At 48.9% G+C, this 143771-nt stretch overlaps 1 protein-coding gene, 1 long non-coding RNA gene and 1 other non-coding gene across 5 annotated transcripts; 1 reads left to right on the top strand and 2 right to left on the bottom strand.

Moving 5' to 3' along the window:
• The first annotated feature begins 54847 nt into the window (after positions 1-54847).
• LOC132220234 (U6 spliceosomal RNA) lies at positions 54848-54955 on the top strand. Its single transcript, XR_009449736.1, has one exon. It is a non-coding gene; the product is annotated as a U6 spliceosomal RNA (small nuclear RNA).
• Positions 54956-86410: 31455 nt separating this feature from the next.
• On the bottom strand, positions 86411-93753 carry LOC132219642 (uncharacterized). The gene is made up of 3 exons (XR_009449538.1): positions 93651-93753; positions 88342-92387; positions 86411-88104 (listed from the first exon to the last, which is right to left on the bottom strand). It is a non-coding gene; the product is annotated as an uncharacterized LOC132219642 (long non-coding RNA).
• A 13468-nt stretch (positions 93754-107221) lies between these two features.
• Positions 107222-143337, bottom strand: AZIN1 (antizyme inhibitor 1). 3 transcript variants are annotated; one of them, XM_059672006.1, is made up of 13 exons: positions 142976-143336; positions 138204-138341; positions 129165-129310; positions 121728-121925; positions 119795-119968; positions 118840-119012; positions 116268-116402; positions 115257-115338; positions 114876-114950; positions 113999-114161; positions 110787-110902; positions 109940-110154; positions 107222-109518 (listed from the first exon to the last, which is right to left on the bottom strand). In XM_059672006.1, exons 4-13 carry the CDS (start codon positions 121827-121829, stop codon positions 109410-109412), a joined length of 1344 nt encoding a protein of 447 aa, XP_059527989.1. In that variant the 5' UTR covers positions 121830-121925; positions 129165-129310; positions 138204-138341; positions 142976-143336; the 3' UTR covers positions 107222-109409. The 3 variants fall into 3 exon arrangements, with proteins under 3 accessions (XP_059527989.1, XP_059527990.1, XP_059527988.1); XM_059672007.1 differs by lacking the exon at positions 129165-129310 and having other exon boundaries at positions 110787-110899; positions 142976-143337; XM_059672005.1 differs by lacking the exon at positions 129165-129310.
• Between the last annotated feature and the right edge of the window lie 434 nt (positions 143338-143771).

Here is a 143771-nt window from a genome sequence, read left to right as displayed (position 1 = left end):
TGGCGCATCGAATACAGATGCCCAGGAGGCAGTGGGAATTTCAGGTCTGCAGCCCATGAGAGAAAGATCTGGGCTGGAGATGAAAATGTAGGAGTCGCCCTGGCCAGTGTGGCTTAGTCTGTAGGAGCGTCATCCCATACACCAAGAGGTCTCAGGTTTGATTCCCAGTCAGGGCACATGCCTGGCTTGCAACCAATCCATGTTTCTCTCTTACATCGATGTTTTGCTCTCTCTCCCTAGCCCCTCTGTTTAAAAATCAATGACAATGTCCTAGGGAGAGGATTAAAAAATCGGGGAGGGGGAGTCATTAACACGTAGGTGGCAGCCAGAGGATTGGATAACATCCCCTAGGAAGAGTGAAGAATAAGAGGTACGAAAACGGGGTGGGCAGCCAGGGAAATACAGGCAAAGGGAGAAGGTGACTGAGAGGGAACAGCACATGGTGAACTATTGGCAAAGGGCGACACAGCAAGTACTTTTTTTCGTATACACTGCACGCAGCATTTCTTGGCCTAATGTAACAAAATGGCGACAAGAGGCAAGCAAGGGCTGATTCAGAAAGTAAAAGTGTCAGACAACCTAAAAAAAAATGATCCCCTCTGGTGATTATTATTAGTTTTTTTATTATACTTAGTTACCATGGTTTTTAAGCTCATTAAAGTATTTATTTTTAATTTTGAACTCTTTAAGTAGTTTTTTTTTCTTAAAGATGGCTACAACACCTCCTATTCCATATAATCTTTTCCAATGGGATTTTGCCATTCCTGCTTCAAGAGGTGAAGTTGATTTCCCCAACTCTTTTTAAACAGTATTTTAAAATATTTTTATTGATTTCAGAGAGGAAAAGAGAGGGAGCAAGAGAGATAGAAACATCAATGATGAGAGAGAATCTTTGATCAGCTGCCTTCTGCGTGCCCACAATGGGGATCGAGACCACAACATGGGCACATGCCCTGACTGGGACTTGAACCGTGACCTCCTGGTTCATAGGTCAACACTCAACCACTGAGCCACACCAGCTGGGCTGTTTCCCCAACTCTTGTTCCGGGATTCGCTTTGACCAATAGAATCCTGGGTGGGCGCTGTGGGACTGGGCGCCTAGGTCTTAGGAAAGCCTTTGATGTTTCCGTTTTCAAACTCTTGGGAACCAGCCACTAGGCTGAGGAGCTTACCGTGAATTACTGAATGAGAGAGAAAATGTGAAGAGAGAATGGCCACGGGAGGAGACCAGGGCACCCCGACCAACAGCCAGGACCAAGCCTCCAAATGCAGGGCCACCTGGGACCACCCCCACCCCCCCACACCCCCACCCCCCGCCCCCCGCCCCGGCCAGCTGACACAGCCCAAGCAGCGATAAGCTCTACTTGAATTCCTGACCCACAGAATCATGAACAATAAATGGAAGGGCAAGGCAGGTGGGATTTCCTGCTTCCCTTCCACTGGAGAGTCCCCTACCCTTTCTGTGTGCGGGGTGTCCCTGGGCTTTGAGTGGCTTGCTATGCTGCAAGCGATAACGGAGACCGTATGTGTGTGTGTGTTTCAGCTCTGGAGTGACAGCCACGGTTTTAAAAATATTTATTTTATAAGAATACTTTTTTCTTTTTTTATAAAGGATCTTAAACAGCTGGGAGGAAGCCCCAAAGTGGACTAGAAAAATCAATCAAGTAGAGGAGGACGAAAAATTGGAGTAAGAAATAATGTTTTATTTTAACTTGGAGAACTAGGAAGTACTAAAGCTGGAAGACCGACCCCCCCCTCCCCCGCCACACACACACACACACACACACACACACACACACACACACCCATCCTCCCACCCCTGCCCCAGGAGCTCTCTGCTAAGTGCTCCGACAGGGAAATACATGTGCAACCGGAAGGAAGGGAGTTCACCGATCCAGGTCTGCTTTGTACCAGGGTTGCCTGGCTCACTGAGGCTATGGAGGACCTGACTTGACCCGCTATAGAAAGGCTATGGCATATTGCAGCACTTTACCTTGGGATTTTTTTTTAATTAAATTTTTCCACTCTCCATTCTGCCCATTTTTTATCTCCCCAAGAGGGGAAGTAGTTTAGTGATTCAGTGGCTCTGCAAGGTTCCAACTGGCAGTAAAACACAGTTATTTAATATTTTAATTCTTACAAAGTGAAAATAGCCTTATTGCCTTTTTTAAAACACACACACACAAAAGGAATACATGCTGATTATAAACAATAAAAAATACAAAGAATTCAAAAATTAAAATCTCCTACAATCGCACTACACAGAATTAACCATTAGTAACATTTTGATATATATTTTTTCAGACTCTTTTTCTCTGCCCTTCTTTCTCACCTCCCCCTCTCTCTATATAATAGAATATACTATTTTATAACCTGCATTAAAAAATTAATCTACCATGGACATCTCTCTGTACATCAATAATTATAAAGGTAGAGCTTACTTAAAAGTATGAGTTTTGTCCAGCCAGTGTGGCTCAGTGATTGAGCATCGATCTATGAACCTGGAGGTCATGGTTCAATTCCCTGTCAGGGTACATGCCCGGGTTGCAGGCTCAATCCCCATTGAGAGGTGTATAGGAGACGACCCATCAATGATTCTCTCTCATCATTGATGTTTCTCTCTTTCTTCCTCTCTGAAATCAATTAAAAAAATTTTTTTTAAAGGAGAGAATAATTTTGAAATTTGTTTTCTCGCCACTGCCCTTCTAGGCCAGGGTCCAAAGCTCATTTTTATACACCCAACTAAGTGCAATGAAAAGATCATCGCACATTCAGGGGTTAGTCCAGGGCCTGGCTTCATGCTCATGTCACCACAGTAGCCAATCGTTTTCAGCTCCAAGAGTCATTCGCTGTCAGCTAGGACTGGGATGGTTAGCTCCTGCTGCCTGCGGCTCCAGGAGAGAATCTGAAACCCCAGCATATGGAGAATATTTCAACTTAAATTGGGGAATATGGCTGCTGCTAGAGTGTTGCTATTGGTTCCCTGGTAGATTCGGCTGTGAAATCGACCATCTGCCCAGTGTGAGAGGCTGCTGGGTGGACTAGGGTCCCGCAGCTCTGGTTTCCAACGCCTTTCTCATGGCCCTCACCTCGTCCCCAGCCCTGCCTCCCTCCTCCACCCACTGGCTGCTGCCTGAGCTCCACCTTTTCTGGCCTTGGGCTTTACAAACTGTTGGATGGCTATGGCAACAGTAGAGAAGGAATAGGATTCACTGGGAGGGGGAAACTGGAAGGATAGGAAGGAGTCGTGAGAAATGATATCGGTCCTTTTGCCAGAGCAAAAAGTAGGAAAGATCATGGATCTCAACTTTGGCTGCCTGTTAGACTCACCTGGGGAGCTCTTACTAGTAAAAATCCCCAGTTCAGCTACACCCAAGACCACCTGAAGTCAACATCTCTGGAGGTGGCACCCAGACATCAGAAGTTTTTTGTTGTTGTTAATCCTCACCCGAGGATATTTTTCCATTTATTTTAAAAACAGAGTGGAAGGAATGGGGAGATAGAGAAACATCAATGTGAAGGAGACATATCTTTTGGTTGCCAGAGATCGAGCCTGCAACCGAGGTATGTGCCCTTGGGCAGAATTGAACCTGGGACCCTTCAGTCCTCGGGCTGACACTCTATCCGCTGAGCCCAACTGGCTGGGGCCATCAGAAATGTTTGAAGCTCCTCAGGTGATTCCACTGTGCAGCCCAGGTTGAGACCACAGCTCTCCAGTGGTCAGCAAACTCATTAGTCAACAGAGCCAAATATCAACAGTACAACAATTGAAATTTCTTTGGAGAGCCAAATTTTTTAAACTTAAACTATATAGGTAGGTACATTGTTATTAACATAATTAGGGTACTCCTAAGGCTTAGGAAGAGCCACACTCAAGGGGCCAAAGAGCCGCGTGTGGCTCGCGAGCCGCAGTTTGCCAACCACGGCTCTAGACTAAGGAGACGTGGGTCTTGGATCCGTCAAGCCGTTGTAGGCAGTGCAATCTCGGGAAAGCCACGTACCCACTTTCTCTTAGTTTTCTTACGTATGAATGTGGTTGCCTCCAAATGTATTTGACGAGGACCAGTTTTTAAAAAATGTTTTCTAGCTCTGAAGTTCTAAGAATTTACTCAAATGGTAATTGGAAGTCAAGTGGAGGTGTGAACTTTGAAGAGTCTTTGAAGTATCTGATTTGAATGTTGCTCTCTACTTCCAACTCACCCCACAAACTCTGCCAACCGAAGTCTGACAAGAGAACTCCGGTAACCCTAGGGCCTTCTCTGCTAAGAGAAAATGTCCACCTCCTTCCATTTCACAAGACTGAAAAGAGGACAGTGGGTATGTTTGTCTCAATTGCTACCTAGCTCGTTAGGCAACTGTCGAGAAAGGTCGCGGGTATTTGCTCACACTCCCTCTTTCTCTTCCCACATCTGAGGATAATTGCTACCAGGCAAGGGCATTTTATATGAATACACCTAAAAGGAGAAGAATAGTTTTGTAATCAGTGGGGGGAAAGTTTGATGGGAACTTCATATTGGAAAATAAAACTAAATGATATTAAAATATGTTTTGTTAGATTTAGCAAACCTCGGTTATAATAGCAAATATGCACTCAAAGAATAAATTGTGTTACTTTTCTCTGCATATATTTTTCTGACAAAATTATACATCATTTATGTATTTATTCATATGTACTATATATTCATATATTATATATCATTTTGCTTCACTTGGACTTTAATTTTAAAGCTTTATCATGAGGCAGGGGTAGTAGTATTAGCTGAAAGAGGTGTTTTAGTAGGGGCCAATTTTATAAGTAATTGGGTTATTAGAGAATATTTTCACTATTCAACTTCCTATCTTCAAGGAATTGGATAATGAACACTTGAGTAATTATAAATATATATATTTATTCCATATGTCTCCATATAGGCACAAAAATAGGTAAATTGTATACTGTAAAGTATATACTAGTTAACACAAGTTACTGTGCCCTGTACTTGAATATGGCATTACAGACAATGTTACTATTTCCTGTACTTGGGGGAAGTTGTCACCTTCACCAAGTTTTATTTTCTAAACTCAAAAACCTCCCTCACTTTACTCTGCCACGGGCAGTTTTTATAGATTCTTAGTCATTTTTGTAGCTGTCTCATGACCATGTCCTCACAAAGCAATTTACCAGCTAGATTTTGTGCGTCGTAATACCAATAATAATCTCTCATACTCATTGAGCCAAGGCTGTATTCCAAGCACATTCTTATATTGTCTTGTTTAATATTTATAGCAGCCCTGTGACCGACATGGATAATACCATCTTTGCTTTGCAAATAAGTTTACATGTGTGCTCTATTTTGCTGACCACCTGTTGAAATAATTGCAAATGTTCTGTAACAGTTCTTTAATTTGGAAAATCCTTTCTCCCCAGTGCAGTCTGAAAAGCATTTCCCTGGACAGACGATAACTCTTTAAAAATAGCTTTCTAGCCCAGCCGGCGTGGCTCAGTGGTTGAGCATTGACCTATGAACCTGGAGGTCACTGTTTGATTCCTGGTCAGGCAGGTGCCCGGGTTGCAGGCTTGGTCCCCAGTGTGGGGAGTACAGGAGGCAGCTGATCAATGATTCTTTGTTATCATTAATGTTTCTCTCTCTCTTTCTTCCTCTCTGAAATCAATCTATATAATAAAAGCCCAAGCGATCATTACAGCAGAACGTCGGACAGACAGCCCCGAGGGGCCCTGGGCTGCTCTAGTAAATATATAAAAATTTAAAAAATAAAAGACCCTAGAGAGCTCCCTCGCCCCTCCCACCAGATGCGGACACAGCAGAAACAGCCCTCTATGAACCAGGAAGGGGTGCATCTGGCTTTTGGAACTCACAGCCTCCAGAATTCTGAGAAATGACTGTCTATTGCTTAAGCCCCTCAGCCTATGATATTTTTGTTACAGCAACCTGAACGGGCTGAGACAGTGAGGTACCGAGAGCAGTCAGTATTGTAGAGACAGAAAGTAGACAGCTGTTGCCGGGGGCTGAGGGGAGGGGGCCTGCTGGCACGGCCTGGTGTGTGTGTGTGAGGACCGTGGCCACTCCTGGAGCCTGGGCCCAGGGCTCTCGAAAAGCTGGCGTCTTTCCTTCTGAACAGAGCGGTGGTTTCCGGGCCTGGGTGTTCATGAGCTTTACCAAGGGATTCAAACCCAGATCCCGGAGTCCTGACTCTGAAAATACAGACTTGGTAGTCCCACCGGGGTGGGGCCTGGGAGTCAGTATTTTCCAAACCCCCCTCAGGTGGTTTTGCTCATCAACCACGTGTGGGAACCACGGGGCTGGGTCGCCAGTGGGCCTTCGGTATGAACATCACTTAATCCTGGGCACCTGCTTCCGGGACTTGCACTCCATCACAAAGCTGCACAACACACCGAGCGTCTCCTCGGCACTTTGAGGCTGGCGCTTGCCGTTCAGTCCCGTGGCAAATGCATGTCGCGTGCCCGCCACGTGCCTGCGCTGCGCCAGGCCCAGGGGTGTGTGGGAAGAGGCAGGGTCTCTGCTCCCTCGAGCATGTCCTGGGGCAGAGACATCGCTGACCCCCTCCCTCCTGCCCCCAGCACTTCCCTTTCCACCGGCCTTCGCTCCCTTGCCCTTTTCATTTCCCGGACTGCTGACCTTACGAGGTCCTAAACTTCTTTCAGAGCCAGATCTGTGTCCAATTCGTGTCTAGGCTGTGGTTTTCTGCTGGGCCCACCCCCACGCCCAATTGCCCACAACTAGTGCAGTGGTTTGCATTCAGTAAAGGTCTGTTAAATAGATTCATTCATTCACCCAGCAAATATTTACAGAGGCCTGCCGTGCACCACGCATGGCTGTAGGTGCCGGGGCTAGACGGAGGACGAGGTGAGCGAGGCACCAGGGCCCAACATGTAAGCAGGCGCTCCCCCTCAGGTCAGGCCAGTGCAGGGCCGGCCCCTGAGAATGAGCCTCCCCTTCAAGGTTGTGCTCTGGGGGCCTCAGTCGCCTCGCGCTAGTCCGAGCTCTGCTAGGAGCTGGGAGTCAGCCATCCATGGAACAGGGACAAACGGACACAGGGAAAGGCTCCCTTCTCCCGGGGTTCTGGTGGGACGATGCACGCTGCCTCTCCTTAAGGCCATTCCCCCACCTGTGTGCCACCTGCCTGCCCAGCCAGCCTATGGAGTCCTGCTCTGGTCCTCCCCCTCCTCCTCTTCCCGCCCCACCTCCACAAGCATTCTGCCTGGGACACTGTTTCCAGAGGCTGGTCCTTGACCTGGATCCCTGGGGGCACCTGTTGAGAATGCAGCTTCCCAGTCTCACCTATGGAGGGAGTCAGGCTCTTCGAGGGTGGACCTGCTTCCTGACCAGCTCCAAGGGTGGTCAAGGCACGTTCATGTGCCAGGAACCCTTGCCCACCGATTTGTTCAGGCGGCACCACTAAGACTGGCCTCCGTGTGAGAAGGCAGGGAGAGGCATTTTAATGTGATCCAGTTCCTTCATGGTTCTGTTTGTAAAGGCGGAAAAGGCAGGTGTGGGAAGGGTGCAGACTGGCCTTGACTCTCACCTTGCGGAGTTCTGCAGGAACGTCTTCCCTCAGCTCGGCCTTGCACCTTCGCCAGGCCACGCCAGGTCCTGCCCCATGATCCTCTGCTTGCCTGCCTGGCCTCCCCAAGGAGCTAGCTAGAGTTTGGCACTGCCAGTAGCTTTGGTGACTGGGTCAGAAGTTCCCATGGTGCTGGGTAGGAGGCGGGATGAGTCGGCCGGTGGCCAGGGTAGGGTCTGAGAGCCCCAGAGCAAACAAGCAACGTGGGATGATCTGTGAGTGTGGTCAGCCTGACGTCTAAGGCGGGTTCCTATCGCAGTCACTTGCTTCACCTGTGCCCTGCCTGGACGCCCACGCCCTTTGGGGCGTCAGATGCATACTATTAAAGGGTGATCATCTGAATGACATATCAATTGTGTGGGTTACCAGTAAACCCAGTTTGCAGGGTGGAGCGTATCTCTGACTTTCCCAATCCATTAGCTCCTTGGCAGCACCAGCGTGAGATTCCTCTGGCTCTCAGGCCACACCCAAGCTCCCCGCAGGGAAGAGGTGGGGCGTGGATCGCCAATCTGCTTTTGAAAGGGTTCGGGGTAGGGAGATGGAGGGCCCATCAAAGTCCAACTCAGGAGGGAATTTGGGGCAATGTTGGCAACTGGGGCACCGTCCCAGTGCCCCCAAATGGCAAGTTATTGACTGAGGGCTGTCAGCAGCAGGCCACTGGAGCTGGACGAATAACTTATTTGCTCCCAAGGTTGAGGACAGCGGTGTTCAAGCTTTCGTGCGCATCACTGTCTCCTACGGGCCCTGTTAAAACAGTGCCCAGACCCCACCTTGGGATCTTGGGAGACGAGGCTCAGGAATTTGCCTTTTCAACAGCTCCCGCCAGCAGTTCTGCCACACACCGCAGTCTCAGCACCTCTAGTGCTCTGAAGTAGGGACCTTTGCAGTGATTGTTTCTCATTAACGCCAGGGTATCTGCCCCCACCTGCCACCCTCTCTTCAAGCATGGAGGTTTGTACGCTGACAGCTGTATTTCCAGATCCCCTTCCCTGTGGCCTGAGTAGAGTGGGGTCTGAGATGTGGGAGCTGAATGGGAAGGGGCAGTCATTACTCTCTCGAGGTGGTCAGCGTCAGGTGCGTGATAGGCGGGCACAGGGGTGCCAGGTTCCAGCTTGTCCTCCCTCTCCCCTTCACATCCAGCTCCCCCCTGGAACCCAGGCAGCCCCAGGCCCTGCCTCAGATGCTCAGTGGCAGATCCCGGGGGAGGGACCCGCAGGGCGTAGTGCCCCAAGGCCTCCCCCAGGCTTCTCTTTGCAGCCCCTCTCATTGACTGCTTGCTAGTACCTGATCCACACGCTGAGGCAGGCCAGGCACTGGGCACCATGGGCCTTGCCAATCCGGGGCTCACATTGGTGCTTGGTCCATCTTGGCCGATGACCGGCCACATGGGTGTTGTTAAATCTGTGACATAAGCGCCTCCCCCTTGCCCACTCCCCCCCCCCCCCCCCGCCCTTCTCCAGAGACCAAGATCACTGATTCATCCCCCCGCTGGAACTTTCCTAACGCCCCTGACAGTGCCTGCCGATTGGTCAGAGTAGTGCACCGAATAGACACCGTTTCTCACCTCTGGGCGGCCTCTGGGGGCCCCTCACGATCATCTGGGCCTCCAGAGGCATCAGCATTTTTGTTTACAGGAAGATCTTGACCAAAGAATACCAACAAGGGAAGCAGAGATTGGGTTGTAAATAAATGGCTCCAAGTTTTCCAGTTTAAGTAACCAATAAATCAACCGCAAATAACCATGTTTCCAATCCAAAGGAAAAGACAAAAAGATGGCTTTGTTTGTATGATACAGTGCAACTTGAGAGTGGGGGTCTGATATGAACCCACATGGCTGGGAGCAAGGCTGCCCGGCTGGGGACTATGTCCCTGCAGAGACCACCCCTTATCCCCCCACCCACCCGGCCCCCACACACATGCAGGCTGGTTTGTCTTGAATCCAGCAGAGCTATTGGGAGTCTCCCAATCCTGCCCATCTCTCTGCTCTGCAGTTGCCTAGCTGTGGCTACAGAGCTCTGCATTCCTACCAGTGACTGGCCCCCTGGTGTGGTCGGGGAGGAGAGGGGAGGGAGTGGGAAGGGAAGAGGAAGAGAGGCCAGGAAAGGAGAGGTGCTGTGGTGCCATGGGAGGAGGGGGACAGGAGGGAGGCGACCACTTGGCTTCTTGCTCCGGTTCTGCCACTTGGGAACCATGCCACCTGGGACAAGTCAGCATCCGAGCCGCAATGCCTCATCTACTAGTAAGAAGGGCGGGGGGGGAAGCGTGGTTATTAGTTGCTTATATGCATCTCATTGGGATGTTGAGAACATCAAGCAAAACTGAAGTCACTGAGATGAAAGTGCTGTCAGTCAGTGAGGAAAGGTTTTGCTTTCTTCGCTGCCTTCAGTGAAGCACAGAGCCCGGCTCATAGCAAAGTGGGGTGTTCGGTAACATGTTTGTTGACTGAATAAATGTGAACACAGGCAGCCTTCTCTCCTGAGGGCAGACAGGGAATGAGGTCAGGAAGGAGCAACAGGGCCTTCAAGGGCGGAGGTGGTATTCTGCGTCTATGGCTGCGCGGTTTCATGCCCCATCGGCACCCTGTGTGCTTGCACATTGAATATTCTTTTGTAGGTATGTTCCAGCCTCCCATGAAAGCACTTTACAAAAAGTAATGCAAAATATAGAGAGGAAAAAGCCCTGTAAAGTACCTTGCTGAAGGAAGATCATATTATTGTAACATTTTAAAAAATATTTTTAAAATATATTTTTATTGATTTCAGAGAGGGAGGAAGAGGGAGAGAGAGATAGAAACATCCACGAGGAGAGAGAATCATGGATCAGCTGCCTCCTGCAAGTCCCCCACTGGGGATTGAGCCCACAACCCGGGCATGTGCCCTTGACCAGAGTTGAACCTGGGACATTTCAGTTCTCAGGCTGACGCTCTATCCACTGAGCCAAACTGGCTAGGATTATTGTAACTTTTGACATTGCTTCTGCATTTAAAACTGTTGTGTGTGGCTCAGTGGTTGAGCGTCAGCCTATGAACCAGGAGGGAAACTTTCAATTCCCTGTCAGGGCACATGCCCGGGTTGCAGGCTTGGTTGATCCCCAGTGGGGGGCATGCAGGAGGCAGTGGATCAGTGATTCTCTCTCATCATTAATGTTTTCTTTCTTTTAAAAAAAGTTTTTGTTGTTGCTGTTAATCCTCACCCGAGGATATTTTTCCATTGATTTTTAGAGAGAGTGGAAGGGTGGGGGAGAGTCAGAGAGAGAAAAACATTGATGTGAGAGAGACACATCGATTGGTTGCCTCCCGTATGCACCCTGACCAGGGCCGGGGGTCGAGCCTGAACTGAGGAATTCATGAAAAGAAGGTTATATCAGAAACCAAGATTTGGTGGGACCTACATTTTAAAGAGAGAGTATGTAAGCTGATTATTTTTGTTTGTTTGAATTTACTTTTATATATTATATATATATATTTTTATTGATTTCAGAGAGGAAGGGACAGGGACAGAGAGATAGAAACATCAATGATGAGAGAGAATCATTGATTGGTTGCCTTCTGCACGCCCCACACTCAGGGTCAAACCCACAACCCGGGCATGTGCCCTTGACCAGAATTAAACCCGGGACCCTTCAGTCCGCAGGCCTACGCTCTATCTGCTGAGCCAAACCAGCTAGAGCTAGAAACAGTTTTGCTTGCCATGGCTGAGTGGGGCTGGGGGTAGAGGATATGCCCGTGGCATCTAGCTGGTAGAGGCCAGGATGCTGCCCGTGCATCCTACAACGGAGAATTACCTGAGCCAAAGTGCCAGCGGTGCCACTACTGAACCGGGATTGATGGTGTGAAATTCCCTCTGTGTCTCACTGAGCAGCCACAGAGGGAATTTCGTCCTGGGCAGGGGCCTTGTTTATTCAGCCTTTCATCAGCACACTGCTCGGGGCCTCTCTCTCTCTCTCTCTCTCTCTCTCTCTCTCCCCCTACCCCCACTCCCGCCATTCATTTGTTCCCCTACGAAGCGTAAGGTGCTGGAGATGTTCTCAAGGAGCTTTGGAATCAAGTGGAGGAAAGGGTCATGTAAATACCTGATTATTCACAAGATAGATTGGAAACAGGGCCGTACAGGTCAAGATGCTTTGGGAGAACTGATGATTGGGTTGAACCACATGAAACTGCTGACATTCTACCTTTTCGACTGGAAAAAGGGTGATTTTGTGCGGTTCGTTCACGAATACAGTTTAACCTAAATCCTCCGGACCGCTGGGGGCGGCGATCGGACTCACAGAGGAGTCACAGCAAGGAAGCACTTGGTTCAGATCTCGCCTCCTCTACCGCCTGAAAGCCAGGGTCGTGCGTTTCACTTTGTATTTGTACTCAGTTCTACTTCTTTGTATTTCCTTCCAGCTTCGCAATATGTCGTTGACCAGGATTCCGGTAAACTGCTTGTACTTCAGGTTGGTTCGATCCCTGTCACTGAATTGCAGCCCAAGGAACTCTGAAGAACACTGTTTATACAGACACCGAACATGTAGCGTTTTCCTGGTGGCAACAGGTACAGGACAGCACTGTCCCCCAATACCATCCAAAGCCACAGCCTGCCAGAGGAGCCACGGGGGAAATTGTCAGAAGCTAGAATCCCAGAAGCATGCTGTGGTCATCCACGTGGTCACGTGACCCTGGGGTGTGGGGCAGCCCTACACAAACCAGCCCATGAGCCCCACCCCACCCCCCCAATCTGGAGCAGGTGGTGGAGGGTAAGCATTTCAAAGCCGGCAGCGTGGCTTCCAACCATGCACAAGCCAGAACACTCTGGAAAACTCGACTGTCCAGAAGGGCCGGACTTGCTGTCTGATGAAGTCTGGCTCCGGTGTCCATCTAGCCCACTGGTTCTCAACCTTCCTCATGCCGCGACCCTTTAATACAGTTCCTCATGTTGTGGTGACCCCCAATTTCATTGTTACAAATTGAACAGAATTAAAGCAGAGGGATTAATCACAAAAACAATATGTAATTATATATGTGTTTTCCGATGGTCTTAGGCGACCCCTGTGAAAGGGTCGTTCGACCGCCAAAGGGGTCGTGACCCACAGGTTGAGAACCGCTGATCTAGCCTCTTGAAAGAGTTGCCCGGGAGCTCACTGCAGCCTGGTTGGATGTCCCCAGGGTGCATAGTCTCTGCTTGTAGATGGAATCCGGCCGCTGGACACCGCCCGCCACTCCTGACGTGAGCTGGGCGGGAGCTAGGAGCCTCCGGCCAAGAAGATAAGCCCAGGATAGCCCCGGAGGCCATCCAGCCCTCTGCCAGTTGGACTTACACTCGGGGCCACTGGTGACTCCGGCGATGACACCAGACACCAGCAGCACGACAGCCTGAGATCCAATACGCTTGTCCCCTCCTTTCTCTGTGACTCCTAGAGAGTAGAGGTGGCTCCTACCCTGCAAATGCAACAGTGACCCCGAGGACCTCTGTCCCCGTGGCTCTCAGTGGATGCTCGAATGCTCTCCCCACCTGGCGCTGTTGTCAGAGCCGCGGATTAAAACATGAGATTCTAGCCTAAATAAAGCAGGCGCTGGGCGGAGAGGGCTGTTTGCAGTAAGAGAAGAATTCAGACCCTGGGTATCGCATGGCTTCAGCTGTGTGTTTTCACAGAGGGATTTTTGTTTGTTTGTTTTCACACTGGTCCATGGGGAAAGATTTGTGGACACTGGACAAGCTGACGTTTATGGACTAAGATTATGTACAAGACTTGGTGAAGCAATAGGGCTTCTTCCATGTCCTTAGGGGAAAAGGTTGAACTTTTGAATCCACATGATTTTCCAGCATTTGATATTTTAATCCCACTGTCCTTCACATTTAAAAATGCCAGAACCACCCTGGCCAGTGTTGCTCAGTGGTTAGAGTGCCGGCCCATGCACCAAGGGGCTGGGGGTTCAGTTCCGGTCAAGGGCATATACCTGGGTTGAGGGCTCGCTCCCTGTCCCCAGTCGGGGCAGGTGCAGGAGACAACCAGTCGATGTGTCTCTCTCACATCGATATTTCTCTTTCCCACTCCCTCCCTCCTTCCCTCCCTTCCACTCTCTCTGCAAAGCAATGGAAAAAATATCCTCAAGTGAGGATTAAAAAATAAATAAAAAACTGTAACTGCGGCGATTGCTCTGTGTGGTCAGCCCTTCCCAAAGGAACCCACTTTCTACTTCCTCGACTTGACAGATTTTAACACTACAGTGGGGCCTTGACTTACGAGTTTAATTCGTTCTGAGACCGAGCTAGTTAAGGAGCTCATTAAGGAGCTCGTTAACTCAAATTACTCTATCAATTCAATGCAAAAAATCGGCAGAGAGACAGCTGGTATCTCAAAAAACTCGTTAGTCGGGACACTCATAAGTCAAGGCCCCACGGTATTTGTTTGTGATGAGGGAAACTTTATATAAAATTGAATTAAAATACTAAGATGGAAGACTTCATTGTAATTTGTGTTTTTGGAGGGAGAGAAAGACTGTTCTTTGGTCCAGCCGTCCTAAATCTTAACAACTCCTAAACGGAGCTTCACTTCTAGACACGTCCTGTTAAAGCCACACACGGCCAAGCACAGCGGCCACTGCTGATTCCTCTCCTTCCTGCCATGCCAGACGGGAGGTGTGACACACGTTTGCTGAATGACTGTGTGTTCCCAACACTCTGCTAGCTTTCATCTCTTTATACTGCTCTTCCAATACAAGGTGGGGGCACCTAGGTTTACAGTTGTTCATATGGAAAAAGACATGCAGGTTATGATGATCACAAATAGCTTCATTAACTTTGTTTTGCAGACTCACAACTGTAGACGTGTCTTTTGCCACACCTTGTAATAAGTGTGAAACTTATATGGAGTCCAAAGCTATAGTTTGATAAGTGAAATTATTATTTTTTAATTTTTTATTATTATCTTTAATCCTCACCTGAGGAAATGTTTATTGATGAGAGAGAGAGAGAGAGAGAGAGAGAGAGAGAGAGAGAGAGAGAAACATCTACTGGTTGCTGTCCACATGTGCCCCGACAGGAGATTAAGCCTGAAGCCTAGGTATGTTCCCTGCCTGGCAATCAAACCCCCAACCTTTTTGGTGTAGGGGATGGTGATACAACCAACTGAGCCACCCAGCCAGGCTGAGAAGTGAAATTAAATACCCTTCATATTTGGCAACGTTTTCCAGACTTAATGCCTCAGAGATAAACACCGTCGTTTTTAAAATATTTCTAATTCATCTATACTAGAGGCTCCTGGGGATCCGACATAATCAAATCCACCGTTTTTTGCAATTAGTATTTAAAGCATTTTCTTCAAAGGTTATAGGAATAATTGCAATAGTGTGCTGAGGTGGCCCTTGCCAAGTCTTCGTTCAGTGACCTCATGTTAGTAGCTTGATGTCAGCCCTGGGGGAGTCTTTAAATCAGGGAAATTGAAAAATGCTACAGATCCAGGTTCCCCTCCCACCCCCGAGAGCTGGTTTTTAAACATTTGCTACCATTCCACTGAATAATTGTCTCACATATATAATTGTAGGCTACATTCCTGCTATCATGATTTTTAAAAATTAACTAGTTGTGTGTTTATTTTTATTGGAAAAAAAAAAAAAACCAACAGGAAGTACCAGTAGTCACAGCCACTCTGGAGAAGAGAAGGAGAAGGTCAAGATTTATTACTGGAAGAAAAACCAGTTCATGCATCTATGAAACAGGCCCAAAAGAATGTAGAGAAAAAAATGACAAATATAGAAGTCCTCGACACCCATGGACTCCTGGTCGGAACCCATTAAAATTGACTGTCAATTCCTCAAAGAGAAAAAAGCAACTATGCATGCGTGTGTTAAGTTTAGATGCTAGAAAAAGAGACCACGGATATAGTGGTTTAAACAAGGGAGAAGCTTGTTTTTCTCTCAGGTATATTGCTTCCATCTCGGAGTCTAAGGTGAGCTTTCCGGCTCCTACCATCACGTGCATAGCCCAGAGATCTAGAAGGGGAAGAGGGGGAAAAGGCAAGGGCACCCTTATTCATTCCTTTCAAGGGCATGGTTCGGAATTTGCACATGTCCTCTCTGCCCTCATTCTGCTGGCTAGACCTTAGTCACATGGCCATACCTGGTACAAAGGAGGCTGGGAAATGTACTCTCTAGTCAGGCTTCCACATGCCCAGCTAAAGCCCTGGGTTCCGATAATTGAAGGAAGAAGGGCAGAATGGGTGTTTGTGGTAAAGCTTCCCCAAAGATGCCCCAAACGCATTCCCCACTAACGGAATAGCTATGGCTGGGACTTGTGTGAGCTGAGACTTGAAATCAGTCTGACTGAAACCAACACACCTGCTCTTAAGACACGACCCGAGAAGATGTTACCGGAGGTTTCCAGAACATCGCCGCTAGGAAGAGGATCAGAGTAATACTTATGGCCTAATATTTATGTGAACAACATAGAGATCTCAAATATGATCTCTAGGTGTTAAGATTCATTAGATTGCACAAAGCAAAAATCAATTAGACTCAACTTAAGCAACTAAATAAAATAATTTTATTCATTCATTCATTCATTTATTAGAAGGGCAGGATCCCAGTAAGTTTCCCAAATTTCAAGAGGAACAGAAGTTGGGGATCCAGAACAAATGAACAAACAAGACAAATAAACAGGAGCTCATCCTATATAATAAAACCCTCATATGCAAATCGACCAGATGGCAGAACGACCAGTCGCTATGATGTGCACTGACCACCAGGGGGCAAACACTCAATGCAGGAGCTGCCCCCTGGTGGTCAGTGCGCTCCCACAGGGGGAGCACTGTTCAGCCGGAAGCCGGAAGCCGGACTCATGGCTGGCGAGTGCAGCAGTGGTGGCAGGAGCCTCTCCCGCCTCCGCTGCAGGCAGGCAGTAAAGAGCAAGGGGTCCCGGACTGTGAGAACCCCGGCCTGCGAGAGGGATGTCTGATTTCTGGCTTAGGTCTGATCCCCAGAGGGATCAGGCCTAAGATGGCAGGTGGACATCCCCCAAGGAGTCCTGGACTGTGAGAGGGCGCAGGCCGGGCTGTAGGGCACGCCCCCCTCCCCCCCCCCCCCAGTGTACAAATGTCATGCACCAGGCCTCTAGTAGAATAGAAGAAGCATGTGGTGGTCACCTGAGGGAAATCAGACCCACCCTGTGACTCGGGGCTGCCTCAGAAGAAAGGGACTCACTGGGAGTAGTGCCGGCACCCCCAGAGGATCCAAGGCACAGTAGGTTTCAGCAAGATTTACAAATGGGATCAGGCAATAGGAGAATAAATTGGAATTTTGTATTGAAACTAAATTTAGCAATTTTTGCGTTTTAACAAACTGTGTTATATAAATTATTAAGTGTGATTCAGATACAGCACAGGTCATTGACATTGACTAGGGTCAAACTGTGGATCTAGGTGATAATTCAAGGAGTTTAATTTAATACTCCTTAAATTTTAAGGTGTGAGGTGACTGTTCTGGTGACACTGCTTGGGGAGAGGGAGGGGCACCTGTGTGCGGGACACCATCTGAAAATTTACTTTCCGAATCATGAACCTGTCATGGAAGTTACATTACAAGGAGTTTAAAAAGGGGAAGGAAACATCACCCATGATACCACTCCCTTAGTTACGTCATTCTCGTCACTTTAGTTGCCATTACAGCATTCATGCAATTTTCAACCTGCTTTTTTCATTGTCCTGAGCATTTTTATGTTGCTCACAATCACGACATTTATTAGCAACATGAGAGCATACTCTGTATGAAATGAACAGACTTGGCACCAGGGGAAGTAAAGTTGACATTTTTGTCAAGAAAATACTGACCTGATGCCAACTGCCAGCCTACCTGATTTCTAAGGGTCGCCTATTTCTGAATTCTTTGTGGTCAAGCTCTTCCTGCCTGTCCTACTGAGCGATTTTCAGATCTGTTGCTTCGAGGTAGGAGTGGGCAAAGTGTAGAAAGCAACGTTGGTGGGGCAGGAATGGGACGTTAGTCCATGCTGATGGTCCGGACATCTAGGTCAGTGGTTCTCAACGGAGGGCAATTCCCCCACCCACTCACAGCTGGAGGACACTTGGCAATGTCTGGGCAGGTCCGTGGTGGCCAAAACTGGGGATGGAGGAGCTACATTGCTGGCATCTAGTGGGAAGGGGCCAGGGATGCTACTAAACATCCTACAATGCATGGGACAAAGAGTTACCCCAACCAACGCATGAGCAAAGTCCAGGCTGATGGACTCTGACCTAGAGCGCCTATAATTTCTTTTAACATGGTAATGGATAAACCCTGCATATGTTCTATGTTGTCTGATTCGGGAAGGATTCTGGAATTTTTGCTCAGGCTGATGGGTTTGCAAAATACTTGAAATATAACACGAGGGAAGAGAATGCAGTGGCTAAGCATAAAGACTCTGAAATTTAAGAGTTTAAGTCCTGGCTCACCAGGTAAGCCCTCTGAGGATGATACCTGCCTCCTGGAGCTAAAATGGGGATTACATGAAGCAACGTGTCTAAAGCACTTAGCACAATGCCTCACGTGTTGTAAGTGTGCAATAGATGGTGGTGGTGATTACTACTCTGCCAACGCGCAAGTTCACCGTAGGTACCAGTCCTCCAGCCTATAGGCTGCAACTGCATTTTGTAATCTTGTATTTTAGGAAAAGTAGACTTTAACTGATTTTTGTAATCTGGGCTTTAGAGACCGGGGCAATGTATGCGAGATACATGATCAACATAAATTTTATAGGAATAACTTCTTAGGTGAGAGTTGTCTAATTGAAATCTCTCGTATATTTTCTTTGGTGGATTTTTTTAAAAAATATTTTTTATTGATTTCAGAGGGGAAGCGAGAGAGAGAGAGAGAGAGAGAAACATCAATGATGAGAGAGAATCATTCATTGGCTGCCTCCTGCACGCCCCCTATGAGAGACCGAGCCTGCAACGGGCCAGGTGCCCTCACCGGGAATCAAACCGAGACCTCCTGGTTCATAGGTCAACACTCAACCACTTGAGCCACACCGGCTGGGCTCTAGTAGATTAAAAAAAAAAAAAAATTACTGCAGTGGTTGTTCTTATTCATTGAAAAACACTTGTTTTCTGGTATTCCTGGTTAAGCTATTTTGATCTACTGAGAATTTTAGAGTGGGCCTAGCTTCAGTAGGAATCGTGTCTCCTACACTCTGAAATTAGGGGAGATGGTCTGATGAATTCTCCAAACCTCACCGCATCATGCTTGATTCCAAGGTCTGGAAAGGTGTGTAAAGTGTTACTTTTCTTGATAAAAATAACAGCCACTCTTATATGGTGATTATGACGTAAGTCCTTGTGTTTCACACGCATTTATTTCGTGGTCCTCATCAAACCTGTGAGGATGGTCCTGCTGTTTTCTCATTTGACAGGGGAAGGGAGGCTCAAGAGGTTGTGACACGCCCCAGGCCCCAGGGCGGGTGAGTGTGGGAGCGGCGCCCAGTGGAGGCGATCTGGCTGCAGGTCCCTTCCCTTCCTGACCACTAAGCGATACCTCTCGGCCAAGGACCGAAACATTCCACAAACATTTCACTTTGGGTTTTGGTGCCATCTCCCGGAAGACCGCCAGCCGCGTAAGCTCAGTCTGTACCTGGAGGGAGTCCTTGCATCACCCGGTCCGGCCGTCTCATGGATGAGGACCCTGGGCCTGAGGCGAGTTTGGGAACCTGCTCTGCGCCCAGGTCGTTGGTTCTCAGCACAGTAGCTCTTCCGCAACCACACTGTTCACCCCCATCCCTTCATGGGGGTCGGGCCATGCCCTGAGCAGGGACTGAGGCCCCTTCTCTAGCCTTGATGGATGCTGGCAGAGCAGACGAGGCCCGTCTCCTGACCACAGAGACAGGTGTCTGTGGGCCACAGTCAGCAGGCCACGTGCGAGGCTTTGAAGGGGAATAAACTCGGTCCCTGTTCGTCCAAGCCAGGCCCCAGTGTCTGGACACCTTAACTCAAAACGTAGGCCCTGCCGGGTCAGACCACGGGGGGCGCCTTTCTGCTGATCCTCCCACCTCCATCTGTTTGTGCCGAGATGAAATAAACAGCTCCACCACTAAGGGAAGTGTTCGGAGAGGCAGCTTGATTGGGAACAACCCAGATGACGGATGATGACTTCCAGGGGAACACACTCCGTGGCTGCCGCGTTGGAAGGGGGACTCTTCGCATGTGAACTGGGCCATCGCACAGCTCCGAGTCTAATAACTCAATTAGCTCCATAGACGGTGAGGCGGTACGGAAGCTGGTGCAGCGTGTCCAGTAGGCAGTGTTCACCATCACTGCGCAGGGAGCTTGTGTGATCCTGGGCGGGCAGCAGGCGCCCCAGGCTGTGGAGAAGCTGCGGCGGAGTTGGGCGCTCCAGGGCCGCCACCGAAACCCTCGCAGAATCCCACCAGCTTTTCCCGTTCATTTGAACTCAGAAAACTCCCAGTTCAGCTCTCCCGATTTTAAAAATTAATTGTATTCGCTTAACACTTTTGGAGGGAATTTTAAAAACGTACACAAGTGTGGCGAGAGTAAGGAAGCTCCAAGCGCTCAACACTCCGCTTCGGCCACTGTCTCCCGGGCCCGTGTGGTTTCATCCGGCCTTCTCTGCCAGACAGGTTTATTGCATTGTTTGCTGATTTTTGCTGGAGTATTTTTACACTGAATTCCAGACAACATATCATTTCACCTGTAAACACTTCCGGATTTATATCTCTAAGCAGTAAGTGCTTTAATAAAAAGCATAACATGATACTGTTACCACAACCTAACATGATTGAGAGCTCCTTAACACCATCTAATATCCTGCCGTTAAGATATAATAGTATATTGGAATTCAGTTATTAGCCAATTGGCTCAATTTTCTCCACTTATCTAAAAAAAATGCCTTTTTACAGTTGGTTTGGTTTGAATAGAATTTAAAGAAGCTCCACATTTTGCATTTCTTTGTATTGATTTCAGAGAGGAAGGGAGGGGGAGAGAGATAGAAACATCAAAGATGAGAGAGAATCATTGATCGGCTGCCTCCTGCACGCCCCCTGCTGGGAATTGAGCCCCCAACCGCGGCATGTGCTCTGACCAGGAATCGAACCATGACCTCCTGGTTCATAGGTCGACACTCAACCACTGAGTCATGCCTGCCGAGCTAGAAAATAACATTTTTGATTGTTTGATTCCCTTCCCTCCTTTTTCCTTCCATTCCTTCCCTTATTGGTGAGTTTAGATACATGAGACTGAGAGTATTTTCACAGAAAGTCTGAGAACTTGAGTTCTCGTGTATCGATCCACAGGTCAAGTTGACATTGTTGAGCACACCCCTGTGTCTGCCCGGTGCAAAGCATATCCTATGTGTGGTCTTGCTCAATCCCCACACATCCCTGCGATGTAGGGTATTCTCTCTGGCTCCATTTTGGAGATGGAAAAACTGGGATTCTGAGAGGTTCAGACTCTTGAGCCCAGGCTCCGAGCCACCATGTCACAGATCTCCTGGGGGCTCTGTTGGGTCTTGTTTGCCTGTTTTCCAAGAATGTCCTCTCTTGGCTATAGAGTCCAACCTGGAGGTCATCATGGCTGTGGATCCATGGAACACCAGTCCATGGAGATGACCTGTGAGTTCATGGTTCTGGCCAGAGAACAGAATAAATGCTCTGAAAAGGCCTGCAGCAAAGAAAGCTATTTAACTCAAAGTATCCCAAACATTTAGTCATGGAACCTCTCTTCCAAAATGAATGACATTTTGCATCCCCTCATGGCCCCAGTAAGGAATATGATGTGTCTGGTCCTAAGCAGGGCAGGCCAGGGCCCTGATTAAAGTTTGCCACATGCAATCTACCAAGCAGGTGAGCGAGATGACAGACCGTGTGACCCTAACAAAGGGAGAAGAAAGATGAGCGTGTTTACAGCACAGGAAGCAAAGCGAGGCCTCCCCGCAAGCTGTCGCCTTCCAGTCGCAGAAGCCTAATGTTCTAGGACTGTCTGGCTTTAATTATTCCAATTTATCTATTTGGAATTGACTTTTTCTCTGTCGGGTGCCCGAATTTCTGGCTTCCACCCATGAGACAGGAGCTGAAAACATTCGAGAATATCACAAAGGAACGGCGACCTGCCCCTGAAGAAGGCAGCTTCTGCAGCATCACCAGCTTGCCAGGCCCCTGTTAAGCGTCCTGTTGTTGACAAGGATTCTCTGTTACAGGGAAAACACATCAACAGAAGCTCAACAAGTGGTAATACTTCGATGTGAGGGAGCAGCCTTTGGGATACTTCCCTCATAATCTTTGCCCTCTCAGGATCACATCTGTATTAGCACTCACAAGTGGTTTTTCTTTAAATCACCTCACCTTTTTTTAACATAAAGGAATATATCTAAATGGAAGTTTATAGTGCTTTATAAACAGAGAGCCACCATCCCTCTTCATAAAGGAGGAAATTTAAAAAAATTACAATAAAAATAAAACAGCTTGCCAAATTTAAAATATTCCGATTAAAAGAGAATAATGAAAGCAAATAACACATCTAATAAATTGTTTTAAATGCATACCTAGAAATCAAGAGGTATTTATTAAACTTGTGGGGGAGACATATGTTCATATTTTTTAAATTTTTCTAGTTGGGAAGGAGAAAGGAGGGCAGTTTAACGCTAGCCACCAAATGACAAATGCGCATGCCCTTGACCCTGTCCTGCTCCTGCTGGGGGTTGATCTTATAGGTGCACTCTCTCCGCAGGCCGAATCATGAGGGTACAAAGCTGTCTGTTACAGCATCGTCCATATTGCAAAAGATTAAAAACAACCAAAAGACTGGAGGCCCCCCTAAACGCAATATGATACACACCCACACAATGGAATACCATGCAGGCACAGAAAAGAATGGCGCAGATCTTTATGTATCAACCTGAATGATCTCCGGGCCTTTTTTTTTTTTTTTTTTTTTTTTTTTTTAATGACAAAAGCAAGACGTATGTAGAGCAGTGTGTATAGTGAAGGCAAAAAATAAATATAAAACAAATCTACATGTAATACTTTAAGCAATAAATAAAAAAACCCCACAAATCTACATATCTGCTTTTGTCTGCATAAAATAAGCCTCGGAGGACAGTGCAGAGAACATCCATTGCTTCTGGGGAGGGGAATTGTGTGACGGGGGCAGACATAGTAGGGAGATTTTCCACTGCACACCTTTTTTTTTGTAAGTTTTGAGTTTGAACTAGGTAAAATAGGCAGAATAATGACCATGCAAAGATGCTCACCTTGTAATCCCTGGAACCTCTGAACATGTGGCAAGGAGGAATTAAGATTGCAGGTGGAATTAGGGCTGCTAGTTAGCTGGTACTAAAATAGAGATTATCGTGGATTAGCTGAGTGAGCCCAGTGGAATCTCAAGGGTTCTTACGAATAAAAGGAGGAGACTAGAGAGTCAGTGTCAGAATGGTAAATTTGTGTTTTTGGTTAATCCTGACCTGAGGATATTTTTTCCATTGATTTTTAGAGAGTGTGGAAGGGAGGTGGAGACACACAGGGAGAGAAACATTGATGTGAGAGAGACACATCGATTAGTTGCCTCCCTCTTGCACCCCAATCGGAGCCGGGTAACAAGCCTGCAACCGAGGTACATGCCTTTGACCGGATTCGAACTAAAGTTGGCCCTTTAGTCTGCAGGCCAACACCCTAACCACTGAGCCAAACCAGCTAGGGCTGTTTGAAGCTACTAGGTTTGTGGTAATTGGTTCCAGCGCTTACTTTAGATGCATACAAATGCACGCTTTTATATATTTAAAGCATATAGCCGAATGGTGAAAAGTTTGGCCTTGGATGCCAGAATTGCCCGGGGTTGCATCCTGGCTTTCCTAGCAATGCAACCTTGGGCACATTGCTTAACCTTTTGTGCCTAAATTTCATCATCTATCAAATGGAAATCATAACATTTACTTATTTATGGAGTAATCCAGTCCTCACAGGGTTATTGAGAGGATTAAGTGAGTTAAGACAAGCACTTTCAACACTGCCTTACACAAAGAAAGTGACAGTAAATGTTGACTCCTCCTATAATGAATTATCCTCGCTAATTGGATCAGATGCTGAGAAAGCATTCCCACTGAAGATGATGCAAATAACCTTACTCAAAAACCAAAAAAAACCTGTGCTTCAAGAACCAGCGGAGGGTATCTCCAGAATGCCTTCTTAAGAGGGGCTGAAGTTCTTTGGTGATGTCTTAAAGTGGCGGAACAGAGCCACTAAGCCACTGCCAATTTGGGGGAAATACTTATAAGAGCCTTTCAATTAATTCTTTTCAGTGTCTCTTCCTAACGTATTTTCGGATGAGTTAAAATCTCAATTCTAAGTCTCTGCCTACTGCAACTCATCGGTCTCGATGGTGGGATACGTACACACTTGCCACGTAACAGTCTTTATAGTGTTTGGATGAGCCCATAGAATAATTTGTGAATCCAGGACCAGCCAGGCCTAATATCTCACAAAGGGAAAGTTTTCTATGAAAAATGAAATTCTTCTTGTCACTTAAATCAATAAACAGAAACTTCTAATCAAAAGACAGCGAGCTTCCATTTGGAGCCGCGGTTCTTGGTACCCATTGATCATGTTGTCACACAGCTGAGCGAAAAGGTCAGGTGTTGAATTGCCTGCCGGTGACATGATGGAGAGTTTTATCAGCTTCATGAAGTAGGTGTCTTACATCTTCTTACGTATTCTGGAGGGTGACAGTTCCCTGTGCACACACGGACACTAAGGAGGTACAGGCTTGGTGCAACGGCTTGAATATGGGATGGGTCTTGTGCCACCAGCCACAGCTTCAGCCCACCCATGCCCACCCCAAACCCTCGCTCCCAGTCTGTGCCACGAGGGATCAGCAAGTGCCTGCCCACGTTGGCCAACGTTAGCACATGCAACGTCTCCATGGACTTCTGCTCAGCTCACAGGCTGTCACCATGACAACCCCCAAAGGACACCGGGATTCAGGACATCCCTGGGTTGGCCAGTTCGCAGGGACTTCTGTCACTTGGCCGTGCTGATAAATGGCTGCTGCCTATCGCCCCCATTTCTGTATTTCATGCTGCTGGACAGGGCGTCTTGTCAATCATGGTGCTTACGTTGCTGTGATCATCATTCACCAAATGTTTTTGGTGGCAGGACTGACACTTTGTCAATAAACTTGGCAGTTCCAGGCTTTGCAATTAAATGCAATGATACACATTTGGCTTCCACAGATTTTACACTTTGATTCCTGAAACATTGTGTTCCAGTCCTAACACTAAATTGTTTTGATATGGTATTCTATGCACATTTCAAACTACAGGCTGTCCACTGCCAAAGGGGATGTTGTGATTTATTACTGAAAAGAACACACGTCCATATAGGGATTTCGTGTTTGAGAATTTGTTCTAGCTAACAGCTCTGTTTTTTTCCAAGCACTTACAGCTCTCTAACATATTATTTACTTGTTTATTGGAGTTATTTTCATGGTCTGTCACTCCTCTCTTCCCACTCTGGAATGGAAGCTTCCTGAGTTGGTGATGTGGGGATGTGTGTGTGTGTGTGTGTGTGTGTGTGTGTGTGTGTGTGTGCGTGCGAGCGCACGTGCATGCTTAAATATTTACAGCTGTATTCCTAGCACATAAAACAGTGTCTGGCATATAACAGGCACTCAATCAGTATTTGCGGAATGAAAACTGAAGGAACCGGTGTACAATATAGGGTGGGCTTCTAAATGAACCCTGAGAGGCTGGGTGGCTCGGGGCGTTGGATCCTCTGAACAGCTCCGTCCTGTGGAGCTCCCTCCATCTACAGGACCCCAGTCTCCCCTCTCCCTCCCATCCCACTCTGGAACTTTCCTTGATGGAAGCTCTTCCTTGGCTTGATTATTGGGTACTGATGTTTCCTGAATTCTGCCATGGCCCTCTGTGTCACGCTGTAGCTACGTTCTCCCCAGGTGATGCCACCCAAGCCTACGGTTTTCCTCTAGACCAGTGATGGCGAACCTCTGGCACGCGTGTCAGAGGTGACACGCGAACTCATTTTTTTGGTTGAGTTTTCTTTGTTCAATGGCATTTAAATATATAGAATAAATATCAAAAATATAAGTCTTTGTTCTACTATGGTTGCAAATATCAAAAACTTTCTATATGTGACACGGCACCAGAGTTAAGTTAGGGTTTTTCAAAATGCTGACACGCCGAGCTCAAAAGGTTCGCCATCACTGCTCTAGGCTCTTCTTGCTTTGGAGTGATGGAAAGAGGGGAGTGATGGGAGGGAGGGAGGGAGGGAGGGAGGGAGGGAGGGAGGGAGGGAAGGAGGGAGGGAGGCAGAATAAAGGTGTGGGAAAAGAAATCACTGCCACCCAAGATACAGCTCCATTAATATCAGTCTTATTTTACTAGATTCAAACTTTCTAGGGATTTGACCCTTGATTTCTAAAACTCAATGAAATATTGGCACCATAATATGTTTATTAGTCCAGGGCTCAAAATATCTAAGGTATTTTGTTTCTTAACCTGCATTTTTTGAAACTGAAAAGTGTGCAAGAAAGTCCACGCATGGAGCATGGCTATGATCTTGGTCCGTTTCTTGGACTCTCGTTAGGGTGACTGCTGACCGGCAAACCCCTGTCCCCTTAGTCTTCCTTCCCCTGCGAGAAGAGCCCCTGCTCTGGGCCCTGGGCTCTGTGCCCCTTCTTACTGATGGAAGAGTCGGCAGGGCCAAGGGACCCAACCTACCCATAGTCCATGCCCGCCACCTAGATCTAAGAACTCCCCTCCCAAATGGCCCCAAACCAACCCCAGGGCCTGGGCAGGGCCTCTGTCCTGGGCCAGTGCTCTGCAGGGCACTGCGAGCTCAGGCCAGGAGCGCAGGCCTGAGGGTGGCTGTGGGTCGCTGTTGGTAGAGGCACTGCTGCTGGAGCTCAGCCCACAGAGGCCCAGAGGCCCTTGGAGTGCTGGCAGCCAAGCACTTAGTGGGAGGAGAAGGGCCTGGAGGGAGCCCTGCCTGGGCTCTGCATTCCAGGGAGGAACTCCAGGGAGCCTGGAAGTTTCAACCTGAACCTGGCGTTCCAGGGCGTTAGGAAGGCAGACCACATATTGAACACTGGTGGGTGTAATAATTCGTAAATACGTAGACGTGCAGAATATGGGCCTCCATGTGCACTCCACTTGCCCCAGCTCTGCCAATGGCAGAGGCCAGGTGCTAAGAGAGCAACGTCCCTTTTGCCGTGCCTGCGTGCACGCCCTGCGAGAGATGTGACACGGAGGAGGGACGGACACAGTTTGTGCAGCGGAAGCACCTCCTCAGCCCATTCGGCCGCATGGATTCCTGGCACTCCCTCCACGCCAGCCTCTCCCTGCCTGGCAATGTTCTCAGCAGCGTCAGAGGTCAAAGGGCTGGCCCCACAGCAGACCCAGAGGAAGGGCAAGCACCCCTGACTTAAGAAAATAATCTGACAAAAATACTCTTTGATTTTTTGGCAGATAGTAAAATGCACATAAACATATTCTTGGATATAAACATCACATCTCATTGGTATCCACGGAGGGTCGGTTCTATCCGCGAGGGAAATATGTCTGGGGGGGAAAGAACCTGGAGAGTTTCGTTTTGTGTTTGGAGAAGGAGCTTCTAGATTTTTGCTGGCCTGGTTTCCCTCCAAAAATGGCGCTCGTTCAGACAGCCGCCTGTAAGCTCACTGGCTTTCAAAGCTTGGGCACCAGCCCCGGCCTCTCTCCCCAGGTGGGTGCACGCCTCCACCTGCCTAGTCCACCGTCCAGCAGCTCCCCACGCTGCTCAGGGAGTAGTCTCATTGTTTCCCGTGGCTGCCGCAACACGTCACCGCCAACTTGGTGGCCTAAAAGGAAAGAAACTCGGTCTCTCATGGCTGTGGAGGCCAGAAGTCTAAAGGCAATGTCACATTCCCTCCAAGGCTCCAGGGAGAATCCGTCCTTGCCCCTTCCAGCTTCCGGAAGCCCCAGGCATCCCCAGGCTTGTGCTGTAGGAGTCCAATCTCTGCTTCCACCTGCACGGGCCTTCTCCCCTCCCCCTGTGGCTCAAATCTCCCTCTGCCTTTCTCTGATAAGAACAGCCATCATTGGACTTAGGGCCCACCCAAACCACTGTTCAACTCACTACGTAATCCACTGTGTTCCATCCAAACCAGTTTTTCCTATTGTCCCTGTCTGGGTAGGGATACCCATGTTTCCAAAGTAGACCCGGGAAGTCCTTCTAGACCAGTGGTTCTCAACCTTCCTAATGCCGAGACCCTTTCATACAGTTCCTCATGTTGTGGTGACCCCCAACCATAAAATTATTTTCGTTGCTACTTCATAACTGTAGTTTTGCTACTGTTATGAATCGTCATGTCAATATCTGATATGCAGGATGTATTTTCATTGTTACAAATTGAACATAATTAAAGCATCGTGATAAATCACAAAAACAATATGTAATTATATATGTGTTTTCCGATGGTCTTAGGCGACCCCTGTGAAAGGGTCGGTTGACCCCCAAAGGGGTCACGACCCACAGGTTGAGAACCGCTGTTCTAGACCCACCTCCTATTCCTCCTGGTATCCAGTCAGTCACCAAGGGCTGTCAGTGACGTCCTGATAGCTTGGGAAGCCATCCTCTCCCCTTGGTCGCCTCTGCCGCCCTCACTGGCCTTCTTTCTGTTCCTCAGCTCTCACCCCAGGGCCTTTGCATGCACTCTTGCCTCTCTCTGGATGGCTCTGCCCCTCAAGCTCCCCAGACAGGCTCACTCTTTTCCACGTTCTCAGCTCAAGTGGCACTCCTTCTGGGAGGGCTCCCCCTCCCCGCTGCCCCAGTGCCTCCCAGTGCCTCTATCCCATCCCTCTGCTTTCTTCTTCCTGAACTCTTCCGAACCACCTCGCATTTTCTTTTTAAAAAAAATAGATTTGTTACTACCTATCTCCCGCCACACTCCCCCATTCTCTGCCTCCTGGCCACGTATGTGTGCGCGCATGCACACACACAGACACACAGACACACACACACACACACACACACTACGCTCCATGAGGTCAGAGTCCTGTCTGTTCTCCTGTGTCTCCAGTCTGAAGAACAGTGACTAGCATGGAGCAAGTGTTTAATGAAAACCTACTGAACAGATGACAGATGCTTCAGTGCCTGCTTTTCTTTCCTTTGTTAGTTCAGACATTGGCATGGGCTTTACGTGTCTCGGGTCAAATCTGATCACACCTTCCTTGGGCTTGAAAACACTGCCACCCCTCCCCCCCCCCAGGATGGCCCTGGATCCTTAGCGTGACATTCAAGGCCCCTGGTGAGCGGCCCCTGCCGTGCTCCCCCGCTTCCCCAACACTCCCTCAGATGTGCACGGCCCTGGCTCTGTGCCTTAGCACCCGATGTCCCCTCTTCTGGTGTCTTCCTCTTCGTTCAGCTTGGATTCTGGCTCAGTTCTTCATTCAAAGCCCAGTTTCTACGTCACCGACTCCAGGAAGCCTTGACTGACTCCTCGCCACCCCCACCCCCGCCCCATCCCCCTTGCACCACATGCTTTTACGGTTGCTCTTTTCACACTGTCATGTATTACTTGCTCTCTTCACCGCTTTCTCTGTTCGGCCTGACTCCCTGAGAACAACCTCTGTGTGGTCAGGGTCTAGCCCAGTGATGGCGAACCTTTTGAGCTCGGCGGGTCAGCAGTTTGAAAACCCTAACTTAACTCTGGTGCCGTGTCACATATAGAAATTGTTTGATATTTGCAACCATAGTAAAACAAAGACTTATATTTTTGATATTTATTTTATAGATTTAAATGCCATTGAACAAAGAAAAATCAACCAAAAAAATGAGTTCGCGTGTCACCTCTGACACGCGTGTCATAGGTTCGCCATCACTGTCCTAATGCCATCATTTCTGGGGCAGTGTTACAGCATTGGGGGTGGGGGAGTGTGTGTGACACACACGTTCAGCCCATAGCAGATGGAGTGGCGGCTGGAGGGCCAGCAGGGTTGAGAGAATTGTGTTGTTGACGTTAGACTAAAGAATCTTCAGCACCGTAGCAAACGCTGCCCGTGTTTGCATGGGTCCGGCACTGTTTCCGTCACGCCAACTGCCAGTATCTGCATCATCGTTAAATTCTCGGCCCTGTGACATTTTGGGCCAGAGAGTTCGTTGTTGGGTGTGGGGAGGAGGCATGGGGGGGATATTGTAGGATACTTAGCAGCATCTGGGCTTCTACCCACTAAATGCTACCGGTGTCCCTCCCACACAGTTGTGACCATCAAAATGCCTCCAGACATTGCCAAGTGTCGTCTGGGCGGCAAAATCACCCCCAGTTGAGAACCATTGGTTCAGGGTGTGGGAACCCACTTTGGTGAACATTCGGAGGACAGGAAGTGCCTGGGAATAAACAGCCCCCACCACCTGCAGATGTGGGGCGTGAGCACCCCAGCTCCCTCACCCCTTTGCTGGAGTATTTCCCAGGCCTGTGTTCTGTGATTTCCAGGTGGTCCAGTGCTCACTGAGGGACCTGGCTTACCACCCACACTCGAGCTCCGTGACTTTCTCTTCCCTGTGTCACTCCCTCTCACCCCACCCCCTCACCTACCCTGTCCTCAGTGCCTCCGGGTCTGCTTCTAAGGGAATCCACGCTAAGACAGTACAACTGAAAGCAGGGGAGAGGCGTCAGGGAAAAGAAAGAGGTAGATAAGAAAATGAATAGAGCAAGAAAATATACAGCAAGGGAAGAGTGAGTCTGAAAGGAAGATGTGAAGGGACAGGAGTTTGTGTTGGGGAGGGAGCTGGATCAGGGAGCAGGTGCTGTGGTTTCCACTTCCCCAGGAAAGAGGGGACCAGGTCAGCCGCTGGAGGCAGGGGAAGACGTACAGCTCTTCCCACTGTTTCAAGAGAAGGTGCTGTTGTTCCAGATGTGGCCGGCATGGTTGAAAAGAGGATTCGTGGTCAAACACTTTGGGGGAATTTGCTTACTATGCTTTATAACATTGATCAGGGAATGAAATGTTCCGACAAGCTAGCTGTTCAACATGAGGCCAGTCTAACTTCTTTTTTTTTTTTTAACCAAATTTATTTAGGAGCCCTTTCTTTCCCTACCATCCTCCAAAACAAACAAACAAAACCCAAAAGTAAGTAAATAAAAACCCATTCACATCTCAAAGGACACCTGTCATCTGTGGGACTCATCCCAGGACTCCATGAGGGAGTATTCATGAGCCAGCTTAAAGGGGGAGTGGGGGGAGGGGGCGCGGGGTTGGCTAAGGACAGATGAATTTGTCAGTGTGTAGAATTAACACAGTTTCCTGTTTTTGTTTTGTTTTAGCCAGCAAGATGAACTGCCTTAGGACAAAAGGGCCCATAGACAGGCAGCCAGGAGCCAAAAAGGGGAGAAGGTGAAAGGGACAAGGGCGTTGGTGCTAGCAACGCGGTGCTGACACTGCAGGCCCGGGGAGTGGCTGTGCCAAGGCCTCGGAGACACACAGAAGGATGAGTCTGTGACGTGTCTCCAAGGATGGGGCACTTGGGTTGAGTCGTGAAGAACAGACAACAGTTTCCTAGGCGGGTAAGAAAGGGAAGGCGACGTCAGGCAAATGAAGTCAAGACGCAAAGGTGTAGAGGGGCATAGAAGGCGGCAACTTCCAAAACTGCCCAGAACTTTAGTGATTGGAGCCAAAAAAAAAAAAAATATATATATATATATATATATATATATGAGCAGAGAAAAATGGGGACAGGGGGTCCTGGGGGACAAACTCTAGGGGACATTTTCAATCATGATAAGGCAACAAGGATCCCTGAAAAAGGTTTTATTTATTGGTTTTTGATGTTTCAAAAGAGTTTATTATTATTTTCTGGCTAATCTTCCATGTTGGGGCTTATATTTCCTCTTTCACTCAAGATAAATGAAAAGCATATTTTCAGGGAGTAGTGACTTTGTAACTTCTGGTGCGCATTTCGGGGGGGTGAAGAGTCTGTGGCCAAGGGAAAACCAGGGTCTGCCCCAGTTTGTCACCCCCTTATCAGTTCTGTGCCAGAAACCCACCTTCCCAGGATGACTGTCCCCAGCATTTCCTACATCTCCCACTTTCTCTCTTCCAGCCTCTCCCCCTCCAGACCCCGCTCCCTTCTGTCTCCCCATCAGCAGTAATCTGCTCCGTTGCCCATCAATCTCTATCCCTTGGCTTCCTCCCTGGGGGGCGGGGCACTCTCCTTCCTTATGGGGTGGGGCTGGCGGGGGCCTCCTTCTCCCTGCTTCCTGCGGCTACCCCCCTGTCTCTTTCTCTTCTCTGCGCATCCCCTACCTCTTCTTATCTGGTATTCAGATTTCAGCTTGAATCTATTTTCCGCCTTTTTCTCTTCAAGGATCATCAGTTTGGCCTTTGGATCAAAGGTCATCAGTTTGCCAAATCCAGTTCCCATGAGTCCCTTTCCAAACGTACCTCCCTTGGCCTTTCTGTGGCCTGTCACACCTGCATGTCCTCCCTCCCTGACACCTTCCACCTCCTTAGAGGGTGAGTACATAATCTATCTTCCAAACTGGGCCACTGTTTAAAGAGAAAGGGGCGCTAATTAATTATTACGCCAGGCCAGCTGCCACAAACCAAGACTCTCCCAGGAAAATGAATGGTCTCTCTCCCTCCCTCTCTTCAGAAATCCCCCTCTCCCTTCTCTGGCTGCTCATGCTCAGACGCCTGTCCAGGGCCCTTCTCGCCATTTACTCCTTCAGTGTGTCCTGGGCCCCCTCTGCTGTCATGTGACACCATCTCCTTGTGTGACCTTGTCCACCCGTGACTCAGTCCCCCTCTGTCTTGATTTCTGTACCCCAAATACAACCTCAGGTGCTGACCACAAGTCTCTACCTGGAAGTCCCAGAGACAGCTCCGCATCTACACCTAAGGCCACACTTGTTATCTTAACCCCAAATGTGTTCTCTTCCTGATGTAGGTGGTCAAGGTGGGTGAGCAGGAAGTGGTGGTGAAGAGCACGGGGTCCAAAGCCACATCCTAGCCGTGCATATTAGGCTAATTATTTTACACCTTCAAGCCTCAGTTTCCTCACCTGTAAAGTGGAGGGAGATAAGAGCACTGACCTTGGGAGCTGGTCGTGAGAATTCAATGAGACAGAATGACAGTGGGAGGTGTTTATAGGGACCGTATGAGCCGGGCACATCGATGTGGCTCACATCTATTATTTTATTTAACCCAGCCTACTCGAGTAAGTGACATTATTATGCCTCTTCTTCAGATGAGGAACTTGACCCACGGAAAGGTGAAGTAACTTTCTCTGGGTCAGTGGCAGAATTTGGGTGCAAATTTAGCAAGTCTGGCCCCAGAGACATTTTCCAAGCTCTTCAGCAAAGTGCACATAGTAAGTGCTCAGCAAATTATCTTCACCTTCCATTCGGTCCACCAAACCAGCTAGCCAGGGGGAGGCCTGTTTTCCTCATCCTCTCTCACTCTACATCTATCAAGTCCTGCCACTAACCCTTAAAATGCTAGGCGCCATGAATAAAGGTTCCTCCAGCACCATCCTCTCTCACACACACACACACACCCCACCCCCACGCTGGGTACTTTCCCAGAGTTTACCTATTTAACTATTTTCCTATATTCCTCGTTCGATTGCCCAAGAGATCTCAATATTGAGAAGCCAGCTACCAGACAGCAGATGCGAATGGAAAGGCCCAGATCTCTGCCTCTATTGGAAACTTTTCCTTCCAAACCACCACTCTGCTTGCTTTCTTGAAGCCTCGCTGCATTGCCATGAAATTAAGGCCGGGCCTGCCTGCAGGTGGACGGACAAGAGACTACACAGGGCACAGGTGAACCATCCCAGCCGCAGCCACCCTGACCCACCAGTGTCCAACCAAACCAGCAGCTGACCACAGACACGTGAGTGAACCTGACCAAGACCAGAAGAACCGCCTAGCTGAGCCCAGAACAAATACATGGTTGTTATTTTCAGTCACTAAACTCTGGGATGGTTTGTTAGGCAGGAAAAGGTAACTGATACACTTAGTTATGGTATTAGTCAGCCCACGCTGCCATAACAAGATGCCACAGACCGGGTGACAACAACAGGAATTTGTTTTCTCGCAGTTGTGGAGGCCAGAAGTCCAAGAGCAGGGTGCCGGCAGAGTTGGTTTCTGGTGGGGCCTCTCTTCCTGGCTTGCAGATGGCGTCTCACTGTGTCCTCACATGACCTTTCCTCCGTGAGAGCCCAGGAGAGAGGTTTCTGTCTCTTCCTCTTCTTGTGAGAACGGCAGTCCTATCCAATTAGGGCCCCATCCTTGTAACCTCATTCAACATTAATTACCTCCTTAAGGGTCCTGTCTCCAAATGCAGTCATGTGGGGGTTTCAGCTTCAACATACGAATTTGGGGGACACACCATTCAGGTGATAGCAAGTATTAATCAAGTGGAAGTAGAAGCCACGAGAGCTGCTACAGTCACTTGAAGAAGTGTGAGGGCAGAGGAGACACAGAAGCTAAGGACAAACTCAAGGGACCAGTAGCATTCCTGGGCAAGGAACGGGGTGGGAGTGATAAGGAGACACTGAAGCTAAGCTGCCCACCATGTCACAAAGGAGGAAGTGACCCACAAAGTCAAGTGCAGGAGGCAGAAGTCAGAGGCCAAGAAGTGCCCATGGTGATGGCCAGGTCCTGGGTGACCCTGTCACATGTCATAACCATTGTAGGACCAGAAGCCACATGGCAGGGCTGGGGAACTAAAGAGAAATAAGGAAGGAGTGAGCTGACAAGAGTACTTCTGAGAAGTTTGGATGAGAAGGGACGAGAGGAATGGGGAACATAGAATCAAGAAGAGATATTTTAGGATGGGAGTGGGGGCTTGTACATCTTTATAGGCTGAGAGGAATGAGCAACTGTCAGGAAGAGGTTCATGATAATGGAACAAGGTTTGAAGGAAGCAGAGTGGGAGGTGACAATGACCAGCCTTTGCTAGGGTTTGCTACAAGCCAGGCCTGTGCCCAGCTCTCTCATTTAATCCTTCCATCAATTCTATGAGGTCAAGGCACACATTAGCCCATTTCACTGATGAGGAAACTGAAGCACAGAGGAGATGAAGAAATCTGCCCCCAGATCACACAGCCTGGGAGTGACATGACTGGGATTTGAACCCTGGCAGCCCGACTCCACAGGCTGCGGGATTTGACCTGGATTTTGGCCTGCTTCTAAAATTAACAGGAAAGCAGTGGGGATGGTGGAAGCGGAATCGGTAGGGAGCAAGACTTTGATGGAGATCTTGTGATTCCAGTGGCCTCAATTTCTTTGCCCAGTAGTTCCTAAGGCGCTAAGCATTCGGCCTGGGGTCAGGAGGGAGCAGGGGTGGAGTGAGGATGGCCCAGAACAGTTCTGGGAAGTGGTTGAAGACAATGGGACCCAGGGCTGGGCCACGTGCTGGCATGTGGTGCCAAGTTGGGAGTCCGAGTTTGAAGCGATGCCAGTCCTAGGGTGGTGGCATTTCTTCCGCAGCAGGCACAGTGATGTGAGGCTTGCCAAGGGGGTGCGGCCAAAGGATGGGAGCAATGGGTCTTGGTGAGAGTCCATGGCTCTTGACCCTGGACTGGGGTCGAGGCATTTGCAGGCGCAGGAGGTCTGAGCCACCTTCCACAGCAATTCCCCCTGACTCTCTGCAGCTGGGGCCTGGTCCCCAGTCAGGACCTCCAATTCCAGTCTGGTGTGGAGTTCAAGCTGCGTCTGGGAGGGGAGACGTAAGAGGGGCTGATAGGCCGGGTATACAAAACTAGGAGGAGGAAGTGAGGGGGTGAGGAGCAGGGAGCCAGGAGCACACGGAGGCATGAGCACTGGCAGGGGCGGGAGGCCTGCGCGGCATTTCCCAAAACACATTCTCTGAGCTAGTAGCAGTGTCCAATTTAAAAAAAAGGGGGGGGGGGGCGGCGCGGATTCCAAGGGCAAACAAGTTTGGGAAACATTGGGCTGGAGAGAGTTAAATGAACACTCGCTGCAGGGCTTTTCAGAGCCTTTGATCTGTCAGTGTGCTCTGAGACTCCGGGAAGAGGAGATGAATCGTCAGGACTTCCCTCGCATGTGACCACAGGTCGCACCCATTCCTGGCAGACCCGGAGGAATGGATGACATGACCCACTGGAGAAGTGTAAGCTGGTGGCACAGAGTTCTGCAGTCACACGGCCTGGCTTCCCAGACAGGCTCCGTGTGTGTGGCCACCGGCAAGCTGCTCACGTCTGTTCTCACATGCGTAAACCAGCGCGCCTTCATGTTGTCAGGATTAAGGGACGCCTGTGAAGCACAGAGCGCACTGCCTGCCCGGCACCCGGAAACCGCTCATTAAAGGCACTGGAGATCCTCGTGTCCCCTCCAAAATCCTCGACGCGCCACGGGTCAGAGCCTCTGTTCTCTACCGAGTTACTTAGAAGCAAGACTCACTGGCGTTCAAAGCCTGTGACGTGACCAGGGAAAGAAGAGTCGTGGGGGATGGAGGTGGGGGAGAGGGGAGAGAGAATGGGTGAGGGTGAGGGGAAGTTTGGGGGTGAGGGGAAGAGTACTTCCCTTTCCATTCCCGCCCACAGGAGGAGGCTTAAAGGATCTGAAGTGGGTCAGCTGGATTGGCTTCTTGGAGGAGGGTGGGGACAGGGAGGGGAATGGCCGGCCAGCCACCCCTGCGCCCACAGCCCCAGGATTGTGATTGGCAAAGCGGGACCTCTCTGGGTGAGGCCGGCCTGGAGCAGCTGCAGGACTTGGCCCGGGTCCCAGTCTCGTCCCTCCCTCCCTCCCGGAGGGCGCTTCGAGGAAGAGGTTACCAGAAAAGCTCCCGGCCAGCTCTGCTGTGGCTGACGTCCAGGCCTCTGGACAGCGGGTGGGTTTGGGGGCGTTCTGCCCCCAAAGGTGTAAAAGGACGCCTCCTCTCTCCAGAGCTCTCTGCCATTTCTTTAGGACCTCGGAGAAGTGGGAACAGACGGTGGTGCCATTGGGGGGAGGGGATCTGAATTAGGACCAGCCCCTCACCTCTTCCCTCTGGCCCCTAGAAACCAGCCCCCGTGACTTGGGCGACACAGAAAAGACCGCACGCCTGACAGTGCCTGCCTTCACATTCCTGGGTCTCCTTTCCTTCTCCTGACCCCTGGGGCGGGGGAGGGGAGGAGGAGATGGCCGCCCGCAGACACCCGCGCGTTGGTGTGACCCCCGTTTTACAAGCCTCGAGGCCCAGCAGCCTGCCTCGGTCGCCAGCAGCATTGGGGCTTGAACCCACACGTGTTCTCCTCTAACCAGGAGAAGTGCAGGATCCCAGGTTAAACTTCGGGTGTGTGGGGGGGAACCCATGCGTAAGTCGGTAGAACATCTCTGATGGAAGGAACGCTAATCCGGCTCTTTGTCCTTCTTAAGGGAAAAGAACGGTGCAGCCCTTGGCGCAGCTCCGCGGGCTCCTCCGACCAGGACCCAACCGGTTTTTCCAGGAGCCGGCACCCCCAGACATCTGCCGCCCCCACCCCTCTGGCTTCAGGCTGCCCCCGCTCTCCCCTCTGCTCTTTTTCTAGCCAGGGTGGGGCCCCAGGCGGATGGCCTTGGGCCCAGGGCTGGCCTGGCCTCCTTTCTTGGCAGCTGCCGACCTCCCTGCAGTTTTTGGCCTAGTAAAACCCTTTCGTGCCTGCCCAAGGGACAGCTTCGATTGGCTGCCGCGGGGATGATCTCATCCTCTCCAGAATTTGGGGGTGTTCCCATTTTCCACGGCTTCACCTTCACCCAAGGAGTTCCCTGTGGCCATCTTTTCTCCCAAGGCCTGCCTGCCCCCGCCTGCCTGTGCTCTGGGGTCCCCCAGCCTGGCTCGGGGGTGCATGCCCTGGATTCTGTTCTGTTCTCTCCCCACCCCAGGGCTCCTGGGCTGTCCTGGCTGCCCCCGGCTTGGCCCAACCCCTCCTGCAGTTCCCTCTGCCCTCAGATTCTGCCCTTCTGACCCCCACAGGAAACGGCATTACTTAAAAACAACCAGCCCTTCTTTTATTTTATCTCATTGAATTGTCACGATAATCCCACAACATAAGGATCGTTCTCCCCAGTTTACAGATAAAGGGATGGAGACCTGGAGAGTGGAGGTGACGCCCTGGAGATGGGCAGCTGGTACGGCTGGCCCTGGCCGGAGTCAGGATCCGGACCCAGGCCTGTCTGGATCCAAAGCCACAACGCGGTGTTTGTCAGATTGAGAAATGCTGCTGGCTGCACCCACGTACGTGCGTGATCCTGCCAGACACACAGCCGGCTCTCTGGGAAGAATCAATAACAAATCCCAGGAGCTCTACCTCCCGATCTCTCCAGAATCTGACCGCTTCTACCACAGCCTCTTGGCTGAGCCACCACCACCTCCCACCTGGTTTTGCTGAAACCATCGAAGAGGTCTCCTGCTTCCAGCAGCTGGAGTGATCTTTTAAAATGCCCCTGTGGGTCACGCCTCTCCTCCCCCCTGTGCTCAGAGTCCTCTGGAGGCTCCGTGTCACGCCCAGAGTCAAAGCCAAAGTCCCCGTAATGGACTGGGAGGCCCTTCACACCCGCAACTCCACATCTCCACACCCCCATGATCTCTGACTTTACTCCTTACTGCTCTCCCCTCTGCCTCCGTCATCCCGGCCTCCTTGCTATTCCTTGAACACGCAGCAAGCCCTGCCTCAGGCTGTGTGAGAGGCTCTTCCCCAGACACCTCCTATTCCCTGTGTCCCTTCCAACCTGCTCCCCAACCCTCTGCACTCCCTGCTCTTTTCCTCCCCGTAGCACCATCACCAAGGGACATTCTTTTACTGATTTATTAAGTAGCTAGAGGCCCGGTGCATGACATTCATGCACTGAAGGGGGGGCCCTCAGCCTGGCCTGCCCCCTCTCCCAGTCTGGGACCCTTTGGCGGACATCCCCTGAGGGGTCCTTAGCGCTGCTGCAGAGCCATGAGCCTGGCTTAGTGCTTAGGGGTCCTTAGCATTCTCCAGCTGTGAGCCCGGCTCCTGGCTGAGCGGGGCTCCCCTTGTGGGAGTGCACTAACCACCAGGGGGCAGCTCCTGCATTGAGCATCTGCCCTGGTGGTCAGTACGTGTCATAGCGACCGGTCATTCCATCGTTCAGTCGATTTGCATATTAGCCTTTTATTATATAGGATTACCTGCTCCCCCTGCTAGAAAAATCCCATGAGCATAGGATTTTTCCATTTGTTTGTTTGTCTGTCTTCGTTGCTGTATGTCTAGTGTCTGGAACAGTACTAGGCACATAGCAGATTCTCAGTAAGTCCTTGTGGAGGAAAGGGAGGAAGATGTGGGTCAGACGGGAGGCCTGGGAGGGGGGGGGTGGCAAGGTGTCTGTGCAGGTGAGACGCTCCCACAGCTCAGCAACACGAGCCCTTCAGGGGGTCTGCTCCCTCAGTCACCCTCCCCGACCCCACGAAAGGCTGAGCTGGGTCCCAGGTGGCTGAGGGAGGGTTGACACATTGCTGTTCAGAGCTGATCATCTCCTGGCGACAGAACCAAGTCAAAGTCTGACTAATTTAGAGACCTACAAACGGTGCTTTTTAAAGTAAAACAAAAAAAGCGTGGCGGTGCAGGTACCCGCATCGTGATGAATCGCTGAGCACTCTGCCTCCCTGCCTCCCTCCCGCCTGGCCCCGTGGCACCTGCAGGCTCCCCCTGCACACAGGAAGGCAGGTGTGGGTGTCACTGGGAGAACTAGGAAAGGTGGTGTCTCACACTCAACGGCACGAAGACGGAGGTGCCCTCTCCCCCAGGGGCAGGGCAGCGTGGGTCGCGGTGACTGGCACTGGGACTGAGGCTCCTGCAGAAGCGCTCAGGGAAACGAGAACATTCCTTTCTGAGGGCAAATGTCTGACAGCGTCAGCGTGGAGGAAAGACGTGTGCTATTCGGACGTCCCTCCAGAGGGAAGCACGGAAAACAAGAGAGTATAGAGTGGCCCCTGGTTTCCTCGGGGGATAGGAGCCCCCAATCGTGTTGATATTCCTTTTAGGAGCTTTTCTACTTCCCCTGACACCCTAGAGTTCGTCTTTTCCCCGCTCTTTGCTTCTAATTAGCTTGTGTAGGTAATTTTTTATTCTAATATCTACCCCATCTCAAAGCTTTTTTTGGTGTGATTGTAAAAATGATACATGTTGTGTGTGTGCTTTTAATTTGAGAAAGGACAGCAGAGTACAAAAAAGAAACAAAAATTTCCCAGAATCAAAACCTCTGGGAGTATTTCCTTCTTGTCTTTTTTCTAAATCTGAGCAGAAATAAGTAGCGCGTGTGTGAGCGGAACAGGTGGGGCCGGAGAGCTGTGTCTGCGGCGACTGGGACCGGGACTGGGACGTGCCCTGGCTTGGGAAGGGGGAGGCGGGCGGATGCCAGAGCTGGTGCTGCAGGAGGAGCGAGGAGCCGGCCAGGTGAGAGGTCAGCCCCCGGGCAGAGACGGGCAGATGGAGGCCTTTGCCCAGGGCGAGAGCCTTGGGTATTGGAAGGGGCACATCTGCATAGGAAGCTCAGCTTCTGAGCTCGGAGCCTGTGGAATCAGGTCTGCGTGTGAGTGTGTCTATAAGTGTGTAAGTCTGTGTGCATGTGTGTGCACGTATGTGCGTGAGGAGACAGAGGAGGTCCTAGCAGCCACAGACACAGAGAGCTGTTTCACTAAAAGCTCTGTAAGCCCTGGCCGGTGTGGCTCAGTTGGTTGGCATGATCCCATGCACCGAAAGGTTGCCACAGACACAGAGAGCCCTTCCAGGGAGATGCCCCTCTGCTAAGATCCAGGTCTGAGCAGGAATTAGCCAGCGGGTAGGGGAAGGTGGAAGGGAGAGGAGAGGGAGGGTCTTGGGCAGAAGGATGAAGAGTTTGACCACCTGAGAGTCCAGTCCACTCAAGCCCCTACATGTCAATTCACTGAGTCTGGACCCCATTAGATGAGGGAGTGGGAACTGGTCATAAGGGCTCCACCAGGTCAGGAGGGACCCTTGAAGGGCGGTCCAAACTCGCCTGTGCTTTCAAAGGATCCCGTCGGTGACCGATGGGAGTGACAAGGCCCGAGGAGACGGACCGTGACATGTTGTGACTGTCCAGGTGAGAGACTGCGGTGGCCTCAGCTAGGGTGTTGGCGGTGGGAACGGTGTCAAAGGGACAGATTCCAGAATTACTCGAGAGTGAAAGTGACAGGAGCCAGCCATTGTCCTCGGGGTTCTCACACACACACCGCATTCACATCAGACACGTGTAGACCACGCAAGACATGTGGCAATGGAGGCACACCCAGCCGCCAGAGGGGTACAAAGTGGGGCTTAGCAAGGCTGGCAGGAGGGGCCGGGACACAGGGAGGGGCTCCTGTGTGTGTGTGAGGGGATGGGGTGCAGGGACCTTCTTGGGGCTCTGAGGGGCACCGAGGCGGTGGGGTGCATGCAGAGAAAGCAGCTGCCTGCAGGGTTGATTGGATGGGGCAGCTGGAGCCCAGGATGGTCGATGAGCTGGGCTGGGCCCAGCGGAAAGAGAGGAGGAGGAGTGAGTGGGAGAAACTTTGCAGGAAGTGTCTCGGCTGAGGAGGGAAGGGCTCCATGGCCGCCCGGGGGCGAGACCGCAGCCATGACCTGTCAGGCCTGGGCTGCTGGACCCAGGCCGGCGTGGCCCCCGGTGCAATGAGGTCACTGAATCCGCTGCCCTTCCCGCAGTGCCTGCTGCGGCCAGACCCCAAGTCACGCAACCACTTCATCCTCACCATCACCGCCGCCCGCATTATTCCTCCCCGTTTTACAGAGAGGACACTGTGGTTCAAAGAGGCCCAGAAACTCACCCAGGGGCCAGGTGATGTGCAGCCATGAATGCAACACATCTTGAGAGCCCACTCGGTGCGTGAGGGCTCGTATCAAGGTGTGAGTGTGTGGAGAGAACATGCAGCGGTGCCTGGGACAAAACGAGGATTTCCCGAGTGTTTCCTGCCCGTATCGTGTGCCAGGCACAGTGTCAGGCCCTGGAGATACTGTGGTAACAAAGCAAAGCCCCGAGGACCTGGGTGTCCTGTGAGGGCGTAGACCTATAACACAGCTCGCAGGAGAGGCCCGAGGAAAGTGGGTGCCTTGGTAGGAAGCCCCCAGGCTGACCCCAAGGCCCAGACCCCTGGCCCACAAAGCAGCAAGCATCCGTGGCCGGGAACTGGGCTCCCCAGCTGGCGTTGATGCGACGTGAGTCACGGCGGCCCCTCCAGGCCCCGGTTTCTTTACCCGAAGGAGCAGGGGCACGCTGGAGCGGGGATTCTCAAACTTGTTCTAGCTGAGGAAGCTTGTAGTCAAACACGACCTTAAACCAAACCCACTGTGCAAACACACACACACAGGCTCGCTGCTCTGACTGAGGGCAGAGCTGCCCCCGCTCCGGCCCCTTTCTCTCCTCCTCGCCCCCCATTTTCTTCCTCCTCTGCTTCTCCCTTCCCCTCAACAGACCCAGGGGAGCCTCAGAATTCCCAGGGCTCCCCGGAGCCCCATGGGAAAACCACGGGACCATAATAGGATTTGGCATTAAATGAGCACTTCCTAAGAGCTACGCTCATTACGTATGCCAACTCATTTAGGTTTTGCAACCACCCTAAGAAGTCATCATTTTACCAGTGAGGAATCTGAGGCTTAGAGGGGCCACTCAATCCATCCATCCATCCATCCATCCATCCATCCATCATCTATCCATCCATCCATCCATCCATCGCTGCTTGTTAATCACGGTCTGGCCCCTGCTCAGCTGTCCAGCCTTACTGCTCCCACCTCCTCACACCCACACCCACACCCACACCCATACCCACTGATGTGGGTTTAGATCCCAGCCACCCCTTTCCCACCCCTGGCCCTGGCACATGCGTTTCCCTTCCGCTCCCAGTGGGTTAGGTTCCCCTTGCTGCTGTTAACAAGTTGCCACAAACGCAGGGGCTGAAAGCAACACGCACTTGTGCTCCGCAGCTCGGGGAGTCGGACGTCCAAAGTGGGCCAGCGGGGCTTTGCTCCTGGAGGCTCCAGGGAGACAATCCGCCTCATGCCTTTCCCAGGCTCTGGAGGCTGCCTTCCAGCCATGGCATCACTCTGGCCTCTGCATCACCGTCACTGCTTCTCTGACCCTCCCGCCTCCCTCGTGTAAGGGCCCCTGCGATCACACCGTACACACCCAGATACCCTGGGAGTCTCCCGTCTAGCACCCTCACCTGCATCACCTCTTTCTTGCCAGGAAGGCAACCTATTCATGGATTCTGTGCGCATCTGTGGGGACATCATTCATTCGGCTGTCACACCTCATCACCCACATTCATCCTTCAGGTCTGAGCGGAAAGGCCATGACCTGGAGGAAGCCTGACCTCTCTGATAAGACTGTTTGGTGATGGGGGGCAGGGGGGAGGGAGCGTCTCTCAATGTAGCATGGGTTTGGATGCTGTGTGATTAATGCCATGACTCTAACTGCACTTCCAGAGGGTAGGGAGCCACTTGGTGTTTCCACTTGTATTTTCAGCAGAGCCCAGCACACAGTCGAGGCTCAATTAGCATGCGCTAAATAAATAGACGGACACATAAAGGAACTGGCCTGCGGTCACAGAAGCGAGTAGCAGAGGCAGGATTTGAACGTGGGTCGAGGGTCGACAGAGTCCTGTGCTCTTGGCCTTACACGAGATTGCCTCTCACAGACCCAGTCACACAGGTGCAGGGGGCATGCTTAAGTCTCCAGAGTGACATCCCACCAGCTTCGTGGTTGGCTGGCCAGCCTGCGCTCGAACACCTCCTCTGGGGCCCGACAGTCCGACATCCTGAGTCTTAAAACATGGTCCACGGTGTGGGGGTAGGAGCTCTCTGGGGGAGCCTGGGGCACGAGGAGGAGGGGGCCAAAGGCATGCCCACTGGCGGAACCGGAAGGTCATGCCAGGCAGGAAAGGAGCTGGCAGAAGCCCAGAGGAGATGTGGGAAAGAGCAGAATCATGGGAACTAGAGGGGCCAGCATGCCCATCCTGGAAGAGGCGGCTCTCAGGGCAGGAGCAGGCTGGGAGGCCCAGGACCACTGCCCTGGCAGGGCCGGCTCTGTTGGCCTGCAGCAGGGGGAGTTCAGTGAACTGCATGGGGCTGGAGAAGGACTGGAGGCTGAGTGGGTGCTCCCAGGATTCGGGAGGAAACGGGAGGGGACCACACATTTCCCTTCTGGGAGGGAGAGAACAGGGTGGTTGCTAGGAGGGGCTGCGGAAACAGGGGGATGGGGGGGGGGGGACAGCAGAGCCTTGTGTGGGTTTGCAGGCTCCTGGGAAGAGCCTGGAGGAAGCAGGAGAAACAAGAAGGAGAGTATGTCGTGGGCGGGCACCTGATTGCACAGGGAGAGTCCGAGGATGAGGCGGCACCCACGCAGCTCTGCCAGTGAGAGGTGGGAGACCAGCCTGTGGCTCCGGGCCCTCCTCCCACTGGGCATCTAGGCTCGGGCCTGGGAGCCAAGCTTTCTCTCTCCGCAGGCTCTGCTTGGGAGAGGCCCCTGGGAGCCGGGCCTCAGGCCACTGGATGCAAAACCGCAGCACAGCCTCCTGCACAGAGGCCCGTGCTCTCAGGGCTCCAGGAGGCCTCGGGGGACCCTGCCCTGGGCTGCGAGTCCTGGGAAGCCACCGCAGCGCAGTGCCCCTCCTGCCCCACTTCAGAAAGTTCTAGAACTACCTTCCTGACCCCGTGGGGTCTGGCAGCCATACTGTGAAGACGTGAGTCCAATTTTGAGCTCTGGACGCTTTGACAGGTTGGTGAAGCCTGCAGACCTTTTCTCAGAATAAATGCATAAAATAAAATGCATGAGTGACCAACGAAACCAGTGATATTGAGAACAGTAACCAGGGCTTGTTTGTAAAACCAAACTTTTAAAATCACAACATACGTGCTTCTCTACCAGATGCATTAAAGAGTAAGGTCTAGCCCTCGCCGGATTGGCTCAGAGGATAGAGCGTCCGTCTTTGGGCTGAAGGGACCTGGGTTCACTTCTAGTCAAAAGCACATGCTCCAGTTTGTGGGCTCGATCCCCAGTAGGGGGCGTGCAGGAGGCAGCCGATCAATGATTCTCTCTCATCATTGATGTTTCTCTCTCTCTCTCCCTCCCCCTCCCTTCCTCTCTGAAATCAATACAAAAAATAATTTTAAAAAAGAGTAAGATCTAGCCATTGGCCACGCTTTTGGAATAGTGAGGAACATAAACGGCATTTGGAAATATCTGCATCCTCTGTGATATGCAAATGTCTGTGGTTTGTTTCTGGTGGCAGTCGCAGATCCCACCACGATTGTGGCCACTGCCTATAGTCGTCCTGGGAGGAAAGGCTCGGTTTGAGGTAGAGGTTAGTGAAAATAAATTTGTCATTTTTACCCACCTAAGTTCTCGGACTCCCTGAATTCTATCCATGACCTTAAAAATGTTAAGAACTTTTGTTCTATAGCAAGAATCGAAAGCCCCAGTGCCGGCGGGGCCAGACGGGCGGCCTCCTGGGCGTGAGAGCAGGAATGGCTGTGGACTTGGGCCCACGGAGGACACCCTGGCCTTCCGAGGAGCAGCCCAGCTCAGCTCCTGGGACAGCAAGCCTGCTCACGCTCGCATTTGTAAGGAATGCCAGAAATACCAGGTCTCCTGTCGATTGCCTAATTTTTAAATGTTAGCAAAACATTCACATTGTAAAGGATGCTTTGGGGCCAAATATAACACAGCTGCCGGCCAGCTCAGCCTGGAGACGGCAGGTTCTGGGTCCCAGCCAGCTGGGGTCCAGCGTGGGGTCTGGGCATCTCCCTTCTGGGCTACGGTCTCCCGTGAGAGTCCCGTTGGATTAAACGTGACCATGGCTCCAGTCTAAACATGTCCTAGGCCATCACCCCAGCAGTAAACGGCCACATTAAACCCAGCAATTGTCAACTGTGCCACCTCCGGGGTTCGGCTTCCCCTCTGCCCGCGGCTGGCAGGGCCAGGGCTATGGCCCATGTGCACTGTGCCATGCAAGAGGCCAGGCCGGAGCCAGAGGCCTGCGTCTCGTCGTAGCTCTGCCACTCAGCGGCCCAGTGACCATGAGAAGCCGGGAGTCTCTCTCAGCCTCCAGGAGCTCACTTACAAAACGGTTTACTGGGTTCATGGCAGGATGCCATCCCCCATGAGAGGAATCCTGGTTCTTTCTATCGAGTTTCTTTCTGTTCTCTGCTTCCGCCAGCTGGGTCCCTGTGGGGTTAGGGGTGCAGAAAATGAGGGGAGCCATATTTGTCCCCAAATGTCGCCTAATGGGATGGTATCTGTTAAATGCCTAAAGCAAGAGCGTATCTGTTAAATGTCTGACTTATTCTACAATGATCACTTTGGAAGGACCCAGGGCCTGGGCAGGTACCTCGGTTTCTCTGGCAGCACTGAAAGCTAGGTGTCTTGCCGGTTGAAGAGGGGGAGGGAGAGGAGCCACAGGCCTCAGGGACGCTGGCTGCTTTCGGTTTGTGCTCCTGTTAGGCCCAGATCCCTGGGGTTTCACTCTCATTGCCACGTGGTGCACACTGATGTTCCGAGCTCCCAGCAGTAGGTTCTCAGGGGCCGGGCTGTTATGGGAGCTGGGAGATGAGAGTGGATGAGATTCCTGCCACCACACTGTCACATCAGAGCCTTAAAAAAAGAGAAGCAGCAGCCCTGTGCCTGCGTTTTCCGGGTAATTGCTCACCCCCGCCCCTGAGAGCTGGGCTGTGGCAGGCGCTGCGGGTGGGGGTGGTAGCGAATGTCTGCCTCCTTCCCCTTCCGGCGCAGTCATCCCCTGGCCAGGTGGGCTGCCTGGGGGAGGGGTGGGGGAGCCTTCATCCCACAAAGGCAGGCAGGTGAGAATGAATGAGGGCCCTGAGGAAGGGAGGGCCACAGGGGGACACTCCATTGGGGGGGCACAGAGGAACACCAGGAGCCACTGGCAGCAGATGAAACTTCAAGAGGCACACACGGGAAGCAGACGCAGTGGGTTCAAGGCCCGGCCATGCCCCCGTGCAGCTGCGAGAACTTGAGCAGATACTAGTAGATCCCTCCCTATCTCCGAGCATCCACCTGCCTCCTGCTTTATTATGAAGATGAATAAATGAATACGGGGAAAGCGTTTAGAGTGGCTCAAAGGAAAAGACTGCGTTTCTTCTACACTCAGAATACCTCAGACACCAACGTGTGCAGATGTTTTTCAACTGTCCGCACAGAGTTCTAGCTGTTGGCACTTCGCCAACGGGGTGTCCTGCAATTCTCTTCCCACCCAACGGCTTGGAGCTGGTGCAGACCCCACAGGTTGAGGCCTTAGTCCTGCAGGACCACCGCCACACCCCCCACACCCCCAGTTCAGATGCCAGTTACAAGTCCCAGGCTGTCACTTGGACTTCTGACCCACTGCCTATAAATTGGGGTTTGCTAACTCGCTAGAAGGGCCCACAGAATTCAAGGGAGCGCGTATTCACCTTTACCAGCTTATTACATAAGAAAGGATGCAGATGAGGGTGTCCGTAGGCAAGGTCTGGGGGACCGGGAGCAGAGCTCCCCCCCCCCCCCAGGTGCACACCCTCCCCGCACCCTGATGCAGGCACCAACACAGAGCTCTCCAGACCACATGCTTCAGGGACCTTCACAGAGGGTTCAGCATGTGGGCGTGACCCACCATTAGCTCCATCTGCAGCCCGCTCCGCCCCCAGGGGATGGGGATGGCGCTGAGAGTCCCAAGCTTCCAGTCATGGCTTGCTCTTTCTGGTGACCAGCCCCGTCCATCTGGGAGCCCACCAGGCGTCACCTCATTAGAACAAAGGACACTCCTGTCAACCAGGAAATTCCAAAGGACTTGGGAGCTCTGTGTAAGACACTCCTGTTAGCCCATCACTCAGGCAACGACAGGCCTTCAGGAGCTCTGAGGCAGAAATTGGGGTCCAAGACCAAATATTGATGCTTCTAGCACCCCGATCACCCAGGGGATGAGAAGGGTTTTAGAGGCTGTGTTCCAGGAACTGGGGGCAAACACCCAATAGATGTCCTACTGTCCCCACAGCAGCACATCCCGGTGCTCAGCACGTGGCAGCTCTTACTCCCTGGTCAGCAGCATCCTCTGCTGTCCCTGAGGGGGGAGACCGTCCTCCCGCTCAGCCCTCCAGATCAGGACTCCCCCTGTGAAAACACTCAGGTCATTGGACCTGAGACCCTTCTGTCCCCAGGCTGATGCTCTAACCACTGAGCATGCTGGCCAGGGCTGGCTTTCGTTTTAGAAGAACCCCTCCATCTGCCAAGCTGAGAACAAACTGTGGAAGGCGGGGCTGGAATCAGGGAGACCGGTTAGGAACTATTGCAAGAATCCAGATGGGAGATGGTTGCAGCATGGGCAGGACTGGTGACTGACCGCGAAGGGGTGAGGAGTGGCCCATTTCCACGTGATTCTGAAGACAACGATGATGGGAAGTGGGATATGGGGGACAGAATGGAGAAAGGGTGAGTCTGAGGTCTCTCTCAGGCCTAAGTAGCTGGAAAGATGGGAACACCTGGGAGGAGGAACTTCTCCGGATGAGATCAGGATTTGGGGTCCGGACATGTTAAGCCTGAGATGTTTCTGAAAGTCACATAGACAACTGGATACACGAGCCTGGGGTTGGGGAAGAGGTCCAGACTGGAGAAATAAGACAGGAGCCATCCAGTATGGTTGGTATTCAAGGCCAGGAGGCCAAGTGAGATCGCCATGGGATTGTAGACAGAGAAGGGGCCAAGGTCTGGCCTCTGGGGCTTGGCAGTGCTGGGGTCAGGGAGATGGAACAGTGGAGCAGCCGGCGAGGTGAGGGGGAAGCCAGGTGAGTGTGGTGTCTGGAAGCCAAAGGCAGACAGTGTTTCCAGGGAGTAGTCCTCTGGGTCCAATGTTGCCGATGGATTAGGGAGATGAGAGAAGTGATCACTGCGTTGATGGCATGGAGATCTCTGAGGACCTCGTCACTAGAAGTTTCTGTGGGCTGGTGGGATGGAAGGCTGGCGGGAGTGGGTCTAAGAGAAGAAGAGGGGAGGAACTGCGGTCAGCGGGGGTACACTCTCCTGAGGAGTTTGCGATGAAGGGGGACAAAGAAAGGGACAGCAGCTGGTGAGGGAGGCAGGGACAAGAGGGTTCTGAAGATGGAGACATGACAGCATGTTTACATGTTGATGGGATGAGTCCACAGAGAGGGGGAACTAATGGTGCAGGAGAGGAACAAGAGTCACTCGGGTGACAGGCTTGAGTCGAGTTGGGATTTGGACACGGTGGGAGGGTTCGCCTGGGACCTCCTTTGGCTGTTTGGAGATGTTTATGAGCCCTTCTCAGAATAATGTCCTTAAAATCATGAGATTACCAAGAAACACAACTTTATTGAAAAATTATAAAAATATTAAAGAATTATGATCTAATAATGCAGATGCATTAAAGAACAATCTAGCAACAGGTCTAATAAACTACCCTGCTTTCAAAGTAACGATGATGAGAATAAACAGCATTTCACAGTATCTGCAACTGAATGCGATTTCTATTGGAGAGGTCACAGATGCTGCCGATATTTCTGTGTTGGTGGCCTGATGTCATCATGGAAGGAAATGCTAGTTTTCAGGTGGATCTTGGTGGAAATCAAGATGTAATTTTTTTCCCATGAAGGTTCAGAGAGCCTGGATTCTGACCAGCCCCGTTTAGAACATCTGGAATGTTTGGAACATCCAGTTTTAGAACATCTGTGTTTGGGGATGGTAGGAGAACAAGACAGAAGAAAACTGCACTCACAAGTAGCCACGGGAGGCAGAGCTGCCCTGTCAGACTGTGATGTGAGAGAGAATGAAAGTCCGGTCTCATTCACACTATCATCTTTGGGGGCCTTTCATTATAACAACGTATCCTGCACCCTAACAGAGAGGCGGACGGCGACGGAACAATTTTCAATCCGCAACAGCACGCGTCCATTGATTGCCGTGTCCCAGAGCAACCTGAAACCCAGTGCGGGCCTCTGGACTGCCAGCCTGGGAACTCAGGACTGAGACCTTCCCGTCCCACCGTGCGCCTCCCGATGCCCAGGCCTGGGCCTCCTCGGGGCCACCCTCTCTGGGCCTCCGCGAAGTCCACCTGTTTCCTGTTCTTGGCCTGGGCAGGCTGTGCCCTGGCCTCACCCTTGATGTGACTGGCTGACAGAGGAACAGCTGCCGCTCCCCTCCCCTCGCCCCCTCCCTCTCAGGCGCAGACACACCCGGACAGACCTCAGGCAGATCCCTGACTACAGTTAGCAGGAATGTTAGCCGAGGACTCGGGCTGGTTGGGCCATGACTGCTGGCAGGATCCCAGGATTCCGAGGGGGTCTGAGCTGGAGTTGACTGTGCAGCTGGGAGCAGCAGCGATGCCCTTAAAAAGGGAAAGGAGAGAGATGCCAAGGAGAGAGACAATGCCTGTGCCAGGAGGATAGAACTCTCACCAGGTGGGCAGAGGGAACCAAGTCAACAATCACAGCAACGAGAGCCACCATTGACTGAGTACCTACTATCAGCCAGGAATACTCTAGAGCTTTCCATACACAGCCTCTCTTAACCCTCACAGCAGCTGCCCACCCCGAGTTAGATTTTACCAGCTTCACTTTACAACAATGCAAACCGAGGCTCAGAGAGGTTGAGTCACTTGTTTAAGGTCACACAGCCAGGGAACTAATAAGCATTCAAACCTCTTTATATATATATATAATTTTTTTAAATATATTTTATTGATTTTTTTACAGAGAGGAAGGGAGAGAGATAGAGAGTTAGAAACATCGATCAGCTGCCTCCTGCACATCTCCTACTGGGGATGTGCCCGCAACCGAGGTACATGCCCTTGACCGGAATCGAACCTGGGACCCTTCAGTCCGCAGGCCGACACTCTATCCACTGAGCCAAACCAGCTTTGGCTATAATTTTTTTTTTTTATAGATTTCAGAGAGGAAGGGAGAGGGAGAGAGAGAGAGAAACAGCAATGATGAGAGAGAATCATTGATCAGCTGCCTCCTGAGCCCCCCGGGGGAGTCTGAGCTGGCCTTTTTCTCCGCACCTTGGTTCCCTCCCCCCAGACCTCCCAGGGCTGCTTGTACCTGCTGACCCCGGGGAGCCACAGATCCCTGCTGTCACTTGCTCTCCTCCACCTCTGCCTGAGGCTGCCCTCGCCTCCCTGACCAAGCTCCCAGATGCTGTCATTAAGGCCGGGTGTCTCTCTTTCCAGCTCTTCGCAGAATTCCTGTGGGTCCCTTCCATTCTCATACAGCTCCTCCCCTGGGGCAAGCCGGCCCCACCAGCCCCAGCCTCACACCCTCCCAGGTTTAACTGCAGAGGGAAAGCCTCAGCTCCACCCTCTCTGGGTCTCCTTGGCTCTCACTGGGTCATTTGCTCCTCCCTGAACAGATCCGGGAGCCAGGAAACCAGGGAGGGAGGAGGGAGGGAGAGATCCCCCAAAGCAAAACCTTGTGCTGCTGCCGGAAAGGCGGCAATGGCCACTGAGAGGCAAAGCGGCAGGTAGGCCTGCACCTGCCCCTCAAGAACCCCGTGGTGGTCTTGAACGGTGCTTTCCTCTGTTCGAGGAGCAAGGCCAGAGGCAAAGCCCCCCCACCCCCCCGTATGGCTCCATGTCCCCTTCCCTGACCCACATGCAGGCTCCTGCTGGCACTGCCCTCAGCTGCACGCCTGCCCCCTTCTAAGGGAAGCCTGTCTCTAAAGGGCTCTGCAGTGCACGGTGGACGGCCCTTTGAGAACCACCACACAGGAACTTGTTTCGATGCCTAGCACGGCCTCTGCGTTCTGGGTCTGGCTACCACTGATTGGGCAGCCTGAGAGCTGGTCCCTGCGCCCTCAGAGCTCTGGGGGGCTGCTGGCCTTCACCAGGAGGACTGCCACCTCAGCTCTGAGGCCTCCAGCTGTGGGACTAAGCTCGGAGCCTTCATTTTCCCATCTGCAAAATGGGGTGAGTTATACTTCCCTCCGGGATAAATGAAGCCACGTGTGAAAACTGAACAAAATTCCTGAGGCCTGGATCAGTGCTTCTCAAACTATCTGTGAAAAAGAACAGTTTGGGGTGTTTTTTCTTCTTCTTCTTATCTGTCATGAACCAGTGCTTATGTAAAACACAATAAAAATGAAAAATTAAATTTAAAAAGATATAGAAAATACAAGCTGTAATTTTCACTATTATATTCAACCAATATGAAATTATTCTGTCATATAGCTTTAAAGTTTCTAAAGGCTCACTCTCGGCCTGGTAACACTTCCAGACCAGGATAAATCCATGGACCACACTTGAGTCGCACAGATCGAGGGGGCTCCCCACAAATGGCTTTTAACTGTCCCATAATCCACTCTTGTTTATGTGATTATTGTTTCAAAACTGACTTTTCTCTTCCCCCTTTTGCAATTCCAGGTTTTACTGGAGCATGAAGTAGGCTTGTTGATTGGCTCAATGGTGGAAACAGAACGTTGTGTGTGCGGCCAGGAGTGGTTCAGCATCACCCCTACCCAGGATGTCATAAGCAGCTGCAGCAGACACATGGACTCTGATCTCACCAGGTTTTATAACCTCGCAGTGTCAGAGGCTGCTGGTTGTTCTCCAAGATCCACTTTCCCCTTCTTCCATAATAATAGAGTTTTAGGTAGGAATATGGTTGCCCAGCTAAAGACTACATGTCCCAGCCTCCCTTGCAGCTAGGTGTGGTCATATGACTGAGTGTGGCCAATGGTCTGTACACAGAAGTGATTTCTGTTCTCTTGATTGGGTAAGTGCTCCCTGTCTCCCTTTCCTCCTTCCCATCAGCTGGTACATCACAAGAACTAAAGTAACTCTGGAGCCAGAGGTGGAACCTACGCAAAGAGAATGGCAAAGTCTCCCTAAAAACTCTGGACAAAGAAACTCCTATTTTATCCTAGCCACTGTATCTGGAGGTTGTCCTGTCGCAGTAGCCTGGCCTGGGTCCTACTACTGAAATGAGCAGTGGCAACAGACCGGAATTCTCAACCAGGGCTGACTTGGAGACCTATGTGTCTGTCTCTTAGTTTTGAAGCAACCCTTTCAAGCAATTGTCATGGGGCCACCAAGGGCTGGGCCCGTGCTGAAAGATCTCAGAGCCTGCCTGCCTGGCAGAGAATGTGCTCTGACCTCTGGCATGCCCTATGACCTTGACAAAGTGAGACTGTCCTGTTGAAAGGGGTGTGGTGGGAAACCAGCTTGGATTCTGCAGGGTGAGATCTCTGGGTGGGCAGGGTGTTAGGCAGCAAATGACTCAGAAGGTAACCGCTGCCTGCCACAGGTCCTCAGGGAGTTTTGACTCACTGTCTTGGCCAAATAGGAGTTTTAAGAGGCTATAGAAACAGCCCTGGCCGGGTAGTTCAGTGGGTTAGAGTATCATCTCGATTCACCAAGGTTGCGGGTTAGATCCCCAGTCAGGGCACATACAAGAATCAACCAATAAATGCATAAGTAAGTGGAACAACAAATCAATGTTTCTCTCTAAAATAAAAAAAAGAAATAAAAAATAAAGATAAATAAAAGAATAAGCATTTAAAAAAAAAAAAAAAGAGGCCATAGAAATAAAAAAAGTAAGGAGAGCGGAATTGGAAAATTGGAAGACAGATTCCCAGGATATCAGAGGTACTTCCTGTCCCTACCTGTCCTCAGCTGACGCAGCCAGAGCTGGAGTCTGCACGCTAGAAGAGGGTCCAGTGGCACAGCTGGCTTCTAACCCAGCTTCCCGATCCTAGTCATAGCTGCTTGGGCCCCCTGAGGCAGGAGGAGGGGCACATGGGCAGGAGGATGGTTTAGACCAGGGGTCCTCAAACTACGGCCCGCGGGCCACATGCAAATACAAATATTGTATTTGTTCCCGTTTTGTTTTTTTACTTCAAAATAAGATATGTGCAGTGTGCATAGGAATTTGTTCATAGTTTTTTTTTAAAACTATAGTCTGGTCCTCCAACAGTCGGAGGGACAGTGAACTGGCCCCCTGTTTAAAAAGTTTGAGGACCCCTGGTTTAGACAGCCAGGGGACCCAGCTGCCTTGCCGAAGCTCTGCCCACTCCGAGTGGGCTCTAGGGCCATCCCACAGCTCTGGGATGCTGTCTCTGCTCTGCATCTCTCTGGCCTCAGCCTGTTGAAGATTTTTAAAAATATATTTGTATTGATTTCAGAGAGTAAGGGAGAGGGAAGAGAGATAAAAACATCAATGATGAGAGAGGATTATTGATTGGCTGCCTCCTGCACACCCCCTACTGGGGGTCGAGCCTGCAACCTGGGCATGTGCCCTTGGCTGGAATCGAACCTGGGACCCTTTAGTCCAAAAGCTGACACTCTATCCACTGAGCCAAACCAGCTAGGGCTGAAGATTTTTTTTTTTTTGGCTGACTCACTTTCCCAGTTTAAGAGTAAGTATGGCCGGGAATTAGACCCAACTACTGAATTCATTTTAATAAACACCGATTGAGGGATTATGAGCTGGCTTGGGGTTGAAGGTACAGAATGAGAAAGACTCCACCTTTGCACCAAGGGTGATCAGGCTGTTTACTGTCTGCGTAAAAAATGTCCCAACATGTAGAGAATTTTATTAGAGTTTATTTGATCTCTTATTTGATGACATATGCCAGGAGCAAGATCTCAAACGCTCTAGAGCAGCCGTGGGCAAACTACGGCCCGCGGGCCGGATCCGGCACGTTTGAAATGAATAAAACTGGAAAAAGAAAAAAAAGACTGTACCCTTTTATGTAATGATGTTTACTTTGAATTTATATTAGTTCACACAAACACTCCATCCATGCTTTTGTTCCAGCCCTCCGGTCCAGTTTAAGAACCCATTGTGGCCCTCGAGTCAAAAAGTTTGCCCACCCCTGCTCTAGAGAATAATAGTTTTGCAGCTTCTTGCATGCATTTGAAATTAAGGAGGGGTCATCAGGAAGATTGGAGAAAGCAAGGCAGGATTGGATTACAGGATAGTTAAGATTATGTGTTCTCTTGAGGGTTAATATCCCCTTTGAAGGGTATTTCAAAGGTGTGTTAACCTAGATCAGTGATGGCAAACCTATGACACGCGTGTCAGAGGTGACACGCAAACTCATTTTTTTGGTTGATTTTTCTTTGTTAAATGGCATTTAAATATATAAAATAAATATCAAAAATATAAGTCTTTGTTTTACTATGGTTGCAAATATCAAAAAATTTCTATATGTGACACGGCACCAGAGTTAAGTTAGGGTTTTTCAAAATGCTGACACGCGGAGCTCAAAAGGTTCGCCATCACTGGCCTAGATGCACAAGAACAAGGGTAGGGCTGATGGTTTAAAACCTTCAGTGATTGCTTCGGCAGCACATATACTAAAATTGGAACGACACAGAGAAGATTAGCATGGCCCCTGCACAACGATGACACACAAAACAAAACAAACCTTCACTGAAGAAGTTATAGACCCGGGCATGATTACCCTCCATGACCTGCACAGTTAGGAATTTTATTTTTTGTTAATCCTCACCTGAGCATATTTTTTCCATTGATTTTTAGAGACAGTGGAAGGTAGATCGGGAAGGGAAAAGAGAGAGAGAGAGAGAAACATTGATGTGAGAGAGATACATTGATTGGTTGCCTCCCGATGTGCCCTGACCAGGGCTGGAGATCGAACCTGCAACCCAAGTACATGCCCTCGGCAGGGAATCAAACCCGTGACTCTTTAGTGCTTGGGCCAACATTCTAACTACTGAGCCACACCAGCCAGAGCCCCAGTTAGGAATTTATGATCAGATCACCCTGTGAGGTTACTTTCCACAGAAGCCCCCTGTTTTTTGTCCACATGACCTTCCCCTGTCCTCTTCCCATCTTCTTCTCCATGTGTACTACCCCACCCCCACCCCTACCCCCACCACTCCTCAGTGCCTCCACATTATGTGCCCTGATGCCTTTGCACATGCTGTTCCAACTGCTGAGATGTTCTTCCTCCCTCCCCACCCCCACTCCCAAAGGCTCCAACCTTCAAGATTGAGCATCATAAATAGTTAATTTCAACTCTGGTGGAAGGGACTAGTTCCCCAATGGAAAAGAAGAGGGGACCTATGGCTAGCACCAAGGGATTCTGGGCAGGCAAGACTACAGACACCCTGTGCAGGTGAGGAGAGGAGAGGAGAGGGAGGGTTGGAAATTCTGGAAACTGAATGACAAAGGTAAGGGTTGGAATGAGTCATGGAGGAGACTCAGGCAGGGAGGAGACACACTTGGTCGGAGCCCAGTGGGAATGTAAGGTTAGCGAACATCTATCCCAGGGGTCCTCAAACTACGGCCCGCGGGCCACATGCAAATACACATATTGTATTTGTTCCCGTTTTGTTTTTTTTTACTTCAAAATAAGATATGTGGAGTGTGCATAGGAATTTGTTCATAGTTTTTTTTTTAAACTATAGTCTGGCCCTCCAATGGTCTGAGGGACAGTGAACTGGCCCCGTTTAAAAAGTTTGAGGACCCCTGATCCATCCTTTCATTTATCTCAAAAGACACACCCACACCCCTCCTGGGCTTCTGAGAACTTCCCCTCCCCTTCCCTTCCCCCACCCATGTCTCTACGGTTCCTAAGGAAGCCACTCGGACATTCCTTTCTATCATGGCTGGCACCAGACCCAGTTTGGGTCAACCATGGTACACAGCCCTTCATGCAAAATCCATCCCCCGGTGGGTCTCTAAGGGAGTTTGAATTCCATTTTTATCCCTTGTGATTGTCTGGCTTTATGGTTCTACCCAATGCACAGTTCCTGCAGTCGGGGAACTTTAAGCAAGGGAGACAAGAATTACAAAGATAGCTAGAATGCAAGGTGACTATACCTTTCCCATATTTATTTGCTCCCATAAGTGAATACACACACACTGCTACATACTAATAAGTCATAGGCATATATTCATGTACAGAGGTACTGGAAACACAGAAGAAACTTCACAGCGGAAGAAGGGCATTCCAGGAGAGAGGACAGCTTGCGTGAAGAGCAGAAGGAGGAAAGCATTTCACAGCTTTGGAGAGTTTGGTCCAGCATGACCGAGTGTAGCGTACCTGACAGGGTGTGGCTGGAGGGGGAGGACCTGCGTGAGATGAGCCTCCTGGGAGCTGTTACACGGTTTGGACTTCATGCTCACACGTGGGGAGAAAAGGACTTTTAGAGGAAGCAGGGAAACCCATCAGCTGACCCACCATTGGTGGGGGACCAGCCTTTGTAGGAAAGCTTTTCTCGCCACACTCCTGGGATTGGTTGAGTTGATTGTGTTATCCCGATGAGAAGGGGACAGGAGAGGAAAGAGAGCTGCCATGTTGCCTGCTCACCCGTTGGACAGGAGGTGGTAACGGGCAACCCCAGACAGACCAGCGCGAAATCACGGTGTTACGGACCCCACGGAGGGAAGCCGGAGGAGAAAGCTCTCACTGAGGCCTGGAGGAACCGTGTGTCGCCTGAGGGCTGTCTGGGGGAATGGGTGGGATTTGAAGCACTGTGAACAAGATCAGTGAGGGGGGCGAGGCCAGCTGAGGACAAGCTGGTCACTCAGGCCAAGTCACTTAATGGTGATCCATGCAGGAATTACACTGGGAAGGCGGTGCTCTAGGAGGTGGCGTTCTAGGAAGAACTGTAGGAGACACGGGAAGCTGGGCGGTACAGAGGTGGCTTTTAGGGGATGTTTCTTTCACAGACATTTCCTGGGAACCAAGTGTATACCAGCTACTAGATATAGACACAGTGATGAAGAGAAGACTAGAGGTTTTGGAGAAGGATCAGAAAGGTTCCCAGAGGAGCTGGGTTTTGAAGGATGAATAGGAATTTGCTGGCTAAACTCTCCACTGCTTGGAAATGCCTTCATTTATCTTTAGAAAAACGTATGAAAAGTCAAATAATACAAAGGGCTATGCAGTGGCCCACAGTCCCTGTCATTAGCTTCTAGCATAGAGTTGTGATTCAGTTCACAGATGCTGGTCCAAACTACCCGAGTTCAAATCTCAGCTCCACCTTGGGCAAGTACTTAACTTCTCTCTGCCTTAGTTTGGTCAACCACATGAAGAAGATGACGATAATAGGACCTAACTCCGGGGTTGTTGGAAGAATTAAATAAATTAAAGTGTGTACTGAGTTCAGACCAGTGCCTGGAACAGAACGAATACACAGCACGTGTCCTGCTGTTAGTGCCCATTTTATGTTCCAAGTGTGGAATGTGTATGTATATAATCCCTGGGTATGGCTGAGGATGAAATAAGATAATGTATATAAAATAGTTTGGTTTCCAGCAAAATATTGCTGGTAAAGGTGTTCAAAAGATTTCCCTTGCTGCTAGTGGTGTCCTCATTCGTGCAGCAACGCAGCCAGTGAGAGTCAAGAGTCAGAGCGTCTACCTAGGATGAGCCTCTATACATGTGTGTTAAAAAGTGAATGAGTGAGTGAATTAATCCTTCACCTTACAGTCACAGGATTGGCTATATCTTTTTTGTGCTTCTTGTCCTGACTTTGGAACAAATTAAAAGTACAAACGTAGGAAGAGAAACGTTTTCTCTTTGTACCAGAGGGTCTTCACGCCATTCCCTACATTCTGTAGATGCCCTTCACCACGGAGGCTGGGAGCCTGAGAACTACAGATCCCAGAATCCCTTGCAAGCAGGGACCTGGGTTGGAGCGCACCTGCGTGAGGTTCGGAAGGAGAAAGAGAAGAGCGAACATGAGATTTTGTAGTGACCTCTTGGAATTGGCCTAAAATTCACCCGCTGTGGTCTGCAGAGGGCTCTGGTCATCATGGCGGTCTCCTCGGTTCCTATGGCTTCCTGACTCTGACAGCGGCAGTGACCTGAGACGTGGGCTGGTTGTTCCTCCAGCCCTTCCACCAGCTGTGTAACCACTGAAGTCCCTGTACTAAACCCCCTCCAGCTTGAAATACTTAGAGTGATGTCTGCCTTCCTGGTTGAACTATAAGTAGACATTTTCTTTTTATCAGGAAAGAAAAACTTTCCCGAAATCCACCATTAGACTTTTGCTCTCACGTGTAATGGCCTACAACTGGTCACAAACCCCATCCAACTGGCCAAGGTTAATGGGGTGACATAACAGGCTTAACCCAGGCACAACTCAGCCCACAGCGTGGGCACATTGCTGCCTCATACCAAACAAAGAAGTAAACGACTGTTGTGCGGGCACCTAGAGTTCCTGCTCCCAGTGGTTGGGAGACCCCAGTCTGGTTCTGAGGGTCCTAATAAGAAACGTCGGACCGGGAGTAGGGTTTATCTTCCAGTTCTAGCTGATGGTAGGAATGAATATCTGAGAAATGGGGCTGAGAACCCATCAGAAAAGAATGCGTTTGCATCAATTTGAGATGAGCAGTTGTACTTTCTTCTCTGCGGAGCATTCTTGGGACTAAAAATCTTTTATACATTATCTATTGAAAGAGCAATTACTATATTTCTTGCAGCTATTTTGTTTTAATAAAAATAAAAACCATCACTTTTATAGTAATTACAGTATGCTAAGCACTTTCCCAAATGATTTCTGCACATTAAGTCATGTAATCCTTACAATAAAATAAGGTAGGTATTATCATTATTCCCATTTACGGGTGAGGACACAGGCACAGAGAAGGTGCTCAAGGTCACATGGCTTTTCCTAAGAGAGCTGATATCTAAACCCAGACAGCCTGGGTCAGAGGTCACATTCAGAACAAGCAAACGAATGAACAAATAAATGAATGAGTACATGGGTGAGTGCATGAACCCGTCACCTGGTACGGACCGAGTGTAAGTTACATTGCTCCTCAGATGTTTATAGCTGCCGTGTGGTGAACACTGTACGTGCAATACTGAATGGGAGGTGGCATTTTGCCGTGTATTCTATCCATCAATAGATGCTAAAAGCAATCACAGGAGGAGCCATGACATTTGTTCATGTTTGAGTCCATTTCCAGTTGCCGCTGTAACAACTTGCCACAAATCGAGTAGCTGGAAACAACATACACGGTCTCTTTGACAGTTTTGGTCAGAAGTCTACACTCAGCGTGGCTGCCTTCCTCCTGGGACCCCCAGGGAGAATGTGTCCTTTCCAGCTTCCGGTGGTCGCCTGCGTTCCTGGCTCTTGGCCCATCCTTCCATCCTCAAAGCCAGGAGCGCGGCATCTTCTCTCCACTCTGACCTCCCGCCTCCCTCGACAAGAGCGCTGATAAGTCATCAGGCCCACCAGGTGCCTGGACGGGGTCACTCCTGCAAAGTCCTGTGACCACGTAAGGCTACATATTTCCAGTCCCAGGCTACCACGTGCTGTGAGACTGCCCTTGTGCAGGCTCCCACATGTTCTAAAGAGAAGGTAAGAGAGGACCCTGCTAGCACAGTCAGCACAGGATGGAGGTGGACAGAGGTCGTCTTGTGCAGGCCTAAGTCTTCCCTAATGTCTTCTGCACGTGGCTGCTGGGGCGGGGAGTTGGCTCAGCTGTGAGGGAAGCGGAGAGGAGGGCCCTGAGGGGCAAAGCAGCCAGTTTCCCAAAAGGCCCCCTGCCCCTGGCTGGGCAGGGCCAGCGCTGAGGGGCCTTTCCCACAGGGCCTGGCTTTCCCAGAAGAAAACCGACAGGGAGGCAGGCAGCAGCCCCAACACGAGCTAAGCGAAAGCTCTGAAGACGCCCAGATGGGCTCTGCGTCTCCCACACGGGGTCCCTGGGGTGCAGGGTGCATGATGAGAGCAGGGAGGGGCGGGAAGCCGGCAGCGGAGGCCCCAGCGGGTACAGCTTCATGTGCCTTCCTTGAGGCTCTGAGCACTGGGCAGGCACGTGGTCAGCGATGGGGTTCCCCGGGGGAGAGTGTGGGTGCAGCGGGGCACACAGGAGGCTCCTGCTCCCTTTTCCCTGGAGAAGCTCAGCCTTCGGCACGCTCATGGGTCTCCCCCGGCTTCTCTTCCTCCCTGTGGTCCCTACGAGAAGCATTTGCAGCCTCTTCTCCCTGAGGCCCTGGACCGTGAGGAAGGCCGTGGGCTGGGGTGGTCAGGCAGGAGGTTTCTGCCACGAGGAATCATTTCGCTTCCTGCCCCCTGTGGCCTCCTGTCTACCTTAGGAAATGAGGCATGAACACAGTGACCGCGGCCGGCAGGACGACCACCAAAGTGTGGCCTGGCTTTCTGATCTCTCATTTGTACGTGGAAATCATGGAAGAACAATGAAATCCATTGCTGTTCCCACACCCCCCAGTGAACTTCCCTACAGGCGCAGTGGCATCAGGCTCTTCCCAGGGCGGCTTTCTGTCCCCCCCCCTCACCCCCTCCCAGGCAGGATGGCGTTTCCCCGCCTGCCAGGAAGCTTCCTCCTCACCACCTTGCTGCAGGCCGGCCTGTCAAGCAGGAGCTCGGGTGTGCAGGTTGCCGTGAGCACAGCTGGGCCGGCGTCACACAGCTGCCGGCTGCGCTGTCCATTCCACAGCGGCCCGCCCTGTCCTTGACAACAGCAGCCTGGAGCCTGGCTCCAGGGTGACAGGCACAGTCAGTGACTTGCCACATAGCCTTTGTCCCATCCGCCCACGACGGGTGCCAGCTGGGCATGCTTGTTCCTGTCCCTCCTGAGTCTGATTCCGGCTGATCCCCAGCCCTCGACTCAACTTCCTTCAGAGTCTGGCTTTGCTTGCTCTCTCAGAACCCTCCCGGGCTGGGCAAGTCCCTAGGGAATGCACACCTGTTCCTGGGCACGAAGTCAGGGAAGAGAAAGAGATACAGAAAACAGGGGAGAAGAAAACTCCACACTGTCTTCCACGGTGGCTGCACCCGTCTCCATTCCCACCAGCAATGCACGAGGGTTCCTTTTTCTCCACATCCTCTCCAGCACTCTAGGTCTATATCCCAAGAAACCAGAGACACCAATCAGAAAGGAGATATGCATCCCTATGTTCATAGCAGCACAATTCACCATAGCTAAGATTTGGAAACAGCCTAAGTGCCCATCAGCAGATGAGTGGATTAAAAACTGTGGTGCATCTACACAATGGAACACTACGCCGCTATAAAAAAGAAGGAACTTTTACCATATGCAACAGCATGGATGGAACTGGAGAGCAGTATGCTCAGCGAAATAAGCCAGTCGGAGAAAGATATTTATCACATGATCTCACTCATATGTGGGATATAATGATCAACAAACATAATTGGATGAACAAGAACAGATCCAGAGACAAATGGTGGTGGTGGGGGGGGGGTGTTAGAGAGCAACCAAAGGACTTGTATGCATGCCTATTAGCATAACCAATGGACACAGACACTGGGGCTGTGGGGGCTTGCCCAGGGTGGGAATGATTGGGGGGGCGGGGTCAATTGGGGGAAAAGGAGACACGTGTAAAACTTTAGACAATAAAAAGAAAGAAAGAAAAGAAAACAGGGGAGGAAAGAGAGCACTGAGAAGACAGTCAGCCCATCGCTCCTCACACCAGGGGGCAAGGGCTGCCCCAGCTCCTTCCAGCTCCGTTTCTGTTCCTGAGGCCACAGCTGGGAGGGCACATGCCAGCTTACGCTCCTGAGCACGTCATCCTGGCAAGTGAGGGCAGGAGGCGCCTAGAGATGACTAAGACCAGCCATGGCATCAAACAGATGAGGAGACCGAGGCCCACAGATGTCAGAGCATGGGTGGGTGGCAAGTCTCGGAACAGAACCGGGGACCCGCCAAAGCGGAACCAACACGCAGACACACACAGGTTGTCTGGGACTCCACATCCTCACAAGAGTGCCCCTTGACCTGAGTATGCCTGCAAACTTACTCCGGGGGGGGGGGGGGAGGGGGGGCAGGGGAGTGGTGGGGAGATGGTGCCCGGAACCCACTTCGTGATCATTGCGAAAAGCATCCACTTTTTGCTGCTTAGCCATGTGCCAAGTGGCTAACTGCAGAAGCTCATGCAATCTTCATAGCTCTCCCTGCAGTAATGTCCGTCCCCAGTTACAAAGGAGGGGCCTGGGCTTGGGGGGCAGGCGGGGGTTCCTTCATCACCCAAGTCATTCATCTAGAAAGAGGCAGGGCCAGGATTCGTGCCCAGGTCTGCTGACTCCAAACTCGCGCCCCCTGCCACGCCGGGCTCTGCCCCCATTGAACAGGGCCTGCCTCTCTTCCTCCCTGTAAGAGCCTCTCAGAGGCCTCTGGGGCTCTCCCCGGGCCTTCTCTCAGGGTAGCAGGCATGTGTGGGGGCAGAAGGGGAAGGTCAGGGGCTGTAAAGTTCTAGGAGTATCAGTCTGCATGCAAGTGTGTGAGAAGCCCTTGGACCAGCAGAGGAGCCATGCAGACCCCTCCAGGCTACCTGGAGTGGCCAGGGTGGGCGGCTGGGCCAGGGGCAGGAGGGAGACTCACTTTGCAATGTATACCATTTTATATCTTCCCAACCTACTGTTATGTGTATAACTTGTCTTTTAATTAATTTATTTTTTTTAAAAGATATATATTTTTAAATTGATTTCAGCGAGGAAGGAAGAAGGAGAGAGAAATAGAAACATCAATAATGAGAGAGAATTATTGATAGGCTGCCTCCTGCATGCCCCACACTGGGGATCCAGCCCGAAACCCAGGCATGTGCCCTTGACCGGGAATCGAACTGTGACCTCCTGGTTCATAGGTCGACGCTCAACCACTGAGCCACGTCAGCCGGGCTTAAAAAATATTTTTATTGATTACAGAAAGGGAGAGGGCGAGAGAGAGAAACATCAATAATGACAGAGAATTATTGATAGTCTGCCTCCTGCATGCCCCACACTGGGAATCCAGCCCAAAACCCAGGCATGTGCCCTTGACCGGGAATCGAACTGTGACCTCCTGGTTCATAGGTCCATGCTCAACCACTGAGCCACGCCAGCCAGGCTATAACTTGTTTTTGTTTTTTAAATAAAAATGTGTTAAAAGAAAACAGACAAAATTAAAAAGAATAAAATGTGTTTTTCAAAAAGTCACCCAAATATATTCAGAAGGGGTTATGACCCCAAACTGACCCACTATGCATGCTTTTTGTAGCACGAGCCGTGACACCTGCCAGCTCCCAGAACCAGCCAAGCGCTTCATGCTCTTGGAATGTATTGTCATAAATAATAACTTGTCACCACCTTGGCAGAGTGGTACAAGTGGGTTCTCGCAGCTCCTGGCCCGGCTCACACTTTGACTGGCCTGCAAGTTCCACTGAGCAGAGGCCCAGGTGTCCCAGCTTCCTCCTTACTCGTCCAGGAAGACGGCAGAGGTACAAGAGGTCTGGTTGTCATCAACGACCACCCTCCCACCCCCAGCACACACCCCCAGAGCACTGAACACGACTTTAACGGATCCCATTTATGCATTGTCCCCTGCTCATCGCACCTCTCCCCTGAGCGAGCGCCACGGGAACACTGGCTCCGTCCTGGCCCCAGCACCTGGCACACAAGTGCCTGACACACAGTGGGCACACAGAAAGCCTTTTTAGGATAAATGATCACATAGGCTCGTAGGTTGTCATAGTAGAACTGCACGCCTACCTTACAGAATCAAACTGTATGTAAAGCTCTGTGAACGGAAGTTTTGTGCCTAGCACAGTGCTTCGCACATAGGAGCTTAGGAGATATTGAGTAAATGAATGAATGATGACTGACTTCATGATACATGAGGCATGAACAAATGAAAATGAAAGGGACCTTCAAGATGAACTAGCCCAACCCAAACATTTGACTGCATACCACAAGAGAAGTGAAGTAGCCTTCACTCTTCTCAGCCTTCTTGAGAAAGACAGAATTCTGTACTTCTCTTTTTGGTTAAGAGCCAAATTTGGGGATCTGCTAAGCAAATGCCAAACCCTAAAGATGACTACGACCAACCCTGTAATAAGACAGATGAGGAAACGCAGGCCCAGGGGTGCTAAATGACATGCTCAACATCAGAGCGTGGGTGGGTGGCAAGTCTAGGAATAGAACCTGGGAGCCACCACAGCACAGCTCCTGCCCCAGTCGCTGCCCAGCCCTGTAGCTCACAGATGCGTGTGTGTTTTTTTTAAATTCTCACCTGAGGATATTTTTCCATTGATTTTTATAGAGAGTGGAAGAAAGAGGGGAAGACAAAGAGATCAATGTGAGAGAAACACATCAACTGGTTGCCTCCTGCACATGCCCCAATCAGGGCCTAGGAGGAGCCTGCAACTGAGGCACGTGCCCTTGACTGGAATCGAACCCGGGACCCTTCGGTTCCCAGGCCAGCGCTCTATCCACTGAGCCAAACCGGCTAGGGCTCACGGGTGTGTTCAAGTCCCTGTAGACTGCCCTCCCCCTCGCTGTGCATCACAGACAAACAAGCACAATATGAGTCCTCTTCCCTGCTGGGTAATGGGGCTTGGAAGGTTGACTGTGACACTATAGTCCCAAGGAATATAGTCCTTAGTCTCTCCAAATGCGAGGCATTTCAGAATATTTCCGTGAGATAACAGGCTGCCTGGACAGCCTCTTTGGCTGGGGCCCTTGAACTCCTATTCTCCCAGGCTGGCCCTCCCACCATCTCTGAATCACACATCAGAAGCTCAGAGCCTGTTCTGCTCTTTCAAATTGGACCTACACCTGAAACTGGTCTAGAGCTCCCAGGCCACCATCTGGATTTGAGTGCAATTGTCCAGCATCTCCTGGGATTGCCACTTCAACCTCGGCATTTGTCCCTCATTTTTGCTTGCTCCCCAACCTTGCCTCCCAGCAGAATACTCCCGGCTCCTCCTGGAAGTCAGAGGTGCGGGAAGTAGAAAGAGGTCCCCCTGCAGGCAGTTGGCCGGCCATCGCCTTTATGAGGGCCTCCCTTGGTCCCAACCTTTCCCATACAATGAATGGGATCCCAGCAAATCCCCCCTGAACTGAGTTTTCTTTCATTCTTTCTCTTCCCAGAAATCCCCTCGTTCCTCTAAGTCAGTTACCTGGATGACGGAAAACACAAACATTCAATAGAGGCCAAGAAACAGGAAAAGCAGACAGTGAGAAAAGAAAGAAGGAAGGAAGGAAGGAAGGAAGGAAGGAAGGAAGGAAGGAAGGAAGGAAGGAAGGAAGGAAGGAAGGAAGGAAGAAAGGAAGATCCTGAGAGGTTGCATTTTCTGCTTGCTCTTCCATACCCCAGCTTCACATCTCATTTCCTGTAGGTACAGACACCCAAGCAGGGCCAGGCTGCGGCCCAGGCAAGCACCCAGGCAGGAGGGTGTCTGGTTTCCAGATCAGAGGGAAGAAGTCCGTAAACAGCCTGAGTAGGCCAAAGGGCAGGGAGAGGAGCCGAGGTGCCTCCACCCTCGCCAGGTGTGGGAACAGGACAGTTCAGCAATGGATGCCAAGGTGCCAGAGCAGGGCATGGGGGAAACACTTCTGATTGACATTTCCTGGCACACCTGTGTGGCTTGGCAACTTCCGGCTCCTGGGACACATGGGCTCTTGGGAACATATTAACCCAGAGGCAAGGAGGAAGGTTTGGTCTTGATCGGAACTCTTCCAGCTGAAGTGACAGGAACTCCAACCCAAGTAAAAGTGATAATAGGAGACGTGGTACCTCGTTTACTGGGCACCAGACCCTCCGTAAGCTCTCCTGACCCTAACTGCTTAGTCCGCTCAACAACTCTACGAGGAAGGAATTATTGTGACTGCCCCCATTTTACACGAGAAATCACTGAGTACCTGTCCAAGGTCACACTGCTTGGCAAGCCAGGGTTAAAACGCAGTGATGTAGCCCTAACCGGTTTGGCTCAGTGGGTAGAGCGTCGGCCTGCGGACTGAAGGGTCCCAGGTTCAATTCCGGTCAAGAGCATGTACCTGGGTTTCAGGCACATCCCCAGTAGGGATTGTGCAGGAGGCAGCTGATCGATGTTTCTAACTCTCTATCCCTGTCCTTCTCCCTTCCTCTCTGTAAAAAATCAATAAAATATATTAAAAACAAAAAACAATAACAACAAAAAACACTCGATGATGTGGTTCTTCCCAACTCCCACACTGCCCTGCTTCCGAAGATTAAACAGAGGGGAAGATGTCTGTGCCAGCTCACATCTCCCCCCAAGGACCAGGGTCCCTCTGGACTCCCCTCTTGGTCCCAGCCCCTCTCTTCCTGTAAGCTGGGGTGACTCTCCTCTGCAGGGGCCTGATCTCCTCCACCCGTAAAAGGAGCCTGGCTTCTGGCAGCTCCGGCGCGACATGCAGCCACAGAGAAACGAACTGCCATCCCTCCCCTGTGCTCTCGGGTTGGAGACCCCAGGAGGCCTCTAGTTCCTCTAATCCAGGCTCCGACGGCCTGTTGGCTCAGTGCTCACTCCTGGTTGGCCTCTGTGGGGGGAAGGGGCAGGGATCTGTGAGGAGATGTCAGCTCCCATTCCAGGTCTTGGTCAGAGCAGTGGGAGGGGCCAAGTCCAGAAAGAAGGGGGTGGAGAGCCCGTTGGGGACCCAGGACCCAATGTCCACTGCACAACGGGGGGGAAGGGAGAGAGGTCTCCAAACAGGCCACCCCCACACCTGGGCCAGGGTCCTCTGAGCTCGGCGGGCAGGGGAGGACGCAGAAGGGTTGCTGGGAAAGGACATGAGGGTGAGCGGAGAAGGGGAGGGGAAGCCCAGAATGAGCACTGGCACAGCCGAGGTCCTTGAGGCGGGCTGGGAGAGGACGCTGGAGCGTGAAGGACAAATGCGCTTGGGTCCTGGGCCAGGGGTGAGGCGTCCCCGGGGGCCTTTGCTCTGCCCTTTGGTCCACAGTGGGTCTCCATGGACCGCAGGCTGGCTGCTGAACTTCGTCCTCATGCTCCCTGCCAGCTTCCACGGGGCTTATTCCTGAACAACAAATCACCCCCAAACTTAGCATTTTCTCTCTCTCATTTCCTTTATTTTATTTTTGTTTTGCTAATCCTCACCCAAGGATATTTTTTCCATAGCTTTTTCAGAGAGAGTGGAAGGGAGGGAAGGAGACAGACAGAGAGAGAGTAGCATCGATATGAGAGACGCATTGACTGGTTGCCTCCCATACACATGCCCCTACTGGGAGCGAACTGCAACCCAGATACATGCCCTTGGCCAGGACTCAAACCCTTGACCCTTTGGTTTGTGGGCGGACACTCTAACCACTGAGCAACACCAGCCAGGGCTATCTCTCTGTTTCTAAGAGTCCTGAATTTGGGGGTTGCTCCACTGAAGAATTCTGGCTGGGGGTGGGGGGGGGTCCCTCATGCAGTCCCACAGGGTGGGCTGCTCGTCTGAAAGGTTCTACACTCACATGTACACTGCCTGGGCCAGGGGCTACCACAGCTGGGGCTCCTCGGACATCTCTCAGAGGTGCTAGTGGCCTGTCCTCATGGTCTCCCCAGGATGGCCATTGCAGGGTACCCAGACTTCTTGCGTGCTGGCTCAGGGCTCTCCGGCACATGTCCAGCGAGACAAGCAGAAACCATATCGCCTTTTACGATCTGGTCTCAAAAGTCACTCGGCAGCGCTTCCACAGCACGGGGTCGGTCAGACCATTCCCAAGGCCCCCCCAGGGTCAAGGGGATGAAACTTAGCCCAGCGCTCCCTGGAGGAGTCAGCGCCCCCCTGCACGGTGGGACACAGGCTGGTGCAGGCACCTTTGGACAGTGCAACCTGCCTGCCACTCCCAAGCAGTGGTGCGACTCCGAAACAGGAAGAGAACCAGGGCTGGCGTTGCAGCCTCACCCCAGGCCGGGCCTCTTTTTCTGCTGTCACTCAGTACAGAACAGGGAGCGAAAGGTGAAAAGTCCTCCCTTGTCCTGCTCCCCAGAGGAAACCTGCCTAAACGATTTGGGATTCATCCTCTCAGACCCTTTTGCTAGCCATTTACAAACACGTATCTAAGCATCAGTGCTGCCCACCTCCCACTGGGCCTCCAGCACTAACGCCACACCTCTCCCCTCCACCCCTACGGGCCCTGGGAGGCTGGCCTGCAGCGGTGGTCTCCTCACCCCCTGGCTTCCAGGTGGGTTTGCCAAATGGGGAGCACCAGGTTGAGATGGAGGGAGGAGGAGTGGGTCAGAACATTGATTTCCCCGTCTCCCTCCCTCAGTGCAGGGACTGCAGCCCTCTGCGGAGGAGGGTCTCTGCCCCTGTGAGGTGGCTCCTCCGCACTGTTCTCTCTGTCCCAGGGTTCCAGCAGGTGGGATAGGACCCCAGGTGTTACCCGTCACCAGACTTGGTAGTGTCTCTCTATCCTGCCCACAACTCTACACATATTCTTTTTATTAAATTCTCCTTGAATTACCCAATACAAGCATGCCCCTGACTGATTCAACGCAATATACTCCTACTTGAAGTGGTATGATGCTCTGCATATTATTTAGCATCTAGCCTTCTTTTCATTTAATATATCCCTTATGTCATTCTGCACCTAGAAGATCCACCTTGCTCACCGGAATGTCTGCCTGTATCATCTGGGAGTGTGGCGCCCTCCCTGGTGTGACCGTCCCCTATCGATGGACACCTGGGTGGTTTCCAGCTTCTCCCCTTTACACCACTGACGCAGTGAATGTACTCTTATGTGTCTGCCTGTCTACGCTGTGAGTCCTTGCCTGATACAACTTAGCGGTGAAGGGGTGTGATCAGAGCTACCGCTCCCTCCGTTCCAATGCCATCTCCCCTACCTCGTGGCTGCGTGCCCATGAGCATAGGTGATGCCCCCACTCTTCAGGTCCCTCCGCCATAGGAAGGTAATAATGCCTCCCGGTAGGGCATCTGGGAGGGAGACCTCGCAGGACTGGATCATATGATATAAACCAGTGATGGCAAACCTATGACACGCGTGTCAGAGTTGACACGTGAACTCATGTTTTTGGTTGATTTTTCTTTGTTAAATGGCATTTAAATCTATAAAATAAATATCAAAAATATAAGTCTTTGTTTTACTATGGTTGCAAATATCAAAAAATTTCTCTATGTGACACGGCACCAGAGTTAAGTTAGGGTTTTTCAAAATGCTGACACGCCGAGCTCAAAAGGTTCGCCATCACTGATATAAGCCATGTACCGCAAGCATGTCAAACGCACAGGCTCACACGGGTCAAATAAACGAGGCATGCGGCCCGCGGGCCGTGAGTTGGACATGCTTGTTGTAAAGCATCTAGAATATTCAACCTCTAAGATTCCGTCTCTCCGTCTGAAAAACGGTGATATGAGTGTCCTGGGTGAGCGGTTTTGAGGATTAGATCTGACGAGGTTGTTGAGATTAAATGACACAACCCAAGTGAAGCACTTGGCACAGGGTTCTATAAACGTTAGCTCTTGTTCTTACGGCCCAGCACCTCTACTAAGCTGGAGAGTTCATTGCAGGTATGAAGACTGCTATATGGCTTTACGGCAGTTATATTTTATGTTGATTATGGTTCTTAACAATAAAAATATTTGCTGAGCGTAATCTAGGCCGAAGACTTAAATAGATCCGTTAGGGATAGAAACGTAGATAGAAACATGAAATGTATTAATTTGTTCCTTGTTATTTCCTGTTGGGGAAACCAACCACAGTGCCTTCTTGAGGTGTAACACGGAAACGAGCATTTGAGGGCTGGTGGGGCGAATGGAATGGTCCCTTTGATCCTTATCCCCATAGAGACAAACCCCAGACTTGCCTGTCCTCCATGTCGCTCTCTTTGCCAACAAACCTACGTGCTCCTTCCCTATGCCTCGCCTCGAGAGCGGACAGGGGATGCGGAGTTCTTGAACGATGGGAACCTCTAAATATGGGGTTGGAACACGAACCCCCCAGAGATGCCCGAGGGGCCAGGTGCGCCCAGTGAGGTGTCGCGGTGGCTTCCGAATAAACACCTCCCGATTGGCAGGGGCTCACGGCTGGGAAGGAGGACCCTGTGGGTTTTCAGAACCGACGCCCCTGCCAGAGAACTGCTCGTTTTAACTGCAGTTGTGACCATGGAGCAAGAGACCAACAAACATATTGCTTCACAGGCATGTGCCAGCCCCAGGCCGTCCGCAGGGCACGGCCGCCGTCCCCTAGATTGAACCTCGCATCTCTATTTGGGCCATCTCCCGGGAAAGGGCTCCCATCCAGACAGAGTTCACCGGGAGGCCACGCGGCAGGGCTGGCGGCCGCACTGCCCACTGGGGGAAAAGCCACTAGGACGGGCGTCTCAGCACGTGGGGCCGGGCAGCGCCAGGGCGGCCGGGCAGGGGGCGTGCTCTCCCTGCGCGGCCCTCTCTGCCCCTCCCTGTTCCTGGCACAGGGAAGTGTGTACTCTGGACGGCTGTGTGCCCTGAGAAACTGGGACAAGGCCGCGGGCGCTCGGGCTGGCACACTCAGGGAACATGATCCCGTCTGCCCAGCCCTCCATGCTGGGGAAGCGGCCTTTCCACCTCTGGTTGGGTGGTTTTCAGACTCCAGTGGGCGTCAGACCCCCGGTGGGATGGTCAGAGAGGAGGCTTCTTAGGAAGGCAGAGCCCCCGGGCTGCCCCCCAGAGGTGCTGACCTTATGAAGGAGACTCTGCATCGAGAAACAAGTCCGGGTCAGAACCACCAACACTGGCCCCCAGGCAACGCTTTAAAAATGTCTGTGCCGTCATGTAAAAATGGGAAGATTTCATATAGAAATCGTATCTCTAGCCACAGTGTGGCCAGGCCCAGGGCTACATGACTCCTTGGCAATAAGAAACTAGTGCCAAGCAGCATCTGCCCCTTGAGGCAGGGCTGGTGCCCTCCTCTCCCCCCAAGTATTCCATAGCGACCCCAGTACAGACACAGATGCATGCACACTCACCCCTCTGGCTCTCTCCTCTGGCCGTGCCGTGAGGTCTTTGAGTTTGCAACCTCTGCTCTGGCCGGCCAGGGTGAGGAGAGGTAGGAGAGGCCCAGAGAGCGCTCTTTTCTTTCTTTTTAATCCTCACCCGAGGATATTTTTCCATTGATTTTTAGAGAGAGAGGGAAAGAGAGAGAAATATCGATGTGAGAGAAACACATCAATTGGTTGCCTCCTGCACGAGCCCCGACCAGGACCCGGGCCGGGGAGGAGCCTGCAACCCAGGTACGTGCCCTTGTATCGAACCCGGGACCCTTCGGTCCACAGGCTGACACTCTATCCACTGAGCCAAACTGGCTAGGGCAGAGAGCTCTCTTTTCTGCTTCCCTAGCTGCAACTGAGCCGTACCAATGCCCCTACTCCTCTCTCCTGTGTCATCTCCCCACTAGTGCAGAACTCCCACAAAAAGCAGCTGTGTTGTCTATAGTATCCCCAGTGCCTAGCATGGTGCCTGACACAGTAGGGAGTAAATAAATATATACGGAGCAAATCGGAGCCACAATGAGATACCACTTCACACCCGCTGGGATGGCTATAATAATAATAATAATAATAAACCACACAGAAAATACGTATTAGAGAGGACATGGAGAAATTGGAACCCTCATACCTTGCTGGTGGGAATGTACATTGGCACAGCCACTGTGGAAAACAGTCTGGCAGTTCCTCAAAAAGTTAAACATAGAGGTACAATCGAACCCAGTCATTGCACTCCTAGGTTTAGACCCAAGAGAGGTGAATACAGTGGTTCAAACAAGAGCTTGCCCACGGACGTGTCCAGCAGCACTAGTCACAATAGCTAAAAGGTGAAGACAACCCACCTGTCATCAGCAAATGCACGGATAAACAAAACGTGCTATATTCATACAACAAAACAGTATTCAGTCACAAAAAGGGATGCGATATGGATACATGCTATGACATGGATGAACATGATAAGCAAAAGAAGTCAGGCCCAAAAGGCCACTCGCAAAGTGTACGACTTCATTTATATAGAATATCCAGAGTGAGCAAATCCATGGAGGCAGGAAGGAAGGTGATGACGGCCAGGGCGGGCCGAGCGGGGAAATGAAGAGCGATGCTGACTGGAGACGGGCTTCCTCTGGGAGGGGAAATGTTCTGGAACCAGATAGCGATGACGGTGGTACAACTTTGTGAATACAGTACATGCCCCTGAGTTGTACACTTTAAGATGGTTAAGATGGTAAATTTTATCACAATAAGAGATGATTGAATGCATGCATGAATGAATGAATGAATGCATGAATGAATGAGCCACTGCCACTGTGTTACTGCACAGCCTCAGGTAGCGCTAGCCTGGGCCCTGGCGAGGCAGATGACGAAGCCTGAGCCTCCCGGGTGATCCAGGCCAGCCGGGGAGCAAGGAGACAGATGATGTCAATGCAGGGGGAGTGCACGTGACCCCGGGGAAGAAAGGGCTTCCAGAAACGGTGAGTCGGAGTCTGTGTGGAGTTGGGGTGAGGGGTGGGGTGGGGGCAGATGGGCGGTTTGGAAAACTGCAGACAGTTTGATCGCCTGGAGAGCAAGGGAGAGGAAGAGGTGCCTGCAGCGGAGGTCAGGCCAGATTACAAGAGCTCACAGGCCCCGCTGAGGAGCCAGAATGCTCCCATAGGTCAGTGGTCGGCAGACAGCGGCTCACGAGCCACATGCGGCTCTTTGGCCCCTCGAGTGTGGCTCTTCCACAAAATACCACATGCGCACGTACAGTGCGATTGAAACTTCGTGGCCCATGCACAGAAGTCGGTATTTTAGATCAGCTGGTCTAATCATCACACCTACGTGAGACAGATCCACCAGAGAAAATAACCAAATATATTTACACGTGTGTGCATGGGAACCCCACATACATGAGAGAGTCAGAGACAGAAATGGAAAATGAGGTATCAATGGCACGCTGAACTAGAGATGAAGTAAGGTGCCTTGGGGTTTCAGAGGGGAAGGTGAATGCAGGAGATAAAAAGAGCAAAAGCTCAGTAATTGGTAATTTGCCCTCCCATAGGTTAAAAAAGAAAAGAAAGAAAGAGAGTTGCCCCGGCCAATGCAGTTCAGTTGATTGGGTGTCATCCTGTGCATGGAAGGGTCACTTGTTCGATTCCCAGTCAGGGCACATTGATGTTTCGGTCTCACATCGAAGTTTTTCCCTCCCTCTCCCTTCCTCTCTCTCTAAAAATCAATAAAAAAAAGTCTTTTTTTTTAAAGTTATTTCTGGTAACAACTCTTTTTATGGGCAAGACATCTAATTTATTTTTTAAGTGTAATTTTAAAAATTTTCTATTTTTCATTGATTTCAGAGAAGGAAGGGAGAGGGAGAGAGAGAGATAGAAACATCAATGATGAGGGAGAATCATTGATCAGCGGCCTCCTGCTGGGAATTGAGCCCACAACCTGGGCATGTGCCCTGACCGGGAATTGAACCGTGACCTCCTGGTTCATGGGTCCATGGTCAACCATTGAGCCCACTAGCTGGGCTTAAGGCATCTCGTTTAAATTCTTTAAGGGAAAGGCGTACATTTTTATGAGTTTGCAGGGTCTTGATGGCCTTCGGCTCCACATAATGTATATGCCAAAGCGACACATTCTGGGGAGGCCTGTTCTGAACCCCACAGGGTTGAGGCAGAGCCTAAACTGGATGCTTCGCAAACAGATCCCTCAGCTGATCTTCTGGGGGGCTCTGAAGCTGGGATGTCCTAAAACAAGGAAGGAGCCTGGGCACCCTCCCCTGACTAGTGATTGTATGCAGCCTGCCCTCGGGGAAGGGGCACCGCCTGGAGCCTTCCACTGAGGGCAATGCCTGGGAAAACCGCCATTTGATCTGTGACCCATCAGTAGACAACACTCCTCCAGCTGGAAGTGGAGAGCCTGTGTCACAAAGGGGTGTCAGGGTGGGGCCCCACAGCATCCACTCCCAGCCTCCTGGGCTCACAGATCTTTGCAATCAAGTGTTCAAAAAGACGCCTGCTGTGTCGCCAGTTATGCCCTGATGTGCTCCTGCAGGAGCCAGCCCACTGCAAAGTTCCCCTGGAGCATCTCAGGACATCAGCTGAGACACAGTTCCCACCTACCGTCCCCTCTCCTCCTCAGGCCTCCTCCGCCCGGGACCATGTCATCACCAGGTACTGTCACGGCAACTGCTGAGTTCCTTCCAGGCCACAGCACGGGGCCCCATCCAGGGACAGACAGAGCTACTCGGTCTCTCCTGGCAAAGTGGGCGAGAAGGTCCCTCCCCTGTGACATACGCCCCTAGAGGAGCCCTCCAGCATTTCCGTGCCTCAGTTTACAGAGTTAGCTCATTCGCTTGGCCCCTGCGGGGCTGGGAAATGAAAGTCCCTAAAACCGTGCTTCCCAAGCTGGCTGCCCAGTAGAATCCCCTGGGAAGTTTTAACAACACCAGGGCCAGGACTCCACCCCAAGCCAATGGAATCAGAAACGCAGAGGGGTCCCAGGCACTGGGGGGCTTTTCAATCTCCCCTGGTGATTCTCCTCTGCCGCCAGGGCTGAGAACGGTGATCTCGACGTTCATTTACAAAGATCAGTCAGGGAGAGGAGGACAGATGATTCCGGGGAGAGAAGTGAGGGCCTGGCCCAGACTAGAGGTGACAGGAGTGGAAGAGAGAGGAGAGTAGAGATCACAGAAGTAGAATGAACAAGGGCGCAAGCAGGGTGATGGCAGAGCAGAGAGAAGCTGGAGGGATCACCTGGAGATGGACAGAAATGCTCACACCTGGGCCCCACCCGCCCCCGGGGGTCCTGATATGATTGGTTCTGACTCCTGACCCCTGGGGGTGAAAGAGGCCAGGGGGTCAAACTGCCCAGGTGATTCTAATGGGCAGGCCAAGTTTCGAGCCAGAGCTTTAGGCCTCTTGCCTGGGAGCCCCAGCGAGCAGGCATCCAAGGTGCCAGGTGGCCTCCACCCAGTGCTGATAAGCCAGGCATGGTCTTAGCACCTGGACCCTGGAATGAGGTCATGCGCGACACCCATTTCCATCCAATCTAAACTCGGAGGCTGGCACGCCCAGCCTGCCTCCGGGGAGAATACTGAGGGGAGCTGCTCTGCAGCACAGGGAGCTGGTCAGCCGTTTATGACCCCTGTTCCTGGCACTCAGCGTGCCGGGCTGTCTGCCCCTCCCACCAAAGGCACTGGCGTAGGGCTTATCTATTGAGCAATTTTTATATCGGTGATTTTTCCCCCCAAAAAGGAAATAATTATTTCCCTAAAGATAAATGTAATACATGATTGTTAAAAGAACAAACACATTTTTTCCAGAATGGGAGTAGGAAGTGAAAAATCACCCTTAATCCCAACACCCAGAGGCACCCCCTCCCCATGAGAAGGAGCAACGCAGCTGCTGACAGCCGGGCGCGGGCCTGGCACGCACAGCTGGGTCCTGGGCTTCTCCTGTGGGCATAACCAGTTCCCCAGAACAGCAACCTCAGCCAAGGCCACGGTGACTGTGAAGATCAAAACAAAAACAAAGCCGTGTCTGAGCGAGACGAAAACAAGAGCGTGGTCCAAACCACAGAAATAGCCCGACAGCCTGGCCGTTGTAGCTCAGTGGTTGAGTACGGACTGGCAGGTTGAGTGCTTAATCCCCACCCAGTAAGGGGGGGTGCAGGAGGCAGCCGCTCAGTGATTCTCTCCCATCATTGGTGTTTCGCTCTCTCTCTCTCCCTTTCCCTTCCTCTCTGAAATACAAAATATATTTTTTTAAAAATCCTGAAGCAACAAGGTCAGTTCAGCTCTGTTCACTGCTTCAAGGTAAGTGTATCCAATCAGTGCCAGGCCATGGGCCTTGTTCCAGCTCAGTGCTTCTCAGCTTGGCTGTGCACCCAATGCACCTGGAGATCCAGTTACAGCCCAGTCTTGCTTTCACAGGTGTGGGGCGGGGCTAAGTGTCTGCCTTTCTAACAAGCTCCCAGGTGATGCTGGTGGGGCCGGAGTAGCCAGGCCCTTACCACCTGGCTAGGACTTATCCTAAAAGTCTCAGGTAAGTCCACCCTCATTGCTTGCTAACAGGAGGAGTGAGTGTGATGATCACCAAATGACGTCTGAGACCTTAATTCCCAAGTCAAAGTATCTAAAGCTGGGGCTGCCCCACCTCGGAGAAGTTCCTGGTCTCTTCAGGGGATGATGCACAGAGAGGGATGGGCAAATGCCCTGCTCTCTGCAGTTAAGACAGGAGTTTTGACATCACTTGTGCAGCTGCGCTCGGATAATGTGGGGTAGAGAAACAGGGAGGGCTCCCCTTCCCCTAGCAGGGGAAGCTTAAACATGCCTGATTCCAGAAAGACTCAGTTTAAAAATATATATTTTTATTGATTTCGGAGAGGGAGAGATAGAAATATCAGTAATGAGAGAGAATCATTGATCGTCTGCCTTCTGCACGTCCCACACTGAGGATCGAGCCCACAACCCTGACCGGGAATCGCATCGTGACCTCCTGGTTCTCACAGGTCGATGCTCAACCACGGAGCCACGCCTGCTGGGCAGACAGACTCCTTTTAAGAAGCAAGTGACCACCCCTGCCCGTCTCTATGATTAGCTCCATATTCATGTTCATTATTTCAAAATGAGAGTTGAAAACATAAATAGGTTCAAAAGAATTTAGCTAATCTCATGATTGACAGATTAATACAGGGTTGCTGGGGTGGGGTGGGGGGGAATCCAGCCAATTAGAGAGCAGCCTCGTACCTGCTCAGGTGTGCCTTGCTCTCTTCCTCCTTTGGCGGGTGGACCTTGCTCCAATCCAGTTGGACATTTCTCACCCTCTGGCCCACCCCCCACCACCACCACCACCTTGGTCCCTGCTGGACCCTCTCACCCCCATTCAACAAGGAGTGCAGTTGCCCAGGGGCCGCCGAACAGTCTCCAGGGAACAGCACTTCAAGCAGCCCCGAGCTTCCGTTTTCTGGTCCTGGAGCTGGACGTCCAACATGGGAGCCGCCAGCCACACGTGGCTGCTTACGTTAAAATTAAATCGCTTTTAAAATTCAGCTTTTCAGTGGCACACGCCACATTCTACCTGCTCAAGGGCCACGTGTGATTTGGGCTATGCTATTGGATAGCGCCGACTTAACATCGCCCTCCTCGCAGAAAGTTCCATTGGACAACACAGTCTAGACGTGTCTCCCCAAACCAACAACGTGTTGTGTGTTTTAGGAAAAGGCATCGCTGGCTTCCTGACCCCTGCAGGGGAAAAAATCCCCAGCAACAAATCCTCAAGTCTACAAGCATGCCGCAGCTGACCCCGTGCCCAAGGCACAGCCGGCACCACCGCCTGCAGCAGCCCCCACGGAAGGCCGTCCGTGGTCCCTCGGCGCTCACCTCTGTCTGCCTCCCCACTTCGGGCCACAGCCCGTACCTTTCCCCTTCTGGGAAGGGGCTGTGTTAGTTTCCTGTGGCTGTCGTAACACATTACCACCAACTGAGTGGCTTAAAACAACAGAAAGGTATGCACTCACAGTTCTGGGAGCCAGAAAGCCGACGGCAGGGTGTCAGCAGGCTGCCCTCTCTCCCGTCTCCCGTCCTTGCCCCTCCCAGCTTCCGGGGCTCCCGGCTCTCGCTGGCTTCCGGCTGCATCACTGCCATCGCTGCCTCTGTCCTCATATGGCCTTCTCCTCGGTGTCTGTGAGTCCTCTTCTGCCCGTAGCAGGACACTTACCCTCGATGTAGGACACACCTGGATGCTCCCATTTCGGGAGTCTTAATTACATCTGCAAAGCCCCTTTTTCAAAATAAGGCCACATTCACAGGTCTGGGGGCTGGGACGTGATGAGCCCATCTTTTGGGGAGACAACAGTCAACAAGCCGGAGTGTGGTCTCTGGGTGTCCGGACGGCAGCCTCCTCCTCCGGCCGCACTCAGCAGTCCTCGGCCCGCCTGACCTCTAAACAGGCTGGACCTGACGCAGGTGCTCGCCACCAGGTCTCATCCATCCCCTCCAGGGGAGGCCAATCGCTCCTCCCCATCGGGGAGTCACCTGCAGGGGTCCCCACGCCTTCTAGAACACCACGCACAGGTTCAACCCCCCCACACACCACACTACGCCTGGCTCTGCTCAGCAGCTGCCCAGCTCTGGGCGGCCGGTGCCTTAATAAAGATTGGGCTGGGCCCTAGCTGGGTTGGCTCAGTGGATAGAGCGTTGACCTGGGGACTCAAGGGTCCCGGGTTCGATTCCAGTCAAGGGCACATGCCCGGGTTGTGGGCTTAATCCCCAGTGCGGGGCATGCAGGAGGCAGCCGATCAATGATTCTCTTTCATCATTGATGTTTCTATCTCTCTCTCCCTCTCTCTTCCTCTCTGAAATCAATAAAAATATATTTAAAAAAACAAAAAGATTGGGCTGGAGATGTGGGAGGAAAGGGCAGGGGAGAGAGAATAATCATCACGGCAACAATAATGATAACTACAGCCCGGCCGGCCGGCGAGGCTCAGTGGTTGAGCGTTGACCTATGAACCAGCAGGTTCCATTCCCGGGCAGGGCACGTGCCGGGCTGCGGGCTCGCTCCCCAGCGCTGGGCGAGGGATCCGAGGCAGAGAGGAATGACATAACACGCTCCAGTCTGATCGTTTCGGAGCCGGGATTGGAACGGAGGCCGTCTGGCTCCCAAACCCCCCCTCCCACCGAGAGAAGACGCTGTGTTGGCTGCCTGTTCTGGAGGCTTGGAGGAGCTGCGTGATGCGACAGAAGACAAGTGCTCTGAGGAATGCCTGAGAGCATCCTCGGCACAGCAGGGGCGAGCAGAGCTTGGCGTTCCTTCTGGGGAAAGGACTGTGCCTCTCTGAAGAGACGGAGCCAAGAGCTGGGCTGTGGGGCCCTGGCTGGCATTCCCCTGTCCCGGCCCTGTCTCCCTCCGCCCCCCCCCCCCCCCCCCGCCAGCCAACGTACTTCCTGGGCAAATAAATGAACACGCCAGTGAAGTTCACCATGAGGGGAAAGAACACGCTCCCCTCCCGCCCAGCTCTCTCTCCTCGAGCCTTCCCTAGCCCACCCCATCTCTCACCACACTCAGCTCCAAGTTTCTTGCCATCTTGAGGTGTTGAGGGGGAGGACTAGCCGCCCAAGGTGGCAGGAGGGTCAGAAAGCGTGAGAAATACCCAAGACCAAAGGGGGAAGATGAGGAAGGCCAGGCCCCTTCCCTCGGGGGAGGGCCAGGAGGGCCGGGGGCAGGGACAGCACCTAGCAGCCCCGGGGAGGTACGGAAGGGACATCATGGGGCCGGCCCCACAGCGTTCCCAGCCTCACAGGTCAGAGTTATGAGGCTGGTTTACAGTCAAAAATGACCAGATGAGCCCTGGCCGGCTTGGCTCAGTGGATAGAGCATCAGCCTGTGGACTGAAAGGTCCCTGGTTCCATTCCGGTCAAGGGCACATGCCCGGGTTGCGGGCTCGATCCCCAGCAGGGGGCGTGCAGGAGGCAGCCGATCAATGATGTTTCTCTCTCTCCCTTCCTCTCTGAAATCAATAAAAATATGTATTTTTAAAATGACCAGCGAGACGCACCAAAGCAGGGACTGCGGACACTGCCCCACATGCTCCCCCAGCTCCCCGGGAGGAGGCCTGCGAGCCCAGGAGGTGAGCTCCCGGCGTGGAAACAGAGAGGGACAGCTGTTTCCTTTCAGCATTATTTTCTCGTGGAACTTTCCGTCAGAGGCCAAGTCTTGGAGGTAGCGAGGACGCAGGAACCTGACAGCAGGAGAATGCGGTGCTGACAGCAGATACTCCCTCCTGAGCTGGGGCAGGTTTTCCTGGGCAGCGCAGAGGAATGGGGTGGGCCCAGGTTTCAGAGTCCGACTGACCGTTCTGGGTGGGATTTCTGACTCCGCCAGTGACTGACGGCGTGACCTAAGGCAAGTGCCACAGCCTCTCTGGGCCTCAGTTTCACCTTCTGTAAAATGGGACTAAAAGCACCCGCAGGCCTATCCAGGAGGTGCTCTGCTCACAGGCTGCCCTTCCTCCCGTGCTCAGCACCCCGGCGAGTGCTCGGGTTCGACATTCAAGTAGAAGCCTCCCAGGGCAGGCTGCCCTTTCTCCCTCCCTCCTCCCAGGTAAGGGGAAAGGACACAGAGCAGCCTGCACAGGCCCTGGAGGAAGCCGGGAGGGCCTGGAGGACCCAACCTCATCACAGCCAGCACTGCAGGGGGTCTGCGAGGCGGCGGGGGGGGGGGGGGGGGTGTCTGCAGCCGCCAGGGGCCCTCAGGCAGGCACCTCCTGGGCTCCTGGGGAACAGCTGCTTACCCCCCCCCCCCACCTTCCCAGGGTACCTCTGGGCAGTACACAAATAGCTAGCTGCCTGCTAATGCCCTGGCCTGGCAGCCAGCCTTGCAGGAAAGGCTGGGCATACTCACTGACCTCAGCCCCTGAGAATGTGGGGGAATTCAGCGTGAGGCAGGGCTGACACAGCCAGGCCCGCAGGGGAGGTCAGCACGGGCTGCGTGTACGGATCCGCTGAGGTGTGGCCCGGTGTTACTGCACCCCGGGGGGGGGGGGGGGGTCAGGGCGACCCCTCCAGCGGGGGAGATGGGCCAGCATGTGGGGTGGGGCCTGAGGTACTTACCACCCTGAGCCTGGCCTCGCCTGCGTTTGGCAACTCTCCGGAGAAAACGGAATTGTTTTCAGGTTGTTTCCAAGGCTTCCTTCTGCAGCTGCAGGGCCCCACCTGCTCCCCCAGGGAGACAGCGCTCCCCGAGGAGGCCCCCGCCTTCACGCAGGCCCCACCTTGGCAGCCCTGGGTGTCAGGCAAGAGAGTCTGCCAGCCTCTTTCCAGAATTTGCTCCTCTGCCTTCCCCTACTGGGTGGATATGAGGCCCACCTCAGGTTGCCAGATTGAGCTGCATCCCAGTGGTTGAGCGTCGACCTATGAACCAGGAGGTCACAGTTCGATTCCCAGTGAGGGCACATGCCTGGGTTTCGGGCTCGATCCCCAGAGTGGGGAGTGCCGGAGGCAGTCGATCAATGATTCTCTTCATCATTGATGTCTCTCTCCTCTCCTCTCCTCTCCTCTCTCCTCTCCTCTCCTCTCCTCTCCCTCACCCTCTTCTCCTCTCATCTCCTCTCCCTTCTTCTCTGAAATCAATAAAAAATGTATTTTAGCAGAAACCGGTTTGGCTCAGTGGATGGAGCGTCAGCCTGAGGACTGAAAGGTCCCAGGTTCGATTCCGGTCAAGGGCGTGTACCTGGGTTGCGGGCATATCCCCAGTGGGAGATGTGCAGGAGGCGGCTGATGGATGTTTCTCTCTCATCGATGTTTCTAACGCTCTATCTCTCTCCCTTCCTCTCTCTAAAAAATCAATAAAAAACAACAAAAAATGTATTTTAAAAATACATGATAGCAAGTTAAATTTGAATTTCACATAAACAACAAATAAGTTCTCAGTATACTGTAGATACGTCCCATGCAATATTTGGAACAAACTTACACGAACAAAAGACTCATCCTTTCATGGAGAACCCACATTTAACAGGTCCTCGTGCACTTTATCTGGCCACCCTGACCCCACCTCATTCTTTAAATGCTAAGGAGGTCCTCTTCCCTGCTCCTTGTCTGCGTGGAGACACCGGAACTCAGGGCGCACGCAGGCATCAGTGCTGGTCATGTCATTGCCAACGTTAACGCGGTTTTAAAACTCGGGAGCACTGCTGATGTCTGCAAACATTTCTTAAACTGATCTTGGAAAGGCTATGGCCCATAGTCACCGATTGCAGTAAAAACCTCCAGTGGGTCCCTTCTCTTCCTTTGCTTGTTTTGTCTTCCTTACTTTTGTTACCATGCGCGCTTTGGAAATGTCCTCCTGGTTATAAGAAACCGTCCCGCTCTTACCTTATGGTCACTGCTCTCGAAGGGCAAGGCTTTTACCTTTCTCTCCTGTCTCCCTTAAGAAAAGCCCAGCCACCTGGCACCCGGCTTTCCTTTGGGAAGGGAAGCTGCTGGGCAGGTGCCAGCTCCCCGGAGAAGGGGGCCCCCTGGGTGTGACAAGCAGCCCTGGTGCGTGTGCTCCTGGAATTATGCTGTGGACGGGGAGTGGGGCAGCCCGAGGCCCAGGCCTGTGGCCAGGGCACAGGGCAACGCCCCGTTGGGGGTGCTTGGGACTGTGGCCATGTGTCCTTTCTATTTTTGCCTCCTTCTGCTCCTTTCCCACCGTTTCTCCCCAAGTCATAGAAATAGCAGAGCCCCAATGTCTCCGGAGCAGGGAGGGGCCAGGGCTCCTCCAGGCAGGCACAGAGGCCCCGGGGCTCTGCCACATGCACCTCAGCCTGGCCCGTCCGCCCGGCAGCCACCTGGCCCCTCTCAGGCCCAGCTGTTCCTCGGGGTCACTTTGGACAAACCCCTGGGAGCGTCCTGGCCCTCCCCAGGCAGCGCCTTGGCAAGAGACCAGCATGGGGCCCTCCCTGCCCTCTCAGAAAAGCAGCCGCTGCCCAGCCCCGCTGAGCCCGGAAGCTCAGAACCAGGCCTCAGACTAGGCCCTCCTCCGTCCGCCCGGCAGAGCCTCCTGGGCTGCCCCTCCTGGGCTCCCTCTGCCCTCCCGCCTCCTCCCACGCCTCCCTCCCAGATGCCCGAGGACTTTGTCGGGGTGCCTCATGCCAACATCACACCCACCTTGGCTCAGAGAGTGTGAGACAGCGTACAAGCCACCCCGCCGAGCTCCCAGGTCGTCAGCAGGGCCACGGCGTCATGGCACTTGCCCTCCTTGCCCGAGCGCTGGCTGGGGAGGTGTTGCTTGCATCTCTCAGCATCTTCTTCTGTCCATTAGGAAGCCCAGTGGGTACGCGTTTGGACTGGGACTAAAATTGCTGGGTTCAAATCCTGGCTCTCCCACCTACTGAGTTAAGTTACGTAACGTGCCTGTACCTCAGTCTTCTCATCTGTGAAATGGGCTCATGGTCATCCCTATTTCATAACGTGGTTGTGAGGATTCAACGAGGCACAGCATGTAACGAGGTTAGAAAAACGCCTGGCACATCCCGCATGCTTGCCAAATGCTACTTCTTGGTTACTCTCTAGATTTGACATTTGGTCCCTACAGTGGGCAGCACACAGCACCAGGCACTAACGGGGAGACCGAGAAATGGGAGCTGTGGTCCTCATTCCCTGGCTGGTCCCCTGGAGACAACCTGGGAGCACCGGCTTTGTGGCCACCTTGCGGGAATCCTTTCGATGTGTTCTTCCCGTGTTTGGAGGAAATCCCAAATTAGAGGTCCCTGCCTCCCCAAGGTCCAATTCAGAAATTTGATTTCCCAGTCTCCCCTGCAGTGGGGAATAGGCACGCGACCCAGGCTCCACCAATCAGAGGTGCTCACGTGAGACCTTCGGCAGGAGACTGCAGGCACCTCTCCTCCCTTCTTTCCTACACTTTTCTATAAAGGGTGTGAGAAACTGCATTGTTCTACTCCCCCACCCCCCCACCCCCCAAAAAGATAGGGTGTAATCCTAACCCCAGTACCTCAGAAGGTGACCCTTTTGGGAAGTAGGGTCTTTTGAGAAATCATCAAGTTAATGAGGGCATTAGGGTGGGCTGATAAACAGGGGAAATGTGGAGCCAGTCACACACAGGGAGCACACCTCTTAAAGATGAGAGCGGAGACCGGGGTCCTGCTTCTACAAGGCAGGGAAGGCCGGATGGCCAGCAAATCACTGAGGCCAGTGAGCAGATCCCACCCCCCACGACCCCCCCCCCCCCAGAAGGCACCACCCTGCCAACACTTTGATCTCTGACTCCCAGCTTCCAGGACTGGGAGAAAATACATTTCTGTTATTTCAGCCACCCAGTTAGTGGTACTTGGTTACAGCAGCCCTTGGAAATGAATACAGAGGGGAAGCTGCTACGCTTCTGTACCAAATGTACGCTGCTGAACAGGCATCCTGTCTGTTTTCTTCATTGGCTCAGAGACGATGTCCAAGAATAAATGTTCAATAAGAGAGTGTCTTCATTTCTTCCTAGTTCACAGCACGGGGCGTACCGGGCGGTACTTTGCATCCATCACCTCGACCTCAGACATCTGCAGAGCCACCCGTGCACAGGTCTCGGGAGCTGTGTGGGCAGCAGGCTCTGGCACACGGCCACGGGCCTGGTGGCCTGAACCCATTGCTACAGCTGAAGACACCGTGGAAACGCTTTCCTTTTACAGCACAAAGCCCACAGGCCCTCTGAGGGGTTAAGCAACTCCCTGATGGTCCCTTTCCATGCACAGGCCCCGGATGAACCCAAGCTTGGCTGAAAGACACACCGCATGGACCCTCCAATAGGTCTTCCATGTTATTTTGCCCACCTTCCTTCCTTCCTTCCTTTATTTTTTTTCTTTTCATGCATAACAGGGTTATACTAAGGAGGCGCTTAGTGGCAGGGGGAGACTGAGTTCTAAAGAAAATGGTAATTTGCCTGTGTCAGTGTGGTGGCTCCTTACATGCTTCCTCGCCTGATTTCTTTGGGGCCCAGTCTAATTTCTCTGTGGTGAGGGCTCGGGGGTGGGGGAAGGGTCGGTACAGCACAGTTGACTAATCTAAGTATGGTTAGGTTGGGGATCTTGTCTCATTTAGACTCGATGAGTGTGTATGAGAGAGATATAAAGAGAGATGATAGATAGATAGATAGATAGATAGATAGATAGATAGATAGATGATAGATAGATGAAATATAGGTGATAGATAGATGATAGATAGATAGGTAGATAGATAGATGATAGATAAATAGATAGATAGATGATAGATAGATAGATAGATGATAGATAGATAGAGAGATAGATAGATAGATAGATAGATAGATAGATAGATAGATAGATGATAGATGATAGATAGAGAGATAGAGAGATAGATAGATAGATAGATAGATGATAGATTATAGATAGATAGATAGATAGATAGATAGATGATAGATTATAGATAGATAGATAGTAGATAGATAGATAGATAGATAGAGATGATAGATAGATAGATAGATAGATAGAGAGATGATAGATAGATGATAGATAGATAGAGAGATAGAGAGATAGAGAGATAGATAGATAGATAGATAGATAGATGATAGATGATAGATAGAGAGATAGAGAGATAGATAGATAGATAGATAATAGAGTGTGTGGGGTGAACCTAGGAAGGCTTCTTCCCGGAGGAAGAAGGGGCAACTGCTTGTGAAGCTAAGCTGCCTGTGCAGGCCTCTCTCCATCTTCATGTCCAGACCAGCTCATAATGAGGACTGAAGTCACCCAGATGGGTCACCAGGAGTCCACAGGGCCTGCCCAGCAGGGTTCGCCTACAGGCCACGCCTAGGCTGGTCTGGGAACGGGCCTCCTTTGTGTAAGAAACTGGAGCCTCCCAGATTGCACACGGCTGGGCGTGTCCCTCACAGAGAGCCCTTTGTGCCTGGGAGAGGGCTGGCCCGTTGGTCCTGGCCGGCGTCCAGATACTGCCCACGTGCGGCCACGCTGCCAGGGCTCCCACCTTTCCTCTGCAGCTGTGCTTCCCTTCCTGTGGGGGGCGGGGGGGGGGGGGGCAGCCGCTGAGGGCAGGGCACTTGGGAGGAGGCCCGGGTTTTGCTGACCCTGGGAGCCTCTGGCTGGAGGTGGAGGTGACGCCAGGGACTCCTGGGGCCCTGGGGCTGGCTGTCACCCTGGGGCAGGCTGGCAGAGCAGGGGCTGCTGACAGGCCCACCCTGGGTCACCAGGGACAAGCCCTCGGGGCCAAGAGAAAGCTCTGAGGCCGAAAAGCCCTTCCGGGTCACCCTTCCTGGGTGGGGGTGGGATACAGCATGATCAGACCTGTTGCTGGGGATACACCTTCAGTGAAGGGCCACGATTATAATTGCAACTGTTCGTGTTCCTTTAAAAAATTAAATGTAAAAACCCACGAGAAATCTCATGCTTGTCAGAGCCTTCCTCCCCCGCTGCCGGCTCCCATTATGACTCCGTGGCATCTTCTGGGAGCTAATTACATGCGTGTGGAAGACACGGGCTCCTTTCACGTTTCTCTCACCGTGGGTCCTAACCCTTTCGGCTGGCTTCCCCGACTCCTCCCTGTGCTGCAGGAGAGGGCACCTGGGAGGGGCAGCGGGCCTGACCTTGGCCTGTGCTCCCCAGGGCCCGGCCTCAGCCCCCCGCTGCTCAGGACCCCCCGCCCGGAGCGGCTGAGCGGGAGGCAGCCCCCCTCTCTCACCGCGGGAGGTCGGCCCCCGCCAGCCTGCGTGCTGGGCATGATGACAAAGCACAAATGGAAGGTGTGGTTTAGGTGCCCGGCTCTTCGCCCCTCCGGAGCCTACCTCCTTTGCCCTCCTCCCCCCGAGACGGGCTCAGGCGAGGGGCATCCTGAGGCCACCTGTGCGAAGGCGCAGAAAGGGGACATGACCACGTCCAGGGGGTGAGACGCACAGTCTCACAGTTGCTGTCCTTCTGGTTCTTTCTTCTGAGCGCTCCCACGTGTAGACACGTATTTCACTCTCAGGACGGCTCACCCACGCGCCTATGACCAACTCCAGAAGCAACATGTATGGACTAAGACCTTGGACTGTTGCCTCTCCGTGGGGTTGAATTTCACCCCCTGATGAGCTGTCTAATTGCACAGCTGTTGGGCCCCCCCTGAGCACGCCAGGCCTGCCTGGGTCTCGACAAGTCCCGGCACCGCAGGGCTCGACCCGCCTTCACCCCAGCCCTGCCCTGAACCAGGACACGCCTTCAAGAGGACAACGTTCCACCGGCCTCTGTCCTCTGATATTGCTCCCGGCCCGGCCATAAAGGAAACCTCAAGGTTGTAAGTTACAAGAAATCACCGTCTGTAATTACGGTTCTCAACGGCCTGCACATGAAACACCCCCTGGTTAATGGGCAAACCTTTCACTGTGGGCTGATGTCTCCCTGCAACTTTCTGAACCCCACACTAGGACCAGTCTGGGAATGTTAAATTCCTTTCAATTATTAAACGAAGAAACGCAAGCTGCGGCTACCGAGTTCCAAAATAAAACACAATGATGAATTTCCTATTCGTTTTAATATTGTGTTCTGCAGCTTCCCTTCTTAGGTGAGACAACCAAAAATAGACTTTATTAAGAGAATAACTTCTCTATTTTATTTTATTCTTCAAAGCACGGTGTGGGCTGGGAGGGCATCGATGACTGGTGTGACAAACCACACTGATTACTGATGAGTGGGTGGGGGAACTCAGTCTCAAATGCGCAGCCTGTGAGAATGCTAATTCCTGGGCCCTGCACCCGGAGACCCTGATCGAGGCGGTCTGGGGTGGGACCTAGAATCCTGCATTTTTAAATAACCGTCATGGGCAGTTATTTTTTAAAATATATTTTTATTGATTCCAGAGAGGAAGGGAGAGGGAGATAGAAACATCAATGATGAGAGAGAATCATGGATCGGCTGCTCCCTGCACCCCTCCTACTGGAGATCGATCTTGCATCCCGGGCATGTGCCCTGACTGGGAATCGAACCGTGACCTCCTGGTTCATAGGAGCCACACCAGCCGGGTGCACCTTGGGTAATTCTGATGCAAGTAGCCACCCAACTACATGCTGAAAAGCTCCCGGGGGGTGATGGTGTGGCCTATAAGCACGGAAATCAGCCGGACACCCAGCAGCTGCTGCTCTCCTCCAGCCAGAACTCTCCTGGAATGTATACTCCAGGAAACTATTCATATATCTATTTTTTAAAGATCATTCGTTCCCCCCCCCCGCCCCCCGCTTGGCTATAAAGCTAATGAAGAGAGTTTATATAATGTCATAATTTTTTAAAATAACAAAATCACTCATAATTCCTCCATAAAGGGGGGGAGAGCATTAACATTATGCTGATTTTTTTCCTTCCTTATATATTTTTATAAAGTTGACAACAGCCCTAACTGGTTTGGCTCAGTGGCTAGAGCGTCGGCCTGCGGCCTGAAAGGTCCCAGGTTCGATTCCGGTCAAGGGCATGTACCTTGGTTGCGGGCATATCCTCAGTAGGAGGTGTGCAGGAGGCAGCTGATCAATGTTTCTCTTTCATCGATGTTTCTAACTCTCTACCCCTCTCCCTTCCTCTCTGCAAAAAGTCAATAAAATATATTTAAAAATAATAATAAAGTTGACAACATACTAAAACATATCGTTTCGTTTTTCCTGTTATTTTTCTTTTCTGGAAACATCCTTTCTAAAGGCTATGTAATATCCCCTCATGTGGCTACGCCTTATTTTAGTCGCCATCCCTATCTGTGGGACATTGAAGTTGTTCCCAGTAATTAATTATTACAAACAGCATTGAGAGACATACCTCTGCACAGGTTTTACCAACTTGTTTAATGACTTCCTAGAAACGGATCACTGGATTCAAGGACATGGATGTGTTTGAGGTTCCGGAGAGATGGACCTGCTGCCTCCATGGGCCCCCTCGCCAGCACGTATGGAATGTCCCTGTGTTGACTACCCCCTCAGCTTGTGCTACAGCCCATGTATCAAACGTAGCCCCGTGACCATATATTATGGGTTGTTTTCCCTAAAAGAGGTACCGTGCAGTCCTAAGCCCTAGTCCCTGTGAATATGGCTTTATTAGGAAACAGGTTCTTTGCAGATGTAATCAAGTGAAGAAGAGGTACTTGGGGTGGGCCCTTATCCACTATGACCAGTGTCCTTATAAAGAGGAGAATGCCACCAGAAGACAGAGAGAGAGGCTGGGAGAACGCCACGTGCCAACGGAGGCAGGGATTGGAGCGATGTAGCTATAAACCAGGGGTGAGGCACCTTTTTCCTGCCAAGAGCCATCTGGATATTTGTAACATCACTTGCTCAATAGCATTCACTTAATATGCATTTATGTTGCTATGAACAAAGCTCCTAGATTTGTTGAATTTCGAGTCCTGCCTGCGGTTGCCTTGGCAAGGCCAGGCCAAATGATTTCGAGGGCTTGATACGGCCCTTGGGCCGGACATCCCCCACCCCTGCTAAACCAAGGGACGCAAGGATTGTCAGCTCCCGACGGCTAGGAAGCTAGGGAAAGACAAGGAAGGAAGGATTGAACCCAGTCTCTGAGCGGGCATGGCCCTGCCGACACCTTGATTTCAGACCTCTCGCCTCCAGAACTCTGAGCAAATGAATTTCTGTTGCTTTAAGATACCCAGTTTGTGGTGCGTGGTTACGCAGTCCTAGGAAATCAATATGCCATGTCTCCCCTGAATTGGTGTCAGCTGGGCCAGAAAGAGCTGAGGTGCAAAGGACAGCTCTTGCTCCCTCTCAGAAGGGCGGCCGGTGTAGGCGGTTCATGTGTGCTTCCTGCTCCCGTCCACCGGGGCAGGAGTCCAGGGCCCGGCATGAGGCTCTGGGCCCCACCAGCACCGTCAGGGTCTGGCTTAGTGTCTTCCCTCAGAGTCACATCTCACGTGGCGGAGGGACACACACACAACCTAAACGCTGCAGTTTTCCCTCAAACTCTTGGACTTGACTGGACGGAATAAGTATTTATTATGCTCTTTCAACACCTCCTAGATTAAAGCCACGTTCGGGGCCCAGTGTCTGGGCAAAGGCCATCTTTGTCACTGATTAGGCCTCTGGCTGATTCCTTATCAGGTTTCTCTCAGGCCCTATCGGTTGGTAGATGTGCTGCTGTAAAATTCCTTCCGCCTAGAGATCTGGGTCTTTACTCCCGTGGCTTCTGAAAGGACGAATTGCTCTCTCAGGCTGACCTTCTTTGCCCTGGACGGAACCTGGATCTAAAGACCCCCACACATATGTAATTCCTTAATCAATAAAAATAAAAAAATAAAGAACCCCAGATGGAAAAGATTATATAAGTGCAGGAAGTTGTTACCCCCATAGTTAGAAAATCTCAGTGAACTAACCGGTTTGGCTCAGTGGATAGAGCGTCGGCCTGTGGACTGAAGGGTGTCAAGTTTGATTCCGGTCAAGGGCATGTACCTCGGTTGTGGGCACATCCCCAGTAGGGGGTGTGCAGGAGGCAGCTGATCAATGTTTCTTTCTCATCGATGTTTCTAATTCTCTATCCCTCTCCCCTCCCTCTCTGTAAAAAAATCAATAAAATATATATTTTTTAAAAAAAAAAAAGAAAAGAAAAAAGAAAATCTCAGTGGAGAGCGCATCAGCCCTGGGACTGGAGGGTCTCAGGTTCAATTCCCGTCAAGGGCATGTACCTCCATTGCAGGCTCAATTCCTTGGCCCCAGGTTGGGGTGTCTGCAGGAGGCAACCAATTGATGTTTGTCTCTCACATCAAAGTTTCTCTCTGTCTCTTCCCCTCTCTTCCACTGTCTTTAAAAATCAATGAAAAACCTCAGGTGAGGATTAACCCCACCCTCCCCAAAAAAATCCAAAATATGTTAAGCTACTCTTTACCGTGTGCCCATTGGGAGTCACTTCCTCTGGTCCTAAAAGAGCTCGAAGAGGTAGGTGTAACGATCTTTTACAGGTAAAGAAACCAAGGCCCAGACAGGGAAGCAGGTGGCCCCAGAGAGCAGGACTCAGACCTGGCAGAGCCAGGGGTGGACCCAAGGGCTCCTAACACAGTGTCCCCCAGGATGTGGCTCATGGATGGCTCGAGGTTAGCTGCTCAGTGAAGTGATAAACGCTACCAAGGGACGCAGATGTTATGCCAAACCACTTCTGGCAGCTGCTCCCTGTTCAGCACACTTTCATCTCCAACGTTTTTGGCGTCTGCAATAATACAGAATTTTATTACCTGACCCCTGAACATCGTCTGATCCCTGCTAACTCATCTCCTAATCTTATACCTCATTTTCAATGCAACTGCTCCCAAAAAGTTGCAAGGAAAGCGAGCCCTCTGAATGCATGAGGGGAATCTTGTATTCATTGGGATGCTTTGAAAAAAGTTCCGTGAAGCCAATTTACTTTCTGTATTGTATGCATGGACATTTACACCTGACATGTTATGTTAGCACCTGTGTCCTGAGCGGGGAAGTACACACAAGACCACAGTTTCGGTGCCGTACACTGAACCCTCTGCCCTCTGCCCCCCCCTCCCTCCGTTCCAATCGCTAAGGGAGGGAGCGGAGGCTCTTCCTGCTGAAGGGCTGCCAGGAGTCGATCTGGACGACGAGCCAGGGTCCCAGAGGCTGGGGTGAGCTGTCAGGCCAAGAGCAGGCTGGGTCAACACCCAAGATGAGGCTCCCATGGAAGCAGACACAGCAAACAGGAAGTCCCAGCAGACACTAAGAAGGCTTCTCAGGGCACAAGGGCAGAAGAGGGCAGGCTGACAGCTAATGAATGCACTTCCCCAGGACTTCCACCTCCACCGAGAGGGAGCTGCGAAGGTGACATTCCGGGGCTGGGGGGATGGTGGGGGCTTCTGGATAGAACGGGAAGTTGAATACAGCAAAACCTCTCAGGCCAGGCAGGCAAAGCATGGCAAGGTTCCGTGGAGGTGCCCAGGGCTAAGAGCACTCAGTGGGATGGGAGAAAGCAGCTTCCCAGACAAGGTGGCCAGGGACCTGGCCCAAGCCTGAACCACGAGAGATCAGGATTTGAAATAGCGGAGGAGGCCACCCCCACCAGGAGAGTTCTCAGCCTGAAGAACAAATGTGGAAGTTGGGGGTTGTGGTGTTTGTGGTTTAAGTATCTGGCCACCGCCTCCTCCTGCACCTGGCCTTGGCTCCCAGGATCATCCCCACTGGCCCAGCCCACCAACTTCCCAGAAGGGCAGCCACACAGGCCGGGGACCTGCCACCCTAACACGCTCTGTACCCCTCCCTGGCCACTATTTTTGCCCTCTGAGGTCACAGGGCTCTGCATCTTGTCCCGTCTCAGCAAATTAGCCCCCTTGGTTTCCCAAGAGCTGTCATTTCTCACTTTTTTTCTACAGAGGCCGGGAGCGCAGGGCTTCCCAGAAGTCTGGTTCAATGCTATTTTGGGCTGGAGTCGCTTGGCAGAAATGAGCCGCCCACCCGCACACTTGGGAAAAGGCTGCCCAAGGAGACAGGCCGAGAGCTCTTGCTCTGCAGGAGATTGAAGGAGGGTCCTATGAGGCAAGAAGCAGCTCACGTGGTCGCTGGAGGCTGTGAGGACGAGCAGCTCTGGACAGACCCGATGGGCTCTGTTCACCCGGCTGGTGTGCTACCTCTGCCCGCGAGACGAGATTCAGGCGCCCCCTCCCTGGGCTGGCATCACTTGTAGAGCCGGGGCTTTGGAAAGAACAGCAAGTCAAGTCCCGGAAAGAGGCTGAGACTGAAAATGGGTTCCAGCTGGAGGCTCACCCAGGGGTCACGGGATGGGTGAGGTGGGAGGGAGCGGGAGGGGAGGAAACCCTAGTGCCCGCCCTCCTGGCTCTTCGGTCCTCCTGGCTCCTCTCTCCCTCCCTTCCTGCCTGACAAGGTCAGGGAAACCTGTCAGGGCTACAGAAGCTTCCAGGCAGGCACCCCTAGGCCAGGTGAGGTGGGTGCTGCTTTCTTTCTTTTGAGTGATTTCAGAGAGGAAGGGAGAGAGATAGAAACATCAATGATGCAAGAGAATCACTGACCGGCTGCCTCCTGCACGCCCCACACTGGGGATGGAGCCCACAACCCCTGCATGTGCCCTTGACTGGAATCGATCCGTGACCCCCTGGTTCATAGGTCGATGCTCAACCACTGAGCCACGCCTGCTGGGCCAGGTGGGTGCCTCTTCTTTTTAAAAAATCTTTATTGTTGAAAGTATTACATATGTCCCCCTTTCCCCCCATCAACCCTCCCCAGGCCCTCATCACCCCACTGTCTTGGCCACGGGTTACCATATCTGCATACAAGGTCTTTGGTTGATTACCTCCCACCCGCCTTCCAGGTGGGCACTTCTTAAAGGACCCTTTGCCCTCCTCCAGCGCCCCAGAACCACAGGCTGCCGCCTCTCGGAATGGCTGCGAGCGCTGACTCAGGGGCAGCCCTTAGCACCCATAGACTCCAGCCTTGTGCCCAGGCAGGGGCCCGGCCCCGTCCCCACACCTCTCATCCCTTCCTATAGCCCATCCCCGCTCCCGGAGGGGGGGGGGGGCGCTTTGGCCTAAATCCTCAGGCAGCGGGAAACCAGTTATGTCCCCCACCAGTGCCTGCAATTCTTCCTGCCTCTGTGCTTCGTTCCTTCCTCCTACCCGCCGCCCCCTTCACTGGGCCGCCCCCGCCCCGGTGACTGAGGCTCCCCTTCACCCTCGGACACACATGTGAGGCGGGCAGGCGGGGGTGGTGGCTGGGTGGGTGGGGGGCCTGCAGAGCTGGGGCCAGCCGGTGCATTGCTGCAGGCAGGGCCAGCCCCCGGGCCAGGGCCCCCGGGAACTGGGCACAACGCTCCGGGCGCCTGGGAAGCCAGGGCGTCCACCAGCCGTTCTCTTCCTCCCGCAGACACTCGGCCCGGGCCTTTCCCAGCAAGGACCCCCTCCCCCCGCCTCCGGGTCCCTCGGGGGCGGCCCAGCCACCCACCCCTGCCGGCTCCGGCTCCAGCACGTGGCTCCGCGGCTGCAGGCTTCCTCGGCGCCCGGCTTCCGCGGCGCCCGGCTCCGACGCAGGGTGGTGTCCCCTTTCCCCGCCTACACCCCCGCCCCCCGCCGTGACTTCTCGTAAAAGCGGCCGCTTCCCCACCCACCCCCGCCCGCCCGCGGCTGCCAGGCCGCGCCCCCCCGCGCCTCCCCCGCCCCGGCAGCCGGCTCTGCTGCGGAAACTGTTGACTCAGAGGGTGGCCGGGCGGCCAGGGTCTGATGTCAGCCTGGAGCCGGCCGGGTGCAGGGGCAAGGGGGGGAGGGGGGCGGGCGGGGGCGCAGGGCGGGCGGGAGGCTCGGAGCGGGGTGCGGGGCACCAGCAGGGCCGGGGGGCGCCGCGCTGCGGCTGCCTGGGCGCCCGTGAGTCACGCTGCGTCACGGGAGCAGATGCCCGGGGCGAGGGGGGCCCCCTGCCCCCGCTGACTCATCGGAGAGCCCTGCTGTGCGGCTCGGGGTGGGGGGGGGGTGCGGGGGGATCGGGGCGAGGCCGGGCTGGCGGCGGCCCAGGTCGCTGGAGGCGCGCGGGGCCGGGAAACCCCAGAAGGCGGCTGCGGGGACGGCTGGCAGCTGCCGGGGTCGCCAGCAGCGCGGGCGGCAGAAGGAGGCGACGCGTCGCGCACCCCCAGCCACCTGCGAGCGGCGTCTGGGCCCTGACGCAGTTGCCGGGGGAAATGGGGGGGTGCGGGAGGCTTCCTCTCCCGGTGTGGCGCACACCCGCTCTCGGGAGAAGGCAAGGCGGTTCCGAGGCACCAGCACCATCGATGGCGCCCGAGTTCCGCCCCCCCCCCCCCCCTTAAGACTTGGTCCGTCTGGGAAGAGGCTGCACCCGCATCCAGGGCCGGACGCTTTCATTCCCGACCTCACTCCTACCCCCGCCCCCCGCTCCGCCGGGGAAGAGGCCCCGGTGCTGTAGACAACCACGTGCTGGGTCAAGGCCAGGCCCCAGCTCTTGCCGGCAAGGTCCCCTGGCGCGCAGGAAATGGACCGGAGGGCCCGGCCAGCGGGCGAGGCGGGGGCGCAGCAGAGGGGGTTTCTCCGTGGCCGCCCACCCTGTCCTGGAACAGGGGCAGATGCCAGGGCATTCAGGAAGCGCGTGCGCTCCTCGGCAAGGTGCCCCTCCCCGTGACAGGTGGGGGAGGAAGAGCGGCAGCGGGGCCTCGCCCTTCCTGCCTCTGCACCCCGGCCAGGGACACCACCCCGGGCACACCCTGAGCGGTGGCAAAACGGGGAGGGGGAGGGGGCAGGCACACACAGAGCCCTGGTGGAGCTGGCATATGCGGGCAGGGCCTGGAAGAATGCTGTGGACAGATGGGGCAAGGACAGACATCCCGAGCCAAAACAAATGCCTGGAACCAAGTCTCGGGGGGCTGGAAAGAGCAGGGTGGGTTCTGGGAATGGCAAGCAGGCCAGTGGGACTGGGAGAACGAAGCTCACAGGAGCTGAAGCGCACATGTGGATCTCAGATGCAGGCCCAGCGGCCTGGAGGGACCTGGGGCCCTGGGTTCCACCCTGTGCCCCTGGGCACTGAGTCATGCCAGTTCCCAGACAGATGCAGTCCTTCCAAGAATGCCACAGTCCTGCTCAGTCACAGCTGCGGGAGCCTCGCCGCCTCGGGGTGGCTGTGGGTTGGTTTGGTCATCAGCATTCTTTCCATGGGCACAGGGATGGGCACCCCTGATGCCAGCGGCCACCATGGAGAGGGCCCGGGCAGGCCCACTCTCAGAGCAGGGCCCCCCAGCCTTCAGACGCCCGGAGAGTGGCCCTGGCTGGTCTCCAGCAGCAGCTGGACTCCCCGAGCCTGGACTTGCAATGTGTTTCCCAGGCACCCGTTCCGCAGCTGAGACCAAAGCTTCCAACAGAAAGGGAGGGGAAGACTTCAGTTGGTTTCTCAAGAGCCAACTGGCCTTTCAAGCCAGTGATGACCACCACGCACCTCACTGCAGGAGAACCAGGCGGCAGCGGGAGCTGCAGCCATTTCCCGCGGACTCCGCGGACATGGAGGCCGGCCTGGGTGGCCCCAGCTCCTGCAACGCTGGCCCCCAGAAAGGGAAGATAGATGATCCCGCTAAGGACAGACTGGGGATCTGAGCACCGGGTCATCTGCTTTCTTCCTGGCAAAACGGAGGTGATGATTCCTACTCCAAACCTTCTTGTGTCTTGGAGTGATAAGTCACTCCAGCATGGAGATCGTTTTCAGTGAGCATTCTGTTCCTCCTAGTTTGCAAGTAGCTCCTTTCACACATTGAGGGGAAATCTCCGAGTCTGGCCCTCACAACTCTCAGCACTTGTCCACCCCCACCCACAATCTACAGGCTTTGGGGAGGACCCTGAAGCCATAGAAGAGGCCCCGTGTAAAGGTCAGGCTGAGGAACTTGGCAGTGGCTTCCCTGCTGCAAGGGCACTGCCACTGACGGACAGGGAGTGACCCGCTGTATGTACTCTACCTGGACAGAACAGAAATATGGCCTTCAGCTGGAGGGGGAGGGTGTCTAGAATCATAAGAAGGATTTCCTGACAGATGACAAGGTGGCCTTGAGGACCCTGGAAGTTGGAGATTCGTCCTGAGCACCTGACCCCGTCATCGCCAGTGTTGCTCCCATTTGACAGCTGAGAAAACTGAGGCTGATAGACATTCAATAACCTGGTGAAGCAGCCACAGTGGCTGAGCTGGAAGTGGAATCTGGAAGAGTGGCAGTTAAAAGCAGTGGGGTCGCCCTGACGGGTTTGGCTCAGTGGATAGAGCTTCGGCCTGTGGACTCAAGGGTACCAGGTTCGATTCCGGTCAAGGGCATGTACCTTGGTTGTGGGCACATCCCCAGTAGGGAGTGTGCAGGAGGCAGCTGATCGATGTTTCTCTCTCATCGATGTTTCTAACTCTCTAGCCCTCTCCCTTCCTCTCTGTGAAAAATCAATAAAATATATTAATTAAAAAAAAAAAGCAGTGGGGTCTTTTGACCCCAACATCCTGGGATTGAGTTTCTCATCTCAAACAGAACCCCAGAAAAGCCACACTTAGTCCTGGTGTCGGAGCATTAAACCCAAAGGGAAAACGTGTCGCTGAAATGCGTGTGCCCTTTCTCCCGTTGAGTCCCCGTCACAGAAGAGGAAATTTATGTAACCAGTGTTCGTTGGAAGGTCTTTCCTGGCGAGCAAGAGGTTGTGGGGGGTCTTGGGAAATGCAGAAGAGGTGCCCCAGAAGGCCCTGCACGGAAGGTCAGTCCCGCTCTCCCCTGGGCTCCCCCGACCGCACCTCCCCTGCAGCGCCGCGAACTTCCCGGTGGGGAAGCCTGCGGGTCTGCTGGGAAGCGGGTGTGCGTCTTCCCATTCTACAGATCAGGAAACTGAGGCTGGGATCCCACCGTGGCTGGATGCGGCTCCACGAATTCCTTCCCGGGCCCAGCGGGAGGCCGGGCCGCCTGCCGTGGACAGGCCTGGCGCCCCGGCCTCCCTCCCTCCCGAGCCGGGCCCCGCTGCAGGGGTGGCCGGCCGGGCGCGGCGGTGCAGGGGAGCCGGGGAACCGCACTGGCACTCGCCGAGGCCACGAGCGCCGGAGGAGCCGCTTCCCGCCCCGGCGCCGGGGGAGGCGGCGGCCGCTGCGCCCCTCCGCCCCTCCCGCCCCATCGCGGCGGCCGCCAGGTGCCCAGAAACGTGGCCTCCCCCGCCCGCGCCTGTTCCCTGCGCAGCCCGCGTCTCGGCTGTCACGTCTCCCCATCCGGCTCCAAAGTACGAGTCAGCCGCAGCCCGGCAGCCCCGCGGGGAGGCGGGAGCGGGAGGCGGCGGGCGGGGGCGGCCCCTCCTCCCTCCCGCGTGGCGCGGGCGGGTCTGCGAGGGGCCGGGAGGCCGTGGCGTCACGGGGCCGCCCCTGCCGGGCCGTCCGCGGGCGGGGGCGGGGCGAGGGGAGGCCCCGCGGGGAAAGCCGCGAGGCCGCGCCTCCCTGGCGGCGCGCGGGCCGGTGTTGCTGGGGAGAAAAGCGCAGCTGGGCTGGGGCGGGGCCGCGGGCACAGCGCCCTCTGCTGGTGCCGCCGCAGCGCTGCACAGAGACGCCCCCGCACCTGCAGCCACGACCCACTCACTGCGGAGGCCCAGGGCAGCGCAGGTCTCAGAAATTCCTGACGATCATCGTTCTCTCTCTCCCTCCCCCCGCTCTCTCTCATAAACGAATTCATAAATGAGCCCTGAGCGTTGCAGAAAACGTGGAGAAGAAGAAAAAGTCGCTCAAACAATGCCTGTGTCTATAAAGAAACACTCTTAGAGTTTGTGTCTGCCCTTTCAGCGCTTCATATCTGCACGCCTATGTGTGTGTGTGTGTGTGTGTGCATTCTGTACAGAATAAAACATACAATATTGTTAGTTCTTGCTGCACCCTCAGGGTCCACAACACTGCCTGGCATGCTCCAGGTGCTCGAAACCACGGTTCCCCCTCCCCACAGGGGATCCACTCACAGGACAGGCTTTTTTAGCAGGCTTAAATTTTCTTTCACAGTCCCCTGACCCCACATGTAAGAGGCTGATGGACCACTAGCCCCCTTAGCTAGAATCTGAAGGCCAGATGCGTTTGGAATTCAGAATTATTCAGCGCACACATATAAGGTAACCCCCCACTGGGGTCTGGACAACACCCTGTAACCAAACACACCACATTCCTGCGGCAAAATGCATGACTGGCCACAGTAAGTAGGATAAATAAACGCTATAAGCAGCTTCAGGTCAGTTAGGTCAGGTTTTGAGGCCAAATGAGTTTCTTCCACCCTAAACAAAAAGCTTTGGGTCTCCAGAGCATTTTGACTTTTGAATTCAAAGAGACTGGACCAGTACTAACCCCTGGGACCCCCAAGGGCCTGGTGACGTGAGTGAGTCTCTGCTATGAACCGTGCTTTCCCATTCCTCAGTCTCTTACACACTTGGGGTGCAGGGTAACCCAGGGAACTGAGTTGCTGACTGATTTGATGTGAATGAATGTGGAGCAAGGGGTGTGAAGGCATAGGGTTTGGTTGGGTTAGACTTTCAGATGTAATCCCACTGCCTTCCCTACTCCCAGCTGCAAACCGATAAAAGTCAGCAGTTTTGTGGTGACACCTTCCTCTTCCTGGATTCACTGGGGATTTTGAAATACATTGGCCAAACTCCCCACAAAGGCCTCCACACACCCAGAGCACTACTGTGACCCAAAGGGTGCCACTGTCACTTCTCAAGAAGGGCCTGGGAGCCAAGACATTTGTCCCACCAGCAGTCATTAGCTGTGCTGTTTCCATATGCACAGAGCCACGCACAGCTCCTCCAAGCTCTGGACTGAATGTCCAGCCTTCTGCTGACGTCCCCACTGGATTCCCCTCCCAGATTCGCCTCCAGGGCAACATGTCCAAGACCACACTCACAAACCTTCCCTCAAACCTGGTCCTCTTCTGTTGTGACCCATGTGACCGAGCCCATCATCCATCCACTACCTGAGCTAGAAACTCAGAGGCACCTGCCGCCTCCTTCTCCATCCTTCTCCACCTCATGTCAAGTTTGTCCGTTTCCCTCTGAAACAGCCCTCCAACCCGTCCTGCCCTCCACCTCCACCACCCCATCCAGTCCCAGTGCAGAGCCCAGCCAGCTTCCACTTCCAATGCTCACTCTACCCGGGGCCTTTCTCCACAATGAAGCCCAAGGCATCCCTTTGAAACAGTCAATTATGTCCTACCGACCCCGGGGGCCACCAGGGGGGAAGCTACCCAGGTTAAAACCTCACCTAGGAGCCTGCAGCATGGGACCTGCAAAACTTTGACGGCTGTGAAACACACCCTCCTAACTATAAAAACAGCAACGCCTCCCTCACCTCTCTTCAGGATAGAAATAGAAATCCACAGAAAAGGCCTGCAGCGCTGCCTGGAGTGGCCCAGCCCTGCCCAATGCTTGTGGTATGGGTCTCTGACCTCCAGGGGTACTGGCTTTCTTTCTCAGGCCCTTGAATTTCCATCCCACCGCTTTTGCCCATGCTGTTCCCCTTGCATAGAACATTCTCCCTCCATCTCTTCATCTAGCGATTCCTGCTCTTCATTCACATGTCAGTGCAACTATCATTTATCCAGGAAATCTTCCTGATCAAGCGAAATACCCGTCCCACGCTCTTCAGCTGCTCGTAGTCTTACATGCATCTGTGGGTTTGATCCAGGCCTGTCTCCCTCAGGACACTGTGGGGTCTAGTTTGCCCGTCATGCTGTGCCCAGCCCCCGGCCCAGTCCCTGGCATGACGTAGGTGCTTCGTAAACACTTGTTTGATGGATGTGCGGACCAGCACTCCGCCCTGTTTGCTTGACCCCGGGGTCACGTGTGTTCTGCTCACCCCTCTCAGGACAGGCCCAGGAGGAGAACCAGAAGCGAGTTCGTTCATCCATCCAACAAAGAGCATCTGTTAAGTGGCAGGCTCTGGAAACAGGAAGAAGGTGCAGCTGGTGTCCTCAGGAGCTACTGGAAGACAGCAGACTGAGACACCAGTTGACTGACTGCCTTCAAGATCTTAACGTTTAGCCCAACCAGCGTGGCTCAGTGGTGGAGCGTTGAGCGATGAACCAGGAGGTCACGGTTCAATTCCCAGTCACAGGCACATGCCCGGGTTGCAGGCTGGATCCCCAGTGTGGGGATGTGTAGGAGGCATTCTATGGATGATTCTCTCTCATCATTGATGTTTCGCTCTCTCTCCCTCTCCCTTCCTCTCTGAAATCAATAAAAAAAATAATATATTAAATAAATAAATAAAAGCAAGAGGGCAAAGGAAATTTGCAGAGTAATAAAAACAATACCTTTCGTTATTATTAACTTTTAAACCACACAAATAAAACAGACCCATTGACCTAGCAAAGCAACAGCCACACAGGGAACTTTCCCCACAGGAGCCACGCCCGGATCCAATCAGCAGAAGTCCCTTTCTCCCAACCAGCCAGTCCTAATTCTTTCCCCCTTTGCAAGCTGCCTCCACCTCCTGGCCCTTCCAAAGGCCCACCCTAACCCCCTCAGGTTGAGAGGCTGCGAAGGCTTGCCTGGTGTGTGGGTTCCGTGGATGCACCAAGCGAACCACGCTTGGCTTGCTGTGGCGGTAGAGAGGCGTGTCCTTGGTGGGCCTGGCATTCCAACTTGGAGCTTCACACCCACCTGGAAAGAGCCACATCTCTTGAGCACCCCGGTCTTCTGGCTTTTCTCTCACCCAGGAACGGCGGTTCACATTGGGCTCCGAGCTCCACAAGTTGTCATGGAAACTGGGAACCTGTACTTTGGGATTTGCAGTGGCAAAAGGCTCTTGCTGCTAGAGGTGGGCGTATAGGAGTAGGCGGAGGGGAGGGGGGCAGGGGTCCCCTCTTCCTCTTGGCTCCACCTCACTCCAAAACCCACTGCAGCAACGCAAAGGACAGCGGTGCACGGGCACTTGTGACCTTCAGAAACACGATAGAATATACGAATTCAATTCTCTATGAGACCAGCTAAGTACACGGAGAAAAAGTTGTTTGCTGCAACTTCCCGGGCACTAGGAGCAAAGGCAATCCACAGGCTCCATCTAGTGGGGAAATATGCCACTGCCGCCCAACCCTGAGCTCTCTGAGCTGCTTCCCAGAAGCCTGGCAGGTCTCTCTTCCCATCGACGGAGGCCAGCAGCTGCGTGGGCCCTTGTCAGAGAAAGCATTTTGAGCTTAATAGCCCCTGGCATTGTGCTCTGCACAGAGAAAGAAAACCTCACTCATATTCTCCGAGTGCTTTGAATTTTGTTAACATTTTTTAAAAGTTTGTATTAAATGTATTTCCCTTTAACCCTGGCTGCTCCAGAGTCCAAATGGGGTCAGCCTTTAGTAGGACCTTATGATCACTTTTGTACTAAACTTCACCTCCATTTCATCTCATTTTTTAAATAATAAAGTATTTTTTAATTAATTATTTTTAATCCTCACTCAACGATATGCTTATGGATTTAGAGCAGTGGTTCTCAACCTTCTGGCCCTTTAAATACAGTTCCTCATGGTGTGACCCAACCATAAAATTATTTTCGTTGCTATTTTGTAACTGTAATGTTGCTACTGTTAGGAATCGTAATGTAAATATCTGATATGCAGGATGGTCTTAGGCGACCCCTGTCAAAGGGTCGTTTGACCGCCAAAGGGGTTGCGACCCACAGGTTGAGACCTGTTAGAGAGAGAGAGAGAGAGAGAGAGAGAGAGAGAGAGAGAGAGAAACATTGATCAATTGCTTCCCGCACACTCCAGCCAGGGGCATCAAACCCACAACCTAGGTTATGTGCCCTAACTGGGAATCGAACCCACAACCTTTTGCTGTGTGGGACGACACTCCCAACCTTGTTCATCACTGAGAATTGCCCTCTGCTACAGGGAACTGCTTGTCCCAGGTTGAGCCTCCTTACAAGGTGCAGCCTGTGGCCAAAGACAGGCTGATACCGGGATCCAAAGTCCCAGCCCCCATGTCTCAATTTGGTTCAACTCTGAAGGGCCAGCCCAGCTCCAGGACTCCCCAGAGGTTCAGCTAAGGCCTCCATGGGAACCACACTGTGGATGAGCTTCTCTCTGCCCTCTACTGCCTCCCATCTCCCAAGAGCACTTGCAACCGACCTGCGAGTTTGTCCCTATCTGTGTCCAGGACACCCAGTCAGACAGTGACCGGGATTTATCAAGTCTTAGGTTCAAATCCTGGCTCTAACGTCCTGGCTGTAAAATTTGGGGCACATTCCTGAACATATCTGGGTCTCCCTGTCTTTACACATAAAACAAGGAAATTAGATGAGAAAATCTCTAGGGAACTTACAGCTCATTTCTGACTATGTGTCATAGGCTCATGAGGCTCTTGAGATGTTGGTCCCTGATTAAATAGCTTTTCTTCCCAGGATTGCCATCAAATTGCTGTCATTCAACAGTGGGGTTGCTGATAGTGAAGGCTGGAGTATAATCCTTCAACTCTACGCTCAACAGGGTGAAAATAAATCAGTTCTATTACATTTTTAAACCACTTTGATTCAGGGTGACTGGTTTATTAGGGATCAATGTTAAGATAACAAACTCCATGACTCCTAATAGAATTTGTCTTATAGAAACACCAGGGAAAGCAGAAAGCTGCACCCAGCTGAACCAAACTGCGTAGGAACATACAAAATGCACATTCCCCAATCATCTACCAGCTAACTTTAGTTCACCAAGTGCGTATGAGCCACACCCAATCCACAACCGATGTTACAACCTCCCATCCAGTTTCAGTGTGAGTTCACAGGAACTCAAAAGCCATGGCCCTGCTGCAAACTGTGGGTCTTTTAAGTGACTGTACATTTATGCGTTTAATGTAAAGACTGCAGCTTGGTTCTATCTATATTGCAATGCTGCATGGACAACGCTGGACTCTCTGCTCTGAACCCCATGTTCCCCATCAGCCCACCGTGCAGTCACAGGGTAACGAGTTTTAGGAAAGCAGATCTCAAGTTACAGTGAAACTCACTGGACTTCCAGGGCAAGGGTAGTAGCATCTTGGGAAGTAAAACCCTTTTTGAATGTGAACGTCTCGTAGGTTCGGCTCTACACTTTTCTGTGTTTCCTAACCTTTCCTAAACCCACTTCTTAGGAGGGCAACATGAAGGCGTATTAGCGAGACCCGTTCTTAGCATTTTTAAATGCCCTGCTTTTGGGAACCACGTGAGTTCTTTCCTCTCCCAGCAAGCTCTGTGTTGTTCCCATTCTGGTAGAGTTAGAAAAGGAAACCTAACTTTGAAAATGCTCTGGCTTCCTTATTTCTGCTGAGAACTCACAGGAAGGGAGGGCCTCTTCAGAGGCGCGGGACATTGCTGAGCGCTGACACAAACATACAAAGCGCCTTCAGTGCATCAAAACCGTAGCAACCAAAGCTCAGGCTACATGTGACTGCTGCATAAGTTACAATTTATAAGCATATCACTCATTAAGCTTAAAAACAATTTTAGATAAATGCAGAAATTAAACTCTTTACCATAGGATGTCACTATGGTAAAGGATTATTGGAATAAGTGTACCAACAAGCCACACGAGATGCAAGTCAATTGTTAAAATGCTGTCATATACCATTCCTGTAACCTTGTGCAAAAACTTCAGCTTTCTATGTTTGGACTAGAGGCCTGGTGCTGAAATTTTTGTCCCTCAGCCCGGCCTGCACCCTTTCCAATCTGGGACCTCTCGGGGGATATCCCTCTCACAATCCGGGACCGCTGCCTCCTAACTACTTGCCTGCCTGTCTGCCTGATCGCCCCTAACCGCTCCCCTGCCGGCCTTGATGGACCCCAACTGCCCTCCCCTGCCAGCCTGATGGCCCCCCATGGCCCTCCCCTGCTGGCATGATCGCCCCTAACTGCCTCTGCCTCCGCCCCCACCACCGTGGCTTTGTGCACAAGTCAGACGTCGGGAAGATGGCCAGTCACCCGGCCTAATTAGCATGTTACCCTTTTATTAGTATAGATACCAGAATACCTTTAAAATCCCCCACCCCCAAATTAGGTTCCCTGAGGCAGATGGAGATAGCTTGGTCTCCCCAAATCTAAAAGGCCTCTTGACAAGGTTTATCCATGTGTTTATATATGGAGGGGCACAATAACAGTGGTGAACGCATTGCCTTTTTTTTTCTTCCTGAACTAAAAGGGAATTTATAAGGGCAAAAACACAATGAGAGAAGAGATGAAAAATGGAAGCTGGAAAGTGGACACGTTAGTAAATTACTTAGCAGCTGTAGGAAACAAGAGTCCCAAGCAGGCAATAGGGAAACAGAAAGCTAATTCTAAAAGGTACAGCAATTGGCCAGTCCCGACCTCTGGCAAAGACATTACTTAAAAGTCTAAGCATTCAAATCCCAGACCCTTATTCCTATGCTGCACAGCTGGGCGGGAGCCCTCTTGGACATTCCTCTAGACAGGGTATGAATGGGCCTCCGGAATGGACCTCGAGGTGGAACTGGGCACCACTGGGGGCAGGACTGTCTTACTGTCCAGAAGCCCAACCCTCTGACCTCACTTGGCTTCTGGACACTGCAGATGGCCCATCACCTTCAGGCAGGACATAGTGCAGTGGTCAGCAAACTCATTAGTCAACAGAGCCAACTATCAACAGTACGATTGAAATTTCTTTTGAGAGCCAAATTTTTTAAACTTAAACTATATAGGTAGGTACATTGTTATTACCTTAATTAGGGTACTCCTAAGGCTTAGGAAGAGCCACACTCAAGGGGCCAGAGCCGCGTGTGGCTCGCGAGCGGCAGTTTGCCAACCACCGACATAGGGAATTCACTGACACAGGGTTGTTACCAGGCACCTAAGGAATACCTGGAATCATGAAAGACAGAACTCAACAGGAAACAATTTGGAGAAAACACTATCTAGAACTTGGGGCGGGGGGGGGGGGGGGGGGGGTCCAAAATTGCACCCTTAGCTTGGAAACTAAGTTGCAGAAATGAAAAACAGACTTGGAATATGGAGCTGAGAAAGTATAACGATTTCAGGAACAGAAAACAGATAGGAGGAAATAAATGAAATACAGAGAATTGAAATTTCTAAACTTTAGCTAAGTGTCCCCTCTTCTGCATACTGCTAAAGCTAGAAACTGGTGACAAGGTTGCAGGCACAGGCACGCCCTGGATGAAGTCTGGCACCATTATTTATGAAAAGCTTTAACTAGCTGAAACCGGTTTGGCTCAGTGGATCGAGCCTTGGCCTGCGGACTGAGGGGTCCCAGGTTCGATTCTGATCAAGGGCATGTACCTTGGTTGCAGGCACATCCCCAGTGGGGAGTGTGCAGGAGGCAGCTGGTCGATGTTTCTCTCTCATTGATGTTTCTAACTCTCTATCTCTCTCCTTTCCTCTCTGTAAAAACTCAATAAAATATATTTAAAAAAAAAAGAAAAAAGAAAAGCTTTAACTAGCATCTGGGACTACATTCAAGCAGATCCCACTAGTCCACTGCAAGGTCATCTTTTGCACTCTGACCACCCTTTTCTACTGCCAACGCACCGTCACTTCATCTGTCAGTGGCAGATTCTTCATTCACCAACTTCCCATAATTGATCCACTGCTAATTTTCTCACTAAGCCATCAACTGCAAAGGCTGTTGACAGACATGAGCGATATTATGGTTGAGTTAGAATTTGAAAAGACCATTAACAATGGAATTGCTTCTGAAGCCAAAGTCCACAACACACAAAGTGAGCATGTTGGGCAGAGAAAACCTTCTATTCACTGCCAATAAAAATGTTTGCCCAGCCCATTTCCAATAAATCAAATCCAAATCCTTCAACTGTGTAACACTGAGTCTGAGTACCTTCAGCTGGAGTGGCTTCATGTTCCCCTACCTATACTCCTTTCTGGGTGAAAATATGTACTATGATTAAGACACATGTAACATCCACAAAATTCCTCCGTACATTTAAGAGTAGGAACTGCTACTTTTCAGGTTAGGTTTAACTTGCCCAAATAATCATACATGACCAGAATTTCTTCAAACTCAGAGCCTTTTCCTATTGCTGTCCTTTCCCTGCCCCTAATTAGCAAAGCTGGGAAAATGTTCAGCCCAAATGATCCATGACCCAAATCTGATTCGCCCCAGCAGAGAAAAAGCTCCAGAAATTGTAGCTGTAACATACTTTTGCTAGAAAATACAGCGACCTTACAGCTGGTAGCTTATTGCTTTAAAAATAGGTAGAGACCAGCCCCCAGCAAATGGCCAGTAAAGAACAGAACTGGTTTTCCTCTTACTCCTGGCCATGCCGAAGGCCTCCACCTGCAAATACCTAAACCAGTGATGGCAAACCTTTTGAGCTCGGCGTGTCAGCATTTTTAAAAACACTAACTTAACTCTGGGGCCGTGTCACATATAGAAATTTTTTGATATTTGCAACCATAGTAAAACAAAGACTTATATTTTTGATATTTATTTTACATATTTAAATGCCATTTAACAAATAAAAATCAACCAAAAAAATGAGTGTCATAGGTTTGCCATGACTGACCTAAACCATACTTCTACTTTGCCTTCAGGGTAGACAAGAATTACTGTAACTTGGATATGGACTTATTTTCTGATTTCATACTTGGAAGCCATTAAGCAAGCATTCTTTGTTGGTCAAGTTGCTAACTAGAGTGAGGAAATTTTAACTCCCCTATTCAAGGACCAAAAGACTGCAGTGTGACTTTTTCAACCCAATATTTGCACTGAATGGTATATCATCTGTGCTCATGTTTACTTGGAATAACTAGGTCAATTTATAAATTATTTCACCTTGTCTAAGTTTAAAATTGTTAGGAGGCTGGTCAATTAATGTGCCTAGAAAATGTGGCTGTAAGTGTGTGTGTGTGTGTGTGTATGATTTCATCAAAATCTTCATTGTTCCTTCTGTAATGCCCAGCATCATTTTACCAAATTCAGTTTGCTGCTCTGTAATAAAATAAGATTCTGAAATAATGCTCAGCAAGCTAATATCCAAAGCTGATAAGGAATTTTAACTTTCTTTCACAATAGAAGCCATCAAAATAAAACGTAAGGAGGAATAAAAAACAGTTTATCTGTGTATTCAGAATCACACACAAGTTACCTTTACAGTTCAATTTACTATATAGAAATCATTTGGGTTTTATAGTCAGTTAAATTCTGAACCGAGATTACAATATTGTAAATTAAAAAAAAGGTTGTTACATTAATTTAGTACTTTTTTAGCATAAAAATTGAAATACATAAGTTCAAACTTCAGATTTATGGCAAACAGTCTTCAAATACAATACAGACATTTCTTAAAATTACCGTATCATTCACATGTGATTTTGCAACTCTGAGCTGTTATACATAGAACAGCTCAATTGACACTCCATGAAGCTCAAGGTTGTATAGTCAAGCCAAAGACTCAAAATTGTAACATCTTTTAAAAGATCTGGCATTTCTGGACCAAAGCACAATATGCAAAAAAGGTTGGGAACAATTCCTCCTTCTTATTTCGGTTAAAAAAAGTTGCATGGTAGCTTGGAATTTTGCATAAAACCCCATATTATACCTTGGTAAAGTCCAAGGTATAAGATGACAATGGATTGGGGTCCTAAATTTTCTCATTAGTAGAACCCATAAAATTCAAATGGGCATTAATCAAATCAAAAAATATTAAGCACCTACTGGTTTAAGTGAAATTTATTGAGATTCATGATCAATTTTTTTCCACCTTGAAATCAAGGTGTAAAAACCAGCTATTAAGTGCATTCCAAACTTCTCCTATGTAGCACAGGTAGAATTTTCTGTCTGTTGGCACCAAAGTGAAGTCACATTTCCTCTTGGGAGACAGAAATTCTACATCTGAACATAGAGTAAGTTAGGAAAATATGACCCCTGTTGTTTATTTTATTACTATTATGATTCTGAGATCTAGGATTACTAATATACTAGCAGTGAACAATGCAAATTCCTGGCAACAACTGTCAGATAAGTGACCCTAACTCCCTTCCCCCCAATCACCATAAAATTTTAATATGAAAAGAATTAAAAGCATAACTAAGCTGAACAAATGGGGAAATAAGAAACTAATCGATTGGCTAAATAAAACAAACCCCTAAAGTTTGAAATCACTGCAAACTGAGAAATTGGAAATAGGTGTGATTCCCCCTCAGCCCCTCACAACTCTGAAATTAAATAATATTCCATGCAAGAGTATCAGGTTTCTGGATATAGATGTAGCCCTTCTTTAAGTTTTAGTGTGCTGCAGAGTTTTCTGCAATTTTAATTTTCCTCCCCCCAGGTTATTCAGAGTATTTAATAGAATTGTCCATCTCAGCCAAAAGATTTGTGATTCAAAGATTTACTAAGTTACTCTATGCATTCTATCTATACAGAAACACCTATTATTACAATTGGTTTATGCAGGATTAACATTTTTGGTGTTAAAATTGTTAAACATCATGCTTACTGCACATCAACTCTCCATGATGCATCTGAACTTCACAATGAAACATTTTATTTAAATTACTAGTTAAATAACTGAAATGTACTAGGTCAAACTAAATTTAAGTGGGCTATAAAAGAAAATAACCTTCAAAACAGTCCATATACACATCTATTTCAAAACTACCTTTGCTAGCTAGCCCCTTTCCCAGTTTTAGCCTGAAAAAACAGTAAAATCTACACAAAATTTTATTGCAATCATACAAGGGTTACATTAGGTCAAATACAACAAATACTATGATGCAATTTTACATTTATTAAACTACAGTTCAAAGCACAAATTTACACTTTCTAAATACACTAAACGCATCTAATGAAGTCACACTGGTCTTCCACTGACATCTGATATATCTGGGTGAAAGACATTAACTTTACAAGACTTTAAACACAAATCCTTAGTATAAAAACTGTGTACTTGTATGTAAACGATTTAATGGGGAACCCAATTAATGGGCTTCCATCTCCACTAAGTCATCCATTTTGTTGCATATTTTATTTTAAACGCTTAAGGGGCAGAACAAACTGTTAAGTTTAAATCTGGATACATCATCTAAATTTCCCAATTAACCCCCAATGAATTATAGATGAAAGCTGTTTTTGTCTGGTCCCAAATAGTTATTACTAGTAGTTTGTTTCCAAGAGAATTAACAGAATAAGATTGATTGAATTTTTCCCACACTGGAATGTAGACCAGACAAGCTTAACCTGCAACTTCAGATCTAAAGAAGCGTTCGTTAATGCCTGTTTTAAGCTTCAGTGGAAAAACTGTCTTCTTGGCTCAGCTGGATGCAAGAAGGCACAAAGAAGAAGTTCTTCATCGTGTCTGAAGTAATTCCAGCATCTTGCATCTCATACCTACATAAAAGATAATTCAGAATTTATGCACAAAGATCACCGAACTACTTACTTAACAGACAATAAAATATCTTTCAATAACCCTTAAAAGATGAATGTTTTGCTATTACTTTAAGTTACGCACTCATCACAAAATTAAAATTACTGCCCAGCCGGCATGGCTCAGTAGTTGAGCGTGGACCTCTGAACCAGGAGGTCACGGTTCGATTCCCGGTCAGGGCACATGCCCGGGTTGTGGGCTTGATCCCCAGTGTGGCATGTGCAGGAGGCAGCCGATCAATGACTCTCATCATTGATGTTCCTATCTTTCTCTCCCTCTCCCTTCTTCTCTGAAATCAATAAAAATATGTATTTTTTTAAAAATTAGCAAACATTCTGTCACCTCGAATATCAAATCTGCTTTAAAATAAAAACACCTTACCAATCACTGAATGACATCATGTAATAAATAGCTGGCCTCTGACGATCATTAAAAGCAGATGGTTCATGCAAAGAATCTGCTCCCATGTTATCAAAGATAAGCCAATCTCCCACATTCAGCTCAGGAAGAAGACACTTTTCCACAATGTGATCAAGCTCATCACAGGATGGACCCCAAAGGCTGCTTGTAAACAGAGGCTCATCGTCCTTGTATTTCTGTAGGAAAGAAAAAGTATTTTAAAGTGTAAGTTTTCGCTCGTGCAGGTTACTGAATTTGAGGGTAGATAAGAGCATTTTTTACTATCTCAGATCCAATGTGCCATGAAAGGCAGGTCTAGATCCAGGATCAGTGGTAGTCCTTCAAAACTCCATCTAAAGCAGTGGTTCTCAACCTTCCTGATGCCACAACCCTTTAATACAGTTCCTCATGTTGTGGTGACCCCCAACCATAAAATTATTTTCATTGCTACTTCATGAATGTAATTTTGCTAGTTATGAATCGTAATGTAAATATCTGATATGCAGGATATATTTTCATTGTTATAAATTGAACATAATTAAAGCATAATGATGAATCACAAAAACAATACATAATTATATATGTGTTTTCCGATGGTCTTAGGCAACCCCTGTGAAAGGGTCGTTCGACCCCCAAAGGGGTCGCGACCCACAGGTTGAGAACCGCTGATCTAAAGCAACAGACTAAAGAAGAGTGCAGATCCTCAAAAAAGGGCAGTAGTACCTAACCTAAAGTATTTCTTCAAAAACTAGGATACAGCTTTAAAATATCAGCTCAATTTACAAACTGCCAAGTGAGCAGATTTAACATTATTTGTAATAGAACTTGCCTTGTGAACCTCTGGAATGGTATTCAAGTCCTCAGACAGTTTACTTGCAAAAGAACCATAAACACCATCATTCATGTAATACACAAAGGCTGGTTCATCACTTCCGGTTTTTTCTACTGAAATAAAGAGGAAAAAATGAAGGTGAATTTACAGTAAAATGCCTAATAGTTATCATGAAATGCATATCAAATACATAAAAAATTTATAGAACTGACTCCTAGTTTTCACATTGAAAATTTATAGAACAGATTCCTAGTTTTCACATCCTATATAATAAAAGGCTAATATGTAAATTGACCGAATGGCAGAACAACTGGTCCTATGACGTGCACTGACCACCAGGGGGCAGATGCTCAACACAGGAGCTACCTCCTGGTGGTCAGTGTGCTCCCACAGGGGAGTGCCACTCAGCCAGAAGCCGGGCTCACAGCTGGCGAGCACAGCAGCGGTGGTGGGAGCGGGCCTAAGCCAAGGGGTGAGGGACTGCAGGAGAGCGCAGGTCAGGCTGAGGAACTCCCCCTCTCCCCTGCACGAATGTTGTGCACCGGGCCTCAAAATATTTAACTTAAAAAACCCCTACAGCCTAGCCGGTGTGCTCAGTGGTTGGGCATGAACCTGGAGGTCCCGGTTGGATTACAGGTCAGAGCACATGCCAGGGTTGTCGGCTAGAACCCCAACAGGGGGCGTGCAGGAGGCAGCTGATCAATGATGTTTTTCTCTCATCAAAATTTCTGTCTATCCCTCTTCCTTTCCTCTCTCTCTAAAAGTCAATGTTAAAAAAAACAAAAACAACCCACAGATATATACTGACATAACCTTAAACAAAACTGTTAGCCTAAAAAAAAAAAAAAATAGCATTATACTAAGGAAAATAACCAATGAACTTATGAAAAAGTGCTCTACATCATTCATCACCAGGTAATACAAATTAAAACTACAATGAGCTATCACCACCACACACTTACTGAATGGATAAGATAGGCAATGCAATGCAATGCAAAAAAAAAAAAAAAAAAAATTTGCCCTAGCCAGTTTGGCTCAGTGAGTAGAGCATTGGCCTGCAGACTGTGCCCATGCCCGGTTGCAGGCTCCATTCCTGGTGGGGGGCGTGATTCTCCCATCACTGATGTTTCTATCTCTCTCCCTCTCCCTTCCTCTCTGAAATAAATAAAAATATATATTTTAAAAATCAATAAAGATGGGGAAACAAGCAGAACCTGCATGTAATTTACACTGCCTGGGGGAGGGTAAAATAGTACCACCACATTGATATCTTTGAAAACCTCTATTCTATGACCGAATAACTATGCTTAATCATTTACCCAAGTATTAAGATTTGTACAAGAATGTTGTTTTATTCATAATAGCCCAAAACTGAAACTAAATATTCATTAGCAAGAGAATGTATAAACTGTATTCACAGTAGAATATTAGCAATAAACATGAAACAAAATGGTTCAATCAGATATATTATACTGAGCTTTCTTAAACAAAAGAATAATTCTATTATCAGTGGTTGCCAACCAGTAGTCTGCGGACCACTGGTGGTCTGTGCAGTCCAAAAGATTGGCGACCACTGTGCTATGATTCCATTTATATGAAGTAAAGGCAGTTCAAATTAATCTATGGCAGAAAAATAATCAGAACAGTGTTTGGCGAGGGAACATAACTGAGAAAGAATAATTCTAAGATATGAAAATTATATTTTGAAAGGGATATCACTATATGTCTTCATTAACTCATCAAATAACATACTTAAGATTGTGCTCACTGTATGTCAAAAAAAACCACCCCAAACCTAAACAGATACTGCGTCTAGTTCAGGGGTGGGCAAATTTTTTGACTCGAGGGCCACAATGGGTTCTTAAACTGGACCGGAGGGCCGGAACAAAAGCATGGATGGAGTGTTTGTGTGAACTAATATAAATTCAAAGTAAACATCATTACATAAAAGGGTACAGTCTTCTTTTGGAGAACAAGAAAAATAGGTTTACTTGCGTTACGCCTATGAATTTGTGCAGTTATTCAGTGTCTGGTAAATTAATGTTCAAGAAAAAATATTCATTCTTATTAAAATGTTCTATTATTTTATGTTAACAATGACACTGATTTCAGCCCTTTGTATTCAGCATGTCTCAATCGAAATAAACCTATATTTCTATGAAAATGGATGCTTTTTTTTTTTTTTGCGGCCCACATAAACTTAAACCTTGTTGATTTGGCTCGTGCTAGCCTTTGAGTTTGACATGCTTGGTCTAGTTAATGGCTTGCTGTTGTGCAGTGGTATGAATGGGCTATTCTGGAAACTCCTCCTGTGTGTTCTAGGCTTAAGCAAGTGAGAGAGAGGATTAACGGGAGCGAGGCTTCTCGTTGGGAAGGGAGTTACAACAGGGAGAGGGAGAAACCAAATGTGCCCTGTGGTGTATCACACAGCTCTTGATATACAAATATGTTTATTAAGAACTCAAAGGTAAAAAAAAAAAAAAGACTACCTCACTCTTGCTTATTCACAGGAAAAAAACTACTGGAAGAATTAAGTCTCCTTAATGTAGAACAGTACCTTCCTACCCATTTTTTAAAAAGTGGTATTTTTAGCCCTAGCCAGTTTGGCTCAGTGGATAGGGTGTCAGCCTGTGGACTGAAGGGTCCCAGGTTCGATTCTGGTCAAGGGCACATGCCTGGGTTGCAGGCTTGATCCCCAATGGGGGGCATGCAGGAGGCAGCCGATCAATGATTCTCTCTCATCACTGATGTTTCTCTTTCCCTCTCCCTTCCTCTCTGAAATCAATAAAAGTATTTTTTTTAAAATAGTGAATTTTGAAAATAAATGATACTTTTAGACTGTCTAGATTTAAAGGACTCTGTTGGCCTTTGTTATGTAAGCAAGTACGAGGCAGATTCTCCCTGTGACTCATGTGACTAAAAAAAAACCCCATAATAAAACACTGCTTCTTAACAAGGGATGAGAATCACCTGGGGGAAGTGTATCTAAAACATGCCTAGTTCAACATCAGCACATGAGAGTTGCATTCAGGACGTCTGATGGACATTTTGAAAAGTTCCCAAACTGCCTATAGCTGGCTGAAGACCACCCACCTATATAATCCATAAAATGTCATAAAATATAATCACACTATAGTATCTGATAAATTCATCTTCAAAATAATTGGAATTATCTACTAACAGAAGAAACTATAAACTTTGTAACTTACCTCCAGAGGAAAATTTATCACTTTCAACAACTTTCTTTGCAATGATATTAACTGCAAGTGTAAATGCAGAAGACACGTAATAGCTTCCAGGTTCTGAAATGATCTTAATGCCAGATCCTTCAGGAAAGTAGACATCCAACAAAGGGCTGATAACATGATTCACCTATGGATTTTAAATCCCACATTATGGTTTCAATATTGGATTAGACAATTCAAATTAAGCCACGTTCCTGTCTAGCAACAAGGAATCAAAACTTCAAATCGATTTTTAGGTATTATAGAATGTGGAGGAGGACAGAGCAGGAAATTAAGGAGTGACATACACATGGATAAAATAGCTTAAGTTATCCATGTTGTGAATTTGTACCATCAAGTAGTCTGTAAGAGCACAACAGAATAGAAACTTTTCTGTGATAAAGTTATTATGATACAGAGGTAAAAAAAAAATTTATTTTATTAAACTTATCAAAGTTAGCTAGGTCTTCTCATTGCCTGCTCATTTTCTTAGAATCAAATTTTAAACATATATTACAGGCTTGCCATAACTGGTTTGGCTCAGTGGATAGAGTGTCAGCCTGCGGACTGAGGGGTCCCAGGTTCGATTCCGGTCAAGGGCATGTGCCTTGGTTGCAGGCACATCCCCAGTGGGGGGTGTGTAGGAGGCGGCTGATCGATGTTTCTCTCTCTCATCGAAGTTTCTAACTCTCTATCCCTCTCCCTTCCTCTCTGTGGAAAATCAATAAAATATATTAAAAAAAAAAAGATATTACAGGCTTTTAGTTCCTGCCGCTGTAAAAACCCTAGGCTACTTACTAATCTACCACCTAAGTAGCAAGGAATAAGAGATTATTCCAGTATGTCCACCCACTGAGTTTACCTCTTCCAATTGAAATTCAGTTCCTGTGAAGCCTCCTCCAATGTCTAAGATGTTCATTGTGAAGCCAAATTCTCCCTAGAGATGAAAAATAGGGACATTTTGAAAACCCCCTCCCAGGTTGATAAATATCTGTTCTGACATTTAATACAGCAGCAAATTAAATGTTATATATGTTAGCTTCCTGATGTTGTCTGTACTGTCTTGCAGACAAGTAAATCACTAATTCTTTCACCCACTTTAAAAATGAACTGTATGGAACTCTGCTTATAATGTAAAAAAATAAGTACGGTGTGTGTCATAAGTATAATGAGAGTACTTCAGAGATAAAAGTGTTTTTCTAACAACCTGATAAAAATATCAAAATTTAAGGAAAAAACTTACAGCCATGTCAAACACACATCGAGCATCAGATAGAGCATGTACGTATACTTGAGATTCTTTGCAAGCACTTGAAACATGAAATCTGAAAGAAATAAAGTAATAAATTTAAAGCTGCAGCAAATTTTAGAGGTCCTTCCTGTAATTCCTTTCAATTCTCATTCACCATATTGACACAATTAAGTATTTACCTTAACTTTACTGAATAGTTAAAGTATTAAAAGCCCTAACCTCTAATTATCAAGTTACAATACTTAACAATGAGTTATCAGTCATGATTCATGGCTATCAGATTGGGGAAGGGAAGATTTCTGCAGATATGGTAGAGTAACAAGTTCCACCAATAAAACTGGGCCACAAAAACCATTAATATGAATGTGTAATTTTATCTGACAAAACATAAAAACATGTCTATTGTGAAATACAAATGAATGTTAATTCAGCTGAATATTACTGACATATGAACTTGTCAATATTACGTAAGTGACAGATTTAGAAGAGAATACTTAAATTTAATTGAAGTATGATTTTGTACTCTGATTGTGGCAGTGATTACATAAATCTGTTAAAATTCATAGTTTACCCTCAAAAAGTTATTTCCCCTCTATGCTAACTTAAAAAATAAAACTGAGTTGAAATGTGAAAACTCTTAAATATGTCAACATTGTCACCTAAAGTAGTGATTAACACCAACGATTCTTTATTCATCTTTATGAACAATTTAAAAAGCAAGATCCTGTACTATAATGGGACTAGCAATGGAATGGCAACTCAGAAAACTGGATGGGAGATAGAAGCACAAAATAGTATAAAGGATAAAGCATATCCAGTTTTTTCCTACACTAAGAAGGTAAAAAAAATTATGTATGTATGTGTGTGTGTGTGTGTGTGTGTGTGTGTGTGTATAATACAAAACTGGAAGTTGAATCTATGAGTTCATACAAATGAAGTCTTAAAGCAATAATCTTAAGACAAAGATTATCACCATAAAATGATTTTAAAACAAATACTCACTTAACCCCAATAATTTGGACATCAAGTTCCTTAGCACATTCCAAGATATGCCTACAGTTCTTCAGGGTAGCGCCAAACTTCATGTTACCCTCTTCATCTCCAGTATTATCTTCTGTTGCAATATGTAGTAAGACCCTAAGAGAAGGGGAAGATGATTGGGGCAGAGTTGGTTTACATCATCATCAGCACATGTGAAGCCTGAAGATTGTAGAAATTTTCATTATGTTGCCAGTGTTCCCAAATCCAGCGATGGATGAATCAAGTGAACCTAATGAAAAACAATCCTGTATAGAGAAAAAACTAGCAATTAGGGCCTAAAGCATGAAGCTTAAAAGGATGGAATTTGGAAATAGGAAGTTAAGATTCTGTTGTAGCAGCAAGGGTAGGTAAGGCTCTGTAATGAAAGACATTACTTTCAAATGAAGTCCATCAGTCCATAAATCCACCTGGAAAGACTAAATTGAATAGCAATGCCATCATTTTTTTTCAGTAAAAATATTAGGGCTTCAAATGTTTCAAATTTCTAAATTATTCTAGCCACTAACTTTCCACCCACTTATTCTGAACATTCCTCCTATTAACCTCTTATATCTAACAAAAAATTTGGGAAGCTTTCAGTTATTTCATTTGTATAAAAGCTTTTTAGACTACTGACTTAAATTTACTCGGTATTTCCTTTCAAACCATGACAATCTAGACAAAATGATGAGATCTTCAAATGATTACAAAACCACTAAAAACTGCAAATACACAAATACTGTTTTTCCAAGGAAGTTTTGGTGAATGACTGATGATGAGTGGGCAAGTCTGATAAAAACTAAATTATTCTATGGGTAGAATAAATTCTAGCAAAAATGTACCATTCAGTTTACAATTTAACACAGTAAACATTCCATCCAAATTAAGGCTTATCTTTAGAAGATCATGGAACAGAAACTTTTAGAGACAGTTCTCTAGAAAATTTCCTTTAAAAGCCCAAAGGTTTTTAGGGTATCAATCCTATCAGGATACCTTTCTCAGGATAACATTAACATCACTTAAGAAAATTATAAATATACAAAAAAAATATGGATGATACACATTTCCAGGAACATATAACTCATTCAAAGTAAACAAACATGCCCAGCTCACATGGCTCTGGTTGAGCATTGACCTCTGAACCAGGAGGCCATGGTTCGATTTATTGTCAGGGCACATGCCTGGGTTGTGCGGGTGCAGAAGGCAGCCGACAAGATATTCTCTTGCATCACTGATATTTCTATCTCTCTCTCCCTCTCCCTTCCTCTCTGAAAGCAAAGCAAGTAATTTTGTGCTAATACAATATACTTTTAGTATATATTGAATCCCTCTTGAGATTATTTTTGCCTTAAAACTTTTTGTTTTAAAAAATATATATTTCTTTATTGATTTCAGAGAGGAATGGAGAGGGAGGGAGAGAGAAAAACATCAATGATGAGAATCATTGATTGGCTGCCTCCTGCAAGCTCCCCACTGGGGATCGAGCCTACAACCACGGCATGTGCCCTTGGCCGGAATCGAACCTGGGATCCTTCAGTCCACAGGCTGACACTCTATCCACTGAGCCAAACCAGCTAGGGCAAAACGTTTTGCTTTTAAAAAGTAAATTTTTTAATTTATAAAAGAATCTTCGCCCTGACCGGTTTGGCTCAGTGGATAGAGCGTGGGCCTGCGGACTGAAGGGTCCCAGGTTTGATTCCGGTCAAGAGCATGTACCTTGGTTGCAGGCATATCCCCAGTAGGGGGTGTGCAGGAGGCAGCTGATCGATGTCTCTCTCTCATCGATGTTTCTAACTCTCTGTCCCTCTCCCTTCCTCTCTGTAAAAAAACCAATAAAATATATTTAAAAAAAAAAATCTTGGAATGCAAAGTAAAAAAAAAAAAATGTGTGTGTGTGTGTGTATAAATAAATAATATATATATATCACACTTCCTGTTCAAATAGAAGTGTCGACTTTAAAGAAATCCCTCAAATCACTAAGGACAACCATTCAAGAGCTACAGCCAAGAGCAGAATATATCCTTAGCTAAACAGGGAAAAAAGCTGACCAAAATGCATCTTGTTCCTAACATGACATATGTTAGGGTTAAAATGGTTATAAAAATATAGCTGTGGCCCTAATTTTTATCCCACCAACCACATCTTCCTTAAGTTGAAGATTATAAATTCACGCCCTAAACTGTCCTTATCTTATCCTAACTCCACCTGAAGGGTCAGAAATAGCCAATAAAACACTAGCAATGGAATGGCAACTCAAAAAATTGGATGGGAGATAGAAGCACAAAATAGTATAAAGGATAAAGCATATTTAGTTTTTCCCTACACTAAGAAGGTAAAAAAAAAATTATATGTATATATATTTAATATACAAAACTGGAAGTTGAAGCTATGAGTTCATAGATTCTATATTTTCTATATAGAAATTTCAAATAAGTTAAAGTAATTATAATACACCCCACTGCTCTACATAACTGCCTCCTTTTCCCAGGATAAGACAAACCCAAACCCTAAGCAATGAAGATAATCTACCCAGGTACTAAGTTTTACACTTACTTGGCATTTGGATGATTACGTGCAATTTTCTTCAATTCGACTTCACTGTCACATGTCATGATGTTCACTCCAACTTTTGCTGCATACTTTATCTGAGACACTTGCTTGCAAGGACTTATGTAAATGATGTTTTCTGGAGACACACCCAATTCTTGCACTAAAGCCATTTCGGTCTGTAAAAATAGAGGTTAAATAGTGTCATCTAAAAGGCAAATTTCCCATTACTTTTCCCTCAATTACTACCTTATATTTTTATTTAGTTTTTGTTAAATTCAAGTGACATGAGGTTAAATTAGTATTACATAATGCCATAGTATATATTCTGGTAATGCTTACTATACTACCCTGTGTTAAAACCTTTTAAAAGGTATAATTACCACCAAAGAAATTTCTTAATTTAGAATATTATTTGTCATCAGAAGTTACTTGGTCTAGCCTAAGAATGAGGAATAACCCTAGCTGGTTTGGCTCAGTGGATACAGAGCGTCGGCCTGTGGACTAAAGGAACCTGGGTTCAATTCCGGTCAAGGGCATATGCCCGAGTTGCGGGCTAGATCCCAGTAGGGGATGTGCAGGAGGCAGCCAATCAATGATTATCTCTCATCAGTGACGTTTCTATCTCTCTCTACCTTTCTGAAATCAATAAAAATATGTCAGAGAGAGAGAGAGAGAGAGAGAGAGAGAGAGAATATGAATGAGGGAGGAAAAGTGTCAAAGATAAAGAAAACTTTTAAAAGTCTCATCTCATTGAAACTTTCCTTTCATTGATAGCACACTTAAAAAGTTGATCAATTCCACTATTCGGCTTCAAATTTAAGTAAGAGTTTTTAAAAAACCTATCCAAAAGTCAAATTTCCTTGAAGTTTTTCTCCAACTGTTGTGGGTAACCAAAAGTTAGAAAATTAATTTTTTAAGTGTTGTAGTTTAATGGCAAAATAATGAAAAAAATACTTACTTTACTGGAACAAGCAAATCCAGTTCCAAGAGCTGCCAAAATCTCAAGTACAGCTGGAGTAGAGTTGCACTTTACCGTGTAGAATGGCTTGATCTGAGCCACTACGTTCTGCCACTGACTGTGTTTCTTCACAATCTTTCCAAGATCTCCCACAAAAAATGCATTCTTCCCTGTCTATTACGTTCATGAAAAAAAGAGAAACAGTCACAACTACTGAAAACAGAGTACCACTGAGTAGGAAAGAACTCCCTTTTTCCTCCACAAACAAGCCAAAACATGTATTATTTATACACTACATTTAAGGCTTGTGAAGAATTAAGCTAGACTGAACAAAGGAGAATCTAAACATATTCTTTTTTTAAAATCTGACTTTTTGTTTTGCTATATTGTGGCATATAAAATATTCTGTACTTTGATTTAAAAATGTTATAATGACTTTCTATTTCAGAATTGCCTCAATTTTACTTTTTAGGAGTAGAGGGGATGGAGATTACCTATTTCCTTCCATACTACTGTTTAAAAAGCAAAATTAAATTTAAAATTCCAGAAGTATACTAAATATCAGATAAACCAGAGTAAAAATATCCTTCCTTCAAAAGAAAAGTGATTTTATTAGGGATTCGGGGAAGATCTGTAATGATTTTAAAGCTGTGCCTACTCCTGGAGTAGAGAGATGATTGTACCTGTCAGTCAGAAAATGTTGGTTGGCAGATAAAATAATCTTATCTAGAATATACAACATCCAAATATTGCTTTGAAAGCCATGAAACCATTACTACTGCTATTTTTTAAACATAGATTTGAAAAACATATATACTACTGAAACATACCAGGAAATAGACATGATTGGAAATTATGGGCTATGAGTGGCAGATATGGGACAGTTGTACTGAAATTATCCCATCCTTACAAGAAATGCCATTTCTAATGTTCTAAAGACAGATATTTTATTTTTACTTTAACATGGGAAAAAAATCAATTTTAAGTACCAGCAAGAGAAACAAGATATTCAGTTGTAAACCAACCTTCAGCCATACAATGAAATAAAATCATTAAGAGAGCACAGCTATTTACTAAATGTGGGATATTTGAGACTGTAAACAAGAATGGATGAAAAGAGAATGTCAAAAATCATGAGAGATTAACTGAAGAGTGACTTCGCTCTACAGATTGAATAGTATGACAAAGTGTGGCTCCCCGCCCATGAATTTTGATGGCAGAATAAGACAGAAATAAAGGAACTTTGCTGGGGTGTAGGAAGGTGAGCACATGTATAATAAAAGTTAAGAGGAGATTAGTTTTTTGGTTTTATTTTTCTCTATTTACCTACCCCTAGAAGAACAAGTTTTTTTCATCCTATTACTAAACACTAGTAACATGAAAACAATTCAACAAATTTGGGGAATATGGGAAATTAGCTCCAATAAAAAAGCAAATTCTATCAGTTAGGTGATAAACAAAAATAATTCTACCATTAAGTACAAAATAAAAATAAATGATCTTAAGTAGTCAGGAATATGATTTTGTAGAAGCTGACACTAGGGGCAGTAGAGTGTAAGCATTCAATGTAAATTATCAATTCTCTGTCCACATACACAAGATTATCTGGAATATAAATGAAGACCTAGCCCTGGTCAGTGCGGTTCAGTGGTTATGGCTTGGGCCCTCAGCACCGCAGGATGGAGGATTCAATTCTCAGTCAAGGGCACAGCAGGGAAAGGGCTATCAGGGAGCATGTTTTTTAAAAAATGTGGGCTGGAAAGAAAACCTCATCCCTACTCAAGGGGAACGGGGAGTGTTAAGGCAACCTAGAAAAAAGACAACCTGGAAAAGTTAGCATCTGAACAGGTACTTATTAGATGAACATCTTGGAAATAAAGCATTGGTATTTTAGAATTCAGAAATTTGAGAAATATAAGAACAGCGCACTTACCAGGGTATGTTCATTAACATAGTTATCAATAACATCTCCAAGGTTTGTTCCTTCATCCAACAGGCTAACGAAGTAGTTTGCATCGTCAATAAATCCTTTCATCTCAGCCGTATTCCACAAAGCCGAAAGTCATAAACCAGGAAAAACAAGAGACGGGCCACCAATCCTTATGTCTGGGTCCTTAGAATATGCAACAAACTGCAAAACATAAGTTATTTAAAAATTTGTATTATTTCAGTAGTTACCTTAGTGTATGAGTTGTCAACAAAAGTGTGCTAAATGCCAAATTTAATGAGGACTCTGTATGATCACTCAACTCTTTCAGAAACACTTTAGTGCCATTTTAAAGTATTTTATATATTTTTATAAAAAGCTCAATATGATGTGACTTTAGAGAAGATAATCCACACATATGCACAATTTATTACAAGTCAATATGGTCACCTTATTTACATAAAGTTGCAGACCCAGTCTGTATTAATCATCATCTTGTTTTATAGTTCTTCCATAACACAATTTATTAATTTTAAGTAAAAAAAGCTTGTGAATTAGTGAATTAAGTATCTACAGCCAAGAGATTAAAATACTGAGTTTCAATATATTGCCAGCCAGATAACATAGCATGCTACCAGGTAACTCAAATAAATGTTTTCTAAATAAAATGTTAAGAGTAGATGAAAGTTAAGTAATATGTCAGTGGAAGTGGAGGGTGACCTAAGAGGAAATTTGTTACAGACTGTATAGGTCAGGTTAGCAATATATGTCTCTTATGAGGCGAGCTGACTGACTAGAAGTCAGAAGACCTGGTCCTGGCCCTGTCATTTAATAGCTTTGCAATCCTAGGTCATTTTCTCTAAATTTTAGTTAATGATCTTTACTTCCTCAAAAGGTTGTAGTTAGAGCTAAAATTAAGTTGCCAATTGCCAGTAATTCAAAACCAGGTATAAGCTAGGTTCACTGTCCATCCTAAACCATTCACTGGGAACTGATTTTTAAAAAGGCATCGGAGCCCTGGCTGGGTGGCTCAGTTGTTTGGAGCATTGTCCTGTACACCAAAAGTATACAAAATGTCTAACAATGAGTGCAAAATAAACCATCTTAAGTAGTGGTGAATATGATTCTATAGAAGTTGACACTAGGGGCAGTAGAGTGTAAGCATTCAATATAAATTGATTTCTGGTCATGGCACATACTTAGATTGCAGGTTGGATCCCAGTCAGGGCACACATGGAAGGGTTCTCTCTCACATCAATGTTTCTACCCTCCTCCCCACTTTCTAAAATCATTAAGATATCCTCAGCTGAAGATTTAAAATATATTTATCGCCCAGCTGGTGTGGCTCAATAGTTGAGCATCAACCCATATATGAACCAGGAGGTCATGGTTCGATTCCCAGTCAGCGCACATGCATGGGTTGTGGGCTCGATCCCCAATGTGGGGGCATGTGGGAGGCAGTCGATGAATGATTCTCTCTCATCATTGATGTTTCTATCTCTCTCTCCCCCTCTTTCTTCCTCTCTGAAATCAATAAAAATATATACCTTAAAAAAAAAAAAAAGGCATCACACTAAATCCCATCCCTCTCCAAAGAGCTCTTTCCACCCCAGACCTCCATTCTCCTTGGGGCAGCATATACTGACATAAACATTTATCTTTTAAGCTGAATTCACTAGTCCTTAGGTTACTTTAGGCAAGGATTTGTGTTTTTTTGTTTTTGTTTTTAATAAATCTTTATTGTTCAGATTATTACAGTTGTTCCCCTTTTCCCCCCCATAGCTCCCCTCCACCCAGTTCCCACCCCACCCTCTGTCCTTACCCCCCCCCCCCACTGTCCTCATCCATAGGTGTACGCTTTTTGTCACTGGGTCAAAGGTCACACACATGAAAAATGTAGCTATTTCCATCCGCAACGTGTCCCTGTGCTTGGAAAGGTCTCTCACGACTTGTTCACGCTCTACTCAGAAAGGGTGCGGAGCCACATAATGGCTTTTTAAAATAATGTATTCTCTTATGTTTAAAATGAGGATTTCGCTACCAAAACTGAAGAGAAAGCAACACCATAGCTGCTCTCGCCCCTTGGGTGATAGTTGTGCGTGGGGCTGCAAGCTGGTTCCTGGGCTGTCAACACGGTTCGGCCGGCTTCCCAGGGGCCGTTGCAGCCTTGCAGGGGCTGTCGCAGCCTCATGCATTCCACATTGGAGGTGAAGGTACGAGACAGAAGCTTCTCTCGCTGTCTCTCCTGCTGCTTCCTTGCGTATCGCCGATGCTGGAAGTTTCTGAGAGCAGTCTGCAGGTGCTAGGCATCATACTTTAACTGGTCAACATGAAGTTTGGCATTCTGTCTTTTGTTGGGAGGCTCCTTGCTGGACAAAATCTCCAGGCATTCCAGCTGGCTGAATATCTGGTATGCTTGCTTGGATTTCGTTTTCTACTAGCGCACAGACTGCTTGTCTGCGGTCTCCCGGAGTCCCACGTGAGACTGGATCTGGTGGACCTGCTTGTGCGTTTGCTGGTACAGCGGTTCCATGTTGCCGGCCCAGCCGGATCCTGTTCCAGCTTCCTCCGAACCTGAGTCTGCTTCTTGAGTGTGTCCCTTATGGATGCAAGGAGTTGAAATCTGCAGTTTGTTGGGTTAGGCTGCACAAGCACAGGTGGTTCCTTTTGTGCCACTGGCACAGCTTGGGTGGGGATGTAAATTGAGAAGGGCGGGGTCTCAGAGAATCACCAGGGCGGAGCAAAACAGCAATGGTTGTCGTCAGCATTTCCGTGACTCCTTGCCTCTACGTGACTCCGTGTCTCCGCGTCCCCCAGTGCCGCACCCCCACAGCAACAATGATCCCTGCGAGCAGCTCTACGAGAAAGCCACCCTCGCTCTCCGACCCATTGCAAGTCAGTCCAGCCTCTCCCCTTAGGGGTCCGGGACCTCAGAATCCCGCCCCAAACAAGCTCAGTGGATTGAGAGCTTGTATCCCCCTCCAATTGAAAAAAACCCCGCATCCAGTTGCAGCCCACCTGGCACGCACCTCTGCACCTCCTACTCAGTCTCAATGCGCTTCTTTCTTTCCTTCCAGTTGTAGAACTTCCACTGGGCCAGCTTTCCCATGGTTCTGGATGATAGCTGTTGTCTTAAAGTTGGTAGTTTCAATGTTGTTGTGGGAGGCAGCACGCACAGGTCTATGCCTTATGCCACCATCTTGGTTCTCCTCGGGTTTGTGTGTGTGTTTTTAAAATGAAGTCCTTCAGGCAGGATACTACTCATTGTCTTGTACAGATTTCTGGTTGTCGCATTAACAATGGGCATAGACCAGCTCTTGGCAACCTACTTTTAAAATGTGCACAGCCTTTCTTGAGTCTTTAACCCATTTTCCTCCCGCCAACCCTGTTCTATCCTAGGTCTTCACCATGGTGATGGCCCTCATCCTAGAAGCATACTCCAATGGATCCCAAAGTGTCAGCTTTCTGGTTGCAACCAAAACAAACTCACCAATAAGCCATAATAATAGTCAAATTTCATGAAATACAAACAATGCTTTGTTTTAAAATTTAGAACACAAACCACCAAGAAGTCAATTACATTCAGTTTAGGTTAGCGGTCACCAACTGGTGGTCCGTGGACCACTGGTGGTCCGTGAGGTCCAGAAGGTTGGCGGACTGCTGGTTTAGGTCATCAAATCTTTCTGAAATAGTAGAAACTGTAAAGGTGAGAATATTTTTATTTTACCAAGGGAGTTAATAGGGCATATTCACATGAGACCTCATACTTAGGCAGTAAAGTCAAATGGTGGCCTGAACATTCTCTGAAGTTTGTTATACAAGGACTGGTATAAATCTGTGCCCAGAAAGTAAGACATTGTAGGATTGAGGATACATGTTTATTTTCAGCAATGTAACTCTAGCTAGAACACCATTTTAGGGAGATAGTCAACTATGCAGTAAGAGAAACAGAAAATATAAAGGCTACTCATTCAAAAAGCTCAATGGGAAGAAAGGTTTAAGTGCAAGAAGAGTACGGTAGAAACTTCTTGTTAAATTATACCACAAATCTTTCTGGCACAAAGGCTTTCATTTATTCTAGTAACAATGAAAAATAATTTAACCAAGGTCTTTAGCCTAATGTTTCTGCTCATGAGACTCCTCAGTATATTCTACAATTTTTATTTATTTTTGTTAATCCTCACTGGAGGATATTTTTCCATTGATTTTCACAGAGTAGAAGGGAGGGGGAAAGACACAGAGAGAAATACCAGTGTGAGAGACACATGGAATGGTTGCCTCCAGCATGATCCACAACCAGGTGCATGCCCTTGACCAGAATCAAGTGATCCTTCAATTCATAGGCAGATGCTCTATCTACTGAGCCAAACTGACTTAGGGCTATTCTACTATTTATATGTAATATTTACTTGGGAATCTTGAGTTATCAATTATAGACCACCACAGGCTTTTTAATTTTTTAAAGAAGTCTAGCTTTTAGAGTCAGGACAAGATGAATCTTAGTTTCTTATAGCAGTAGTGCTTAGGGAAAAGGTAATTTTCCTCTAATGCCAGGATCCTCAGTACTTAGCCCATTCCATGCAGTCTTTTCTGCTGAATGCCCATATTCTTCAGGGCTTTTCCTAGAGTAGTATGTTCATAGAGATAAGAATGTCCCTCCCCTGCTCCTAAATATTTTTCATCTACATAATCTATACATCCAACTCTCACTGCCTGCTAAACTAGCTTAAATGTAACAGCAAACATTTTTCTTTTATGGCAGTATGCCAGGCACTGTTCTAAGTACATCATCTATCTAGTATCAATTTTCTTAACCCTTAAAGCCATGATGTTATTAACCTCATTTTACCTTTGAAGACACTGGGGCACAGAATAACTAATTAGGCTAACTCTAGAGATGCTGATCAAGTCATGTTTAAAGTATGTCTCTTTAGCACACAGGATTCCTTTTCCTGGAAAACCAACACAACAGTTTCTTTTCTCTTTCTTTCTTTCTTGATTTCAGAGAGGAAGGAAGAGGTAGAGAGAGATAGAAACATCAATGATGAGAGAGAATCATTGATCCGCTGCCTCCTGCACAACCCCCACTGGGTATTGAGCCCACAACCCGGGCATGTGCCCTTGGCCAGAATCGAACCTGGGACCCTTCAGTCCACAGGCCGACACTCTATCTACTGAGCCAAACTGGCTAGGGCAACAGTTTCTTTATTAGAGCTTTAGCATATTCCCATAATAAATTAACCATTTCTCAGATTAAATTCTCACAGTTGTTAATCAATAAACTTATTCAAATATGGTATAAAAACATCTTATCCTGCCTACTCATTCCTAGCCTTTTAACCTTTCTTCATATAAATGTTTTCTACATTTTAACCTTGCTGGCTGTTCCTTCTTTTTTGTCTAATTCTCTCAAGTAAAACACAAAATTATTTTTTCCTTTTTCATCCACCTTATCAACAGTTTGCATGCAATGTGTACCCAATTTTGACAAATGTGTATACCCCAGTAATCACCACTACTATAAAGATAAGTTCCCTCATGTCCCTTTTGCAATCATTCCCCAATTCCACCTCAAAACGGATCTGCTTTCTGTCTAATCTGATTTTTGTAGAAGTGAAATAATTTTAAACATCAACTGAGGGCACAAAACTGAAACAGTTGCCAAATAATGGTACTACCAACGTGAATAAAAATATTAGAAAATATTCCCTGCTCTAAAGTAAAGATATGATGTTTATAGAGTGACTAATACCATCACTGAAATGGAACTCTCAATTCAGAAGTAACCATAGAAGTAGCTTACCATCCTCTAGTTGACTCACAAAAGGACATTGATAGGAAAATAAAACTCATTTATTATATTGGCAATACTTGACAAAAGGACCAACGGACTAAACACACTTAAAACACTAAAAGAAATATAGGACATTAATATTATTTAATTTACTTAGTTACACCAAGCATTGCAATAAAATTGTTTATTAAAACCAATACTAATAAAGCCTATACATAACAGATGGTAAATGTGGCTAAGTGAGTTCTGTCTCCACCATCTTCTTAAATGCTCCCTGAAGGTTTTGATATTCTCCTAATTCCTAACCCAGAGTAGGTGCTCAGAAACAGATGGGACAAAGGATTCACAACTCTTAAACTTAGCAATGGTGGTGACAGCAATACACTCCCTTGAAGCGTGTTGGAAAACATGACTCATCTTTCACATTCTTAAAAGGAGCCCAAAACCTTGATTCACAAGCGACCCACATGTAAATGTAAACCTCAGTTGTCAGTTACTGTTAAACACCAGTTACTGTTAAGCACTAAAGCTTTGCCCAGGGAAAACTAATTCCTCAGAAGAATCTGCAAAACACAAAAACCTTCAGGAGGGAAGTTTGCAATACATTTTGAGCCACCAATGCGTTCTGTTCAAAGTGTCCCTTTGGAAGCCGCCTATTTCCACAACGGAAGAGGCTTAAGCAGAGTTGGATAAAGGCGGGCTTATCTTGAGTCTTTCCTACCCCCAACCTCCTGAAGGATTCCTAAAAAGCAGTTCTTAAACATACCTCTACTGTCTCAGAAAAGAACATCTCCATCTTAATTCAAGCACTAAAGAAAGAAAATATTTTGCTAAAATGTTTTCAAGTGACATGTAAAGTTTCTTGGTGATGACACATTAACCCAGGATCTGAGACACGAGCATGTTCTAGGCGGCCAAAATGAAATAAGTGTGCGTGTCCTGGGGGGTAAGCAGAGGTTATGCTGTATGCCAGATCTGCCAAGTCAATCCACCTCAATTTTAAACACCATAGGGAATTTCTGCCAAACTTCCCAGAGCTCTAATCCTGAGTAAAATCCCCAACAGACACTGTACCACATTTTATGGCTTGTAAGTCAGAAACAGGACTGGTTTACTGGCTCCAATACAATATAGACCATTACATACTATAGTCTGGTGCTGCTGGATACTGAATTATTTACATTAAATCTGAGAAAATCTACCCCATGTAAATCTTACATTCTCTCCAAAATGCTTTATAACTTAAGAGCAAATTTACTTTTATCAATAGATACTAGGAAGTGTTTTCTTCTTACAAGAGTCTTTAAGCTATTTTCACCACTAAAAACCTTATTTATACAATATATGGTGAAAGAAAGCTCATCTTATTTTACACTAATACAAGTGGTGTAATCACAATACTACTTTTATAATAAGTAATTTCCTCTTGGATAGCTGGGAAGAAAGAACTGTTTAACATTCCTATACACCTTCACATTGGTGTTTTTTGATAATACATTTTTTATGAAGAGCTGCCAAAGAAAAATCTCCAAAGAACTGCACACTGCTCTCCCTGGAGCCTTTCATGAGGCAGCTGAGTCCTCATGTTCATCAAAAAGGTAGCTCCAAGAGTAATGGCTGCAGCACTGGGCACTTGCCTTGTTACACACCTGCTACAAAGGCTTCTACAGTTGATTGTACTTCAGAAGAAACTGATACATCTCTCAAATAATCACAAGATAATTCTGGCAGCAACAGCCCACTTGACACCAGGCTGGGTGAATATGAGTCTTGGATTTCTGAAGTGAAGGCCTCCCTGGAAGTAGAACAGGGAGAGCTGAACGGTTGAAGAGTACTGTTTCAGAGACATCTACGCAGGAAATCCAACCTTAATACATCAACCACTTTTCTAAAAGGACTCTTACTCATTACAAATGAAAACCTGACCTATTTGGAAATTTATACTACTACTATTACTCTGAAGAAGCCTGAGGACACTTCTAACTGTATTTTTTTTTTTATTACGTTGGCATTTGATAACTTAGCACTCAGCTCACAGCTTTAAAAATAGACACAATGCTGTCAGTCGCCTCTGCATTCTACCTCCAAAAGAAAAGTTACTTACCCTACAGAATACCTTTAGAAGTAACTGGGCAAAAGAGTATTAAAAGAGACTTCTAAAAGAGGGTTGCGCACTACAGATGTGAAGCCTGGAGCAGGTAAACCTGCTAAAAAAAAAGTAGTTCCAGGAAGCTACACTCTGGAACTGGTAGTCTTAGAGGTAATAACAATAGCCTACATTGAGTACTCAGAAGAATCAGGACAGGGTTTGCTTCAACTGACGTAAGAGGAAAGCCAGAAATGGCAATAAGCATCCTTAAAGTTATTTTTCAGGTGATGAGGTTGGAATATAAAGCTGACTGCTTGAATTTTAAGACAGAAAAGAACAAGAATGCATAGAATATATTTAAGGGGGGGGTGAGGGAACCCCTAAAAGAATGAACCCAGCAGGCTATATATGATGAAGTACCTGTGCAAAGCTGTCCAATGAAATGCCTCACAATAAATTCTAAAATATATCTTTAATGAGAAGATGAAACATGGGATTTTCATAGCGATATGCTTCTGCATATACAACTGACAAGATTAGGCTCCACTTTTTAAAAAAAAGTGTTTGAGCCGAAACCGGTTTAGAGCGAAACTGGATAGAGCGTCAGCCTGCGGACTGAAAGGTCCCAGGTTCGATTCCGGTCAAGGGCATGTACCTGGGTTGCGGGCATATCCCCAGTAGGAGATGCGCAGGAGGCAGCTGATCGATGTTTCTCTCTCATCGATGTTTCTAACTATCTCTCTCCCTTCCTCTCTGTAAAAAATCAATAAAATATATTTAAAAAAAAAAAGTGTTTGACATGGAAACTAAATCTGTTTCTTGAGGGAATATCTGTTTTGGTAATTAAGAGGTGGTAACATTAAAGATAACTACTATAATATAACACGAACAGGAAATACATAACCATATTAACTTCAATCTCTCCTGGTGCAGCATCGGAAATAACCCTATAAACAGATGTACTTTTAATTACTACTTTGAATATCTTATAGCAGCAGATCTGTCACCTCTCCAAGAGGAAAACTTAAGAATATGCATGTCAGACTTTTCTTTTGTTAATCCTCACTCGAGGATATTTCTCCATTGATTTTTTAGAGAGTGGAAGGGAGAGGGAGAGACAGAGAAACATCGATGTGAGAGACACATTGATTAGCTGCCTCCTGATTGGTTGCCTCCTGCATGCGCCTAACCAGAGCCCGGGCTGGGGAAGAGCCTGTAACTGAGATACATGCCCTAGACTGGAATTGAACCCGGGACCCCCTGGTCCGCAGTCTGACGCTCTATCCACTGAGCCAAACTGGCTAGGGCATGTCAGACTTTTCTAATCATCATTCTCTTGTTATTTAATAGTTTTATTCTTCTATATGCCCATAAAACAGTAGCTTTACTGTTTTAAACTATAAATGGAATCACTACTGTTTATTATGACTGACCTCTTCTGCTCTACTTTATAATTTTAGTTCATCTATGCGGACTGATGTGACTGGAGTCCATTAATTTTCACTGTTGTGTAGTATCCTACTGTGTAGATATACCACGTTTGTTTATCTGAACTGACCTATAGATTACTTCCCATTTTTTTGCTACAGTATTTATAAATGTCCATTATTTATAATATAACTTCTTGCTATTATTTATGTAACCCTCAAGAGTAATTACATAAAAACTGGTGTACACTGCTTTCCAATCTTTATGGCCTTCCAAAAAGTGCTAGTCAAACTGTGGTCTGCAAACTAGCTAACAGACAAGTTAAGAACCAAGCACTGTGCTATTTTACACGCTGGTGCGAGTCTATTTTGCTGATTGGCAGTTTAAGTAGCATCGGTTTAGGCACCAGAGTCTAAAGCCACATACACGAGAGCAGAATTGTTAAGTTGTTAGTGAAAAATAGTTTTCAAGTTTTTTACTTGTTTTACAATTTTTTTCCTTCTTTTTTCTATTTACCTGTAAGAGCTCTTCATGAATTTCAGGATAGCAAATATCTCCTATGTTAAGGATTGCTTAATTATTTGGGGAGTTTTGTTATAGTGTCCATGTTGAACATACTAGGATATCCCATTCTACTTTCCGTCATGCCAAACATGATGAGCTAAGAATATACCATATTTATTTAGAAGCTCTTTATAAACTGGACATCAGAGGACCCTTGCAGTAAAAAAAAATAGATAATATAAAGTCATACAGTTAACATAAACCTAATAATAATTTCAGTCTGCATGAGCACATAAAGCCGTAGTAGGAAATTGTGTCTTAAGAACATGTAGACAACTAAAGAATTCAACTAGAATATAAAACTGAAAAGTCGCCAAAACCGGTTTGGCTCAGTGGACAGAGCGTCGGCTTGCGGACTGAAAGGTCCCAGGTTCGATTCCGGTCAAGGGCATGTGCCTGGGTTGCGGGCACATCCCCAGTAGGAGGTGTGCAGGAGGCAGCTGATCGATGTTTCTCTCTCATCGATGTTTCTAACTCTCTATCTCTCTCCCTTCCTCTCTGTAAAAAATCAATAAAAACAACAACAACAACAAAAAAACTGAAAAGTCCTGGTGAAGGCCTGGGGCGGGGAGCAGGGGTGGGCTAGAAGAGGTCAATGGGGGGGAAAGGATAAGTAATACTTTTAACAAGAAAGATTTTTTCAAAAGGAAAAAAAACACCTGAAAAGTCCTTATAATATTACTTTAAAGAAACAGTTGTTTTATTACACAAATCTAAGGAGAAAAAAACCAAAGAGAATACATAATTCGTATGATTATTAATAGATGTTTTACGATTATCATGGCTAATACTGCTCACAATAACAATTATCCTAGAGCAGCGGTTCTCAACCTGTGGGTTGCGAACAATGAAAAGACATCCTGCATATCAGATATTTACATTACGATTCATAACAGTAGCAAAATCACAGTTATGAAGTAGCAACGAAAATAATTTTATGGTTGGGGGTCACCACAACATGAGGAACTGCATTAACCCTTTGAGTGCCAACCAATATTCTAGAAACTATGCTAGCATGGCCAAGGCATTTTGAGTTAAGGTTTTTAAATTTTTTTCCCCACATAAAGCGTGAACTACTAGCATCTAATAGTGACACTGTAGGAAGAGCGGGATAGCGCTCCCCGGCACTCTAGGGGTTAAAGGGTCGCGGCATGAGGAAAGTTGAGAACCACTGTCCTAGAGTGATGCTGTCCAATGTAACTTTCTGCGATTGAAATTTTCTTTATCCCTATTCAAAACAATAGCCATTAGCCACATATAGCTCCCTAACACTCACAATATGACTCGTGCAACTGAGGAACTGAATTTCAAATTTTATTTAAAGTTTATTTTAAATTTAAATAGTCACCTGCCTACTTGCTACTGTACTAAACAGAGCAGTCCTAGAAGATTCTGTTTTCATAAGAAAATTTTAAACTAAGGACCAAGTCCACACACATTACAGATTACCCACCCCCAATAACTTTGCTCAAGGTAGCAAAGACCAATTCATAAGTTTACAAAAGGCCAGATTGTAAGAGGAAAAAAGGGAACAAAATTCCATAGCAAGATAAATCCTAAAGAGAGATTGAAATGTGTGCTTACATAGAATAAAAAGGCAAAAAGTTTAGAGCAGAATATTCCAAAAGCGTTTATCTTGGCTCCTACTGTTAGTTACAGACCTCCTGAAGGCTAGGTATGGTCTGGGCAGGCTGAACATCAACCTAATCCTTGCAACTGTATGCTATACAAATATTCAAATATTTTCTATTTGTGCCATAATGTTCTTCACAATATTCACTGGATTAAAGAAAAGAATGGCTAACACTGGACTAAAGGGGGGGAGGGGGAGGAATGGCCAAATCTTTGCTACAGTTAGCCTGTGAGAAATTGCTCAAGTGTGCATGGATGACCCTGAAATGGCAGTGAAGAACAAAAATATGTTTCCTACGCCTTTCCAGTATTGAGAGCACTTCATGTGTAACAGCCGCCTTAGACTTATTTTAACAATGGCCAACCCTGAATGGCAGCCTAACCTTACCTAAATTTTATAGTTTACCCAATACCACCTTTACTTCTAATTGGAATTGTTTCAAAAAAAAAAATTATTTTTGGAAGAGGGGAGGAAACTTCAAACTCAGAAACTGAAATAAGACCAGGCATAGAGAGTGTAATGATGAACACACATACTGATAGTCATTGTTAAGTCTCTAGGCTCAACTGACTCGTTAACATGCTATTATTCACACTGTGCTTGTATAGAATATATTTCCGCTACTTTTACACATGCAAGGAAGCACCATCAAATACTACTTACTTTATGCATGCCAAGGGGATACACTTACGTTAGAAAAACTGGTCCCTAATTTCAATGATGACAGTTTTGTTCAGCTTTATGGTCAAAGAGCACCAACAACCATTAATGAATGTACTGTTGAATTTGCTTGCATCACAGAATCTTTAAATTACCAAAACTAATGAGTAAATATTTTGCCTTTTCTACTGACAATATACACATACTCTAAAGAACAGTCTTGAAAGAAAAAAACTTCGTTATGTAAGCAACTTACAAAATTTCCAGATATTTACCTCAAAATTCAGATGGTTATCTGATTTAAAAACCTAACTCTGAAGCCAACTCCTAGATCTTAGGCCGCCTGCATAGAAATCCTATTGGGAGTTATTGGAATATTACACGGTTCTAACAGTTAGTTTATAGTTTAGTTGCACAGTCTGCAATGCTACATGCCAAGTATTTTCCGTAAAGGCCAGTGTGTTAAGTGCCTTTAACGACTTCCAGTTTTCCAAACAGTATTGTTGCTCCACAAAAATTAACTTCAGAATTTCATATGTCAACTGCTATAAGTTATCTGAGGATATCTTTGGAACATAAAATTTTCTCTTGCCATTTTTATTAATTTTAGCCAAGAAACCTTTGGAGCCTGGCCGGCATGGCTCAATGGTTGAGCTTCAACCTATGAACTAGGAGGTCACGGTTCAGCTCCCGGTCAGGGCACATGCTTGGATTGTAGGCTCTATCCCCAATGTGGGGTGTGGAGGAGGCAGCCGATCAATGACTCTCTCCCATCATTGATGTTTCTATCCCTCTCCCTCTCACTTCCTCTCAGGAATCAATAAAAAAAAAAAAATCTATAATAATAAAAGCATAATATGCTAATTAGACCAGATGTCCTTCCTGACGAAGCTGGGACTGCGAGGGCCAAGGCAAGCCACTGTGGCTGTGAGGGCGTCTAGTATACATATATATAAAAGAAACCTTTGCAGCCAGGTATCTTTCTGAATTTAAAATTTTTAAGATTTTAGAATGGTAGTATACTACATATACTTCATATATCATGTAATACTCTACAGGCTATTTAGTCAACACCCTATAATCATTTCTGCAGCAAAACTTAGGAATATTAGCATTGTGTGGTAATAAGATAAAGATGGCCTCAAATCAGCTCAGATTCAGGATTAGTTTTTTTGTTTTTTAAAATATATTTTATTGATTTTTTACAGAGAGGAAGGGAGAGGGATAGAGAGTCAGAAACATCGATGAGAGAGAAACATCGATCAGCCGCCTCCTGCACATCCCCCACAGGGGATGTGCCCGCAACCCAGGTACATGCCCTTGACCGGAACCGAACCTAGGACCCTTCAGTCCGCAGGCCGACACTCTGTCCACTGAGCCAAACCGGTCTTGGCTCATGTCAAGTTTTTGTTCCCAAATCAGTTTAGGTCCGTGGTCGGCAAACTGTGGTTCTCGAGCCCTCGAGCCACATCGGCTCTTTGGCCCCTTGAGTGTGGCTCTTCCTAAGCCTTAGGAGTACCCTAATTAAGTTGATAACAATGTACTTATCTTTACAGTTTAAGTTTAGAAAATTTGGCTCTCAAAAGAAATTTCAATCGTTGTACTGTTGATATTTGGCTCTGTTGACTAATGAGTTTGCTGACCACTGGCTTAGGTTATATCAAGGAAGCTATAAAATATTTTTTTCCTCAACTTTTGGATTTCAAAATTATATGAATAAGGTATTGTGGACCATCACTTTACAGCACAGCATCAAGTACTGACGTTTCATTTAACATAACATACATTGTACACCTGGGCATAATAAATAAGAGACAGTCACTCTGGCTGCCAGAACCTGCAGATTAAGTAATATCTTTATTCTATCTGTGCCCATCCATCTACACACCCCTTAGAAGAGGGGGAAACTATGGACTTTCCAAGTTCTACAAGATATTAATTTTTCTAAATAGAGAGTACTTTTCTCTGATTTGGTAGTGATCTTATCAGCTCATTGATATCAGCTTCTCAAGGTGGAGAAACATCACTAGAAATATTAAATATAATCACTGTTAAGTTTCCATTATAGCAAGAGACCTGAACTTAAAAGAAATCTAACTTTAATAGGATCTTTCTTAAAACATGGCACTTGTTCTTAAATTCCCACCTTAGAATCTATTTATGACTATGATGTCAACTAATGCCACCTCAGGCAAGTTTTAAATATCCAATCCAACTTGGGGAAAAACATCAGATATGTTGGAAATAGAACAGATGGTTAACAAAAATTAAGAGATAACTGACTTGGTAACTGAGATGGTGGTAACAGTGCTTCTCTTTAATATGCATACATACTACTTGGTTAAAATGCAGATTTTAATGAAGGTTTGGGTGGGGCCAAAATTCCAAATTTCTGTTATAAGTGATGCTAATAGATGCTATTCCAAAGACCACACACACACACTCAAAGAGAAATCATTTTATCATTTCAGGACTAAAGAAACTTTATATAAAATAAAGAAAATGTTATATAAAAATCATAGCTGTAAAGTAAGCAATTTGCTCAAATTCACAAAGCTATGAGAAACCCTCCAGTCAGGGTTCTAAGTCATTAAATTGTGTTCCCCCCTCTTTAATCTTTAAAAAACCTGCCTTAAATTGTAATTTAAGGTTAATATCAAATGTGTTGAAAAGGTTTGCTTTAAGATACTCTCCCTAATTTGATAGAGCAAATACTTTTGATATAATCTGTTTAACAAGAGAGACTAAACAAACACAAAACTGATACCCTAAGCCAGTTGTGGGCAACCCCTGGCACACATGCCAAACATGGCACACCAGTAACTTTTGCTGGCACGCGAAACCCTCTCTTATGATCTTCCATTTACAATTTCTTTCTTAATATCAACTTTTTTATTTTTCAGATAAATTCAGTGTAGGTGCATCTTAGATAAATAATTTTACATAACAAGTTATCTTAAACACCGTAGACACGGATTGACGAGAGAGGGGAAGAGCAATTTCTATGCCTCTGCCTTAACTCTCCTTGCCTTCCTAGATCCGACCAGTGTTTTAGTTTCATCCACATATGCTTGTGAATCTTTGTTCTCAGTGATGAATTTTAAGTCTCGTAATAGGAGTAGCCTGATGGATGAAAGTAGTAGCTTGTGCATATCTCTGAAGGTTATGAAATATAAACCTGATGTAAAATCTCTGTCATCAGTGATGCAGCAGCAAAAGTCCCACTGATAATATCAAACGGAGTCATAAAGTTTTCTCAGACTATCAGTGTACATGTATACATTAAAAAATGTATTTTTCATCATCATATACTGTGTTTTTGTCACTCGAATGAATTCTATTATTTTCTCAAGGTTCTTTACATACGTACACCTTAAGCAATATCAAGTAGGCGTAACATGTTCTCAAAAAATTAGGGTTGGCACGCAGAAGAATTTTGAGTCAGAGATTTTTGCTGGTTTTGGCACGCACTCACAAAAAGGTTGCCCACCCCTGCCCTAAGCTTTCCTAAAAATGTCTCGAGTGTTCTTGCCAAGTCTCTGGCCAACTTAAAAACATCCAAATCTCAAAAGCATCTATAAATAGTAGATTTAAAATTTAAACACATGAACCTAGCAACACAAATTTACTAATAAATTCAAACAAGTTTACTGTGGAATTACATTTTTCACAGAGATTTAATTCAAAAGTCAAATTCATTAATAGAAAATCAAGTATAGTCAAAACAAAACTACCCCCTGAAAAATCTGCTCAGGTGTACATATATGATCTCCCAGTAAGTCCTCTAAAAACAACCCGTTTTTCCCCAGCAGCTGAGTGTTATATAAAGTTATTTGATGAAAAAGAATATAAACTCTAAACATCACTTTGTCTGGCAAGATGCTCATAACTAGAAAAACAAGAACTAAGATTCACCCCTCATACCCCATGCTCTAGGATATAGGTGCAGTGAGTGGAATAGAGAGCATTTGCTCTGTTTGAATGATGTGATAAACTACTACCCACATCTTAACTTTAAAAACCTCTCTCCAATTTATATTAAAACCTGACTATTAAGATTTCCTAAAATGTAGCTTACAATAAATACGTGTCATGAATCAAAATAAATGCTGTGATCCAGTCTTTGGTAAACAATGCATATAACTGAATCAGTATACCTCTAATGTCAAGCCTGTTTTAGAACTTTTAAAGAGTTTTAAGAGTCACTGCATTTTAAGAGGTAAATACAACTGCAAGTTTGAAAAAGATCGAGCAAACAGAACTCTCCTTCACTTCAACTTTACAAGATCCCTGCATGGATGTGAAAATACTTACATGGACAAGTTAGGAGATGGAACCCCCCTATCATCAGCTAGGTTCCCAAGGTGGCTCAGCGTTGAAGTCGAACTGCTCTCTATACAGCACTTCTCCTAGGCCTTCTGGGTAGTTGTACACTTGGTCAGAAAGTTCGCCCTAAAGAAGGAAATAAAAGTAGTAGCATTTAATCCTATGCTTAAAAATGTTAGGTTAAATTGACATCTTAACTGCAGAAATAAGTTTTAATAGAATCAATCTATCTATCTATCTATCTATCTATCTATCTATCTAAAAGCCTAAGTGACCAGTACGACTGAATGACCAGAACAACTGGTCGACCAGTCGCTATGACATGCACTGACCACCAGGGGGCAGATGCTCAGTGCAGCCAACCCCCCCAACCCCCCCAGTCCAGCAGGCCAACCTCCTTTGGTCTCTCCCCCTGGCCAGCAGGCCCTGATCAGCCCAGCCCCGATGGGCCCTGATCACTGGCAAGGCCTAGGGACCCCATCCATGCACGAATTTCATGCTCCGGAACTCTGGTGTTTCAATAATGTCACATTACACAAAATGTTTTCAAAGTGTTTACACCACAGTATGAAGTACGTACTCTCTACATAGTAAGCATTTCCAAGCTGCAATAGTACAAAATTCACACAACCTCATGTCATGGTCATCTTACCAAGTATCTTTACCTACTTACTTATTCAGTTTCCAGCCTTCATCTAATTTCATTTTTGCTTTTATTTGTCCTCCAAAACTGAAATTTCTAAGTTGCCTAAAATTTAAGTGTCCAGTACTCTCACCAACCTGATGTGTATGCAAGACTCAGTATGTATAATGTTATAACATGTAGTCTAGAACTACCCAGAACATTTCTCTTACTCTCCAGATTCCAAGTTCTTCTTTGCTTAAAGTATAAAATCCTACTGTATACCAAAACGATAAAAAGACTTTATGACTTAGCTAATACATTATGTGAACTAACTTTTGAGAACTGTCTTATATATTGGGCAATGACCACTAAAGGTTTACCTCCTCATACATAACTTGTCTAAACGTAAGTCACTCTACTATACTAGGAACAACATATGAATGTGAATGTGCTTGGCATACTACAAAATGCTAAATAAGTTTTAGGAATGCTTATTACTTGCTATCATTTAATAGGACAGACTTATATAATCTCTAAGGTAAACCACTAGACCAGACCTATTCATACTTCTATAATTCTGTGGTTGCTACTTTAAATATAACCTGGCAGCATTTGCTAGAAAAGGGCTAAGAAAGAAATCAGAAAAATGGCAAAACTAGAAATTATAAGGACATGAACCTGAGAGATTTCAGAAGCACTATAGGCATATCTAAAGCATATCTCATCTCAACCAGCATGGTCACTTTTGTAGGAGGTAAAGAAAATGTTCTTGCCGAAACCGGTTTGGCTCAGTGGATAGAGCGTCGGCCTGCGGACTGAAAGGTCCTGGGTTCGATTCCGGTCAAGGGCATGTACCTGGGTTGTGGGCACTTCCCCAGTGGGGGCTGTGCAGGAGGCAGCTGATCGATGTTTCTCTCCCATCGATGTTTCTAACTCTCTATCTCTCTCTCTTCCTCTCTGTAAAAAATCAATAAAATATATTTTAAAAAAAGAAAATGTTCTTTCAATCTACTAGGGTCTGCTCACACTCTCAATGACACTAATGGATGATGAGGCAAGATACTAGCATGTAACAGTGATTATAAGCTTACATTAGACTCCATAACAAAGATTCTGATTCTGCCCACACCATGATAATTTTAAAAATAAACTAAAAGACTCATGCTGGAGACAGAGATGGTTTATTCTCAGTTATTCCAAGAAATAGGATAATTATCCTGACAGAGATTCCCACCCCCCCCACCCCCGCCCCATATCTTGCAGCTTTAATGCAACCCAAGAGCAGTGATGTGAAATGCTAAGGCCATTAAACTTCAGATATTCAAGAATGTTCTTCAGTATGATCTCTAAAAACATTTCCATCTAACTAAAAGATACGAGTAGGAAATGAAGGCCCTAAAATTTGAAAGGCAGATCTCAACAGAAATAATAAAAGGGGCATGTAGAATAAGAGAACCTTTACATGCAGGATAAATAGAATTATCTGTACAGTTAAGATAAACTATGAAAAGTTAGGTAAAATTGTGGAGAAAAGGAGTTAAATTATTCTCATTTAGAATGGTGTGTGTAAATCAGCCGGATCATGTACAACACTGCATTCAAGTTCCTTAACAATTGTTTGAAGAGACTGTCTTCATCTTGGTGAACAGCATTCGGCAGTAGGCCAGTAAGACCAAAAAAAAAAAAAAGAAAACTTCTTTCATCACGTTGGAGACACTACCCACAAAAACCTAGTATCACCAAATTACCAATATTTCTCTGAACAACTCACACTGCCTTTACCAATGACTTTTAAAGTTGTTCTGTGATATTCCTTCCCAAAACCCCAAACCCCAGTCTAATCATGACAAAAGACCAGATAAACCCAAATTGGAAGATGCTCTACTGGTATCTGGTCAATATTTCTCTGGACTGTCAAGGACATGAAAAACAAACAAAAAAGACTAATTGTCACAGATCAGAGAGTCTGGGGAAGGCAGGACAACTAAATGCAACGTGGTACTTTAGATCGGATCCTGAACAGAGAAAGGACATTAAGAACAGGTGAAAGCCAAAGAAAGTCTGGAGTATAGTTAGTAATGTATCTGGGCGAGAGGTATGCAGTACCAGCTTCTGCACTAAATTTGCAACTTTTCTATAAATCTAAAATTATTCTAAAATAAAGTTTATTTTAAAAAACTAGAGAAAGGATTAATATAGTGGGCCACTACTGAGCAACAAAAAGGAAAAACCTGCTAATAAATGCACCATGAGTATCAAAAATATGCTGAGTTAAAGAAGTCTTTTAAATCAATGCATACAGTGTAATTCCACTTACATACACAAGTTCTAGAATAGACAAAACTAATCTGCTAAAAACACAAAAACCAGAATCATGGCTTCTTCTGTGGTGAGAAGGGGATAGCGTTTGAAGGGGCAAAAGAGAACTTTCTGGGGTGCTGGCCATGTTCCACATCTTGGCAGAGGTTTGGATTACACAGCTCTATTATTGTCAAACCTCATCAAACGGTATTATTACTTGAGAGGTGTGCATTAACTATGTGAATTTGACTGTGTGTGTGTTCTTTAAAGAATAAACAGAATTAGACCCTATTTAACGATATGTGCACACTGAAGCTGGAGCAGTGAAGTGTTCAGGCAACTTCAGCTTGCTTTGGTGTATGGGACGATGCTCCAACCAACTGAGACACCCGGCCAGGGCAGCATCCAATTACTTCCAAATATATGGAAAACCATGATGGATTGAATGGATAGCAGGATGGCAAATAAAGTAAAATGTGAATCTAGGCGAGGGTACAATTCTTTCCCCTTCTCTGGATGTTCGAGGATTTACGAGTTAAACCTGGGCGGCCAGAGGGAAGGTACTGATGATGACTGCAGGAGCCCATCCACCCCACAAAACGCAAACCCCTCAGGGCTTATCTGTATTCACCACCAGCATCTGCAACTCTTACATTTGTCCAAGGAATTAAAGGATTCGTGGGGCCTTGCTCAAGCTTCTGCCCGGCTCGGTAGCTCTCTCTTCCTCAAGGGTCCTCCCTCGGGTTCCCACCCCGGCTGGGAGCTCAACAGTGGAATCGGGACAGGCCACCAACACATCATAACGCATCCAAGATGTCCCCCCCCCGCCCCCCAAATCCAGTTAAAACTGCTGAAACATCATCACGGGGCTGCGAACTGCGCACCGGCCCTTCCAGCTTCCCGGACCGGCAGAGCTCGCTGAGCCCCAGAAACCTCCGCTCAGAACGTATCTCGGGGGAGAGTTAACACACGTTACCACCGTGAACGGCTGGCGGTCGCACTTACCGGGACTTGATCAGCCACCAGAGCCCGCCGTGCGCCCTCCCTGCCCAGGAGTCGTGGCGTGGACGGAGCACGAAGCCATGGCGACGGGTCCTCCGGCTCCAGGAGGCGACCCGGGGTGAGTGAAGGCCACCGGGCCCAATCCCGGGCGCCGCGGGGGGCGGGGCGGCAGGCCCGAGGCTGCCAGCCGGGGCCAAAGGCCTCGCGCTCGCTACCTGACACCGGGGTTCCCCGCCGCCGGGCCCCGCGTGGCGTCAACTTTCCTCCAGCAGAGGGAGGCCGCACGCCCGGCGCCCGTCCTCCCCCGGCAGCTGTCACCGGAGGCCGGCGCGGGCCCGCCCCGCTCCATTCATAACGCCCGGCCCCGGCCCCCGGCGCGCCGCCCGCCCGCCCGGGCGCCCGGAGGAGAAGGCTCGGCGCCTCTCGGGGTCGGGGCGGCGGGACCCAGGCCCCTCGGGGACGCCGGCCCGGCCCCCCTCCCCGGAAACAGCAAAGCACCACGGGAGAGGGGTGGGGGGACCACGCCGCCCGAGGCGCCGACGACCCCCGGCCGCGAGACCCCCGCGCGCCCACGCCCCCTCGCCCCAGCCGCTCCGACTCCGCCGAGCGTCCGGAGCCCGCCCGAGGCCCTTGAGGCGCGCCCGCCGCCGCGGCACCGGCCGCCGCCGCCACACACACTCCGCCGTCCGCCATGTTCGAGGCGGCTGGCGGCGGGGATCGCCGACCGGCGGCGGCGGGGCCCAGCCGGGAGGCACCCGGCCGCCCCCCGAGGCCGGCACCACGTCCCGGCCCCGCCCGCCCGCCCGCCCCCCCCCCTCGGATGGGTACTCACGTGAGATAACGGCCCAAAGAGTCGGGTAAAGCGTCTTCTCTTTTTCGGCGGAATTTTTAAAGAGGGATGTGGTTACCTTGAGCAGAAATACCCAAGGCGGCCTGGGCCATAAGCTGCGGGGACGACGTAGGAGGAAAAGCGCGGCCCCGACACCAGCTGGGCAGCAGTGGAGGCGGCGGCCGACGGAGAGAAACGGGACCCCAGCGCGGGCACGAGGAGGGCGAGGGCCGGGCGGGGAGAGGACTCGGCGTCGCCACACCACAGACAGAGGAGGAGAGCGAGAGAGGATGAGAGAAGGCGGAGGAGGCGGAAGACAAGGAGACCCTGCAGCGGAACGAAGAGCCAGAGAGTGTGGGAAGGCGGTGCGGGCGCCGCCAGTATTTATAGCCGGGGGCGGGGCTTGGTGACGTCACGCCGGCCGGCAGCCGCGCGAGCGGGGCGGGGTTGACTCGGGCCGGGAGCAGGGAGCAGGGAGGGGGCGGAAGCGAGAGGGGACCGCGCGCAGGGCGCCCGGGGGCGGGGCGAGGCGACCCCGCGGGGCAGGTGCCGGCCGCCCGGCGTCTCTCCGCCCTCCCGCGGTCCGCGGGTCCCCGGCGGGCGGAGGGCGGGCGGCGCGAGCCGGGCGGGCGGGGTCGAGGAGGTGGCTGAGCCGTAGCGCGGCACCGCCCCGCGTCCCCGCCCCTCGGGCGCCTGAGCTCTCGCCGGCGGCGGCCCGAGCTTCGGGAGCGGGGCCTGGCCTCCCGGCGGCCGTGCTGTTCCGTGCCCGGGGCGGCGGGATGCAGGCACGGCCTGGAGA

The sequence above is a fragment of the Myotis daubentonii genome, chromosome 17 (assembly GCF_963259705.1).
Source record: "Myotis daubentonii chromosome 17, mMyoDau2.1, whole genome shotgun sequence".
In the NCBI taxonomy this organism is placed as follows: domain Eukaryota; kingdom Metazoa; phylum Chordata; class Mammalia; order Chiroptera; family Vespertilionidae; genus Myotis; species Myotis daubentonii.
This window is presented reverse-complemented; position numbering and strand designations above follow the sequence as displayed.

What these genes read in the sequence shown, in the direction of transcription:
- AZIN1 (XM_059672006.1), bottom strand. Translation starts at nt 121,829, where the DNA reads ATGAAAGGATTTATTGACGATGCAAACTACTTCGTTAGCCTGTTGGAT. An exon ending in CTGAATTTCAATTGGAAGAG is followed by an intron (nt 114,162 to 114,875) that starts GTAAACTCAGTG and finishes TAAAATCCATAG; the next exon opens with GTGAATCATGTTATCAGCCC. An exon ending in CCATTCCAGAGGTTCACAAG is followed by an intron (nt 110,155 to 110,786) that starts GCAAGTTCTATT and finishes TCTTTCCTACAG; the next exon opens with AAATACAAGGACGATGAGCC.